The sequence below is a fragment of the Phoenix dactylifera genome, chromosome 4 (assembly GCF_009389715.1).
Source record: "Phoenix dactylifera cultivar Barhee BC4 chromosome 4, palm_55x_up_171113_PBpolish2nd_filt_p, whole genome shotgun sequence".
NCBI lineage: Eukaryota > Viridiplantae > Streptophyta > Magnoliopsida > Arecales > Arecaceae > Phoenix > Phoenix dactylifera.
Window position 1 is genome coordinate 18240891 of NC_052395.1, and position 141637 is coordinate 18382527.

At 38.5% G+C, this 141637-nt stretch overlaps 8 protein-coding genes across 21 annotated transcripts in view; 3 read left to right on the top strand and 5 right to left on the bottom strand.

The window, feature by feature from the left end:
- Positions 1 to 13624, bottom strand: part of LOC103719339 (B3 domain-containing protein Os07g0563300-like) — a 15536-nt gene extending 1912 nt beyond the window's left edge. Inside the window, exons 1-11 of the mRNA XM_008808538.4 lie at positions 13363 to 13624; positions 12705 to 12786; positions 12452 to 12550; positions 8524 to 9344; positions 8273 to 8369; positions 6779 to 6953; positions 6003 to 6079; positions 4703 to 5101; positions 2266 to 2315; positions 1111 to 1224; positions 215 to 282 (exon numbers count right to left, since the gene is read on the bottom strand). Of these exons, the coding sequence (XP_008806760.2) occupies positions 215 to 282; positions 1111 to 1224; positions 2266 to 2315; positions 4703 to 5101; positions 6003 to 6079; positions 6779 to 6953; positions 8273 to 8369; positions 8524 to 9344; positions 12452 to 12550; positions 12705 to 12786; positions 13363 to 13505 (2125 nt within the window). The 5' untranslated portion in view covers positions 13506 to 13624. The remainder of the gene's footprint in view (positions 1 to 214; positions 283 to 1110; positions 1225 to 2265; positions 2316 to 4702; positions 5102 to 6002; positions 6080 to 6778; positions 6954 to 8272; positions 8370 to 8523; positions 9345 to 12451; positions 12551 to 12704; positions 12787 to 13362) is intronic.
- A 9608-nt stretch (positions 13625 to 23232) lies between these two features.
- Positions 23233 to 29935, bottom strand: LOC103719340 (sphingosine kinase 1). Of its 2 annotated transcripts, none has more exons than XM_008808540.4 (10): positions 29509 to 29935; positions 28154 to 28276; positions 27949 to 28049; positions 27425 to 27497; positions 26143 to 26229; positions 25941 to 26018; positions 25696 to 25766; positions 25116 to 25412; positions 24521 to 24643; positions 23233 to 23664 (listed from the first exon to the last, which is right to left on the bottom strand). In XM_008808540.4, exons 1-10 carry the CDS (start codon positions 29843 to 29845, stop codon positions 23467 to 23469), a joined length of 1488 nt encoding a protein of 495 aa, XP_008806762.2. In that variant the 5' UTR covers positions 29846 to 29935; the 3' UTR covers positions 23233 to 23466. The 2 variants fall into 2 exon arrangements, with proteins under 2 accessions (XP_008806762.2, XP_038981684.1); XM_039125756.1 differs by having other exon boundaries at positions 27949 to 28066; positions 29509 to 29934.
- Positions 29936 to 55747: 25812 nt separating this feature from the next.
- Positions 55748 to 76926, top strand: LOC103719341 (myosin-1-like). Of its 3 annotated transcripts, none has more exons than XM_017845776.3 (25): positions 55748 to 55978; positions 56099 to 56700; positions 61096 to 61197; positions 61280 to 61423; positions 61524 to 61674; positions 61790 to 61817; positions 61961 to 62129; positions 62222 to 62285; positions 62402 to 62415; positions 62498 to 62582; positions 63201 to 63304; positions 63430 to 63568; positions 63687 to 63805; positions 63900 to 64052; positions 64150 to 64239; positions 66392 to 66469; positions 67395 to 67553; positions 68240 to 68443; positions 71327 to 71532; positions 71621 to 71756; positions 73195 to 73324; positions 73618 to 73764; positions 73857 to 73972; positions 75037 to 75249; positions 75933 to 76926. In XM_017845776.3, exons 2-25 carry the CDS (start codon positions 56221 to 56223, stop codon positions 76461 to 76463), a joined length of 3762 nt encoding a protein of 1253 aa, XP_017701265.2. In that variant the 5' UTR covers positions 55748 to 55978; positions 56099 to 56220; the 3' UTR covers positions 76464 to 76926. The 3 variants fall into 3 exon arrangements, with proteins under 3 accessions (XP_017701265.2, XP_008806763.2, XP_017701268.2); XM_008808541.4 differs by having other exon boundaries at positions 61964 to 62129; XM_017845779.3 differs by lacking the exons at positions 55748 to 55978; positions 56099 to 56700; positions 61096 to 61197 and having other exon boundaries at positions 61280 to 61395.
- A 1132-nt stretch (positions 76927 to 78058) lies between these two features.
- LOC103719342 (chlorophyll a-b binding protein 13, chloroplastic-like) lies at positions 78059 to 79305 on the bottom strand. Its single transcript, XM_008808542.4, has 3 exons — positions 79061 to 79305; positions 78789 to 78950; positions 78059 to 78697 (listed from the first exon to the last, which is right to left on the bottom strand). Exons 1-3 carry the CDS (start codon positions 79202 to 79204, stop codon positions 78188 to 78190), a joined length of 816 nt encoding a protein of 271 aa, XP_008806764.2. The 5' UTR covers positions 79205 to 79305; the 3' UTR covers positions 78059 to 78187.
- A 10528-nt stretch (positions 79306 to 89833) lies between these two features.
- Positions 89834 to 91510, top strand: LOC103719349 (F-box protein At5g03100-like). Its single transcript, XM_008808553.2, has 3 exons — positions 89834 to 90772; positions 90915 to 91061; positions 91163 to 91510. Exons 1-3 carry the CDS (start codon positions 89834 to 89836, stop codon positions 91508 to 91510), a joined length of 1434 nt encoding a protein of 477 aa, XP_008806775.1.
- Positions 91511 to 96820: 5310 nt separating this feature from the next.
- Positions 96821 to 110547, bottom strand: LOC103719343 (putative pentatricopeptide repeat-containing protein At1g03510). 10 transcript variants are annotated; one of them, XM_039125761.1, is made up of 5 exons: positions 108732 to 110547; positions 108562 to 108633; positions 99749 to 99835; positions 97801 to 97859; positions 96821 to 97069 (listed from the first exon to the last, which is right to left on the bottom strand). In XM_039125761.1, the coding sequence occupies exon 1, from the start codon at positions 110402 to 110404 to the stop codon at positions 109115 to 109117; it is 1290 nt and encodes a 429-aa protein (XP_038981689.1). In that variant the 5' UTR covers positions 110405 to 110547; the 3' UTR covers positions 96821 to 97069; positions 97801 to 97859; positions 99749 to 99835; positions 108562 to 108633; positions 108732 to 109114. The 10 variants fall into 10 exon arrangements, 6 of the variants coding, with proteins under 6 accessions (XP_038981689.1, XP_038981686.1, XP_038981690.1 ...); XM_039125758.1 differs by having other exon boundaries at positions 97755 to 97859; XM_039125762.1 differs by having other exon boundaries at positions 97801 to 97866.
- Positions 110548 to 114769: 4222 nt separating this feature from the next.
- Positions 114770 to 117227, bottom strand: LOC103719345 (putative F-box/FBD/LRR-repeat protein At3g59240). 2 transcript variants are annotated; one of them, XM_008808545.4, is made up of 4 exons: positions 116939 to 117227; positions 115689 to 116845; positions 115361 to 115522; positions 114770 to 115281 (listed from the first exon to the last, which is right to left on the bottom strand). In XM_008808545.4, the coding sequence occupies exons 2-4, from the start codon at positions 116610 to 116612 to the stop codon at positions 115054 to 115056; spliced, it is 1314 nt and encodes a 437-aa protein (XP_008806767.2). In that variant the 5' UTR covers positions 116613 to 116845; positions 116939 to 117227; the 3' UTR covers positions 114770 to 115053. The 2 variants fall into 2 exon arrangements, with proteins under 2 accessions (XP_008806767.2, XP_038981691.1); XM_039125763.1 differs by having other exon boundaries at positions 115689 to 117187.
- Positions 117228 to 126638: 9411 nt separating this feature from the next.
- Positions 126639 to 135881, top strand: LOC103719351 (F-box/FBD/LRR-repeat protein At2g04230-like). The gene is made up of 3 exons (XM_008808555.2): positions 126639 to 127693; positions 134235 to 134417; positions 134513 to 135881. The coding sequence occupies exons 1-3, from the start codon at positions 126707 to 126709 to the stop codon at positions 134879 to 134881; spliced, it is 1539 nt and encodes a 512-aa protein (XP_008806777.2). The 5' UTR covers positions 126639 to 126706; the 3' UTR covers positions 134882 to 135881.
- Positions 135882 to 141637: the final 5756 nt, after the last annotated feature.

A 141637-nucleotide genomic window follows, 5' to 3' on the forward strand; every position in this document is an offset into this window, starting at 1 on the left:
TACAAGAAATCAAAAATGCTTCTTCCCTTTGAATTGATGTGAATAAATGAAAGCATTCAGATAATTTGGGCATTGTACACATCTCTCTGTGTGTGCGCGTCTATGTGTGAACTAGCTGTAGCAAACCTTTTAGTGAACAAAAAGCATATAGTAAATGCCAATGTTAAAAAGAGATATTAGCATCAAAAACTTGTCACGCTAAAGTTGTCCATACCAGTTTTAATAGGGATCAAATTTGCTAGTTGTTCAAGACTTAACTCTTGAGCAGATGAGCACGAAGACCTGTAAAAGCAGAGAGAGACAAAATAGAATTTAAGCAAGAGTAAACAGAAGACAGAAACAAAAAAGTATATAGAAGCATTTACAGAGTTTTCCTCGGTTTCCAAGATATGCATCCTGGAATTTAGGAAAATTGTGTTTCATGGGTTCTGCTCATTAGTTTTATAAAGCCAAGCAAAAAAGGAGCAATCCTATCTGTAGATTACTGGACTTAATTGCAGTTAATCAACGGTCATGATCAAATCTTGGTTGTAACTTATGTGAAGTCTTATAAGTAGTTTGAAATGCCATTTGCAATACAAGAAATAACAAAAATTTAAATTAGTTAATTGGCACTGCAAAATCTTTTTATTTAACCCTCCTTGAGGTAGATTCTTTAGAGCAAATTCCTTCTCCAAATCAACCCACATACAAGCATGAATAACTATCAAATACAAATAGATCAGATAAGAATCAATATGGAAGCTGATGATTATGATCTGCTTTTTCTCTCAAGTAACACAATTCACTGCCTGTTGGTGACTGATTGGTAAAGAAAAGCAAAGAAAGAATCATCTGGTGCTGAGTAGACAACTAAGCAAGCTCCTCATGATTTTTTTTCTGATGGAAAAGGAGACCAAAGCCACCTACCTAAATCTCTTCATAATAATTACTCCTCAAATACAACCTATAATAGGTATTAAACCACAGGAAATATGACAGTTTAAATCACTGAATCTAAGTTTGGATGCATTTAACAGTCGCAGATAACCAGGATACCAAATTGTTAAAAAAACATAGGAAAGGATAATGTAACACTCTTATTCGAGAGTTGAAAGAATTCCAGATCACCTTTCCGGATCCCACTTATTATCAGAACAGGTCCACCCAAAAGGCAGAATTGCGTCAGCAGGAAGTTTGCGCCACTTAGAACAATCCTCACACTGAGCCCATTGATAATTATCGCTGGTTGTGACAAACACGATGTTTGCATTTATTAGCAGAAATGTAAGTGAATAGAAATTGCTGCGTACTAGTCATGAAATGATAATGAGTATAATATAGCATGTCGATTATGAAAACAATGTTAAAGTGCATTAAGCATCCCTTTGCAGGAGAAGTGGTTTTCTCATTAAATAATTGTGTGTCATTGGTAACTAAATAAAATATCTTCCTCATCTGCAAAAATTAGAATAACACAATAATATCAGTATAATAGCATCATATGGTGGCAGATTGGAAAAGGCAGCTCCAGTGAAATTATGAAAACTTCCAAGTACACATGTCATCTTCTGTTACTTCTAAATTCTAATTAAACAGGGCATTAATTAAGAATGAAAACATGAAAAGTGGAACTCGCTAAATCTAAAAATTTATTGCAGTTTGCTATATAGTGCAAGCGGTTCATATGACTGTACAACAGTCCAGAAAGGCTTTGCACCTTGAACATCACCATCACTTATGTTTATCAAATATCATCATCATTACTGCTAGAAATGGCTCATTATGTGCCAACCCCTGCACCACCTTTCAACCTTCCAGCAACAAAAGTCGTTGAGATTAATGACATTATGCAAGAGAGAAGCATTTCCTTGACCAGAAGAGTGAGAGATGCCAATTATTTGGGAGCAAGGTTTGACAGTAATTGATCAATGTCTCATATCTTTCGGGATTTCGCTAGTTTCACCTTACAAAGATATGTCTTGAGATGTATGCCATAGTTTGATATTTATATGTTTGACCATCATCTCCAAAACACTATTCACCAATATGGCAATCAACGACAATGTCAAAGTCTATACAAGCCAGGATAGTAGAAGGCACTTCTATCCAAATAAACAGTATCGGGTTCACATGTTCTTGCATCTTAAAGCTACTACAAAAATGCATCAATTCACATTCAAAATGTTTCTAGGCTAGCAAATGCAACTGCACAATCAAAATAATAAATGTCAGCATGGGAGACCAAAAAAAATTTAAGCTTAGAGGCAACAGAGTGAAGGTTACCCAGATTGATTAGAGGTGAAGTATGTACGCTTTCCAAGTACTGGTGCTTCCTGTTAATGACAACCGAATCAAAGTCAGACCATCCTTACATATTAGCCTACAATATAACATATGAAACTACAGTGATTCAAAACAAATGTCTATTCAGTTTTCAGATGCATCCTCATTGATATACCATGCATGACTCTTCACCACCAATCACTAGTATGCATGGGTATCTATCTTCCTTGTTCTCATATTTAATGCCGAAATTAACACTGAAGGCTCGGAAAGGGATGTTCCCATCAACGAGACCTTTTATGGCAACACCTTTTATGGCAACACGGGTAAAGCTGGATAATCATTACACTGCTGGCAGGAATTCAAGAGCTAGTGTGGAGCCCGCAAAGGAGAGGATAACAATCATGGCAAAATCATAGGCAAAAAGGTGAATGTGATGGCTGACATGGAAGTACTGACAGAAAGATGCAGGCTAAGGTAGCTTGCATACCTTTTGAAGCCTCACCAATATCATGAAAGGCATTCAATGGAAACCTAAAGTTTCCAGAATAATAGAATGGTGCATGATATAATATAAACAGGCAGACTGATCACTAGCCAATGTGCACAGTAAAGGTGACAACATATCAGTTTGGCTTTTGGGAGTAATCATCCTTAACCTCTTCTACATAGAATTTGAGAATATAAAAAAAGTTTTTTCCTTAGCTATTGTGGTACATGAGCTTTTTGGGTTCTATATTTCCTAGACACTTGACTTTTTAAGTAAAGAAAAAGGAGAGCGCTTCATGTGTGAGATCCAGTAATTGAAATTCTGAAGTCCCTAAGAGGCATAAGCACTATGAAAGTAAATATATAATAATCAAAATAAAAAAATAAAAGACTAAAATTCTCAAAAAAAGTCAATATATAATTAAAAAAATGAAAATACTAAAATTCTCGAAAGTGTATGAGCCACATCAATGAATTAAAGTCTACTCTATAGATAAAAACCAACAGTTGGTGGTTGATAGAAGGGAATAGCCAAAACGAGTGAAACAGGGACCAAGTGCAGGCTGCCAGTGGAAGTTTCACATCATAAATAGCACCGTTTCAAGCATATATTTTCAATTCATGCAGAAATTAATACTCTCATCCATGATTTTTTCTAACAAGATAACATTAGGGGAAAAAACAAGAAGATAAACCAACAAAAAGATGGTGCATCAATTCTAAAAGTTCATCATAAGCCCGCTTGGTTTTGCTTGGCAATAGATTTTTAACTCTAGTTTTACTTGAATGTTTCAAGCCCAAAATCCAATAAAGGCCTCAGAGAAAAGGACTGCAATAACTCAACTTTTGGAAATTTCTATGTGAAAGTTTTGGGTTGTCAGACCAGACTTAATGTGGCATCATCTTAATCCTAAAATCTGGACCTATGTTTCTAGTTCATGTCCCAAAAACATAGCTAAGTTTTTGAGAGTCTAGTATAGGTCTAGAAAAATTAAATAAAACATGAGCCATCATAAATAGACTCAACAAAAAAGCTAAAAAGGTCAGATTTTTAGTTACAATTTTCAAATCCATTTCAAGCATCTCTTATAATCAACTGAAGCCTGTTTAGCAAATGGGCTGACTATTTGGCTCAAATCCTAGAATTGAAGCCAATTTATTTAGCCTGACCTTGCCCATATGTGCCTCTGGAAGATACTATGGACCTAAGCACGTTCCTCATAACCACCTCCTTCCTCCCCTTTCTGTCAGCTTCCATCCTATCTAACACTAAGCACCCACAAACTCTTGTTTCGTAAATACCAGATTGGATCATATGCCAGAAATCATTACTGGAAATGGATTACAACATAACAAGCACCCGAAGAGAATATTACAGTAACTTTAGTGTTATATAGAATCTTGTTATATTTTCTGTAGGGACAAATGCATGAGCCAAAAGCACACTGTATAATTCCCACTAGGTGAGTTCAAAAAATTAATCCGCCGTAAAATAAATGATAGCACGAGAAGAAATTTACAACACACTCATGCATGAGTATTGGCATTCAGCATACCTTTTGCATGAGAACTTACAGGCAAAGAAACAAAGAACAAAAGTTAGTTTAGCAATAATTATCAAGTCAGATATATTTTCTTGAAAATGGTAACATATGTTGGAAAAGAAAAGATAAAGTAGGCCGAAAAAGAGACAGATAAGAGATGATCAATGGCCAATAGACAATGAAAGTTACAAGGCACTTGATGCCCCTGATTCAAAATGAAGAAAGAGTAAATGGAGAAGAATAAAAAGGCCCAGACACCCACCAAATAGACCCATCTGTCAACCACCCACAAGTAGGAAAAAAAATACATAGATGAAAAGAATATATTGTAGTAGATAGAAGGCTTACACACATTTACAGGAAATTAGCAAAAAATTTGGATTGAGAATTCCGAACTGGCATACCTCATATTCCTCAATTTCAATGCCGTCAATGACAACAATAGTTGGAACATGATTAGGAGGTGGCCGGAGCAGTTCTTGAGCCTCCTCCCATGTTACCTTCAACTCCATGGAGTCCTCATTTTCAATACGAAGACGTTTACTCTTTGAACCAAGGTTGCTACCTTTCCTTTTACTAGGGCCATGTGAAGATCTGGCAGTAGGCCCATCCTTTTGGATGAATCCTGATCTGTCAAATTTAGACCAGGTTGCTTGATCTGCTGTGTTTATTGAGTTCCTTGACTCTGTGCTGCCTTTAAGAGGTCGAAGAGGAAGATTTGCATTCAAATCCGCAGCTGAATTTTTGTTATTACCCTCAGTAGAAGTAGAGAAACCATTGCCGGCTTTACCTGTCTGAGTATCCTGCAACAAATATGAAAGAGGAAAAATTAAAATCCTAAAATGTAAAAAGATAAACTTTAGTTCTTTCCATGTGCTCCTTACCAATTTCTTAGCAGTCACAAAAAAAGAGGCTATATTCTCTTTATAAATAAAGGTAACAAAATTGAAAAAATGCTGTCAAGAAGCAAAAAAGAAAAATCTTTAATAGAATAAATATATTGACTTTTATCTACGAACACCTACTGCACCTTTGACAAGGTTGGTCCTTTAAAACCAACTAGTTCCAGCTAAAATTTCTCAAACATAGGTAATCATACATTGGCTTTAAAAGAAATCAAGAGATTACAGAGCACATATTAACAAAAAAGGAACAGCTCCAACTATCTCTATTCCCTAATAAGAGTCATTAACATACATATGCACCTTGATAATTTAAAAGGTGAGGATACAATTTTGAAGTACGTTTTCAACAAAATTCGTCGTCACGGTACCGGACCCCATACTGGTGCCACACTAGCATAGTGTCGGTATGGTATGGTATGCAGTTTTTTTGGCGTACGGAGTGTTAGTACGCTACCGGTACTGGTTCCGAACCGGTATAGTGTGGTATGTTCGGTACCGTCTGGTTCGATACAGTATGCCTGGTACCGTTCGGTTCGGTACAGTAGGCATACTATGGTTTTGAATGCATTGCTCCAAATTTCTACTTTACGTATCCATGCATTAAAGCATGAACAGAGAAGATTCAGAATAATCCCTACAAGAAGGCACCGCATATTAAAAATGACTAACAAGATCGTATGATTGTTCAAAGTTCAAACAATGCATAAAGCTTTTAGAGCTAGTATAAGAGGACGACAAGAGTTGCTTAATTCACATATTAACTTTTTTTGAAAAGCTTTGAAAATTTTTAATCACAAACCTGTTCGGCAGAGACACTAGAAGCCTTTCGGAATCCCATGACCAACTTCCCCTCTGGATCTATCCGACTAAATGTCACTGCAGAGAATACAAATTCGTAGTTTGAACAGAATCATCCCACTTGGTTAGGCATTTGTAACCGTCTCTACTTGTAAATCCAAAATTTGTGTAAGCTAGTAAACAAATTCAAAAAAGGTTAAACAATATCAAAAACTTTAACCAACAAGCAATAAGCCATTTAGCTGCGAAATATTTCTATACACATACCAAACTGTCATCCATGTAAATGGAAGAGGAGATAGGGAAAGATAAGCACAAAAATCAGATTTCATCCTGCTATATAACTCACAGCATGTGTAAGTTATCAAAAACTGTAAAAGGTGAAACGCTTTAAGAAACAAAATTCTAGAAGGCTATTACGAAGCCCAACCTGAATGTGATGAGAACTCAAGTATGTTAATCATGTGTTGTATTTCTCCTATGGTATAAAATGTAATCCAATCATAAAAAAATCCATAAAAATGAGCATGTAACATACATGAAAGAACATGTCTACAGGATGATCTGAATATGTAAGTCTGAAAATTTTTATAAATTTAATTGTCTAAAATTGGAAGATAAAGCTCGTGCCTGACTCCACATGACCATAACAGTGCATGTAAACTGAAGCATGGGAATTGAGGAACTCATTTAAAGTTTTCAAGTGCAAAGGGGCTGCGAAATAGAAAACATGAGAAAGAGAGAGAGAGAGTTCTGGAATGGATGATGGATAAATACCCGTGTCGCCTGCTTGTAATTGCATTGACTGTATACACGGTGTAACCCCCTCCAAGACATACATCCTGCTGTTATTGTTTGGCCAGAAGCGAAACTGAAATACCCACTCTTTGCCACTGGCATCCTGAACTTTTAAAGGCAGTCCTTCAGGCTGAGAAATTGCAGGAAAGTATGCCTGCACATAATAGCCAATCACATATATTAAAGCATTGTGACATTATTCAATGAGATGATTTATAGTACATATTTGCCTGGCTTAAATGATTAATTGATATGGAAAGAGTTCCTTTTAGTTTAGAGTGCAAATTATTAAAATGAGATGATCTCGACTTATTAGCATTCAATATGACTTGTTATGCACCTTAATATCAGGTCCTTGAAAAAAGAGATATCTGGGAAAGTATAGAAGAAAAAATTCAATCCCTGAACAATCGATATCATAGATTTTAATTAAGAATAATTGAATGGATGAAGCTAAAGGGTTCACCACAGTCACAAGAAGGGGAGTTGGCGCGGTACTGCAAGTTCCTTAATTTTCAATCAAAGTACAGTGCATCAGTATGTCAAACCAAACTAGAATAAAATAAAAAAACAAAAAATAACAAAAGATGGGTCATTTATATATGTGAAGTGGTGAATTTGATAGGGGTTCAATAGTTCAGTTAAAGGTTGTAATTAGAATGTTAGTTAACTCTAAATTGCAATGCAGTAGCATGCAACTTCACAAGCCGTTCAACAAGCCACTTTGAAGATGGACTTTAACATAGTCTTTATATACAAACCTCAAAATTATAGTTTTGATTTGCTGATGAATTCTTAATCCATACCCTTGTAAAAGTATTGTATCCTTTTAAAATTTCATCCCTTTTTTCCATTTTTCCTGATCATGCTTTCCATACGGCTATATGTGTTATGTTGAAGAGTAAATAAAAAACTAAGAATTGCAGCTTTGTTGAAATACCTACCAGTGAAATTCAAACCACACCTCACATCAGACTCAAATAGTTTGGAGAGATCCAGATCCACAACAAAGAAGGGATAACTAAAGAGAACTAAAGTAAAGACAGAGTAAAGATACATAAAATATATAAAGCATATTAAGCCATGGGAAATAAGACCTTGTATGAGAAGCAATGATGAAGGCGTTCAAAAATTTGTAGGACAAAGCTACGGATAGCAATTCTTAAAAATGACAATGACAGATGGTGATAGTTAATTTAAAGTGTCCACAAAAGGATTAAGAAAGTAAATGACTTAAAATTTGTTTTCATATCACAATGAAATCATAAAACAGCAGCAGTACATCAATCATTAACCGATAACATGGAAAGCAAGCAATGTTTCAGATTTCTGCAAACTGGAAGGGCTTTTAGTTGAAAAGAACAGCCAGGGTATTGGAGAAATAAGTCATGCATATAACATATTAACAGTGACTGCATTCATAGCTCAATCAAATCTCATATATAGAAGGTTTGGCAATGTTTAAGGACTCACCTCAGCACATTTTTTTGGCAGCACTAGACGTCCAATCCTTCCAGCATCGCTAGCACTTAACATCTTTTCGAACAATGGCGTGATGACAGAGTTCGAACTTAAATTAAGGTTAAGGACAAGCTTCCTTAATAGAAGGTTGTCGCAAAATAACCATAAACTTGTCCCTAGCAGGGTGCAAATGTTTAAGACTTAATCTCTAAATAAAAGCCAAATCAAACATGCAATGAAACGATGATGGGGGCAATGGATACTCTCCAGATATCTGTTGTAGCTCTTGATCCGTTATCCTAGGCCAATAACGAGGAAGTAACTGTGTCCGTGCTCGGGGATCTACTCGAGGCCTTCCATTGCGCATTTGAGCTTGTAGTTCACCATCAATCCCATTGAGAGGGCAAAATTGTTTCGATAATGGCGGAGCTGTTTGTCTTTGTGGATGAGTCGTTGAAACCCTAGACGGATCCTTTGCACCATTTGGTGATGGAAATTGTGCAGCCAAGCCAATCAGCAGAGATGATGGATCCTCCTTTAAAATGGATGATGGGACTGAATTTACACCTGAATTCGGATGTGTTTCAAGATTAACTGCAGAACTGGTTGAACAAGGATCTGAAATCCCTGCTTTTCTTGTAGACACAGGATCATTTTCCCCAACAAGGTGGCCACGATCCTGCAGGCCATCAGCACTTCCTTCTTCTCTTTGATATATATTAAATGCAGAAACTGGATCCAGAGCAGCGTTTCCATTAGCATATCTATCTCGTGTGACATGATTAAGGCTGCTAGAGCCTAATTTTTCAGGCAGATCTTCAAATTTCTTCTCTTGTGCCGTGATAGAATTGCGTCCTCCAGAAATCATTCTTTCGGAGTTATTAGGTCTGTCGAATTCATATGATAACCGTTGATGCAAATCGGACTGGAGGCTAGAAGCATTCCAAATATGGGGTGCTTGACGCCACTGTCCAGGAAACGGACCAGTCATCTGTTTCCAGCTTTTAATAGCAAAATCTTTCCTCTCAGATATTTGTGGAGGCTTGACCAAAGGGGATGGCCACATCTGATTTGGTGCCTGAGGCTTCACGAGCATCCAACAAAATAAAGATTAGTGGCATCAAGAAATAAGGAACATTTGACAGATGCCATTAACATGACTTATTGATTAGAGAAGAGTACGATGTAAAATATAAATGAGATTTTGTAGTATAGCAGAATAGGAGAAATTAAGATTTAGTCAGTGAAACCATGCATAAAATCTTGATTGGAGATTTGATGTAAAACCTTTCGGACATCATTTAAGTAGTTAAAGTTTCTTAACAAAGGAATGATTGTAGAAGTTGTAACAGGTAACATGACGAAATTTTCTTAAAGGGAACTTAACATGCATTTGTAACCATTTCCACAAACAAGGTCACATCAATCCAACAGCAAAGTCGTCATAACTCTTAACTTTAGAAACCACAATTTTTTACATTTGCATGCAAGATTGATACTATAACACCCAGCCCAGCTAATAAGGATCTAGGCCCAATTCACTTGACCAAACTAGATGTAAGAGTTGAAGTGGGAGACGGAAAAAAAAAGGATACAGCGCTATTCAACTTGGAGTAGGAGATGAAAAAAAAAGGATAAGACCCTGTTTGACTTGGAGTAGGAGATAGACTCCTCTATCTTGATTTCCTACGGGAGCTAGGAAACCTAGCCTCCAACGGCTATGTAAAGACCCCCACAGCACTTTTCGCCTCATCAACGACAGGTTTTGCTGATTACCACCGCTAGAGCACCGTCAGATCCTTCTCCTCCTCTTGACTTCCAATGGCCTTAGCTCATGGTACTCATCGGAGATTTCAGTTAAGCGCTCGCTGAAGTCTTAAGTTCTAAGAGAAATTTTTGGAATTATTTGGATCTGTAATTTCGTTTCGCTTGCAAGATTAAGTAATGTGACTCTTTTTCTAGATTTATCGACAAATTAAAAGATTATTATATTAATTAATTTGAATCATACTATTGATGATAGTATTTTATTACTGAATATGCTTTATTTCGGAATACTATGTTGGAAATATTGAACTCATTCGATTGATCATATTATTTGTGATTTATGAACTTAAAGCATAATATTTATTTGTTGAACATCTCCTATTATAAAATATTAATTGATGCATGATCGAGTGTATTGATTTTACTATGGATTATGTTTAATTAAATCGATATCGGATGATTTTTTTTGTATTTTCGATTTGGATCATGAAATCGATTTATGGAAAGAGTTTGATTCAAAATAATATTGAGTCCGATTATATATCGATACTTCGTCAGTGGGGATTATGTGCTGGTATATCGACACCCTATCAGTAGAGGTTATGCGTTGGTATATCAATACTCCGCTAGTGGGATGGGAGTTATGCACTGATACATCAATACTCCACTATGCGCTGGTACATCAATACCCCGCTAGTGAGGGATATGCGATGGTACATCGATACCCTGTCAGTAAAGATTATACGTTGGCGCACTGCCAGTAGGGATTATATGTTGGCACACTGCCAATGAAGGTTATACATTGACATATCGATACTCTGCCAATGGGGGTTATACATTGGTATATCGATACCCTGCCAGTAGAGGATTATATATTGGCACTTTGATTATTACTGAGCTCATATTCTAGCCTAACCATAGGATATAAATATGGTTATAGTTCATGGTTGTCAAGATGAATTTGATGATTTGAAAGAATTTGAATTTATGAAAACAAATGATATTGAGTAAGATTGAATTTGGCATGCATAATGTTTTGATAATACTGCATATCTAAATTTGATTTTGAATTGATAAATTTTGGGTGCTTATTTTCTATAAATAATTATTTAATTTATTATCTGATTAATTTGGTTGAAGACTCCAAATGTTTATTGATTACTGAGTTGTCTAGCTCATTATTCCATATCTTACTATTTTTATAGACTTTGAGAGCTAAGATGGCATGGGGTTATGATTCAAAGAGTGACTAGAGGCCGAATTTGACATCTTTAATTTAGATCAAGATTCAACTAGAGTTTGATGAAAATTTTTTTTGAATATTGTTGGTTCTTTAAGACATTAAAATTTAGTTCTGGTTATTTAAATTAAAATTTAAATATTCGCTATTTGCTTTATGATATCCTGATGAGATGTCATACATGCTTGTGGAGAGAGTTTCCTATGACTATGCAGCGGTTGCTACGACCCTTAGTTCACGATCTCGGGTTGGGGGCGTGACAAGTACTTAAAGCCCTATGACAACAAACTCAAAATAGTCACACTTATTTACTTAGAATCCAACTCAGCAACTTCCCCTTTTGAGCATCAACTCTTCATGATCACCATCATCCAAAAAGTTTTGCCCATCAATCTTTCATTGTTTATACGGACACTTACTACCACAAGTTTAGTGGGATGCCTCGTCCGTGCCAACAATCTGCACTGTAAGAAGATAATGGGGAGCACTACTCTCTAGAACACCTAGACATAGGGTCTAGTTCACTCACCAGTTGTTACATATGCCCCTATATTTACATCATCTGTGATTCTCTCTCTCTATCTATCTCTATCACACACACAGGCACACACACACTCTCTCTATCACACACACAGGCACACACTACACACACAAAATCCCATCAGGAAAAGGCCTCAAACTTGAACCCTATAAATGCAAATAAGTGATTGGCCATTCAATATGAGACCTGCACCATTGAAATATAAATCACAAATGTTTTGGATGTTCCTTACTTATGCCATAGAATGGGTTGAATGGTTGAAGAGAGGAGGGGGGGCACATAAATCTTCCAACTTTTGTCTCGATTTTCAACAAAAAACAAAAGAAAATATGGATTCATATGGCAGAATCCGAATCGACGAGGTAAGGCCTACTGTTTGTTTTGACACTCATATGTGAAAAGCAGCAAAGTAACCTTTCACCAGCAGTAAATGCAAACCTAACAATTTTAAGAGGAACAAATTCGTTAGTTTTAACTAGTATTATTGTCATGAGAACATGCTAGAATGCAGAATAAACAATTCTTGTAGTCATCAGGGAATTGAAGAATAACAGCAATGGTATGTCCTCAGCTTGTAAAGATAAGATGACAGGAGGCTCAAACATTCCACAACAATTTGAAGGACATCAGGTTCATTGCTTACCATTACAACAGATTTTCTGGCGCATGCAAAGCACTCAACTCCTCCAGCATCAAGAAGCACATAAGCTGAGGTTGATACTATACATCCGCAATGTGCTCTCTGCAACATGACATCCCAATGAGTACACAGATCGCTTGAATAGCTACATTATTCGTTTCATATTCACTACACGAGCAATTCCATGCATCCGCATGCTAGATTGATAGGAAGCCGTTGATTTATTAAAAGAGTCACGGGAGATTTCTCCTCTAACCTTTCCACAGGTCTCGCAATTCCTCCAACCAGCAGCATCTGAGTGAAACGTTTCACAGAAGCTTCCTTGCTCATACGCGGAACTAAAGGCAGACATGGACACGAGATAATGTTGCGAAGGAATCATCGATCGAGTAAAACAGCAGCACAAGAATATGAACCAATTCACGTCCTCGTTTCATAATACGTGATTCTCTACCGAATTTCCACGTTCCACGTGGCAATCGGACAAGAAAAGTTTCAAACTTTTGAATCATACTAATCCTCTAAAATTCACTCGCTTCAAAATTGATCAGATCCAAAAACATGCACGAGAAAACAAAGAAGAACACGAGGAAAAGCAATTGATTTCACGCTGAGAGTTAAATCGGTTAACGATCGAAGCCTATTCGTAACAACAGAACTCCAACTCCAGCGGTAATCACGTCAAAAACAATCCACAAATCCTCAATAAACCTCAGAGCCGACTGAAAACGAATTCAAGAACGAATTTTTATGTGAAGCACAGTGTCTTCCAGTGGAACGTTACAACAAAATCCATCAAGAAACGCAACAAATAACAAATCAAGAAAGCTTGCCAAGATCAAACGCAGTAATGAACTCATAGAACAATTCGCACGTGGGGAGAGAGAGGAGAGAGAGAGAGAGAGAGAGCATACAAGCAGCGATCGCAGAGGTCGGCGAACTCGCCAGAGCGGAGCCGCCACCCTTTCCTTCGAGGGCCCTCCGATTTCGGCTCCTTGCAGTGGGAGTTGAAGCAGATCTTGGGCGTCGGCGTCGGCGCCGACGAAGACGACGACATGGAGACAAGACGAGACGAGACGAGACGACGAAGACCGAGGGACGGCCGGACGCAAACCCTAGAAGAGGTCTTCAGGACAGAGAGAGGGAGAAGAGGGGATGCTGTGATTTCTTCTTCGAATCATGAGAGAGTGGGTGCCGGGGGCTTGAGGTGGGGTTTGTGAAGGGTAGAAGGAATCGAAGCGAGCGAAAGGAATAAAAAGGGGCTTTTTTTAGGAAAACCGGAGGAGAAGAGAAATGGGCATGCGACGGTGTTTTCGCCTTTGTCTTGGCGTCGTCGCTTCTCACGCTTTTCGCTTTTTTTTTCTCGCCCCCGGCTCCCACCGATCGCGGTGCGCTCACCTCCCTTTTCTTGTCACCCTCGTTTCTTCGATCGCATCATGACGCATTAAATACCGCGAGCGCGAGCATTATTCCTATTCCCACTCTTGATTCGGTCCGGTGTCCTCGGTCCTTTCTTACGTAAAGGGTACCATCAACTGAGCGACATGGGTTAACGGTATTTTTTTGCTTTCAAAACTACTGGCCACGGTGGTTGGCTCGATTCGAAATCGGAGAGGCACAGCTGATCCATGAAATTTACAGATTATTGAAGTACTACTCCTATCAAGCCTCATACATATATAGAGAGGCAAACGGAATTTTTTACTAAATTGTCTTCTTTGCGATCCATTATTCTCATAAATTTATTTAGTTGGATGGTAGGTTCGTGCCAAAACCTTTATGTAACCTTTTATTTTATAATTTTATCGGCCTCATCTGCATCTGTTATAGATGAGATGCCGTTGTACAAAAAATAATAATAATAATAATAATAATAATCTAAGGTCCGAGTTGGCTGGGTGAGCTCTTGCTAACTATAGTACACTGCTTCATAAAACATCGTCTACGTCCTATGAAATTGATTTTAAACTTAATGGTTGCATCAAACAAACTCATAAACGGGAGCCAAAGCCGTGACCGCTGCAGCAATAGTGACTCTAGAATTGAGGCTCCGTGACCTCCGCATGCGCTACCCCAGGAGCGGCGTGCTTATCGAGGATATTGTACCGGCTGGAGGTGACCAGAACCCATCTCGTTCGTTTCACTCTATGTAACCGACACGCTGTACTCCCCGTCTTTTTCATTCAACGAACGGAACCAACAACAACATGCTCAAAGTACTCTCATAAAAAGCCTATGCGCCAACACTTGGCTCTCCCGTCCGTATAATACTCTCCGAGCGATCCCATTCTCTCCCGCCGGCAGACTGAACTCACGGCAGATCTAATTCCCGCATAATTTATATAATACGGACGTTCAGAAGATAAACTCGTTTGGACTCTTTTATAGTCTTTCTCCTCGTCACTTCACTTCTCCCTCACTCTTCGGTTTCTTCTTTTTTATCTCCGGTTTTATCGAAAATAAATAAATGAATAGAATTAGTAAAATGCTCCGAATCTGCATGGCCCGCGAACGTCATGCAGGCACGAAACCCCCGCTCCCCAGGATCACGCCTTTCACACGCCTCGGAGAATCCGAGGCGCTATCCCGTACACGAACCACGGCCGTAGCAGCGAACCAGATTGCGACACGTAACCATGCTTCCGGTCTGAGCTTCGTGTCAGCTGGTTACGCCCCGCACGTCATGTTCCGCCCAGCGGTGGTCCCCTGCGTTTCTTGATCGAATCGGACGGCTGAGAGATCATATTTGAACGGTGGTCTGATTTTGGGGACTGCTCGGCCGTGGGGAAACCTTAACGTGGCATTACGGGCACCCCCTGGTTTGGGGTTGCTGAAGATCTTATTGCGTCCTTATCACCGTTGGAGTGTGATCTGACGGTCATAACTACAGCTGAGTTTTGAGGACCAGCAGTGGGCCAACTGGGTGTGTTCATGTATTAGATTTACGGATAAGGTCACGATGGGAACGTTTGGGATAGAGGGCGGCGTCAAATTACTCGCCACGTAGTAATAGGCGAGTTAAATTCATCCAAGGTGGAACGGAGCCGCCTGATCAATTTTTTCTGTGCCTGTGCTTCAATTTTGCTGCTATTGCGTGAAACAGAAACCTTTGTGATCTTTAGGAGCTGTGGGACAAACGGGTATGAAAATTTGCACATAAAAAAGCTGACACATGGGTTGATGGAAGGTTTACGTGCGAAGAGGCAAATTCTCCAACCCAGAGCGGAAAGCATAAAGCTGACGCAGCATTCGAAGTTTGCCCCCATGCAATAAACAAAATAATAAATCTGCCCAATATGCTTGGCCTCCTTCGTGCCAGAGTATACTTGAGGCTCAGCAAATATTTTTTACGGATGATTCGGCCACAGTGATTGATTAGATCAGAAACGAGCATACTAGGTTAGAGCTATACCCACTAATTTGAGATGTACGCTATTTTCTAGAGATTCTTAATTTATTTTGGATCGCACATTATTTGGCGGAAGATGAACACTCCTGCAAACTGCGTTACCATTTTTATAGCATATCATTTTGGAGCCTTTTTTATAGGACTGCACTGACGCATTTCGCAAGGCGTAGATCCGTTCGTGGTTAAGGCTGCAAATGGGTCGGGTCGACCCGTGACCCGACCCGACCCGACCCGCGTAGACCCGACCCGACCCGAATTTTAGGACCCGCGGGTCCGAGTCGGATCCTAAAATTGGACCCGAATCATTTTCTGGATCGGGTCTGGGTTTACCAAACGGACCCGACCCGACCCGAATGGACCCGAAAAGAGAGAGAGGAAAAGCAAAAGAAAGTCTTTTCTTTTTCTTTTTCTTTTTCTTTTTTTTTGGCGTGGGTTGTGGTACTGTTGGTCAGTGTGGGAGGATAGCAAGTTAGCAACAAGCGTAGGTTCACAGAATCCAAAGGAACGTCGGCCCGTCAGGATTCTCTCTCGATCTATTACACTGTTGAGACCTCTGGTGTGTAGCTGCCTTTTTTTTTTTTTCCTTCTGTTTTTTGGTTTTTGTTTCTTTTAACTTTTGAAGGGAGAAAGTGAGGGAACACTGCAACTGAATATGGGTCATGTGCCAGTTTTCTGTAATGGAATTGGATTTTGGAAGAAGGTCTGGGATTTTTTTTTGTCCTCGTGAGAGGGGAGCTGGGAGACACCGAGTTCCGTCCAATCAGTCATATAGATAAAAAATAGTGTGATATGAAATTTGGCTTGTAGACCGACTTAGTTAGTGAGTCATGGGTTATCTGTTCCGACTGGAGCTCAATTGCAAAGTCTTTCAAGTCATGGGTCACCCAGCACCTCATAATTATGGTATGACCAAATTAGATTTGTCCAAATTTTTTTCCAAAAGCACAAAAAAATTGGACCCGATCGGACCCGGACCCGACCCGAATCAGACCTGGACCTGACCCGAACCCGACTCGGACCCGACCCGACCCAACCCGATCTTCAACCGGGTCGGGTCCGGGTCCAAAATTGGGATCCGAACAAAAAACTGGGTCGGATCGGGGTCACCTAGGACCCGACCCGATCCGACCCATTTGCACCCCTATTCGTGGTGTACTCGCAGCGGTAAAAAAAAAAAACGTCCTCGCAGGCGCTCGCATGCTTTACCGCTGCTCTATGGAATCGGTGCTCCATTCGGTATGGCAAACAGCCTCGCAGTAGCAAACTACATCGCAACACGTAGAGAGATGCGCCAAGGAAGTATCGAATCCCGACTACTGCGATGCCCTCCTTAGGGTTATAACGTTATCCCACACGAGTCCCGACACCGATCGTACGGTGATCCCTTCGTTTGATCGTTATTGGACGGCCAAGATCTTATCTCTGGAGCAGGGTCGGTAAAGCACGACCCGGGCGTGAGCTTACGACCGTGACTAAATTTAAGGATGATAAGAACACGAGGCACGAGGCTAACCTGATGACTCGCGGCGCGACACTGCGATAGATGGGAGCCGTCCGATTAAGTCAAGTCTTTATGATTGGACGATCTCGGACCGGTGTGGGCGCAGAGATGCTCCTTGGTCCTTTCCAACGTGGCAAGTGGATATAATTTGACGCGCTGTGTTTCGTGTTAGGAGATATGCGACTTTATGAGTGCCGCGGAAATCGGCAATCCCACGTCGGTGCCGTCGAGATTGATCCGGCTCTGAAGTGATAGAGACATGTTTCACAATTTTTTATTTTTACAGAATTTATTGGAAGGAAAGTTCCGGTTTTTTTTTCTTTTACAGAAACTCTATATTCCTTCCAAGGCTTGTTCTTTAAAGAATAAAAAAATATTCAAAAATCAATATTTTTCTAAATAAATATTTTTCAGATAATATTTAGACCAAAAAAATAATTTGCTCATATTCTTTTATGTATAAAAATATGGCTCTAAAATTTATTACTCATATTTTTCGCATTGCTACTTTTCCAGATAAACTGTTAATCTATCGATATTTTCGATATTACATATAAAAATATATATATAATATAATATAATATATCTTATGATATATTATTATATATTATATTATAATATAATATATAATAATAATATGTAATTATAATAATAACATATTAGTATATGTTATTATATTATATTATATATTTTTTATGATATAATAATATATTATTATCACTATTATATTATTACTATAGGGTTAGGGATATGCTGGGAATAAAATAAAAAAGTTATTTTTTCAGTTGATAGAAAAATGACTTACCTACCTTCTAAGTGGGTAAGACTTTCCTTTTATTTCAAAGATAAATGCTATTCATAAGAAAATAACTTACCTATCCCGTAGAAATATGGATAAGTTGATCAATGAAAAAATTGATCAATTTTTTTATAATATTTATCCAACTAAGAATGGTCTTTTAGATTGTTTTTCTATTTTTCCCCTAATTCTGTAGCATAACACATTAACACTGGAGCATCATGTTTCTCCTTTTGTTTTCCTTACAATCTGTTTACATAAAATAAAAAAAAAACAGATAGTTCAATAAAATGTTTGGGGACCCGAAAGGGAGAGAGAATGTTTGCGCCCCACTCCATTGTTATCAGCCAGCCTCCCTTCTTTTTTTTTTCGCGCTAAGATGGGTGGGTCATATCTATCAAATACGGATACATCCAATAAAATTGAAAAACAAATTACTTCAGAGTGCCAGGGATAACTTCTTATTTCCAGCCTACACGATACTACCGAAGTGACTGGCTACATAAGCAGCCATCCAGTCCGTAGTCCCATTAGCTTCACGGAATACATGCTTAACCTGAAAGCCCCTCCAATTCCCACCATTGCTCAGATATCTCGAAGCAAAAGGCAAGCAGTACCATTACCTTTTGGTCCCTCCGGACCCAATTGATGACCATGGCCGAATTCTCCTCGATGACGATGGAACTGGCCCGTAAAACACACCGGGCATAATGAATACTGCTCAAGTGGCCCATAGCTTCGTATCCGAAACTGATATGTCAAATAATAGGCTGCGTCTGCAGCCTCCCTTGGTACTTTTTTTTTTTTTTTCCCTCTTCTTTCTTTTTCCTGCTGCTCCCTTGTTGATGTGAAGCATGTGGGAAGCGGAATGTTGCCACCCCGGGCAGCAAACCCCTGCAATAGCTAGAAGTCGGAAACATAAACAACGGAAGAAGTTATACCTAGACTGGAAGAAAAGGGCATGATAACAACTCCAACCCCCATATGGACAAATAGTCGGAAGAACTACACTCTACAATATATTTCCGCACGCCATAGTTGTGCCGAAATGACTTGGAGCATACCATATATTATGAGAAGGTTTGACATATGTTACAAAACAATTAAATACTTCTCACATTATTCTTGATAGGGATTGATGGTGGTTCGGTGGTTATCAAGTTCATCAAATATAGATACTAGCTCCCAACCGTTGATTCATGACTACTAAAAAATGAGAGGATCTTTTATATTCATGTGAGACCACACATGTTTATAGCAAAGCAAATAGTGCTTCGGGTGGATGGCGATATATGACCAATCATCCTGAAACTATGTTATGGATTATTGGGATGATTTTTTGTATAATTTATTTTCTAATTTTTATGATGTATCTATCTACATTAGAATGGTATATTAATTTTTTTTTTAAAAAAAAGAATGATTGATGTTCATGTTAACCATTGGATCGACCTCTGTCACTATAACAGCCTAGGACCTCATCCAAAATGGCTAGCTAGAAGGTATTATTTGGGCTTTTTGATCCTGTATAAGTATTCAAAATCTACCTAGCAAATAACCAATGTGGAAATAAACACACATCCGCACGGGTCCTCACATACCATTGGTAACAACTTAGGACCTCATCCAAAATGGCTAGCCGAAAGTAATTATTTAGATTTCTTGATTCTGTATAAGTATCCAAGATTTATTCAATAAATAACCGATGTGAGACTAAATATACGTCCGCACAGACCCTCAAAGTCTCTCTGGCAATTGACACCTGCTCCGAAGCTTGGGAACCGCAGCACGAGACGAAAAGAACTTCCGTTCGCCATTTCCGCTGGCGTTCGCGACACAGCCGAAGGTGAGGAGAAGGAACAGAGGAGTTCAAAAGGCCAAAAGTACCGACAAATATTCCAAGGTTTGTCATCAGGTGCATGGGGCACAAAGCCAACCAAATAATGGTTGGGCTTTTATATATGCCTTTTTTCCATCAAAACGGCCGGAGCTATGCAGAGATACGTAGGCCACGAGCACATCTTCGAAGCAAAACTTTGACGGCAATTTTGTACTCGAGCGGAAGTCAGCATCATGCGTTGTTATCATGCTTGGAGTGTTATTATCAAGATCTAATTTGCATCAACTCTACGGTCAAACAATGCGAAAATTATTTGATCTGATGCCTGTAAGCATCAAAGCAGCTAAAAACCAGGGAAGGAAATTAATGTAAGGGCTTCATCCTGCAAAACAATAAGAAGCTCAAAGAACTCTTTAACATTTCTAGGCAAGTTAGTCTAGTATTGGTTTCCCCGTGAGGCAATCTTGTAGAATTTCTGAATACCTTTATGATAAGATGGCTCAAAAGGTCTGCAGTTAGTGCCAATTAATATAACTAGGTGAGAAAATGATCATAATATGATAGGATTCCTAAAATCATGGGTGCTTATCCATATGGATGAGTTGCCCCAAGACCGAGGCAGTGGTGGGGTTGGCTGCCTTGGATGCTAGCCTAATGGAGCTAAACTAATACCACAAAGGGAGGAAGCAGGAGGGAAGCAGAGTAAGTGTTAAAAGGTCAACTTTAGGTAGCAATCGGCCGTAGCAATGTTAATGGCGTTAGCAGCACTTTTTCCCCCTGGAGAGTTTGTTTGGTAAAATAAACGTAAGTTCACATTTTTTATGAGACCGGCAATTTGTTCTCATTGAATATATAGCTCAAAGCTTAATACACTAGTGTATTGGGTAAAGGATCCTAGCCAAATGAAGATCCATCTCAGTTTAAGTTTACCAGGCATCATATACAAATTGCATAGGTTAACTGGCGCCCAAGGATGACAAATATTTCAGCAAGCTTAAGAATCTAATCATTAAAGCCCCGTTTCGGAAACCTGTTAGCAGTAGAGTTTGGAAGTAGAGCTTTTATAAAAAGTTGTTTGCTATTTGGTAACTACATTTTTAAAGTGTTGTGGCACTTTAACATATGTTTGGTAAATAAACTGAGAAAGTACTTTTCTATAAAAAAATTACTATAAAGGATATTGCATAGTATTATACAACAGAGCATAATAAAATATAACATATATTAATACATAAATATACAATTTAGTATAATATTACTGTAATGTAATATAATATTATTATAATATAGTAATATAACATTGTATAATATAGCATAATAATTTAATATAATATTAAATTATTTAACATAATATATCAATGTATTATGGTATAATGTAATATAATATTATATTTATAGTATAATATAATAATAAAGGTACAAAATATTATAATTATTAACATACATTAATTTTTCATAATATAGCATAATATTAAGTTATTTAACATAATATATTAATGTATTATGATATAATATAATATTATATTATGTTTATAGTATAATACAATAATAAAGGTATAAAATATTATAATTATTAGTGTAAATTAATTTTTCACGGAAGAGAGTCTAATCCGTGACTAGGGTTCTTTGAAGAGGCTCCAGCATAGTTTTAGGTTTATAAAGGGACAAAGTTTATTATTGTTATATTTTGCTATGGGTATTTTGGTCAAAAAACAACTTTCCAACAAAGCTCAAACCAGCTTTTTCGAAAAACTCATTGAGTTTTTTTTTTCCAAAAATCTATTTTTAGTTTTCTGAAAAAGCTAAAATAGCTTTCTAAATTTTTTACCAAACACTATTTTTCATCCAAAAGTGTTTTTAGAGGGCCAGAAAATGCTTCTTGGCTCTCCAAAAGCTCCTCCAAATAGAGCCTTAGCATACTACAGTAGGTATGTTGCTCGCATATGAATTACACAAAACACGGAGGATTATATCATTAAATCTTACAATGTGGCAAATAGCAATAAGAATATTTAAGACGCCGTTTGGCATCAATAAAACTTGAATTTTTATTTTACATTTTTAATATATAAATATGTTGCATGCAGTCAATTATTTTAAAAATATAAACATATAGTGGTCGACGTCATGGTGGAGACAATCAAGATGGTAGTGGCAGTGGTGATGGCAATGATGGTATGGGTGTTAATGATATAGTGGCACGGACGGCGGAGAGGAAAGGTGGATTGGCAGCTACAATAGTAGTGAAGGAAGGACAATGTTAATATGTTAGCAGTTTGGCCGGGACAATGGTGACCACAATGTGGTAGAAATAAAGGAGTACAAATGGTAGTAATGGTGAAGACAATAGCAACGGAATAGCTACCATAGCATTAGAAATGATGGTGAGCAATGAGAGCAATAATGGCAGTAATAGAAATAGTGATGGTGGTAGTGGATAATGGCAGCAACCGTATTAAGAAAAGAAACCCAAGACATGGTTTCTTATTTTTGAGAACAGTAAAATTGAGATTTTCTTTATCTTTATTTTTTTCCAAAGATAAAATAAATTTAGAAATAAAAATTAAAAATATAGTACCAAATATTTTTAAAATCTTGATTTATATAATTCTATTATAAAAATGCTTGAACTATATAACCTTTCGAAAGTTCTGCTACGGTGCTATACTCGTATAGAAAATAGTATAGCCATTGCCACTAGTCGAAAAATCTGCACAACATTTTCATTATGGATAACCGAAAGGCCCTTAATCCGTTGCAATTAATGCGCCTTTTGTTTTATCCATCTACTGGAGCATCCCAATTGCGAAGGACGGGCATTTGGCCCACCATGCATCAGGTCTGTTTTACGTTTTTGAATCAGGCAACGTGCACACGTCGCATGATGCAAACAATGGAACAGCAGAACTGACAGAAAGTCAGCATCAGTTTCCATCAGCAAGGCCCGGAAAACCTAAAAAATATCTACATGCTTTCCTTAGCGAAAAGATCTACCTTGCCATACAATTTGTTTCCACATTACTAAAAGAAATTTCACTCAGCAGCCCACTGCAAACATATTCCAATTTTCCATCAAATGTAGGACCCGGCAATAATTGTTCCTCATTAATATCACGCTAATTTGAACAAGAAATAAGAAATAAAATTAAGCATCCAACCAAAGACAACCATGTGGAAAAAAAATTTCAACAATAAAAAAAAAAAAATTGCACATTTTCCAACACATAGAAAGATATAGACCTAACAAGAATATCTCTGTTGGTGCGGAACCCATACCGATGCCGCATTATTATTATATCAAATGGTACAATACGAGACTGTTCGATATGGTCCAGTGTACCATGGACTCAATAGCTGATAAAAAAAATTAACAGCCACATATTTGCTGCTTCTTGCTCCTTTAACATGTATGCGTACATGGTACTAAGAGGAGGAAGACGGACATATGAGAAGGGGGGAGAAAAACAGATCATCTAGGAGAGAATATAGTAGCTAAACCTGTGTCAACTGTCATCTGAATGGGAGGGCCATAGGACATTAGATTCTCCTGCTGATTGCCATTATTCACTCGATCTCCCCTAGCGATGACCTCGCCATCAGAATCGACGATACCACCCTTGCTGGGTCTCCCAACACGCTGACCAGGCTCTAACCGGAATGCCTTCACCTGTGAAACACATAATCAAAACACCTCGAATAAGAGAGAAGTTTCTCCATTTCCCTGTTAATGTACCCGCTCCAAGTGCCCAGAAGTCTGCTGTGTAAGAAATGGACTTATGTTCGGCCGAAAGGTGGAGGATCCCACCACTTCAAGACTTTGAAGGGGTATGACCACTGAGATTAGCCCTCAAGTCGAACAAGCACAACTTATGGAACATTTGTTATCAAACTATTAGCTGCATTGCCTCCGAAATTGCAGTTTTACATTGGATATGACTGTTTGAGTCATATGGTTATCTATGTTTGAGAAAGTCTTATAATTTCAAAACTACTTTTCTCTCCTATCTTCAACATCATATCAAGGCACGCCTCTTCCACTTAATTAGCACTCTCATCAGAACCAACAAATACAACATCCTACGTCCGCCCTTTTTTTTTTTTGAAGAACTATATGTTTCTTCAAACCTGAGATTACCCTTGCTGTTAGTCATCATTGACATCTTTAAGGATCTCTCAGTCCCTTGTGCTCTACCTCGACACCCAATATATGAACAGTTCTGTTATTCTGCTGTATAATTTTGCCAGGTCAACCAAAATCATGTTCCGTTCTTTTTTTCTTTTTTTTTTTTTTACTTCGCTCCAAGTTCTTCCATCAATTGGTTATGCATAAGTTAGCTTTGATAGCCTAACCTTCTATGCTTAAACCCAAATATTCTTCAGGAGAACTTTTATCATGTTCCCATGGAACTAAAAATATATAATACATTTTAAAACTTAAAAAAAAGTTGAAGGCTGTGGGAAACTGCACGTCTTTTTCTTGAAACAAGACCTAACAATTAAGAGGTCAAGAGAACTGTACGCACCTTGAGATATGAGACGTACGGTGATTTGACATAGCTTCCATCACTCATTTTTAACATCAATGATAGAAGGGCTGATTTTGGACAATCCCTGAGTACGACTGCATCCAAGCAGCCATCTGAGAACTACATCACAATCAAGAAGGATTGCCATGATGAGTTGGCTAATTCAAATGAGAAACAGATACGTGAAACAAACATCAAGTAGCTGGCTAATTCAACATCATCAAAGAAAAAGGAGTAGCATTTCAAGACATGTTGCACTTTTGTGACAAAATGAATCAACCATCTCTGTGCTTAAAAAAAGAAAATCCACACAGCCAAAACCCGTGTGTTTGAGATAAATGGATTACTCAAAGAATAAAAGAAAAGACTTTATCAACTTCCTTTCCTTTCCTGGTGTAAAAACAGTTCCACATGCAGAAACACAGCATTTAGGATTTAAGCATTTCAACACTATAAAGGGAAATTTATGCATGCTCATGATGCAAATACCTGCTTATGTGTTTGGCAGTCGACAATACATTATTTTGTCATGCTGCAATGAGAAAAACATAACATATAGAAAAGAATATTGCAATAACAAGAAAGAAACTACCTTAGCTTCAGGTGCTGGCATAACATCTTCACCAGCCCAAGGCACATTGTTAATCCAAACTGAAACAAAAGGGCCATCAATTGACCTCCATTCCAGACCATCCAAAGAAGCCACAGGGCCTGGGTAACCACACGATTGAACTTTAGCATTATTTGCTTGGCCTTGTTCAGACAGTATGGTGTTGCCCATGCAGCTGCTGTATTGCTTGATCGGTTCCCCATATGACTCGTATCCAGGTGCAGGCACAAATTGAATATGTCCATGGTATCTTCGCAAGTTCATTATCCGCAGGAGAGACTAGAAGCATGTAAGAATTATAACATGAAAAAATATCAATCATCCTGGCAAAGAGGATTAGTAAGAAACATGCCAAATAATTAATGTCATGGGAGAAGAATTAAATATTTTAAAGTTTTCACAATTACATTAGTTCGGCAAAACGAGCATCATCTCATTTTTTGAACAATGAAGTCATATGACGTTCCACAAAACATCGACTTAGCTACTTGGGTTATGTCACAATTCAAGAGATACATAAAATAGTACTATGAGAAAGTCTAAAAACAACTGATGTACATACATAAAAATCAAAACGAGCACTTCCCATCCACCTATACTTCTCAGACTCGATGTCAATATCAGCCACCAAACCTGCAGGTAACCATTAAATGACTTATAGACATGCACATAGCAAAGTTACCCTTAACTATTAAAAGAAAAAAAAAACTTCACAGTGGTTGACTACTTCTAAAGAAAATCTTTAGCCATCAATCATTTGATTTAAAAAATGAATTGCCTCTATAAGTTTTTTTTTTTTTTGCATACCCCAAGTAAGCATCAAGATACTAAAGAACTTCGTCTCTCCTTGCAAAACAGTAATAACATCGAGTGAGCGTTTGTAACCTGCAAGGTTGGAAGACAATTGCTATCGGAGAAATGTATATTCATTATACATAAAAAATGACAGCATTTTCCGATGCTTGGTGCTTAGATGAACCAAACATAACATTGTGAAGCAAAAGACAACCTCTGATAACCGCAAATGTAGCATTGGACACAGAGTACAAATCACCAACTGAATCCAGAAGTGATTTTGCCATGCCATTCCCTGTGCCTGCATTAGATGTTCTAACTCAAAAATCAAACGCACATAGAAAATACAGTCATTATAAACACCATATCTTTAGCCTTCAGGGGTACAAATCATACAGTTAAAATAACAGCAAGCTGATTGACATAAGGAAGAAAGTTAAATTCATACAATTATTTGCAAAACCAATTGAGAATATGCAATTAACATATTGTCATAATTATAGGCATGGTATGTCCAGAAAATATTGCCTTGAGCTAGTCTAAGCACATTCTATTCTCTTTGTCATTGGAGAACTATTGTGAAGTTTTGCTTTTATTTTTTAGTAGAAACATGAATCTGCAGCCTTTTATATAGAATCTGCCATTGTGCACAAAATTTAAGTAAATTCGTGCATCTTCACTCATATTGCACAAAGAACTGCAGGCTCCTCATTTATCTTGCGACAGGCATCATGGTAACAAATCCATCATGCCGTCATATTATTCAATTATAACGATGGAAGTGTCTAGAACATCAGTTCCATCAGCGAAAGAATGAAATAAACCAGATGTTCGTGAACATACTGGTTAGGCTACCAATACCAAACAAGTTGCAGTATCCTACCACTAATTAGCAAATAACCAACACTCCTTTGAACATGTCAAATAAATTATTCCAACTTTCCAAGTTCTCCAACCAGACATTGTCTACCTCACCTATATAATTAGGATATAGGACCATAAATACTTTTATCCAATTTACAATACTTTACAAGCCATATTGATATATGAGGAAGTCAGCAGGTCAAATCAGACATCTACTGGCCATTTGAGCATCAAGCAACTGCCACGATAACTCAAGGTTCTGGATGCATTTGGGTCAAGGACCAGGCTAGAAGGGTCAAAATTTGGTTAATCAGGTCAAAATCTGGTAGACATTTATCAGATAGCATTGGAAAATCAATTCTAGTTAGCCAAACAAAGCCAACAGGTTCAAACAAAGCCAATATCTTACCCACTTGCTTCTAGTTCAGTGAAATCCCAACCAAACACTCCAAGCCTTTGGCTAATCAGAGAAGGCAAGCCTGGGCTTAGCCTGGTTAGAATAAGTATTACTTTAAGCACTGTGTTTAAGATAATATGAGCATTTATTTTTCTTATTGGAGATAACTCCAAGAAATCATGAGATTGGTTGATGTCACTACTTTAACAGTTCTTGATATGTGAACAAAACATACCTGCTGGAATGATCCCAAGAGGCAATTTAATTGCAGTATCCCAGTCCTCTCTTTGCAGCAAGCCATTGACTACCTACTCATTAAAAGTAAGATGAATAAAAATGTGGAGAGAAGAAGAGGGAAAAAAGAAAGCAACTGAATCGGCTACTGGAAAACACAAGTCTGCCCATACATATTCATTTAGGGAGCATTAAAAGATTATAAATTATGGAACAACACCATAAAATGAGAGATAGGCCCTTGATGGTTTATATTGCAAAATTATTACCACATAAAATTTAACCTTGAAGTTAGTGATGTGTGAGCATAACAATGTTAACAAACCCTTAGAAAAATAGTCCATAAAACCTACAGAGCTAAAGTTCGGCACTCCAGCAGCAGAAAACTCAAACAAAGCCAACAAAGATTTTGCAAAATCCATGACATACTCATTTCTATATCACACAGTATAGGTTTGAAACTAGATGAAACGCTGTTATCAAACAATCTTCCACACACTCCAAGGTCAAGATGCAACTACTAACCTCCACAAGAACACCATCACCACTAACACATACAATCCCGTCATATTTTAGAAGATCCAATGAATAGGCAATTTCTTGAGCATGAAACTGAGACTTTGTCTCTGAAGAAAAGCAAAGCCTAAGAAGAAGTTAACAACTCTGAGAAAGAGAGAGAGAGAGACAGAGAGAGAGAGAGAAAGAGAGAGAGATTTGGAAGCTCACCAACCTTGCATTGTATAAGGAATATCAGCGGCTACAAGAAGGGGCTTGACTTCATTATGGAAGATTGCATGTCCACATTTCTTACCACCAAAGGGATTTACAATAATAAATAACCTCTTTGGTCGACCTATTTTGAAAGAAGATAAGGATCTTTTTGAGCAAGATAGTCAAAAATTATACATGAATGTTCCAATTTACTTGCAAATCAGTATATTGTAACAGAAAATCTGCAGTAGTTTATTTTACAATTGAAGCTAGCAGTGATATATAAACCACAATGATAGGTCGATCATAAGAAATGAAGTGGTAAATAAGGGGGAAAAATCTTATTTGTTTACAACAGATTAGTACTTGCATGAAAAATTATATGAATTCTTATATAAATTCTATAACGCAGAGAATGAACCTGATCTCGTTTAATTTGAGGACTCGTCAATCAAGAAAGCGCAACTTTACCTTTAGATAAAGGACATATGATACAGAATCAGTCTAACCGCATCCACACAAATACCAGGACTTGAGAAAAAAGAAGAAAAATAAGGATTTAAAAAATCATCCTCGAGGGGAAAAAGAAAAGAAAAGAAGCAGTAGAAGTGCTAAAAAGGTGCGTCTGTATGCACAAAATTTTATATTTTTATGCTTTCAGCAAATCAACAAAATGGTCGACATTCAAAGTCATCTAAGAGAATTTGTGAATATGAGCAAAACGAATATATCTGAAAAATTCACCACTAGAACACAGGAAAAATAGTAGCTTTTTTTCTCCGCGTAAACAGAAAGTATCTTCTCGATCAAGATGAAAATTTCCAATTCTAATACCGCAGAATGAACAAAGAGAGTTCTTGCAACCAGTCATGGAAATTAGAAAAAAAGATCGCCTCTGGCAATTTTTATAGGAAAATCTCAAAACTGTCCCCAAAAAAGGAACGAAAAACTACCAGTAGATCTTATCAACGCAGGTAAACAAAACAATACGTAAAAAAATTGATAATCGCACAAAAAATCCGAAGGAAAAAGACAAGAAGAAGAAGAATCCTCTCTTGAAAAGAAAGATTCCAAAAAGATTACTTATCATAGACAAATGCAGACGTCTCGAGAAATTAAACAGAAAAAAATCAAGAAGGCAACAAAAAAGATTCTCTTTTTTTCAGATGAAAGGCGCAAGCAAGAAAATTTCTTACTAAAAAGGGAAGGAAACCTCTAAAGATAATCGAAGCAATTATCTCATCGCTTCTATAAATTAAGCAATCTGCCTAGAAAAAAAATGCGACAAAAACACAGAAAATTATCACAAAAGGGGTTTCTTGTTCCGATTAACGAAGAAAAAACTTAAACAACGGAAATCTCCTTGCGCCCTACCAAGGGAATTGATGCAATCCCTCAGCCGCTCGCTCCATCGAATAGCGGCCTCCTCTGTTGGAAGCTCCAGGACGTAGTCTCTCCTCGTCCTCTTCCCGAGGCTTCCGCCGCCGCAAGAAACCCCTTGGAATCCCCCCACGAAGGCCCTGAGTGTGATTCTCAGCCCCTCGGCCTCGAACCCCAGCACCTCCGACTCCACCGTCAGGCATCGCTCGCCGCCGTCGCCGCCCTTCCACTGGAGCGTGCCGTGGGCGGCCAGGCTAGCCTCCGTAGGCACCCCGTTCACCCGGATCCGCTCCGTCAGGGTTAGGGCTTCCGCTTGTCCCTCCATTGCCATTAGTCTCGACTTCACAGGGAGGGAGGGAGGGAGGGGGGGAGGGAGAGAGAGAGAGAGACAGAGAGAGGGAGCGATGGAGAGGGGAAGAGGAAAGGAAACTCGAGAATCGCAATGGTGGGGAATGTGGGGTCTAAATAATCTCGAAGAAAAGAGGTAGGGGACACTGTGAGATATTGTCCAAGCGGGTGCATATAAAGTTTTATGCGTCAACAAATCTTCTCATAGCTATAATTCCCTGCAACATTCATCATTACTGGTTAGGAACTTAGGATGATAAATAACAAATTAACCATATTACCTGATTGCGTTTCTGGATGGCACACGCATAGTAGGTACTTATTATTAGTTATAAAATAATAAAGAGTTCGAAATTTGGAATGAATTATCTTGACATTAAAAACTGAAAAATGGGAGCTAATTTGGCTACCAAGGAAAAAATGAATATTTTTGTTTAGCAAGGTCCCTTTTATTTTTTTAGTTTTTCTACATTTGATACAGTGATATAGGGCGGGGAAACCCATAAGTCCAAATTTTTAAAATTAAAATATAGTACATATTAGCAAAAATTAGAGGATGATATAGAAATTGACGTAAGAAAGTATTTATTATTGGATTGTGCATTTATTATTAGTTATGGGCATTTTTTGTTATTAGATCTTTAATTGATAGTTGGTTGCCTGTTTTGTTGCACTTTTTCAGTCGGTCTAGTCTATTTTTCCTTTCTTTAGTGCATGAATAACCACAGCTATTTAAAAAAATATTATAATAAAGTAATATTTAAATAATAAATATTATTTAAAAAAATATTTTCTGCATGGATACTCTTTTAAATATCAGATTTTGCATGAATACCCTTTCAAAATTAATATTTGCATATATACCCTCGTAAAACTCTGTTATTATATAAATATCCCTAATATAACGGTTGTTCTAACGGTGTTAAAAAAATTGTATTTATATTAATTAAAAATAAAATTAAAATATGAAATGACATTACCACCCTCACTCTTCTTCACCTCCACCACAACACCCCCCCCCCCCCCAGCGCCCGGCTTCCCCACCCCTCGCAGGCTTCCCGCCCGGCTTCCCCATCCCCTGTATCACCCCCACGGCGGCTTCCCCACCGCCCGCGGGCTTCTCGCATCAGAAATCGAAAAACCAGTATTTTTTTTTTGATGATCCTTGTCGAACAAATTAATCAGAACCATTCCAGTGGGAGATTAATTAGATTAGATTTATTTCATTTCTATTTTTCACTGTGAACCTATATTAAAATTTTATTTTTTGGTTTCTAACCGCATATCATATACTTTATTTGAAGGTAAGAAAAACGAAATATCACCCATTTTTGATTGATTATTGAAACATAATATAGTTATATATTATTTTTTTCTTTTATTTTGTTAGGATAGGTTTGGTTAATAAGCACTCTCTTTTACAATTTATATTGTGTATATTTATTTATTCAATGTACAGGTTCTCAAATGGAGCAACAATAATTCAAATTAAAGGTAAAATTTGAAGAATATTTTAAGAAGGTTAAGAATTCTACAAGACTTAAGTACTACTTTGGAAGACAAAAGAGCTGGTTAGTTGATGTTGACTGTTATAAAGGATTATAAAGACTATCACATTAATTAATGTATCTAAATTCTTTCCATCTTCTACGATTTTTTTGTGTATATATATCCTTCTAATTATAAAAAATTGCATAAATATCCTTGTAAAGTTACTATTTGCTTGTATACTCTTATATAAATTTCTATTTGCATGCCTACCCATTAAAGATATTTTAGTCATTTTAATTTGAAACCGTTAATTTTTTAATGGCGTTACATGGCTTGGGTATATATACAAAAATAAGAATAAAAAATGGTAGAATAGAAAAATAAGTATTTTACGAGGGTATACATGCAAATATCAATTTTAGAAGGATATTCATGTAAAATCTGATATTTAGAAAGATATTCATGTAAAAAAAATTTAAAAAATTTGGATATATATATATAGCATTCTGTATCTTTTCCGTCTTCCGCATGGGAATCTGTATGCGCGCATTCAGAGTAGGGCCGTCGTCCGCATCGTCCGGGGAATTAAAGAAAAGAGAAAGAGAGGGGCCTGCGGGTGATCCGAGGAGATGTTGAGACAATGACACGTGATGTAGTCACGTGCCTTGCACGGCTCCGCCAAAACGGGACGGAATGTTGTGAACGGACCGGTTTATTTTTGGGACATCACTATTGTGAAATACCTATTATACCTTTTATGAATGTGAATAATTTTATGCATTAATTTTGATGATAGTTTTAGAAAAAAACTAATTTTAATTTCTAAACAGTAAAAAAATTTATTTTTATAAAAATATATTTTTATTTTAAAAAATTAATTAAATATATTTTTATATTTTTTGTTGACCATATTTTTTTGGTCCTTTCTTAGCGAAGGAGTGGAGTTCAAAGACTTCCGGCATCATTTTTTTTTTAATTTTTTTTATATAATAGCGCCTCACACATGATGAATATAAGTATAATTAATAAAAAAATTGTATAAAAGAGAAAGAGAAAATATGTTGTTCGTTCAAATAAAATCACCAAAATAATGCGCCAGCGATTCAGTCGGTTACATTATTTATCATGTGCGGTCCAAAAAAAGCCATATTTTTTAAAGTCAGGTCCTGTAGCAGTGGCGCCCGTCGGTAGTGACTCGTCACAAAAATATTCTCCGTTTCCGCCGTTGGTGGACGGCACAAGAAAATGAGATTGACCGTCCTGTCCGAATCAAAAGGCTGCTGAGGCGTCGATGGAGTTGTTGGCCTTCTAGAAGATCGGAAAGCACTTCGGGACCCACCGTTTGGACCTTTCGATCCGATGATGGGACGTGGTCGTGCGCAGGCCTCCGGTGGAACCACTTCGCCATCAGTCTCGTGGTCCCACGCGGTGTACACCCCCTAATCACGTCCATCATGATAGGATAATACTGACCGTCCGATCCATAAGGTTATTCGCCTGGGATTATTGTTTTCACATTCCGAACACCATCGCGTCAGTGGTCCGAAAAATGTCCCACTTAAAGTCCCCCAGGCCATCTTAAACTGAATTTCGATGAGAGCTTGGCCGCCGTTGGTGATTAGATGAGTATGATATTTGTGATCAAAGACCGTAGCGCCAGGCTAATTGCTGCGAGGGACTGTCGTTCTGTTGAGATCTCGATATTTGGGGCGAAGCTCAGGGCTGCATGGGAGGAAATATCCTATGCGAGACATGTATTGGAGGCTGACAAAATTATTTTGGAGGGAGATTCAGCCGTCTTGATCGATCGTCTTCAGATGGAGAGATGGAAGGAGATAAAGCACCCGCTTCTGTGCGACATGCGACGAATACTACGAAAGTGCCAGGTTACTTAAATCAGGCACGTCCTTCGGTGTAAGTGGGTCCAGCCCACTTGGAGAGGCCCAGAAAGCCCATTAGGGCTTTACCTTTGTTTGCCTTTGTAGGACCCTAAGAGTGTGCGCGTGAAAGAATATAATAGGGAGGCGTGAATCAAAGGCTGCGACACATCAAACATAAAAATAGAGGAGCTTGCGGCTGAGAAAAAAGAAAAGAAAACAGAGAAGAGGAAGGAGCATACGGCAGAGAAAAAGAAAAAAAAAGGATGAGGGTGCGAGAGGAAAATCCAAAGATTTGCGTGCGCCGTACGAAAAAAGAAACAGGTTCTTTTTCTTGTCCTTTTTTTTCCTTGAGTGTGATTTTCACACGGAGATTTAACAAATTGGGTTTCTATCTAAGAGTTGTATTGGATGCTATAGGGAGTTTATAGTATTCATTGTTAGGGATCTCATTACATTCTTGGGTTCATCACACTGTGGTGGTTTGGGTGAGATCATTGTTACTCTTAGGGAGGTGATATTGGAGTTTTTCCCAATTTGTTGTGAACTCAAATTTTGGGCATAAACTTGAGGATTGTAAACTCTATATTTATTATAGTGGATTAATTGGATTTACCCCGTGGTTTTTTCCCTCTATACTGGAGGGTTTTCCACATAAATTTGGTGTGTTTTCCTTCTGCTCTTAAGGTGTTTGATATATTGCCTGTGTGAATATTGCTTTTAGTTGGTTTTGGTTTTGCCTTAGTTTATTCCGCAATATCCCTATTTCGGACCCAACAAGTGGTATCAGAGCTGAGGTTGTGTGGGTGTGGAGATATTGTGGAAGTAGATGGAGAATTCTTCTGGTATTATGATGAAACTTAGTGCTTCTAATTATTCTATTTGGAAGTCTATGATGGAGGATATCCTTTACTGTAAGGATTTACATGAGCCCATTGGAGGTACTAATGCTAAGCCAAAGGATATTAATGATAATGACTAGAAGAAGATGCACAGAAAAGCTATTGGGTATATCAGACAGTGGATTGATCTTAGTGTGTTCCATCATGTATCTCAAGAGACAGATGCCTACAGTTTTTGGATGAAGCTAGAGGGTCTCTATGAGAGGAAGACAACCCAAAACAAAGCCTTTGCAATTATGAGGCTTGTGAATTTGAAGCTGAAAGAGGGAAGATCTGTTGCTGAGCATTTGAGTGAGTTCCAAGACTTGGTGAATCAGTTGACCACAATGAAGATAGTGCTAAATGATGAGTTGTAGGCATTATTACTGTTGAGTTCATTGCCTGACAGTTGGGAGACTTTGGTGGTGTCACTTAGCAACTCTGCTCCTGATGGGGTGCTACAGCTTACTCTAGTTAATGAAGAAACAAGAAGAAGAGACATGGATAAGGACAGTGCACAGGCTCTTGTTACAGAAAATAGGGGAAGAGGTAAGAGTAGAGATTTTAAGGGGCGCCGTACTTCTAGAAGTCAGTCTAGTACAAGAGGAAAAATCAAGTGCTGCTACTGTAATAAAGAGGGTCATATGAAGAAATACTGCAAGGCTTGAAAAAAGAAATTGAAAGAGGAAAAGAATCAGAAGAAGGCCAACAATGAACATACCACTGCTTGTGCTTCAGATGAAGCAGTGGCAATTCTCTGTGTGGGAGAGGACCAGTGTTGTCATGTTGCAGATCCCGATGTGGAGTGGGTAATTGATTCAGCATGTTCCTGTCATATCACTTCAAGGAGAGAGCTCTTCACTACTTACATAGCAGGTAAATTTGGCAGGGTGAAGATAGGAAATGACAGTTATGCTGATATTGTGGAAATTGGTGATATCTATTTTGTTACCAATGTTGGATGCTCCTTTACACTCAAGGATGTGCGACATGTTCCAGATATGCATCTGAAACTGATCTCTACTAATGCTCTTGATATAGCTGGGTATGATAATTATTTTGGCAACAGGAGATTGGAAACTATCGAGGGGGTCAATGGTATTTGCTAGAGGAAAGCTTTGTTGCACACTTTATAAAACACAAGTAAAGTTGTGCGGTGGTACAGTGAATATGACTGAAGATTATGTTTTACCAGATCTGTGGCACAGACGGCTGGCTCACATGAGTGAGAAGGGATTGCAGATTTTGGGAAGGAAGTCCCTCATTCCTTTCCATACAGGTATGTCATTGAATCCCTGTGATTACTGTTTACTTGGCAAACATCATAGAATTTTTTTTCAAAAGGCCTCTAGTAGAAAACCCAATATATTGGATTTGGTATATTCTGATGTGTGTGGTCCTATTGAAGTAGAGTCCTTAGGTGGTCGTAAATATTTTATTACCTTTATTGATGATGCTTCACGAAAAGTGTGGGTTTATGTTTTAAGAACAAAAGACCAGGTATTTCAGTGCTTCAAGCAGTTTCATGCCTTGGTGAAGAGAGAAACAGAGAAGCAATTGAAGTATCTTCGTACAGATAATGGAGGTGAGTACACATATAATGAGTTTGAGCATTACTGTTCAGAGCATGGTATTAGACATAAGAAGACAGTTCCTGGTACCCCACAGCACAATGGTATTGCAGAGAGGATGAATCGCACCATTATAGAAAAGGTCAGATGTATGTTGAGGATGGCTAAACTGCCTAAGTCATTCTGGGGTAAAGCTGTACTTACTGTGTGCTACTTAATCAACCGGTCTCCATCTGTTCCTTTAGGTTTTGATATTCCTGAAAAAGTGTGGACAAGGAAGGATGTTTCCTACTCTCATTTGAAGGTGTTTGGGTACAAGGCATTTGCACATGTGCCTAAGGAACAACGAGCAAAGCTTGATGATAAGGTTATTCCTTACATATTTGTTGGTTATGGAGATGCAGAATTTGGCTACAGGCTATGGGATCTGGAGAAGAAGAAGATCATCAGAAGCAGAGATATAGTTTTTCATGAAGACCAGATCTTGACAGACTTTGAAAAAGTAGAGAAGCCCAGTCAAACAGTTGAAGGTGTTCCTGACTTTACATCTATCTCTTTGCCTCCAGAAAGTGAGCTGGTAGAGAAGAGATGCAAGTTGAAGACCAAGGTGATGAGCTAGTTGTTTTTGAGGACGATTTGTTTGAGCACGGGGAGCAGTCTACTTGCCAGAGAGTGTTGAGCAGGGGGAGCAGCCTACTGCGGTAGAGCCTCAGGTTAGGAGGTCTACCAGGGAGCATCGTTCATCAACTAGATACCCTGAATCAGAGTTTGTTTTGCTTACTGAGGAGGGGGAGCCAGAGAGCTTTCAGGAAGTGCAAACTCATAAGGACAAGCAGAGCTGGGTGACGGCTATGCACGAAGAGATGAGTTCTCTACAGAAGAATGACACTTATGAGTTGGTAGAGCTTCCTAAAGGTAAAAGGGCTCTAGGAAACAAATGGGTGTTCAAGCTAAAGATGGATGGTGAAAAGCTAGTGAGGTACAAAGCTCGATTGATGGTAAAAGGCTTCAAAGCAGAAGAAAGATATTGACTTTGATGAGATATTCTCTCCAGTTGTCAAGATGAGTTCCATTCGAGTTGTTCTGGGTTTGGCAGCTAGCATAGCTTGAGCAATTAGATGTGAAGACTGCTTTTCTCCATGGTGATTTGGAGGAAGAGATCTACATGGTTCAGCTAGAAGGATTTGAAGTAAAGAAAAAAGAGCACATGGTTTGCAGGTTGAAGAAGAGTCTGTATGGGTTAAAGCAGGCTCCAAGGCAATGGTATAAGAAATTTGATTCATTCATGGTGGGTCATGGCTATACCAAGACAGAGGCAGATCATTGTGTGTATGTCAGAAAATTTTCTGATGAAAAATTCATTATTCTTCTGTTATATGTAGATGACATGTTGATAGTAGGACAAGATATTCAGTTGATTCGCAGTTTGAAGGCAAAGTTGTCCAAGTACTTTGACATGAAAGACCTTGGTGCAGCACAATAAATTTTGGGTATGCAGATTTTTCGTGACTGGAAAACCAAGAAGCTATGGTTATCACAAGAGAAGTATATTGAGCAAATACTTGAAAGGTTTAACATGAAGCAGGCTAAACTAGTCAGTACACCTCTTGGTAGTCACTTCAGACTGAGTAAGAAGACTTGTCCTTCTACAAATGAAAAGAAAGATAGCATGACAGTAGTTCCTTACTCCTCTGCAATCGGAAGTTTGATGTATGCTATGGTTTGCACACGCCCAGATATTGCTCATGCTGTTGGAGTTGTTAGCAGGTTCCTTGTTAATCCTGGAAAAGATCACTGGCAAGTAGTGAAGTGGATCTTCAGATACTTGAGAGGTAGCTCCAAGATGTGCTTGACTTTTGGAGGCTCAAAACAAATTTTGGAGGGCTATACAGATTCAGATATGGCAGGTGACCTTGATGGAAGAAAATCAACTTCAGGATATTTGTTTACTTTTGCAGGAGGAGCTGTATCTTGGCAGTCGAAACTGCAGAAGTGTGTTGCCTTATCTACCACTGAGGCTGAGTATATTGCAGCTACTGAAGCAGGGAAAGAGATACTTTGGATGAGACGGTTTCTCCAAAATTTGGGTTTGAAGCAAGATGAGTACGTAGTTCATTGTGACAGTCAAAGTGTATTAGATTTGAGCAAGAATGCTACATATCATTCACGCATGAAGCACATAGATGTGAGATACCATTAGCTACGTCAGGTAGTTGCAGAACTGTTAGTACTACTACAGAAGATTCACACTGACAAGAACTCAGCTGACATGATGACAAAAGTTGTGACAAGAGAGAAGCTGAAACTTTGTGCCGGATTGGCCGGCATGGATTCTAACTAGCAAGTTAGAGTATAGTCTCCTTCCTCTGTGGGCAGGAGGGGGAGATTGTAAGTGGGTTTAGCCCACTTGGAGAGGCCCAGAAAGCCCATTAGGGCTTTACCTTTGTTTGCCTTTGCAGGACCCTGGGAGTGTGTGCGTGAAAGAATATAATAGGGAGGCGTGAATCAAAGGCTACGGCACATCAAACATAAAAACAGAGGAGCTTGCGGCTGAGAAACAAAGAAAAGAAAACAGAGAAGAGGAAGGAGCATACGGCAGAGAAAAAGAAAAAAAAGGAGGAGGAGGGCGCGAGAGGAAAATCCAAAGATTTGCGTGCGCCATACGGAAAAAGAAACATGTTCTTTTTCTTATCCTTTTTTTTTCTTGAGTGTGATTTTCACACGGAGATTTAACAAATTGGGTTTCTATCTAAGAGTTGTATTGAATGCTATAGGGAGTTTATAGTATTCATTGTTAGGGATCTCATTACATTCTTGGGTTCATCACACTGTGGTGGTTTGGGTGAGATCATTGTTACTCTTAGGGAGGTGATATTGGAGTTTTTTCCAATTTGTTGTGAACTCAAGTTTTGCGTATAAACTTGAGGATTGTAAACTCTATATTTATTATAGTGGATTGATTGGATTTGCCCCGTAGTTTTTTCCCTCTACACTAGAGGGTTTTCCACGTAAATTTGGTGTGTTTTCTTTCTGCTCTTAAGGTATTTGATATATTGCCTGTGTGAATATTGCTTCTAGTTGGTTTTGGTTTTGTCTTAGTTTATTCCGCAATATTCCTGTTTCGGATCCAACATTTGGAAGGTGAACTAAGTTGTTGATTGGGTCTCTTCATTCGCTGCTCAGCATTCCAAAGAATTCTGTGGACCCAACAGTCCTTAGTTTCTGTTGTTTTCTGTAGTTTTCTTGATAGTGATGCGACTGCCTGTGCCCAAATAAGAGCAATTTGAGCAGCTGACCCATCAAAAAAAAAAAAAAAAAAAAAGAGTCCACGCGGATTTCTTTTTGGTATTCCACTGCACCGCGCCCCAGAAGAAGCTTCTCCTTCTCTTCCGTCTTCCACCTTTCGTTTTTCCTTCTGCCGGTCCGTCCCCGCACATTGACCGGAGTCTAGTCGTCTGCTAGATCAAATCAGTGCTCACAAAACTGAAGATTTCATTAATCAAGGATCAAAATAGAGATCTATATGAAATCGAACCTTGAACCGTTGCTTAGTAGATAAGAGGAGGCGTATATCATCCAAACTAAAATTATGAGATAAGACACTTAAAAAAAAAAGTCCATTTAAAAATAACACAATATCAGTTTTATAATTAATTAGTAACATATGAAATCAAAAAAAAAAAGTTTTCAGTGATTTTCATCTGAAATGTAATCCTAGATCGCCTTGACTGTTTTTTTCCAAACAAAATATATATATTTTTTTAAGTCAAGGTAAAGTATTGCGATATTGAAATTTTTATATTACGTACTTATCGCCTGACCTAATTGTACAATGTCGCCTGTGGAAGTCTGCCAAGGGCGCGTGGAAGTGCAATATAAGAGTATGGCGTGGAATCTTCGCACTTTTTTTTTATCATGCTTTCGAGCATTATTTATGTATAATAATAATAAATTGAAAGGACAAAAGGATAAGTAAAAGATCCCTTCTAACAGGGAGAAGGGAAGCTATCACCATTTTTTTAACCTGCCAAAAATTTATGAAGTTATTGAAGCCGTTTTCTAGGTGACCAACGTATCAAATTAGAAGGGTTTATGCAACCACTTATGCTTTTAAAACATCATCATAATAACTGGGAAAAGCCTGGCTTAATTAAAGCTCAGTGTTGCAAATATCCTTGTCATCCACTAGGCCATTTGTCTTTAAGCAATAAAGAAGCAAGTGGCATCAAACTAATGTTTGTTTAGCACCACTCTGTGTTAATTTTTTAATTTAATGTTGATAAAAACTTTATGGATGTTGACAGGAATAATATTATAAAAAATAATATCACAACAAGTTGTTAGTATATTCTTGCGAGCATATGAGATTTAATATTGAAAAAAGAGCTAGTATTTTTATATTTGATATCGACTCAAATCACCAAACATCTCTTTAAATTTTTGTGATCCTTATCAAACATTTTTAATATCCACAAAACATGGAGCTGCACAGATCAACAGTTAGACGTAGACGCCCAAAAAATCTATTTTTTGAGAAAGATACTAAATTTAAAGAAAGACTGCTAAGAGAAATCGAAGGCTAAAGAGTAAACAGTAAAAACCAAGCTTGCTACAGATTTTCAGGAATCATAATATAATGCAAACAGTTCACCTGTAGAAGATTAAGGCAAAACTAATTTCAATAAAAATTTATTATATCATGATGATGGAACTCGCTCAACGTATGCGTACAAGGATAAAAAAATGCTGGCTATATAATGAAGCAAGCTTGTGTTGCTTAAGGCAAACTTTATGTGACCCAAATCTCACATCAAGTTGTCAAACCATCCTCCTTCGCCCTCCCCACCCAAAATCGGTCCCTCAGCGATCAGCTAGGAGGCATGCATGAACACACATGAAATATATAATAAACGGGTAATCTAGAACTTCACGTGAACACTAGAACCATGATTTTTCTAGAAAAAAAAAAGGTAGCTTTATTTACTCATTTCCGTAATAAACCGATGTTGTACGATAGGGGTTAAAAAGATTATGGTGTGTGAACTAAGATTTGCCTAATCCACGACGATTGTATGTTGCCGAAGTTGCCACTAGTTACCTTTTTCCCAACGATTTATCTTGATGCATGTGTACCAAAAAAAAAAGACCTGCGCTATGGTCAACATCCTGCGTCGAGCTTACTATGAAAACTTTGGGCTCATTTGGTTCGCGAAAAAAGAAGACAAAAAAGTGTGGTTAACGAAAAAGTAATGAGATGCCTCTTATTTAGTTGGAGTTTTCAACGAAGAGAGAAAAAAAAGGTGTATTTACATGGGAATATGATTCCCACATTTCATGGAAAAGTATTTCCCATGAGAAACATAAGAAAGTTACTTTCTCATGAGGCGGGAATCACTCCATTTTTATTTTTTCCCAAAAAGGCCCTTCTCCTCTTTCTAGGAATTTGTTTTACAGGAATCATATTTCTATAAGAAAAAATGCTTTCCGCGAACCAAACGAACCCTTTAAGCAATGCAAATGTAGAGGAGGTAGCCACAGTCTTGCCGTTGCAAGGCTTATTCAACATGGTTCATTAATGAAACCATCGGAACCCAAGTCTTGCTGGATGGTGGAGCATGTTATCTGGTGATAATGTCTCCAAATGTTCGAGAAGTCAAAGCAATGAGATTATATATTAAGACTTTCATGATAGCTAAAGATCCTATGGATTTTGTTAATGTTGCATTATTCATTCCGTTGAAAATGTAATATATCTCACCGCCAAGTTTTAAGGATAACGAAACCTGCAGCCTTCCTAAATCGGGAAAGTACTCCAATGTGGTAGACCAACAAATAAGAGTTCGCCAGAAGCCTCCGACCAACCAATCAAAACCTATCATATGGCAAACCTCCGAGGTGCATAAAGAGTCCTTCAAATTTCAAACACTCTCCATAGTTAACAACAGCTCAGCCACGATCATACACGGTTTTCATAACTGCGTGATAAATATGCAAGATGCAGGTCATATACTCACACATAATTTTTGGGACGTATGATTGATTACCAAAAATGGCCAGGGCGATGGGCACTGACCCTCTTCTATATAAGCTATTCCCAGAGGATCCTTCAGGTAAATATTCTCGAACTCTTTTAAAGCCATTGCACTGCCACTCTGCAGCTCTCACAACACTTCTACTGTTTTTTGAGATTCTGGTTAACTTAGGCAACAAAGGATTCTCCGATGAACACTCTTCGACAAGAGGATCTCTATGTCTTTACCGTTTTAGGTCAAATCTAGTGTTGGATCGAAGGTCCACGCATAATCTCCGCCCACCAGCATCATCTCGGGAGTGATCGACATTAGAGTCCACCATTCGAGCGTAGCGGCCATTGTGTCACCATCTCGGAGATGCATTGTAATCTTTGATTGACCTTTATGGTCTAAGTAGTCGATCATATCTGAGCACTTCAGTAGCCAGGTCGGTGCCTTAGTCGAGCTGATTTTCAACAGCCGGCATGCTTCTTATAATGTAGCATCCAAAAGATCTCTACGAACGAATCAAAAAGACATTCTTGATGGCTTGGCTTCATGGCTTGCCTCCTCTAGTTAGACTTCCATTGTCCAAGCCAACAAGTTAGCTCAACCTTGGAAGTGAGGGCAAGTGATATACCTCAAAACCAACTATAACCCATATGATAAACCGATCAATGAGAGCTTGTCATGAAGCCTCCAACCAATTAGTTAAAACCCGCCACATGGCCAACCCTAGAGGCGTACGAAAAGCCCTTCAAATTTTAAATTCTTCCTCTAGCTAGCGATAGCTCGGCCACAACCGTAAATAGTTTCCATAAATACTCGGCGAATGTGAAAGATGGGTAGAAAAAGATGTGCAGGCGAAATGCCATTGTATGAAGCATGTATGACTAAGGAAACTTTCTATAGGCTAGCATAGAGAGAGGAGCTGCAGGAAGAAAGTTGCGTGGTTAGCTCCTAGCTTTTGTCAGGTCCTTCCCCCCTTCCTTCGTAATTCTCCGATCATTAGGCCCGGTTTCGTGTCTGCTGCCATCATACAATGTGTACGCATTTCTTCGACCACCCTTTCATGTCTACTTCTAAGCGGTTTTACCTTCATCGTTTCTTGTCGTCAACAACTAGCCAAAATTTCTCCTTGTTGAATAAACCCAACGTCCTCACAGGCCCAAAGCAACGGACCACCATGGCGCTTCGGATTAGAGCTCAAGGAGATGCAAGAGCGTGCCTTATACGAGACCGACAAAGGGCTCGACGGAAGGGCGAAAATGGTATAGAAACTTGGCTCGTTTAGTTCACATGAAAATGAGGGAGAAAAGTGGGATAAAAAAAAAAAGAGACACCTAATATTTAGTTGAAGTTTTAAAAAGAAGGACAGAAAGTAGCTTTCTTATACATATAATATTTTCTTATTTTATGAAAAAAAATATTTATATGGGACAAGAGATAGTCCAATTTCTACTGGCTGGAAATTAGAGTAATTTTTTTTTTCCAAAAATGCCTTGAATCTTTTAAATAAAATGGAGTATGATATTTTACTTTATTAAAGATATAAAAAGTATTTTACATAATTTTTTCAATAAAATTGATGCTTAAAAAAACCAAATATAAGCCATGCTATAATATATCATTTTTTCATGATGAATCAAATATTCAAAACCTATATTTTTAACTATCATATACACAGGCATCATTTTTTAGAAAAAAATTTAGTAAGAAAAAATTACTTGGATGAACCAAGTCAGTTCTTGAAGGGGGACGAAGATTTTGCTTTTACCCGGGATCTTAACCACAGCATGGCGATCAGTGAAGGGCGATGTGTGAGACTGTCAACATCTTCCGCTAGTTCCTGGTTTAGCCTTACTGTGCCTAGGCCCGTTTATTGTGTGTCTGGGCCTCCTGTTATGGGTGGCTGCGCTAGTTGGACTTGATGTTTGGGCCCAGCTGCTCGGCCGGGGCCGTTTTTAAATTATAAACAAGAATATAAATGTTAGTAGTCTCTATAGGGGACTTGTGCTTCACAGCACCTTAAAAATAAAGATGCTTCACATATCATGATTTTATATTAAAGCAAGATTCCAGATGAAAGGAAAGAAAAACATCATTTAAGACATGTTTAAAATCATTTTAGCTATTAAATATCGGTTGTTAGAACAAAAAGAAACATGACATGAGCAAATGGCGAAAATAATAAACTTCAAATTCAAGTTTAAATCACTTGTTTACCTCATGGATTAGATCTAGCAAGACCTATGTCCTCTCAATTAAATTGAATCTTTTTTTCTTCTAAGTGGAGTCTGTACTGGAAAATTGATGAAGTAGCTCTCCATAAACTCACTAGAGCATCTCTCAAATTAGAATTATTTGATTTTAATAATTCTAAATTAAATAATGCTGGAGCAACACCAATCATAGAAAAGAAATTAAATAAATCCCCAAAATTAAAAATTTTGGAAAAAAATCCAAAAATTAGAAAAACTAAGAAGGGGTAGGGAAAAAGAAGGCTCATATTCACCATTTTCTCTACAGCTAATAAATCAGAATAACTGCAAATGTTTGCCTAGAAAAGAACAGTAGCAAACCATACGAGTCCAAGATTGCCTCATCGTCGCAAAAAAGTTATTGAGGAATCATCACAACCTGTTCATATAGAACCCAAAAGCAAAACAAAGAAGAAGAACACGAGCAAGTTTAGAAAAAAGATACATCCTCATTGTAGAAATGTTTAAGGAGATCAAGGAAGGAGAGCAGGACGAGGCGGTACCACATGGATCCAATTGTCATGGTAGGAGAAATGCTTTAGAAGAAGGATGCAACTTTCTCTGGTCGCTCAATTTCCAACACCATTCAAATCTCAGTTATGCCCATATCTCCATCCCATGAATATTTGCCACTAGCTAAAAGGTGGCGGGCCTAGGAGGAGACGAGCTGCTTCTCAATGGCTCCATTCTTACTGTAAAATCCTCCATACGATCGTCGATAGTCGACTTGGGATCCATATTGAGCATCGACGGCCCGTCCTCTCTGATCTCCTTCAACATGCTCTCTATCGCCACTCATCTCATTTTCTTGTCTCTTCTCTCTTGCAGCACCACACTACTGTCGCCTATACTTACATAGCGAAAAAAAATCAAGAACCTCCTTCCTATGCTCTTCATCGTTGAGGACACCCTAGCTTATCCCGGTCATGCAGCAGATGGCAAGATCCTTATTGAGGAGGCCATGACCCCTTCATAGGCCTAATCAGTGCCCTTTGTGAGCTTGGCCACTACCTTTAGGATGGCTACGACATTCGCTGGAACGTTTTCGAGGCCGCTGGTTCCTCGTCCAAGCCAACACTCAGGAGCTCATTGCCATCCTTGTTAAGTTTTAGAACAGAGGAGGAAGAAGAGTTTCAGAAACGAAAAGTTTCAAAGAGAGAAAGTGAAGTTTCAGTGAGAGAAATACATTGAAATAGAGAAATATAGAGAGAAAGAAACAGAGCAGGAGAGAATGAATGACGAATTTGTGAATGGCTAATTCATTCCTTTTGTATATTTTGTACACAGATGTATCTATATATATAGCTTGTCTGTAGCATTACAAAGGAATCAGATAACCAACTCTGTACAATTGAATCAAAAAAACAAAAAGGCAAATCCTAACTAATTCTGTTGTGTCTCCATGTAGAGCAGCCGGAGGAATATTCTTCTTTTGCGCCACGATGGGTCTCAGAGCATCACCCCAGAGCATCATCCTTGCCGAATGGGATGATGATGTGCCGATTCGGTTGGAATCTTAGTTTTTTGGACTTTGAGACTCCCCCTCAAGATGGGCATAAATATTTAATGTGCCTATCTTGGATAACAAGAAACAGAGTGTAGCAGCGGGTAATGCTTTCGTTAGGATGTCTGCTAACTGAAACTTTGTGGAAGTGTGTACTAGTGTAAGAACTCCATCCAGCACCTTTTCTCTAACAAAATGATAGTCTAACTCAATATGCTTTGTTCTTTTATGAAAGACAGGATTTTTAGTGAGGTGAATTGCTGATTGACCGTCACAGAACAAAAGAGCTGGCTGCTTATGATGATCCACATTAAAATCTTTCAATAAGTTTAATAACCAGATGACTTCACAGCTTGTGTGTGCTAAAGCATGATACTCAGCTTCCGCTGAGGATCGAGACACTGTGGCCTGCTTCTTAGACTTCCAACTAACCAAGGAGTTACCAATAAGAATACAGAAACTCGTAATGGATCTCCTAGTTTCTGGACAAGCCGCCCAATTAGAGTCACTATAAGCCTTATGCAGAGGAGAGCTTGAAGAGAAGAACCCCCCTTGGCCTATAGAGCCTTTGAGATATCTCAGAATTCTATGTGCTGCACTTAGATGAATCTGTGATGGTTTATCCATGAATTGGCTCAAGACATTAACTGCATAAGTTATACCTAGCTGACTGATTATGAGGTAGATTAGACTTCCAATTAACCTCCTGCAACCCACAACATCATGCAGTATATCCTCAGGTGTGTGAGAAAGCCTGTGATTGATTTCTATGGGTGTACTGATAGCTTTACAACCAAGCAACCTTGCATCTTCCAATATTTCAAGAGTATATTTCCTTTGGCACAAGTGAATTCTATCAGATGCTCTTGCAATCTCAAGCCCCAAGAAGTATTTCAATGATCAAGATCTTTCATTTTGAATTGAGAATGCAGGTGTGCTTTAAGGGATTCAATAGCTGCTGGATTACTGCCTCCCACGATAATGTCATCAACATATACTAGCAGTGCGGTAAAACTATTTGCATCATGCTTAATGAAAAGTGAATAGTCTGACATAGATTGTTGAAAACCAAAAGCAACAAGAGAAGATGAAAACTTAAAATACCATTAATGTGAAGCCTGCCTGAGTCCATATGAGAAATTGTGTAGTATGTAGACCATTTTGGCACCTGGTATGGACTCTCCCTTGAGCTGATATCCTGGAGGTAATTCCATATAAATTTCTTCATCTAGATCTCCATGCAGGAAGGCATTGTGGACATTCATTTGGCATAGAACCCAGTCATGGATAGCAGCCAATGCAAGAAACACCCGGACTGTGGTGATTTTAGCAACAAGGCTGAAGGTTTCTTGGTAGTCAAATCCCTTTCTCTGTGTGTACCCCTTGGCGACCAAACATGCCTTGTGTCTATCAATAACTCCAGCAGAATTGAGCTTGACTTTGTATACATACTTGCAACCTACTGCATTTTTGCCTGGGGGCAAAGCAATGATGGTCCATGTGCCGTTCTCTTCCAAGGCATTCAGTTTAGCCTTCATAGAATCATGCCAATGCTGATGTACCATAGCCTCTTTAACTGATTTTGGTTCATTTGTGAGAGAAAGAGACAGAGCGAAAGCTTTGTGAGAGGGAGATAGGTGAGCATAGGACATAGAACTGGCTAGAGGATGGCTGGTGGAGGAATGAGTGAGGCAGTCTGTGGCATTTGAAGTGACGAGTTGGCAATGGTAATCATGGAGGTAGCTGGAGGGATTTCTTACTCTACTAGACCTTCTAAGAGGGACAATGAGGGTTGTAAGACTATTAACAGGCGAGGAATTTGCTGAAGATTCTGAAACGGAGGAAGTATCAACCTCAAGTAAAATGGAATTAGAAACAGGTTGTTCATTGGTAGTAAATATGAAATTCGTATCAGAAAAAGGTGCAGGAATAACCAGGTCAGTAGGGTAAGAGGAATTTGAATGAGTGATGGGTTTAGATGTATGAAAAGAAAAACTAGACTCGTAAAAAGTGGCATCTTTAGATATGAATGTGCATTGGTTGTCCAAGTCATAGAGTTTATAACCCTTAATACCCGCAGGATAGCCAAGAAAAATATATGTTCTGGCTCGAGGATCAAATTTTGATCTGCTTTGCTTGATTGTTGAAGCAAAGCATAGGCAACCGAAAACCCTTAAATGGTTGTAAGATGGAGGTGATGAAAACAAAACTTCATATGGTGACTTATTGTTCAAAACTGGAGTTGAAATTCTGTTAATAAGATGCGTAGCAGTGAGAATTGCATCCACCCAAAACTGAAATGGGAAAGATGCTTGAAAAAGGAGAGCCCTGGCAATAGAAAGAAGGTGTTGATGTTTTCTCTCAATGACCCCATTTTGTTGTAGGGTGTAAACATGGGTTCTTTGGTGAAGAATTCCAACAGAGTTGTAAAAGTTAGTCATGTTAAACTCAATTTCATTATCAGTACGAATTTGTTTTACATGTGTTTTGAATTGAGTTTGTACCATATGAATGAAAGCCTGTAAAATGGATCTCACTTCAGATTTTAGCTTCATAAGATAAACCCAAGTTACACGGCTATAGTCATCAACAATGGTCAAAAAATAATGAAATCCTTGAATAGAGGAGTGGGAATAGGGACCCCATATATCACAGTAAATGATATCAAAAGGAGAAGCTGTTGAAATTGAACCCAAGGAAAATGGTTGTCTTCTCTGTTTTGCCAAGTGACAGGTGGTACATTGAAATTGTTCATTGCTTCTTACAAGGGGAACACGAGACTGAAGCAAGATCAATCTCTGTTTAGACAAATGTCCAAATCTAAAATGCCATAAATCAAATGGTTCTTCTGCTGTGGCAGTGTAAATCTGAGGGTTGAAATGAGGTTGACTGTTGGGAGATGATTGGCTGCTGGTCTTGCATTCAAGAAGGTTGTGAGTCAGAAAATAAAGACCCTCATGCATCCTAGCTAGACTAATCGTTGTCCATGAAGAGGGGACCTGAATAAAACAGAAATCATGCAAGAAAACAAGACAAAGAGAGGAACAATGAGTAATTTTACTGACAGATATAAGGTTGAAGGTGAAGGAAGGAACACAAAGAAATGTTAAAGGATTAAAGACTTTGAAACTTGGACAGTACCAATGTGAGTGACATTGGCTCGAGAACAATTAGGTAGTTGGACATAAGCCTTAACTTGACGAGTTATAAAAGTAAGAAATGAGGTGGAACAGACCATATGATCTGTTGCACTAGTGTTAATGATCCAGGGTGTTTCATGAGTGTTAATAGATTTATGATGCAAAAAGGACTCAAGACGTGAATGATGCTTGATAGAGAATAGAGAAGCATCAGGTACATGAGCAATACTAGAGAGACAAAGCCTTGTACCTACCATATTGGAAGAGGAAGCTGAAATGGTGCCAGGTTCAGCGAGCTGCTTTGGTGTAGGAAGGATAGGAGGCTGTTGCGATGAAGAAGTAGAGCTGAGGCTAAGCTACGGCGCTTGAGCATTAACAAATGCAAGGAGTCGCTGAACTTGTGCCTGGGTAAGAGAAAGCTGGGGTGCCTTCATCACACTTTTCTCCCGAACGGGAGAGAAAACCTGGTTTGTTGAATGAGGAGTCATAGTGTCACCGTTAGTAAATGTAGGCTTAGACTTAGTGAATTTAAAGTTAGGAGAAAACCCAATGACTCTATTTTGTCTCGTGTGTGTCTAGGTTTTCCGCAGCGATGACAAATGAGTTTTGTTTTTTCCTATCTCCTTGGTTGATTGTGAAACGCTGCAAGAGCAGAGGATTCTGGTGTAGGTAAGGTTAGTATACGTGCCTGCCTCTGCCTTTCTTCTTGTAGTACCAGGGAAAAGGTTTTATCTAGGAAGAGGACTCATGAGTATAATTTGACCTCTAATAGCATCAAAGGTATCGTTGAGCCGCATTAAGAATTTGAAAACATAATCAAGGTCCAGATCTTCACCTACATTCTTAAGTGCATCACTGGTGCAGTGACCACAAGAACAATATGGGAGTGGCCTATAGTTCCATAGCTCTTCCCATATGGCATCGAGTTGAGTAAAATACTCACTTACAGAGAGTGTTCCTTGAATCATCGAGCCAAACTATTGTTTGAGTTGATAAATTCTTACATTATCTAGTTGTGCAAACCTTGATTTGAGTTTGTTCCACACCTCCTTTGCAGACTTGACAAACAGAACATTGGAGGCAATTTCCTTCGAAATAGAATTCAAGATCCAGGTATGAATGAGGTTGTTGCATCTCAGCCAAGGGACATATAGAGAATCTGTAATTTCAAGAGTGGAAATACTTGCATCAAGAAAACCAAGCTTGTTCTTGACAGAAATGGCTAGAGAAGAAGATCGGCTCCATGAGAGGTAGTTTAAACTAGTTAATGGAGGTGTTACCACTACGATATTGGCGTTATCACTATGGTGAAGAAAGAAGGGACTATTCGAATCTTCAGAAAGAGAAGAACCAGGAGCAAAGGGATTCGAAGGAACAGTTGAATATGTGGTATGGAGATTTTCAGCCATCTAGGAGAAATAGAATGTGACAATGACAACGTAGAGATGTAGAAGATGAGAGGATTGTAAGTCACAAGCCCTGCTCTGATACTATATTAAGTTTTAGAACAGAGGAGGAAGAAGAGTTTTAGAAATGAAAAGTTTCAGAAAGAGAAAGTGAAGTTTCAATGAGAGAAATACATTGAAATAGAGAAATATAGAGAGAAAAAAATAGAGCCGGAGAGAATGAACAACGGATTTGTGAATGGCTAATTCATTCCTTCGGTTTTTTTTTGTACACAGATGTATCCATATATATAGCTTGTCTGTAGCATTACAAATGAATCAAATAACCAACTTTGTACAGTTAAATCAAAAAAAAAACAAAAAGGCAAATCCTAACTAATTCTGTTGTGTCTCCATGTAGAGCAGCAGGAGGAATATTCTCCATTTGCGCCACGATGGGTCTCAGAGCATCATCCTTGCCAAATGTGATGATGATGTGCCGATTCAACTGGGCTCTTGGTTTTTCAGACTTTGAGAATCCTCTCCACCACCCCTTGGCTAATTGATGGGGATTATGAGGTGAAAGAAGACATAGATAATTTTATGAATTTATCCTAGTTGGAATATCTTATCTCAAAGATAATTTATAATCCTTGCTATTCTATTCTAACCTTGATTAATTTATGAGAAAGTTTAAACAATACCAAGGATAATTATATCCTTTTAGATGGTATCTTAGTCCAATTGTGTCATACTCTAGATCTACCACTCAGGTTTGAAATATGACACGGCTGCATACTCCCTATAGCAGAGTCCTAGAGACTATGGTAGACCTGAAATATGAGCATAATTCACACAATACCAACAATTAAACTAATCCCTTTGCATTAATTTTTCTATAGTTTAATTATAAATTTTCCGATATCTATTAGTTTCAGCCAAATAAAATAAACAACTAACTAACCAATGACTAGCTGCACGAACTCTACCACCCTCACATTCCAGTCTATGCCTTCTGTGACTGAGAAACAAGTAAGAAGAATATAAGCTTTTCCAGTCTAAAAAGAATCCCAAACTGCTACACCATAAATAATAAAAAAATAATCAATTACCAAATAACTGAATATCGTATCAAATATCAATAGTCAGAAAACTCATAAACAACATGCACATAAGTTTTCATTATCATCATTTCAAAGAAGCACACACACATACATATATAACCAATTATTCAACAACAATTTCTTATATCATGTTATCCATTTCTCATTAACTTGATTTTCAGGTTTCTTATCATTTTTTTCGGCTTTGGATTAACCAAGATCATGACTCGGTCCAAGATTGATACTGTATCACGTTATAGCCAGTGGTAGCTATCTCGATCACGTTATAGCCCGTGTGGCTTCCCATGCTTGAGCTCATGGAGATTTTCTATATGTTAGCCTATAGGCGCTATAACGAGGTTAATTCAAACTATATCTTATCTGTCTGATTTACTTGTTACTCTTGCCGAATCAATTATTATATATACAATAAATTGCTCTTAAATTCAAAGTATCTTTGTTCATATAATCATGTTTTCAACATCTGATGCATATGATAACAATATAAATATATATGTACTGAAAATCATATAAAAGCATATTGTTACATGCTAAACCGATACAAATCTCACAATGTAGATCTAGTGATAAAAACCAATAAACACACACACACACACACACATATATATATATGGTGATTCAAATACCAGAATTCTTACCTTTATGGAAGACCGACTAACGCAATGATCATTGACCCGCTTTAGGGTCTACGAGTTGGGGGCAGAGTACCGCGATTAGAATTTTCTTATGCAGATGACTCTCCCTCTACAGAATAAAACTCGATTATTAAAAAAAATTAAACTATGGACTAGCAACCTAGACCGCCACCGGCGTCCATCAGGGGTCCACACTAGGTCTTCCCGAGACCCTATTACCATCTAATTGGGTCAACTAGAGAGAGAGAGATAGACCAAGAGAGAGAAAAAAGGAAGAGAGAGAATCTAGAGAGAGAAAGTAGAGAGAGGAGAGAGGAGAGAGAAGAGAAACCCTTCCTCTTTTCTTCATGATCTGTCTTCTTTTTTCTGCATGGTAGCCCAACCCCACACTTGTTGGCGGCCATGGTGAGCCACACCCCCGGCCAAACCAACGGCAACTGGCTGCGATACAAAAAGGAAAGTGAAGAATGAAACATGGGTGCTCTGTTTCAGCGTTTTCTTGACGATTCGCCGACTCTAATCATGACGAACTGTCGCTAAATTGATGGAGAAGAAAGAGGTGGAGGAAAGGGTGCCTTACCTTGGTTCAACGAGGCACTTTGACGACCTTTCTCGGTGAAAGAGCATAGAGATTACTCGGAGAGAGAAGGCTTGAATCAAATGATTTTTTATCGAATTTTTGGTAGATCTCATAGGAGGAGATCGAGGGCCTTTGAATAGGCATGATTTAGAGTTTTATTCGCCTTGAGTTTCCTAAATTTTCTGCGGATCAGGCACCGAGATTGGGAGAAAGAAAACTCCACTTGAGAGTCTTCTTCCTCGATTTTATCGCACGTGCCGCGCACGTGAGGCGTTGCAGGATCATGGGCTTGGCCGCTCTGGGCTAGCCCACGGACGGTTTTGGCTGATTGAGGCAGCTCGGTTCGAGTTTGGCCGCTCGGGCCGGCACACAAGCCCAATAATTTTTTTTAAAAAAAACTAGCTATTACAAATTGGATATTAGATGGGGCTTCGAACCATATTAAACCACTAAAATAACTTCAGTCACCATATTAAAATCTTTTAAACTCGAGGATGCTAAATAAAAACGTTATCAGCCTGAGGAATGTCTAGATATTTTTTCCTGAGTTTTAATACAAGTAGGAAGCTCAAAGTGGATGCGGATCAGATACGCCTCGTAATTATTTAGAGCAAGCTCAAGATTCACTTGTTTCAACGTAAAATTTGGAACATAGGGCCCGTGTTTGGATCTCAAATCTTCCACATGGATTCACAATTTTAAGCAGATCTTTTTCGTTGTCCGACACGCACTCGACAGGAACTTAAGCTGGAATAAACCATCATCCGTTTTTCAGTTATTTTGATTCCACCGAGACTGCGCTATTCCCCAGCAGTTGCAACCTTTCGTACGGTATGGGAAGACGTTTTGAGTCCGAACCTTGGTGTAAGGGGTCTAGTTAGAGAATTTCAAGCAAAGGAACCACCACCAGTGAATGATGGGTTGGGAAAATAGTTTGCTTGTCACAAGTACAGGACATACTTTTGACCTACAAACTGTTCTTCCCTTTCTCTTTCACGTAACGCAAATCAAGGAGATCATAACTGGTCCTTTCTAAAGCACACCGCAATCATGATGGCAGGTTCAAATGACTGGGCTCTGACCTGTTTTCTTTTGCTTGTAAGTAAAGATTATTGATATAATCACATCTAGATTGCTTCTTGGACCCCCCCCTACCCATCCATGTTAATTATAAGACCAATGTCATATGATTAGCCGGGAAAAACCATTGCGTCAATAATTACACACTTTGGTCACACTACATATAGCTGGAAAAGAAGATAAACTATGAATGGGCATGTATCTCTCTCTACCTTCTCCACTCCTCATCATTGCCATTGGAACATACAATGCGTGGTATTAATAAGCTTTGACATTCATCTCTGGTGGATGTCGGTATCCAGCTATCCTAATGATGTAAAGATGCCTTACTAGCTAGTTCTAAAGTACTAAGAAAATGGGAATGAATTGGAAAGTATCTATGTTCATTGCCATCTATTTATGCAGGCCCATGGAAATATGCACTATTTTTGAAGAAACTAAAGACAAGGGAGATTCATTTTAAAAAAAATCACCATCTATAATATGATGCATGACTTAGTGGAGGGAAGGTGGTTGATGGGACCATACTTGGAAGTTTTTAGTGCCGCTCCAATTTTTAAATGGGTCTTGCTAATCGAAATCAAGAAATAATACACTACAAACATCTTCCATAAGAAATTGACTAAGGTGCCTCCCATTTTCCTAACAACAATGGGATAGTGATGATGATAAGATTGACAAATACCTGATATAAAACGGGCCATGTCGTTGCGTTAGGTGAGAGGCTGAGAGTGAAGTCCAATGAAGACCTTGTCGCTTATAATCCCCCCAAAATAAGGGGGTTTGCACGTAGTTGTTATGATTACATTAGGAAAAGTAATATAAAGGAGAGCTTCCACTTCCCAACAGCTCTCCAACCCCAAGGGCGATATTTTTTTAAATCCACTGGTGGAATATGGGTTCGTACCGCTCCAAACTCCAACTTTCTGACTATTTTAGGCAGGCCATGTTTCGGCAGCTGATATGCTTATGTTTTATTTTATTGTGTACTCAAGCCTCCAAACTCCAACTTACTTGCCTGTATCATAAGATATTTTGTGTATATATTGCCCATATATTTTGAATAATTGATCTATTAGTGTGAAACAGCATGTAAGTTTTTTTTTTTTTTTCACTTGGTCTCTATAAACTGTAAAGCTATATGGTCTCTATGTTGATTAATGATGGGGTTTGAATACTAAAATGCTAAATTTAGTATATGGCATGGATAAAAACACTGGATGTGGACATTTTTGTGCAGGTTTTGTCAATCACCTAGGTTTATGAATAAAGAAAAAAAATCTAAAGATTTAAGGTGAATGCCCACTGTAGGTAGTTTTCATACAAGTCATGTATTCCATAGATAGCATATCTATTTTAGAGGCTTGTTTTAAAAAGATTTTTCATGATTTTTTTAAGGATTGTCTCAACTGTTCGAGTTACACATTCACATGTAGAATCGTCTAGTTTTCTAGTCAATGAATTGATCCCAAAGGGATAAAACTATCTGGATGTAGTTCCCAGGATTAAATCTTTTGTAAATTTTATGACAAATTAATAAAAGTTTGCAAGAGATTAAGGTTTCAGAAAAATACATCATCCTTTAAACCTTAAAGATACTTGATTGATCAATCTTTTATTATGAATTATCACACTATCCTAAGAACTTGCCTCTACTAGATATGTCGAAACTTATCAATCAATTGTAAGATAGGAAATTTGAAGTACACTGCATATGATATACAAATATATCATCTTATAAATGCTGAATCTTTATCTTTTTGGACCAACAAAGATGCCAGCACCATCCATGGATCTTGGCCATTTTTAAATGAAGCATGATGGGATGGCAGAGCACTAAGGATGGCAAATTGGTTATTTCGAGTGCAACATGTTTGGTTTGTTACCAAAATTAAAATCTGAATCATATTACTTGAATGCTAGAAAAGAATAAAAATTAAATTTTGAAGAATTATAACATTTCTATTTTTTGAAAATTGAAATAAGAATAATTTTTTTTAACCAAATAACTGAAATGGCAGTAACTTATTTTTATTTTCATATCAAAATTCTAACCGTCTCCAACCACAACTCCATGAGTGCCTCGGCGTTTGAGTACCCTTGGCATCAAACGGAGGTCGTTAAGTACGTGACGGTAAAATTACCCTCCCTTCCCCTTCCGGATCAACAAAACTGCCCTACTATCGGAAAAGCCACAGTACGTCATACGATACGGAGTGGCTCTGGAAGTAATTTTCTCTGACCTGAAGGGCTTTCTAATCTACCAGTAGATTTTCCGCTTTAACCCAAAGAAAATTAGCAGGGTAATTTAAAAGGGCGATAATGGCCCCACTTCGGAAATTTGAATTTCCGGTGAAACAAGCCCTAATTTTCCTTCAAAGGGAGCGCTTTTTAGTCCCCACCTCCTCCAATGGACAGCAGGAATTAGGGTTAGGGTCTTGATTTTGGATCGGAGGCACCTCCATTACGCCCTGCCCCTCTTCATATAGAAGCTTTATCCCGCAACTTTTGTTCAAAGATTGCAGCTTTTTGGTCTTATTGCGGATTCCAAGATTGTTTCAAGTGCTTTGCCTTTGGTGCTTTGGTTTGATGTTTTATTCGTTCTTTTTTTTTTTATCGCAGAAACTGTCGACTTTGGTATCTTTTTATGTTTAATTATGATTGAAAAGATTATATCTTTTCCTTTGGAATTGCAGGAAATTTGCATTTTTGGGTTGGAGATTGGAGGGATTCGAGGAAAGATTTGGTTTTGATGATGTTGATTGAGGAATTTTGGGTTTTCCTGTTAGTTCTGTGAATTAGGGGTTTTAGAGTCACGATGTCAGCTGCCATGGTTGCTCCGATGGTAGCTCGGAGCTCGCTGGAGGTTATGCTTGACATCCTCCGGCAGAGAGATGAACAGCCGCAGGATGCACCACCGCCTTTGCCCGTTCGTCCCACCTCGAGAGGCCGGCTTCCCTCATCGAGAAGGTCCCTGCCCGTCAATTTTAAGCTGGAAACTGGTGCACCCAAAATCTTGTTGAAGGACTCTGTGAGGAAGGAAGAGAGGTTAGATCACCAGCCCTCTAAGGAAGATAAGGAGGTGCTGTTTAAAAGTGGGATTTTTGGAAACAAAAGGATATTGCATGTCAAACGGCCAGAAGAATCTCCATATGCTAAGATGCCAGAGTTAGAGAGCTGCGAGGAAAGAACAGATGAAGCTGATAGTCTAGACTCTCCTGCTGCACCCTTGCCTTCAGCAGCTTCACTGGAAGAGAATTTAGGGTGGCGTGATACTATTGATTATGCCCTAAAGAAGGTAATAAGGCTTAACTCCATTTTGTTTAGTTTATTATGTTTGTATACAGTAGATTCTTTCCTGTCATTGGAAGAAGAGGTTCATTACACTGAGTTTGCTATGCTAGTAAACATGAACATGGAAACATGCTGACCTTGTGGGAATATATTTTAATAAATTATCTTCCACATTAATGGTAATTGTGGGCATCAAGACATTACTGTACCATGTTGCTTTAGCTTGAATATAATGATACTTTCTTTTTCCTCAGCATCATTGAATTAAACAGCATCAGAAGTAACATTTGTTAGTTCTATACTTGTGAAAATGAGCTATATTGAAAACTTCTACCTAACACACCTGACCTACTCTGTAGTCTTCCTCTGGCACCTGCTTTAGGATGCTACTTTGCATAGTTCCCTGGTTCACTAGTTTGCTTGGTTTCAGATTCAGATCCATTTTACGTAATTTAATTATTCTGAATGAATATTTTCACTTGGACTAAGACAAAAAATTCCTTTTCATTGATTGGAAGTATTCTAAAACCTTTATTTTTTTTTTTTGTTACAAGTTTACCATTTGCACGTTTTGGTTTCTTCAAAATAATGAGATATATAACTTCTGAGATAGCATCTTTATTTGATGGCATGAGTAAAATGCGTTTAAAATGCCCATTAAATCTTTAATGACATAGTGATGATTGATTAGTTGGTCTACGTCTTGCTAAGTAGTAATGTGATGTCTAAAGAGAAACTCGATATTGGGATAAAGCTTTTGCAACTATAGCGGGCATTGAAGAAGTACAGTTCATCAAAAGCTTGATGTCTGGATATTAAAGGGCTTGATCGGGAAAAGCTCAGAATGTTCCAGCTCTAATCTACTAAATCTAATCTAAGTAATGATTGGATCAAGGATGCTTAAACTTTTGTTTAAAATATTCTATATCCTTAACAAACTCTGTGTGAAATCTGGATACATATTACTTTCTGTCATCATTCCCAGTTTGACTTAGTACAGAGCTACATCAATTATATCCATGCTTTGTTAACTGAAGTTAATTTAAATCATTTACTTCTAGAATTATCAAAACACACACATACACATACAAATATGTCATCCGTCAGCAATTGTCTTCAAAGATAAGCATCAGTCAAGTAAGTGACTTGTTCTTGTTAAGACCGTAGATTGGATATCAAGGGCTAATGTTAGGATGGCGTCAGAACTGGAAATAATGTTTTGTCTGGTCATATTTTTTATTGTTGTCAGATTATGTTTGAGCCTTCAATATTATTTTGATTTTTTTCCCTTCTTCTCTAAGAAAACTTTGGTGGGGCATTTTTTTCAGTACATTCAGGTTAGAACACGATATGAGGATGACTTCTATGTAAGTTTGAGATTGTTTCACCCTGTCAGCCCTACAAGTTTCACTTCTTTCTCTTTTTAGTTGATTTGAATCTCTCTTTTTAAGATATGAATTTACTTAAGGAAGCAGAGATATAAATGCTATTTTTACAATATCTGCAGACGCTCTGAGTGAGAAATCATAATAAATTGGCGAGCACCTTGAAAGCTAGTTGAAAGTTGACGCTGTATATGAGAATTAAAATTATTTGTGATAATCATTTTGAGAGGGTATTCTTGGAAATTGAAACTTAATCACGCTATTTCATATTGAGAATCCACATTGAGGTAGTCCTATGCCAACTTGGCAGATTTGCAAAAGCTCCTTGTGAGGTTTGTTCTTAAAGGACTTTGAACAGGAGATTTTTTTTCTTGAGGGAAGTTATCTTAGGAACAACAGTGGTGGGGGCCTTGGGATGTTAGCTTACTTTCTTGGCCGTTTCTAACAGATTCGCTGGAAATGAGTTAGGCATTTACAGTAAATGGGCCGTCAAGCACAGTCCATATTTGTTAAGCCCTCCAAAAGTTAGTTATGCAATATTACAGTGATGACTCATTAAGTCATTAGGTGAGGGAAAATCTTAAGTTCATTTAATTCCACATTTTGTTGGCTGAACAAATCATTGAAAGCAAATGTATATGTGGTCGAGATGGAGCTTGATGCTTTGGAGCCCAGGATTGTCACTGTGGGAGAGAGGCTCCGAATTTGTGCCATCAAGATGACACCACATTTAGACTCAGTAATATTGGTCTGAGTGGTGGCAAATCACACCACCCAGCAGTGAAGCAACAAGTGGAATATCCATATTTGGAAGGCAACAACAAGTTTCCATGGCAATAATATCGGCAAGACAATCGAGGCAAGATATCACCTTGGAAGCAGCGGTGATCAAGAGATTAAGCAAAAACATTTTGTTGGTCCAAAAGAAAAGAGAGGATTTAGAAAATCTTAAAGGGATCATACAATTAAACTAGTATAGAGTGAAGTTTTCACAGCTGAAGAGATGCCAAGGATGGAAAAAAAGATGAGAAGGTAATGGTTCGTCTTTTAGTCAATATGTACTATAAGAGGTTTCCCATGATTTAAAACTAGGGGTGCAAATGGGTCGGGTCGGGTCGGGTCCTAGGTGACCCCGATCCGACCCGGTTTTTTGTTCGGGTCCCAATTTTGGACCCGGACCCGACCCGGTTGAAGATCGGGTTGGGTCGGGTCGGGTCCGAGTCGGGTTCGGGTCGGGTCCGGGTCTGATTCAGGTCGGGTCCGGGTCCAGGTCCGATCGGGTCCAATTTTTTGTGCTTTTGGGAAAAAATTTGGACAAATCTAATTTGGTCATACCATAATTATGAGGTGCTGGGTGACCCATGACTTGAAAGACTTTGCAATTGAGCTCCAGTCAGAACAGATGACCCATGACTCACTAACTAAGTCGGTCTACAAGCCAAATTTCATATCACACTATTTTTTATCTATATGACTGATTGGACGGAACTCGGTGTCTCCCAGCTCCCCTCTCACGAGGACAAAAAAAAATCCCAGACCTTCTTCCAAAATCCAATTCCATTACAGAAAACTGGCACATGCCCATATTCAGTTGCAGTGTTCCCTCACTTTCTCCCTTCAAAAGTTAAAAGAAACAAAAACCAAAAAACAGAAGGAAAAAAAAAAAGGCAGCTACACACCAGAGGTCTCAACAGTGTAATAGATCGAGAGAGAATCCTGACGGGCCGACGTTCCTTTGGATTCTGTGAACCTATGCTTGTTGCTAACTTGCTATCCTCCCACACTGACCAACAGTACCACAACCCACGCCAAAAAAAAAAGAAAAAGAAAAAGAAAAAGAAAAGACTTTCTTTTGCTTTTCCTCTCTCTCTCTCTCTTCGGGTCCATTCGGGTCGGGTCGGGTCCGTTTGGTAAACCCAGACCCGACCCAGAAAATGATTCGGGTCCAATTTTAGGACCCGACCCGGACCCGCGGGTCCTAAAATTCGGGTCGGGTCGGGTCGGGTCACGGGTCGACCCGACCCATTTGCAGCCTTATTTAAAACAAATGAAATCAACATAATAGCACCTCAAAGAAAACCAACAAAAGAAGTGAAATAATGTTGAAAAGGTAAAACAATGAGAAAAATGTGAGAATAGGTCAGAGAAGGCTTGATAATGAAACTTGGGGTGTTAGAGGAGATATGGAGGCAGATAGCCAATTTGAGGTTGGAAAATAATAAGACCTTTTTAAAGAAAGTTGACCTGTCAGGAATGGGGCAATGCTAACAAATTGGACCGCTCTTTGGTATTTGAGAAAGGATAACACAGCCTTTTATATGTGGTTGTCATGAACTTGCATGCCAGAAAAAAATATGAAGAATCAATTTTTTTTTCAATGTTCAGTGTTTATTAAGGCAACTTCTTGAAACTTGGACCTTCAATTACCTTTTAAGGATTGGAGGTGAGAGTTTGGGAGAAGATTGAAAGCCCCAAATAACAACCAATATCCTATGGCTTTCTAGTTGGCAAAAGATTGTTGGACTTTTAGAAATTAAAAAACTTTTTTGAAATTTAAAAAACTTTTAAAAATTAAAATGGTATTATCTACATCATCAGCCAAATCTAGGCAGTAACATACATTAGCAGTTGTTGATGTTGTGGGATAGCAATTCTGACAGAAAAGTACTAGACAATCATTAATGGCATAATATGCTATCTAACCAAGGAGATCTAACAAAAAGGGAAAAATCTGAAGATTGAAGTCATGCATAACTTTCTAAAATGTATTGGCTATGCATGGCCTACATTATGAGTTGGGGATAATGGATAGTTATTTTTTTGAATGACTTGGGTTTTCTAATTATTGTTCTGTTAGCTTTTGAACTAACAAAGCTAAATTAATATCTATTGCAAATGCTATTGATCAACTTTTAATTTCTACATTGTGACTTTAAATTTTTTATCTTCAGATTTTATCCTCATTACTTTCAACCAAAACTGCTTATGCGTAGATGTTTTCTCTTTCATTTCAGAAAATACGGGTTTGGTGCTGGTTTCCAGATGCCAAGTGGGAGTTAGGGAAGATACAGTCAGTTTCTGGAGATGATTCTAATATCCTGCTGTCTGATGGCAAAGTGAGGTTTTAAGTTTCTGTGTTCCTTGATAAGTATCCAGATAAATGGCATTTAGATATTTATTTGAAAATTTTTGGCTCAGGTTCTGAGAGTGTCTGTAGAAAATCTCTTACCAGCAAATCCAGACATTCTTGATGGTGTGGATGATCTTATACGGCTTAGTTACTTAAATGAGCCCTCAGTTCTTCACAATCTTGAGTACAGATGTTCTCGTGATTTGGTTTATGTACGCATTTTCGCAAGCAGACTTTTGCTGCTTGTCACTCTTGCATTATGCTATTGCTACATGCATCTATTAATTTACTTAATTGTTGTCCTTTTTGTAGACCAAAGCTGGGCCTGTTTTGGTCGCACTCAACCCCTTTAAAAAGGTCCCTCTATATGGAAATGATTTTGTTGCAGCTTATAGGCAGAAACTTATGGACAGTCCCCATGTCTATGCAACGGCAGACACTGCCTACAATGAAATGATGAGAGGTGGAAGAATAGTTTCCTTGAAAATTCTGTAGTCCTATGAATTTTGATGTACATTTAAGCAATTGTACATGACCATTTACACAAGAATTTAAATATCTTCTTGTGGATCCTGCAGATGGAGTCAATCAATCTATCATCATAAGGTAAAGTTTTTTTTTTTTTTTTAAATTCTTTTATAATATGTCATCATTTTTTTTACTTGTCTGCTTTTCTATCAATTCATAACTTGCATGTAAATTTTCATTGGATCACTTTGTTGATGGAGTTTCAAAATGTGGTTTTGAAGCAGTGGTGAAAGTGGAGCTGGAAAAACAGAAACAGCAAAAATTGCGATGCAATACCTTGCTGCTCTTGGGGGTGGCAGTGGGATAGAGTATGAGGTTCTGCAGACTAACACAATACTGGAATCATTTGGAAATGCAAAAACTTTGAGAAATGACAATTCTAGCCGATTTGTGAGTTCACCTCGCATGTTGAACTTCTTAAATTTTTGAAACTATCCGCTGATTTATCTACAATATAATGTTTTCTCTCTGATGTGATGCAGGGGAAGCTGATTGAATTAAATTTTAGTTCTGCTGGAAAAATTTGGGGTGCCAAGATCCAAACTTGTAAGCATGTTTCCGCAAATCATTGCTTCTTTGCAAATGTACTGGATAATTTGCATATTCTTTAACTATATTAACAAGTTTCATTTACTATGTCTTGTTCATAAAACTCCGAGCAGTTCTTCTTGAAAAGGTATTAATCTGGCTGTTAGTAGTTAAGACTATCAACTTTGTGCTGTTCCAAATATTAAGAATCTTATATATTGCTTAAGCAGTCAAGGGTGGTTCAGAGAGCAACAGGCGAAAGATCATTCCATGTTTTCTATCAACTTTGTGCAGGAGCTCCTCCCGATCTTCAAGGTGGTTATGTGGTTATATTAATTGTTTTCATTGTTAAAGGTTTTACTTAGTCTATGCACAACTGTCTGTGTCATTTACTTCTATGCAATTTCATGCACTTGGTATTTCTCAAAGTTTAAAACACTTAAAAATATGTAGCAGTTATGCAAATTGTGGTTACATCTGATGTAAAAATTCATGAAAAGAGGTGCATCCAAAATTTCCCCCCAAGAGGTCTTTTGATTGAATAACAGAATCTAGATTTTGTGTGATGTTTATATCTTACTGACAGATTATTGTTACATTGTCCTTCATATAAACACATATTCCTTGAAAATAATAACTCATATCTGTATTAAAACTGGTTTAAAGGATGACTCTATTGTAACATTTATAGCCACTGTTTTCTATTCTACTGGTCTCATTAATTTAACTTTTTCAACCTTGTAACTTTTTGACACTCCTAAATATTTCTTTCTAGTTAAATATCATTATATAATACAACTACACTTTGTGCACCAATTCATGCACATATATGCATGTTCACACACACAGTGCACACACACATATTCATACACCTATACTTAATTAATCACTCCTTCAAGGATAATGATGTCCTTGCATGTGGATGCATTACAGAGCACTTGAACCTAAAAGCAGCCAGTGAATATGAATATTTAAAGCAAAGTGATTGCTTGAGAATTGATGATGTTGATGATGCTCAAAGATTTCAAATATTGATGGTAATTTTCAGACCTATCTGGCTGTCAGACCTATTAGCTTTCTGATGATCTTTACTATATTAAACTTTTTTTTTATTCATGATACTGACTTGCTTATTTTTTATGCTGTTTTTCCATATGTCCAGCAAGCCTTGGATACTGTTAAAATTCCTAAGGAAGATCAAGAGATTGCATTTGCTATGCTTGCAGCCATATTATGGCTGGGTAACATTGACTTCTCAGTAATTGATAATGAAAACCATGTGGAAGTTGTTTTGAGTGAAGGTACTTATCTCTTTTTCAGTTTAATGTTTATAGGTTTTTGACTTTTGTTTTTGTTATGTCATAGTTGCTAGCATAAATTCTCACCTAAGTGTTTGCTTGGCTTTATCATTCTGTGCAGGTGTAACAAATGCAGCAAATTTGTTGGGCTGCAATGTTCCTGATGTGATGCTAGCTTTATCAACTCATAAAATTCAAGACGGAAATGATGATCTTGTTCAAAAGCTTACATTACCACAGGTGTGACAATGTTGTTGTGTCTCAGATACCTTATTTTCTGTGCAAACCACACATATTTGGTGAATCTTATGTTTTATTTTTCTTTTCCTTATAGGCCATTGACACCAGGGATGCATTGGCAAAATCAATATACGCGAGCTTGTTCGACTGGCTTGTAGAACAAATTAACAAGTCATTCCAAATGGAAAAATGTCATACTGGGAGATCCATAAGTATTTTAGATATTTATGGGTTTGAATCCTTTCACGTATGGATCATGTGCTGGAAGCCTGGAAATGTCATATTGAATAGATATTTGATTTGCTTAATCTTTCTTGTTGGACTAACGCTTCATATTATTGCAGAAGAACAATTTTGAACAATTTTGCATAAACTATGCTAATGAGAGACTACAGCAGCACTTCAATCGACATTTGTTCAAACTCGCACAGGAGGTGGGAATTTACATTTAGTTTAGTGCTAAGATTTCTTGGCATGCATGATACCAAATGGTTCATAATGCGATTTGAAGGCAGCTTTTCAAAGACAAATTTAAATAGAATTGTATATTATTTTAGTTATCTTGATTGACAAAATGTTAATCAAAATTTCTGAAAGATTCTGCTCTAGGTCATGACAGACTTCAGGATTGATTAAAAATTGCTCCATCTATCTCATTGCTTTATATCTTTGAATTGCTAATGGCAAGTTCAGTCTCACTTGATTCAGAACATTAATTGCCATTATTTTGGGCCTTGTTGGAAACCAATGACTTAGGTAGAACTTGCTAGTAGGTCTAGTTATAATGTTTGAGAGTTGTTTCCCTTTTAAATTTTTAGTAAGGAAAAATTTAGTGTTTGGTAAGTGATTATGGGATTGGAAAGCGTAGGGAAAATGTTGTAGATGAAAAGAATGAAGAATGAAAGAGGAAAGTAGAGAGAAAACTAGGAAACACAACTAGACAAGGTTGATTTTAGAACAATACACTACTTAATTCACAAGGCGTGCTAGAAATAATTGTTTACCATAATGTGATAAAATGTTAAAGAAACTTCCAAGCAGAAACTTATACTAATTTGAGATTTTTTTTTTGTTTATAGTATCCATAATCATAAGCAGCATGCCTTTTGTTTTTGTATGGGTAAGGTTTTTTATATCCTTAACAAATTTTTGTAAGGGCACCTATGCTATAGAGTCTTTTATATATCCTTCCCCATGAGTTTTATAATATCTTTGGCCCTTCTCTCTCTCCTTTTCTGCTCTTCAACTTGTGTTGTGCCCTTAAATTTGGGCTTGCTTCACTTTTAATTGCAGATGTCCATGCTATTGTTTTTGGTTATATGATCACTTTATTCTCTATATATGCAACAAAAGTTTCCTTAAATACCCATGTTAGTATTTTTATCCTTGTTGTATGAAAAATCTTTTTCAACATTCTCACCTCAATAGAGTTTTTTTTTTTTGTGTAATTGCCTAATTGGGTCCAATTTATTTCGGATGTTGCAAAACATTATGGTCAGGCTTGCCCTTCGGCTTTCCAGTATGTAAAATTTTTGCCAACCTGAACACGAATACAGAAAGATAGAAAATAAACAATCATGTTCAGTTATGTGGAAAAAAGGGTGGATTGCAAAATTGAGGATCCTTCAGGTCTACATATGAGGGACATGACTTTAATTACAACATCCTTCTATTCTCTAGTTCCCAATAAGAGCATACTCCATTAGTATTAGATTTGTTTATGGTGTTCAAAATTATTTTTATTAATATCAGACCTTTATAATAAGATTTAACTTGGTTTCCAAAATTGTCTGATCTTTGATCACCAGTCACCATAGAGAACTCTGGCGTTTTTCCTTGCCAAAGTATTCTCAACTTGGCAAAGTTATCGTTTATTTTAAATTCTTATGTCATGATCATCAAAACTTTTGATACACTAGGACTGTACCATTTGATAATTTTAAGCCCTGAACGCATTTTGGTGATCACGATGCAAACATTTGCAATAAACTTTAATGCCTGCTAAACACGTGGAATATATTGTTGCGGTTAATACTGTTTTAATTTTTATACTTCTCATCTGTTTTCATAACTTTAGCAATGTCAACATTTTACTTGATTGTTCTCAGATGATCTGGTATCACTACCACCTGTTTATATGATTGTTCTGGCCAATATTAGATGTTCTGTCTGTGTATGGTCTAACAATCATGGTTTGCCATACTGGATCATACTGCCCCTACTGGGTATGCTGTACCACCCCGTACTGAGCTTACATCATATTGCTGGCAAATCAATACTCGGTATGGGGGGCATACCATGTGTCAAGACCATGAACCAACCCGTGCTGACATTGTGCTGACAATCATCTGCAGAACATTACAATGGTGTTGGTTATCTTTTTGTTCTCCTCAACTGTAAGGCTAGTAATTATTTCCTTGGACTGTCCTCGGGAATTAGATGATGCGGCCTGGTTATGTGGTCTTTTCTTTTTTTAACTTTACATGCAGTTTTTTTGCCTGTCCCTGGTGAATGCTTTCTTGTAGAATTCTGGCATTACAATGTCCACTCTGTAATTCATGTTTTTCTTATCATTTTTGCTTGCAGGAGTATATAGAAGATGGAATTGACTGGACGACTGTTGATTTTGTCGATAACACTGACTGTCTAAATCTATTTGAGAAGGTATTTGACGTAAATAGCAATCAAATGTGAAATAGTAGAAAAGTAATTGCTTATGTTTTTCCTTTCTTTGTCAAATTACACAATCATGGGAGATCACTTGTTTTCTAGTGCTTAAATTTTAAAGCAGGTATATTTTCTCTAGAAAGTTGCACCAGCTTTCATTTTTGTGGATGAGAAAATGCTAAAAAGGTCATGATTGAGAAACCCATAGAGCGCTGCTAGCTCTAAGCCCTAAGGTGGGTCCATCAATGTGGTGACTGTGGGGTGTAGTGGTTGGTGGGTTCTTGCTGCTGGAGGCCTCCTTTTTGAGGTCTCATGAGGTTTATTTTTTATGTACTTTCACTTAGACAAGAAATTTGTTTCAAGGCCAGTTCCTGACTTTTTAGTTAGCATGGCTATTGATGCCAACCTATTGCCTGACATGCTTTAGTTCCTGTTTTATTAACCTGACATAATCTTTTGTTTCTTGTTTTATGTTATTACATTGATTTATAACCTGAATTTAATTAATGATACAAGTCATATGTTCAACCAAAATCTGACCCTTACCATGCATTTGTATGATTCTAGTGTATCTTTTTTTCAATATTTACTTAAATGCAACTCTTGGTCTTTGCTGTCTCAGATTTGTATTTTGATGACCCATTGCTAGCACGATGGTGTTTCTAAATTGTATACAGGAACTTATTACATATATTCATGAATAGTGCTTAAAAAAAGTTCTGCTATTGTTATAGCTATTTTAAAGAAGCACAACAAAGGTGATAAGATTCGTTTGGCATGCATGCCAGCCTAATGATGCCATAATTGCTATTGCATTTGTATGTTTGTACCTGATGTGTTGATATGCACTTCTATAACTTTGTATCTTGGACATATCACGTGTTACATGACAATGAGAACCATTCTTTCCAATACATGACAGAAACCCCTCGGTCTATTGTCTTTGTTGGATGAAGAGTCAAATTTCCCTGAAGCAACAGATCTTACCTTTGCCAACAAGCTCAAGCAGCACTTGAGTGGTAGCCCCTGCTTTAAGGGGGAAAGGGGTGGCGCTTTCAGTATTTGTCATTATGCTGGAGAGGTCAGTAATTTTGTAATGTTTACTTCTAAACAGCTTGCTATTGGCTAGAGCATTTTAAGTCTGTTGAGATCATACTCCATATACTATCATGATTTTGAATTATTAATATAATTTTCCCTAGAATGTGATACTTCATAGAAGGCATGCTCTTAAGCATGTTCATTTTTTAACAATATTGTTCATTTTTCAAAAATACAAAAGATCACATTTCAGTGCATCATTATTAACTTAAATTCTTAGTACAAAACTTTCAACTGACAATAGTTGTTCCATGACCTCCAAAATCCTAGCTTAACTGTACTGGTTCTGCTTGCATTTCTTTGACAGTGTTATTAGAGAAATTTTTCATGGACGTGGTTAGTTAACAGCGAAAGAAATTAGGACATGGGGTGCCTTCCTGAAGCATTAAAGGACATCATTAAATAATCACCTCAAAAACCATAGTGAAGCAACTGAAGAAAAGCAATAAACATTTGAATGAGGTGGATTCAAGAGATTTTTTTTTTTTTTTTTTTTGATGGTGAAACTTTGCATATAACCTGACATTCTGCAATAAACCCATGTTTTGAAAAATGTCAGATATGGTGCTATCCAGTTTATTTACAGATCTGCCTTCCATGTTAATACTTTTTATATTGCATTCATGAATCAACTTTTCAATATGACTAACAGTTTACAATTATCAGGTTATGTATGACACAAGTGGCTTCTTGGAGAAAAATAGAGATCCATTACATTTGGATATTATCCAGTTGCTTTTATCGTGCTCCTGTCAACTTCCTCAGCTATTTGCCTCAAATATACTTAGTCAATCTCAGAAGGAATCAAATCCTTTGAGACAACCAAGTAAGGTTGATTCGCAAAAGCAAAGTGTCGGGACAAAATTTAAGGTATCACCTCATTTAAACATGTACAAAAAGTTTTTTGTCATCTGAACATTTAATATTCTTAGTGATCTTTTTTGCAATATTATGGTTGTACTATGTATGGGTTATGTATAACTAAATCAGGAACAGACTTACCTTGTAGATTCATTTGTGAGTTTTGTGTTTTATGAAAGATTGAAGTATTGCATGCTGGTGGTGGTCCAACTTGGTACTGGCATGGTAGCATGCCAAGTACTTGCGGTTGCCAGTACCATGCCGGTGCCCCTATGCTGTTAAGTCACTGTCACAATATGTGCCATGCTGTGCCTTGCTGATCAGCATTTAAATCCATTGATTATGGCATACAGTCTTTCTTTTTTGTTTTCTTTCTTTTCTTCTTCTTCTTCTTCTTGAGAAAAGGCATATAACCTATTTAAAAGCACATAGATCATGTATTACTTCATTTTGCATTATTGCATCATTCATTCACTTGCTCCATGATCTAAATGGTATTGTGTCAAGAGATTTTTCTTTGTTGCATAAACTTCGAAGACCAAATGCAGGGTGCTAATTCACCTTGCCAATATTCAATACTTGATTTGACTATCTTGTCAATCTTATTTTGGTGAATGTTCATTGGAATTCCAGCTGGATTGCCAATTCACTGCCAGTCACTAGAAACAAGATTGAATTTTGACCAAGCTTGAAGACTTTGGTTCTAAATTTCTCAGGGACGTTAAAATTTGAGTTCTGCTTTAGTTTTCTCTCTTGGTGAGGTTCATCGTCCTCTCACTTTGACTTCTGCTGCCCGTATGAACCTGACAGTTTATGTTTGTTTGGTCTCAATTCACCCAACTTAACTTCCTTTTGCCTTTTAACATCTTCTTAGTGTTTATTCCATCTTATTTCTGGATTTCTTTGATGACTTTACATACTCGATTTTTATTCTCTGGTGGTTAGGGTTATTCTTAGGTGGTGTTTTGATGTCATCCACTTCCTCCTACATCTCCATTTTGTTTTTCAATCAAGATATCTTGAGCGTTTTTTGGATCTTTTCTCATCCTTCTATTCTCTTTTGTTCTCAACTTTAAGTATGTTAGAGTTTTCTCTGTTTCATGTCGCCTAGAAAATGTTGCCCCTCTGCCTTGTTGCCCCTCTTTTGTGTATGACATGGTCATAACATCTTGTCTCCTTCAACTTGCTGTTTTGTGTTTATGAACACTAGCTCATGCAGTGATGTTTAATGAGGCTACCTCCCAGATATGGACATTTAGCTTGCTGACAAGCATGACTCACGTGGTATAGCTGTTGTTACATATTAAGTGTACATCTTCATGGCTCCTATGCGCAGCCTTCTTTTTCTCCTCCAAAACATCTTCTGTGATTTTAAGTATTTTATGGTCAGTAGCTCGTCATTTGAATCTGATTGGCATAGGATTGATTGGAGAATTTGTTCTTACCTCGTAACTAACTCTGCCATCATTCTTTCAGTCTCCTACTTCCAGATTGCTTGTTAAGTCCTAAGTTCATCTCCTTGAAATTCATACGTAATTAAGTGGGGCTTAAGTTCTAGCTACTCTGAAACTTCCATTCTGCTTAGCAGGGCAAATGTTCACCCATTTGTTTTGTTATGACACGAGATTATCTCCATGTGGTTTTTCTAGTGCTTCCTCCATCTTCCATGCATGGGTATATTGTTTCTATGATCATTAGCACTTGTACTAACCTTGATACATCTTTTCCCGAAGTTCTCCTCAAGATCGCTTACCAGGCATCAAATGTATGGTTCTGGCTTCGATTTTCTGTACCGTCCTCTTGTTTTGAGTGAGATTCTATTCGCTCAAGCATCGGGACTTGTTCAGATTATGGTGTTTCTTTCTTTTCTTTGTCTACCTTTTCTCCTACTGTCCTGTTTGGTTCTACCTGTGAGATTGTTTTGGCCATATTTTCCTACATATGGGACTATATTTCAATTTAGTGCTCTGTGCAATGTATCATTTTCTATTGTGCGAAACTGTAGGGGCTATATTCTGGCAAAGAAATTAAGCTCTCATCTTTCATCTAGTGAAACCAAGTATCATGCCTTCTTTGATGTTGGTCTTTTAATTTGAGGGCTTTCCCTCATACTCCTGCTGGTGAAACCTATTCTGATTTACTATTTTTTTTTTCAAAAATAAGTCCATTGGGAGTTTGCAAGGATGACCTATTGGTGCAGTTGAAAGTCCAAGAGAGATGGATTGTGTCGTGTACAAGAATACCTTGAAGAAGAGAGGAAAGAAAAATGGTAGAATTTTGCAGAAAGGATTCCTATATGGATGAGTCCTTGTGATTGGAGTCTTAAGTTGCTAGGAAGTTACTTGATGAAATCTTAGGATGAGTATGATCCTTATAGATTCCATGAAATATTGCTAAGAAGATATTTCTTTAGTTAGGAGTCTGATAGGAGTCAAGTTACATATGACGGTAGTCAGAGCAGCCAAAATTAGTTTTGCTATTTTTAAATATCTACCAAATTGATTCTCTCTGGCAACTTAGTCACTCGTTTCTTTTTTTCCGGTGATAATTTAATATGGATAAAAACTCAAGCGATGGTTGGAATGCTCTCAGTTATGTCGCGAGTCTTGAAGTGTGCAAAAATATTTATATTGAAATTTTAACAAATTATTCGATTCTCCATAATTCTCATCTGAAAGTAGCAGCCCCAGAATTAAATTTCATTCATCAATTTTGTGAACATCAATTTTCCTGTTCTCTCATTACTTTTCTCGCTTCATTGATTGGTTACATTTCCAATATACCCAAAGGATAATTGCACATGAAGTTTAAAGTTGTTGATGTGATGAGGGAATTCCTGTCATGAGTTCACTGCATTTTATGTAATTTTATGTTTTGTTGATATGTTTTTAGGGTCAATTATTCAAGCTGATGCAGCGGTTGGAGAATACTGCACCTCACTTTATTCAATGCATTAAGCCAAACAATAATAAACTTCCTGGCATGTATCAACATGATCTTGTCTTAGAACAACTTAGATGCTGTGGAGTACTGGAAGTTGTCCGGATATCAAGGTCAGGTTATCCAACTAGAATGACACACCAGCAATTTGCTGAAAGGTAGCCCTCCGTTTCTTCCCAAGCTTTCAAAGAAACGGCATCTTAATATCAATGACGGTTCTTGACATGCCTTGTGTTTCTCTTCTAGGTACGGCTTTCTTCTCTTAGAGAATCTAGCATCCCAGGATCCACTCAGTGTTTCAGTTGGCCTTCTACAACAGTTCAATGTCCCACCTGAGCTGTATCAAGTTGGCTACACAAAGATATTTTTTCGCACAGGGCAGGTGATTATCTTCTCATATTCTTCTACTACATATATTCCTTTTGAGCTCATTCACATATTTATGGTTGTTAAGTTTATCACTTATTAATAGATGTCTTTCTATGAAGTTGGGATTCCTCTGAGGTTATCTTGAACTAGATAGCCCTCTGCAGCTAAAGAAATTTCATCATAAGCTCAGATAGTTTATAGTTTAACCTATGGTTACTCGTATCCAAGCGATTACAGAAATTTCAAATATAGAATATACTTTATATGCTGCAACTACGAATTTCTTTGTTGAATTTTGCATCTTAATATCCATTTACTTTTACTATCACAGCTGATACTAAGTTCGCATGGCCAGCTATTGTAATAAATCTTGGAGTTCTTTTTCTCCCAAAGTATTTGAATGTTTGCCATTTCTCAGATAAAAAATGCTGTTAATTGTTCCTTAAGTTACCATAAGCACAATAGACATAACCAACATGCATCAGTCAACTAGCATGGGCTGCCTTTCTTAAATCAACACCATTCATTTCTAAAATGATCTTCATCCGGAGTTGACAAAGCTTTTTGTTAAGGATTTTTTAGTGCCTGGAATCTCTACAACTGAGCAATATTTTGATTAATGCAAGATAGGTGGCTTCATTATTTCCTAAAATAAGCCCTTTTCCCTTCCAGAAGCACGTAGTGATTGCAGATACCCTAGAAGCACCTCTCCCCTTTGGCTTCCTCACTTTAGAAGTAGTTGGGATGTCTTTATCCATATTTCATCTTTTCTGATTATCATATCCAAGATGGCGAGTATGATCATATCAGGGTATCCTTTGGCCATTGACTATGTTTTGGACCTCATCCATTATATGTATACCCACCGAAACTGTATTCCTTTCACTAATTACCACTATATCACCAAAAGACATATATACTAATAATTTAATCATCAATTCAATTTATTCATGGAAAGTATATGAAAATAGGGGACCTAGATTGACCTTAGAGTAATCTTTTAGATCTCAAACCTTACTAATGCTGCAAAACTAATAATGCACGACTTTGTCTGTTCGATGATTTCAGCATACCTGATAGTTTAGTTTTCTTTCTTAACACTTGTTGAATCTATTTGTGTGATAATAATGCTCCAAATCAATCAAAACCAGGTGCAGGATATTATTTTATTTAGATACTCTATCATCTTAACAATAAAAAATAGCCCAAGAATTCTTGTTACTTCTTTTTGAGGGTGAATAATTGAGTCTTTCTTTGCTATCACGTTTTTACTTTCTAAAAAGGATACAGAAGATCTATATACATCCACAACTTTTTTTTTTAATTATATTTTAGTCACTTAACCTAGTATTACCTTGTTTTATTGATCTTCTAGGCTTAAGGTCTGTATTGCTGTTGCTGTATTCTTTCTACAGACCCCCTTTGTAAATTAGGGCATTTATGATTTGTAGGTTGCTGCATTGGAAGATGCTAGAAACCACACTCTGCAAGGGATTCTTTGGGTTCAGAAAAATTTCCGCGGTCATCAAGCCTGTCGTTATTTCCAGGCACTCAAGAAAGGAGTTACTACACTGCAATCATGTAATGCTTGCACATTGTATAATATCTCTGATATGCTCTAGATAACCTAATATCCTAACAATTGTGATATGGGCTCTCTCTTTAATGTTTTATCTTTGCCACATGTTTTTCCCAAGAATATTTTTTGAGCCATGGAAATTTATGGCTATATCAGTGACCTGCCCATTGTTTTCATCTCTCATTTTTCTTATTATTGGTAAAATGCTTTATTCTCTTTCTCCAGAAGAATTTCATTTGATTGTATCTCTGGTGTTTCACCTTAACATCTGTTATTGGAAATCTGTGCTGTGTAGTTGTCCGAGGTGAAAAGGCAAGGTCTGAATTCAAAGTTCTAATAAAGAGATGGAGGGCGGCTGTTCTCATACAAAAGCATGTGAGGCGTCGGATTGCAAGGACAATGTTTGATGACCAGCAGAAGGATATTATACTTCTGCAGTCTGGTGGTGTACTTGCAGCTTGAAAGGAGATAATATCGGTTCTTTATGATTGCAACGAGTGTCCTATCCTGATTCTCATTTTCTTTCTTCTGCAGCTATTCGTGGGTGGTTGGCAAGGAATCATTTGGCTGTTACAAAAAACAGGAAGATGTCAAAGTTCGATCATGTGAAAGCTAACAGTGATCCTGACAAGAATCTTCCAGAAATGAAGGTAATTTATTGTGGTTTATTTTAAGAGTTGAAGATGATGCTATCCTTCCACCTTTTTCTTTGGCTAATTTTAGGGCTAAATGCTATATCAGAAATATGGAATTATATGATAGGTTCATGAAATCTATTAGATAAGAAATTCCCATGGGACAGTTTTTTTTTTTTTTTTTGGTTGCAAATTTTAGAGCTAAATGCTGTATCAGAAATGTGGAATTATATGAGAGCTTCATGAAATCCATTAGATAAGAAATTCTCATGAGACACAGAGTTTGATCTGTACTCACTAAATTCAATTTGCTGTAATTCACAATGCCCCTAAAAGTCTATTAGTATTGTTTATATCATTTTTGATCTTTCATTTTCAAAAAAAGATTATGTTATATTAAAAAAATTTGTGCAAACACATTCTCGTGGTATCCCCATTGTACTAATCTGAGCCAATTTCTGGTTGGCAAGAGGGGAAAGCTTAATGGGGCCATTACTTTTTGCTAAAAGGCTTAGGCTGCCAAGTGCATGAAGTGGGTTTGAGTCCTGGGGCAGCTATTTTGTACAAATAAAGGCCAAAGATTAGGTCTGTCCCAGTCTACCCCTCCTAGGACCCTGGATTGCCGAGACTATAACTGGGTAATGACCTTTTAAGAGGGGAAAGCTCAATGAAAGGCACATGAGTTGAGAATTTGCAGACGAGTATGTATAAAAGAAGAGTGCATAAGTACTGTGATGGTTGTTAATAATCTTCTGGATTACTTAGTTTAAAATGGAAATTCTGTGTTGGAATTCTTTTGCATTCTGGCGATTACATTGTATCACAGACTTGGCAAATGCAAGTCCTCAAATGCTAGATTGTAAGGTTACTTTTCTTTGTACAACGGCAATTTCTGTTCTCCATCCATGGATTTTTATCTAGCTGCTAATAAATTTATAATATCCTGTTTAGATCCTTCAAGCACTGCACTTTTGCAGACAGCTCGGATATACATTTTACTTGTTCATTTATGTTGCCTGTTTGAAGGTTTTAATCTCCTTTTCTTCTATAGTTTAAACTGAAAAAGCTTTGAATGTCAGGGTACCAACAAAGAGCAATCTCAGGTGCACCCTTCAGTTTTGGCTGACTTACAGAGGCGGGTGCTGAAGGCAGAGGCAGCTTGGAGAGAAAAGGAAGAAGAAAATGCCATCTTAAAACAGCAACTTCAACATTATGAGATGAGATGGTCAGAATATGAGGCAAAAATGAAGTCTATGGAAGAGACATGGAAGAAACAACTGACTTCTTTGCAGGTGAATTTCCCAATCTGTGAAATTCTCATCAAGCTTTCAGTAATGGTGGTATTCGTTGTTAATATTATCTCATCGAGACCATTATTTACTGCTGTACTGGTGGTAATGGCCATTATTTCCCATGTTAAGCCCCTGAAAGATTTTGGTTTGGGAAAAAATAATGGTTGTTATAACAGTCATTATTATCTTTTGTAGCGGGAATATGAATTTTTTAACAGCAAGATTTTAGTATGCCACTATTTAGAGTTAAATATTGTTTTTTTGAGCTGGAATTAAGGCAGAATGATATTATTTGAATAAGCCAAACACTGAAAATGTCATATGCTGGCCCTTACTTTATAACAGTAGTTAAAAATGGATAGCAGGCCTCCAAAATTGCAGCCATTATTACCAGCCACTATTTTAAACCATGTTGATCTTTCACTATTATAGTCTCTATGAGTTCAATGCATTTGTGAATTAACACAGTGCTATGACAGCTGTCCTTTCTAATCTTGTAACAATTTCTAATCTAAAAAACTGCTCCACTAGATGAATGAATTGGCAGCAAACTCTCAACTGGGAATATATGATGCTATTCATATTTATCTTGAACTGTTTGAAACCCTTTTTTTTGCAAAACCATGTTTGATCAGGCAATCAGTCTTGGATGAATACCAAATGATCATGCACTTTATTTTCAGGTGAGTCTAGCTGCAGCCAAGAAGAGTCTCACTGCTGATGATATCGCAAGTCAACAGGGAAGGCTTGACATATCACCACTTCAATACTCTTTTGACTCTGAAGATACCATGTTTGCTGGGACTCACACGCCTGAAGGCACTCCAGCTAAACCATCCCATGCTTCTGATGCTGGACTTGTAAGAAATTCTGATGGCACCCAGAGTGCAGCTAGCCACCTTGATGCTTCCGATGCTGGATTCACAAGAAATTCTAATGGCACTCAGAGTGCAGTTAGCCACCTTGTAAAGGAGTTTGAGCAGCAGAGACAGGTCTTTGAGGATGATGCGGGGTTCCTTCTTGAGGTGAAGTCGGGGCAGTCAGGTTCCAGCAGAAACCCAGATGAAGAGCTTCACAAATTGAAGGCCCGGTTTGTAACTTGGAAGAAGGATTTTAAGGTTCGGTTAAGAGAGACAAAAATTGCACTTCGTAAGCTTGGTAATCCTGAAGAGAGAACACGCAAGAGATGGTGGGGCAATTGGAGCACAAAATGATGATGAAAATTTTTCTTTAACAAATGGCTTTTTCAAGTATGGCAGGCATTTCCTCAATGCTGATGCATGAAATCAGGGATGAAATTTTGCGCAAAAAGCTGAAGAGATGTTCTATCCTATCTCTGGGTGAAGTGGGATTTAAGCCTATTCCCAGTAATGCTGTTTACATGCTTTGTTGCATTACCCTCTGTGCCTATGGTGCATAAGAGGCTTGTATATCTTCCATTTTTTTTTGTAATTATGGGGAGTAGTTAAGAACCTGGAGCTTAAGAGAGAGATGAGGATGCGAGAGGGGGAGAAATTAAAATGTATAGTTTGTTGTATTTTATTTAATACCAAAATGCAGAATTTAGATTTTTGGGCATTGAAAAAAAAAATCTTATGTTACATTGTCACTCCTCAGAACGACAATGTAAGCATAAAATGACAATTTTGAAAGGAAAGAAATTTGAATGGTATACTTGAGATCTAAGTTCCCTAGTCGTATCATGACATTGGTATACCTGAGAGTGCAACATTCATCCAGGCCCCTAATGCAAGCTTGTATTGGCAGAATTTTGTGGCATATGCTGGTCGAAGAATTAAATAAGAATCTCATATCAATATCATTAGGTCAAGTCGATAACAAATTGTCTCTAAATAACTCCTTTCTTTTGTGGCTTGTTTGTGCTTGTGTTTGACGAATTGAGAATTCCTGCAAAGATATAATATAATGAGTTGAAAAAGGAGTGTGCAAATGTTGTTGAAATCTTGTGTGCGCCAGTCAACCTATCATCTCTTCTGAGCAAAGAAACAAGTGGGTTGGAAGTATGCTTTTATTTGTTTATAATTTTTTAAGTAGCAAGGAAGAATGCTTTTAGTTAGATGAAAAGCTTAGAAAAAACTCAAGGTATGACCTCTTTGCTTTTACCTTATGTCACTATCTGAATAAGAAATTATGAATCTCAAAACCTTTTGGTGATGAAAAGTCAATTTTTAAACCATGCCATGTTGGTTTGTCTTTTTTTTTTTTTGTAAGCAAAAAAGCATGCCACGTTACTGGTTAGAGGCATAAGAAATTGTTGTTTTATTTGGGAATTAATCTGATTACAATTTAAGAAGGATAGTGCTACTGTATTCTAACACTATCAGTGAAGATAATGTATTTAGCTCTAATCCTTCATAAAAAGCATCCGCATTAATTCTCTAACTGTGCTGCATGTCCTACGGACTCTGTTTGAACAGATGGCAAATCTGAAAGGGTGAGACAAGCTGGGCACTCAAATGTTGCCTTAAATTTTGAAGTTCATCTTGTTCCCTTTAAATTTCTTCTGTGCTTTGGTTATGATGGATGATCATGAAAACATGACAGGATTCTAAGAGCTATTATGGGATCGAGTTCAATGAGTGGAAGAATATCGTGGTTCAGGTACCCTTATTACATCACTTAAAATGATTGTTACAACACTTAAAATGTCAAGGTTTTTTTTCTTTTGTTGAGATTTATTTTTTCTTCATCTTGTCCTCTCAATGGATGAGAGAGGCGGGGTGTCGTCGACAGTCGCAATGGTAACGCAAGAAGGATGCTCAAACTATGAAAGGCATCAACAAACATTAGAAAGAGAGATCATCAGAAATCTTATGAATTGCCATCAACTGCTTGATTCCGATCGATGCAGTCTCAACATCGTACTTAGCCAAAGGTAATCTACAGCAGCTTCACGGATTCTTCCGGAATGCAAGATTTAAGAGCCTGGCACAAACTTGGTGGCGTAGACCCAGGCGTTGTTGGCGACAGGATTGTCGAGATGGTCCAAGAGGTTCTCGAGCGGGCCTTTCCCAGTGACGATCGCTTGAACGAAGAATCCGAACATGGAGAACATCGCCAGCCTCCCGTTCTTGATCTCCTTCACCTTCAGCTCGGCGAATGCGACGGGGTCGTCGGCGAGGCCGAGGGGGTCGAAGTAGGTGCCGCCGGGGTAGAGCTCATTGCCTTCCCCGACTCCGGGCAGGCCATTGATGCGGTAGCCCTCGACGAGGCCCATGAGGACTACTTGGAACGCCAAGACCGCCAGTATGCTCTGCGCGTGAACCAAGTTGGGATTGCCGAGGTAGTCGAGCCCGCCTTCGGTGAAGATCTGAGCTCCAGCTTTGAACCAGACCGGCTCCTTGAAATCCACCCTCACCCATTTCTCGAGGACTTCAGGGGTGATGCAGCCAAGCGCACCCAGCATCGCCCACCTGCCGTGGATCACCTGAAACAGCATTCATATAGCTCGGTTTATTTTCTCTGGTTCTCCAAGACGGCAGATTCGGTTCAATCTTGCACCGACGGTGCTGCAATACCTCGAGGGCTCGGTTCTTTGCGAAGGCTTCAGGGTCGGCGGACAGCCCAGCAGTGTCCCATCCGTAGTCGCCGGGGAATTCTCCGGTGAGGTAGGAGGGGGTTTGAGCCGAGAAGGGTCCCAAGTACTTGAGGCGGTCTGGCCCGTACCAAAGCTCATTCCCCTGGTTTAAGGATAATATCATAACACTGGTTCCTTAATTCCCGAGAAGAAGAAGAAAAAAATGGAGCATACGGAAAACAGATTGCCTGCGAAGCAAGATATGGTGCTTACCATGGTGAACTTTCCATTGCCCATGGAGACAGCATCTCTCAGAGGGTTGGAAGTTGAGGCCCGGGTTTGGCCGAGGAAAGGTGTCGGGCCGACGATGGTGGTGGTGCGAGCGGAGGCTGCCGTTAGCGTCGCCGCCATCTGCATGTATGGGTGTTCTCTTGGTTGCAGTAGCCGGTTTTGTGCTGGGATTCAGGAGATGATGGTGTTTGTAGTTCTCTCTGAGGTCGAGGGGAGCATGGAGTGGAAGGAGGGAACGGGGGGTATGTAGGGAAGGGAGAGAGGAAGGGGGTGGTGGGGAGCGTGAGGTGGAGATTTCTTGGAGTTGGTTTGGACCAATGGGAGGGCCACAAAGGATTTGGAGAATCACCAGCTCATATCCATTCTATCCGTCCGCGTGTTATCTTCTCCTGAGCCCAAACCGATGACTAGCTTTGTTCAATAATTTGGGTTTTGTTTACAGAGTCCATTACGAGAATGCTCTTTCGTCTCTTCTGTCTCTTGATTTGACGTCAGATGAATTTTTCAGTAATAATCTCAGAGCTGATGTCTAAGCTGGTCCCTATACTGTTTGGCTTGACGGAATGTGTGGGCATTTCATGAGTCGCTCAATTCTAGAAACTGTGGAATTTCTTTACCACTATGATTTGAGTTTAATTTGCAACAAAGATGTACAAGAGCCTAACCAACCAGATTGAAAATTCTAAAATGGAGCTAGGAATCAATTGAAGTTTGAACCAAGCTTAGTTCAAGCTTGACTTAAAGCTTGTTCAATTTCAATCATTGTCTATGCTTGATTTCAAACTTGGTTCAAATTTGAATTAATACTTTAAAATTTAAGTATTAAATAAACATCTAAACTTAGGCTTGTCTAAATTTATATATCTAAAGAAATTTATAAGATATATTTTGGAATCTAATCGAGCCGAGCCTAATTACTTGTGGAGACGGGAGAAGATCAATACAGGGAGGCCTCTGGCAGGCTAATTGGAATCTCTTTTGCAGATCAGAAAAAAATGGGGGGAAGTCTGGGAATTGAAAACTTATTCTCCTTCAGTGAAGCTCTCATTAGCAAATGGTAGTGGAGGTCTCTTCAGAACGGCTGTGTCTTAAGAAGGCCGTCATCCAATCAAACTACTGTCGAAGAAAAGATGGGGTTCCTCTGGTCTGGTTCTTCCCTTAGAAGGCTGGCTTCTCCCATGTGAAAAGACATTCTATAGGTCCAAGCTAAGTTCTTCTCTAGCATGGCTAACCAAGGCGACCACTCTTTTCTTGAACGATGTTTGGATTGGTGAGCACCCTCTCATGTTGCTTTCCCTAAGCTCTTTCGGCTTGGAGCCAATCCTAATAGTCTGATCAAGGAATATCAAAACTCTAAGCCTGATTTCCCCAGCATCTGGCACATGTTCAGGTATCTCTATAACTGAGAATGAGGAGGAGGAAGCAGCTGAAATGAGGAGTATTCTGCAGCACGTACATCTTTCAGAGGAAAACGACCTTATTTTTTTGGATATGGAACCGGCCTGGGTCTTTCAGCACAAAGAGTTTCCATGACTTCTTCCAGGAGAATGATAAGAGAGGGATCAAGAGAGGTCTCAAAGAATTAGAGATTCATAATGTATGGAAGCGGGCCTTGGCCTGCTTTCCCTCCTCTTTTCTCCTTTCCTTTTCCTTCTCTCTCTCTCTCTAATCATCTTACTCTTTAATAAAATTCTTTAGGCACCATGTGCCTACTGTTATCTCAAAAAAAAAAAAAAAAAAATGAAGGTTCGATAGAACTAAAGTTGAAGAGATCACAAGTCAATTGGGACGGTCTTCCAACATCAGCAAATACACATAATTATGGGGGTTATAAAAGACTCGAGATAAGTCGATATCAAGCTCCTAAAACGTTCTTTACTATAACAAATCTAATCTGTTTTTCTGCATCTGATGCAAACTGTTCACCTCGACAGAAGAAGAGCGCAGACTTATCTAATTCTTTCTAATTCTTTGCTCTGATGGAGGCGTAGAAGTTAGTTGATGCTGCATGCAAATTCTTCAGTTGTTTGGCCACCGGCAAACACCTCACTGAAGACTAGAGTGGTGGCATACGCCCAGAGCTGCTCTTACAGTCCTCCATCTCCTTGAGAGAATTCTAGTTTTCACTTCCTGTCTTGATACCATCTCTTATATATATATATATATATATATATATATGAGTGCTGCTCTACGTGATCCCTTATATATGCTCGCTGTCCTCCCCTGAAAGGGTTAGTTCATATTTTCCCCTCTTTGTTTCTATAGAAGAATTCATACTATACCAATCCAAGTTCAGAAATAAGATTACTCTATCAAACACCTTTGAATAATTTAAGCAAAGCCAAGGTGCAGGCTATATCTAAGCACTGAAATGCAAATAGAGAAGATAACTGTATATTATGAAAGAAAAGAATCTATCAGCTCTTTCTCTCTTTCGTGACAACTGCTCAATGTTAATAGAATAATGATGCCAGTTCAATATCTTATTATTTGAATTCATACCGCCAGGTTGACAGGCAGCAATACTACAACAACTTATGAATGCATAAGACTATTGATCTAATTTCTACATATTACTGCATGCATGATACAAGAATGGTCCTTCTCATTTATAATGTCTGGCTTCTACTTGCCTGCATCTAAGTCCATTCGTTGCTAGAGGGCTTTGCACTCAACTAATATTACATGTGTATGAACCCTTCACCAAAAAGAAATCAATGCAAATCCATGCGTACGTAAAATCATATTTCAACATGATTTAGAATGTGTATATGTATCATCATGTGTCCACCCCATATTTGTGATCCATTATATGCACATTTTAATGATGGGGAAAAATGTATGAGACAGACTTGCACCGATGTTTCTCTGCCAATGACTATAATTTTTTCATCGCAATGATAAGGGATAGCTCAATTGGTTTATGGGCATGAAAAAGGAACTTATTATCGTATGGGCTTGCAATTTCTTGTTCAAATTTGAAGCCCATACGAGGGTTCACTTCAGGTTGATAACTGATTGTGGAAAGCACGAGAATTATGAAATGAATTCAAAATTTGATATTTGAATGTTAGGGGTGTAGAGGTAGCCCCAAAAATGAAGGCTTGGTGGATGAAGGTGCATGAAGCTGATCTAGAAGGACAAGTTTTGATGGTTATGGTTTTACACATATTCTTTGATTTATACATGAATTCGATGTAGATATATATTTATACAAGTAAAAAATAATTAAAGGAAAAAATAACAATTATCTTGTAAACAATAAGAAATAGGGCACATAATTAGTTACATAGATCCAAATGATATATATCGCAAGAGCTAGAAATGTGTACGTGGATATAGATTTGAGCTTATTGACTATTTGATTTGATTGCAATTGATTCATAATTTGATTTGGTTTGCTAGCCTTTGGATATTGGATAATTGTTGGTTGCCATGGTAACTTAAATTCATGAAAGGCATATCTCAATTGGTTTACAAGACATGAAAAAAGAACTTATTATAGTAAAATCTTGCTATTTTCTTGGTCAAATTTGAAATTTGACAGCCTATATAAGGGACTTTAGGTTGATAGCTGGTCGCGAAAAGTATAAGGAGTATGGAATGGATTAAAAAATTGACATTTGAATGCCAGAGGTTTAGAGATAGCCCCAAAAGTGAAGACTTAGTGGATGAAGATGCATGAAGCTGATTTAGAAGGACAAGTTTTGATAGTTATGGTTATACACATATTGTATAATTTGTACATTAATTCGATGTATTAGATATTTATTAAAATAAAAAAATAATTAAAAGAAAAAGAAAATAACAATTATGCTGTAAAAAATAAGAAATAGGGCACATATATTGAAAGCGAATCGATAAAGCTAGTAGTGATAACATGCTGAAATTTAAAATTTTTTCAAATTTCAATGGCTGTACTTGTTTGGGTTGTCTACGTACCCCTTCACAAGGGGGATTAAGCCACACGTAGTTCTTTTTAATTTTTTGAAAATCGCAGCGGAAAAACTGAATTAAATATTTTAATTCTATCATGCATAAGAAATCAAATTTTAAAGTACCACTACAAGTATTCATGATCAAAATACCGGGATCGTTTAAACGATTATGCTAAAATTATTGTACAATTAATTTCAGATCTGAAATTAGATTATTAAGTTCTAAACTCAATTAATCTAACACCCAACTAATCTTCGAATGCCCATCGAATTGGCTCTGAAGATTACTCTGTGAAGAGCCCGAAAAGAGGTTTGACCTTCGGGGATTGAAACCTATAAGTGATACAACTTTGGATCTAGATTCATACCTTTATGAAATCTGAAAGTAATGTATCCGATGCTCGAGCTTCGTAGCCACACACTCGTCTGGCCTCTACGAGTAATCCATGCGAAGCTCCTGGAGTGATCCAATCCCACGGAAGTGCTAGCTTGTGCAGGATCGTCTTTTGCTGAACTTAGATCTTCCGAATGCTATCAACTTTTGATTCGCCTTCTTGGAAGAACTTGCAGGAATGTCTAGTAGGGATTGAAGAGAACTTAGATCTGATCTAAAGGCTCTTATCCAGGATCCCTAACACTAATGGCGTGAAGGACTTAAGGAGAAGGAAGAACTCGGTGAGATGGTAGGCTGAATTTCTCTCTTCTTTTTTTCATTATTTTTGGCGACACAAGGAGATCATCCTTTTATAGGCATGCCATCTGATCATTTGAATGCGAAATTCAAATAGAAATTTGGTTTTTTGTTGGCGCATGAAGGGGATGGTTGCAACAAGATAGATCTTATCTTGTTTGAATTCAAAATCCAAACAATAATTGGTTCATGCGGGTGAGATAAGATCAAAATGGATGGTGATGATCTTCCATCATCATCTACCCATTCTCCCACATGTGCCACGATCTAAATCCCTTCAGATTTCATTGAAAAACCACTTCTGGATCGAATCCCGCAAGTTCAGCCCGTCCGCGAGTTCCAGAATTTCCGGAAGGAGTCGATCTTCCCGTGCTCGAGTCGACTCCAAGTCGCCTCGAGTCGACTCCTTCCCCTTCGAGTCGACTCCAAATTCGATCCGAGTCGACCCCATAGCTTCGCAAGTCGACTCCGGCTGAGACGACAGAGATTTTTTTTTCCTTGATACGCCCAGCGAGTCGACCCTAATGAAACTCGAGTCGACCCCACCTGGGAAAACAGAAGAGATCGTCCTCTAGATTCTTTGAGAGAGTCGACCCCAGCCAGGCTTGAGTCGACCCCAGCTCGAGTCGACCCCTCTTTACTTTGAGTCGACCCCAATCAAGGTCAAAATCCTAATTGAACCCAAAATTGAATCCAATTCAATTTGGCTCATCTTTAGTCCATTTACTCAATCAAATTGAGTTTATTAGTAATCTAATTACTAATTAATCCTCCAATAATTACTTTAATTATTTTATAGGATAATTTGCCAATCGAATTGACCAAATTATCTCTGAATGATTCTCAATTATTCATCAGCTATCTTGATCAATCAGGAAATTTCTATGCGTGTGACCTCATAGGTTCGAACCTAAGCCGGTAGTACATGAACGACTTTCTGTACCAATCGATGTGGCCATCTAGCAATGGTACCCGACGTCCGGATAGGCCGAATATATGCGAAGTAAATATTCTGAAATTCCGAACTATGGTTACTATAAAATTCATCTCTTTGACTCCTAATGCTAGGATGACTTCAGAGTACTGTCAACTCTCTAATCAGTACATCCACTATGTGATCAACTTTAGAAATCTTGTGACTCATCACAAGGATTATCCTGGCCAAGATTTTGTTAAATTGAACACAAAGCATTATCTCCTGTTTTCAGAAGAGGTCAATCCCATCTTGACTCACACACCGATTTCGCAAATACTTGATTGCACCCAGTAACCTTCCATCCTAGAATTAGAAATTCTGGTAGTCTGGTACCAATATACAGTGAGTTTCTTGCTAGTCACTGTGGTGATCTCAGGTCTGAGGGATACTTATACTCATATCCACTCGGAACATCTCTTGACAGTAGAGCATTCCGAAGTTGGTCACGTTCAGTGAAATGTACTCCTACACTTCACCTATGTGACATATCAGTGTCTCCACACTTCTTGGTTAAGAGGACAACCAACGTATATATCTCACAACGACCTAATCTCGACAATGTTGTCATCCTATTAACAGCATATCATTTGGTTACGAATAGATTTAAGGGCTTGAAGATAAATCCTCCTTTATCATAAAATAAGTCCTAAGGACTTCATCATATAAGAGTTCATTTGAAGATGTACAATAAAATGATGAATAATGCCAAATAACATTTGATTAATTTGTCAATTCATTTACAAAATTCAATCATCAACACGCTGACGATTGACATTTAGGATACAATTTCCAACATATATAGTTAGTGATGCCAAATCAAGTGATGTAATATGCAACAACAAGAGGTGTGTGGATATTGATTTTAGCTTACTAGCTATTTGATTATAATTGATTCATAATTTAAGTTGGTTTTGTGGCCTTTGATATGTACGTACGTGTATGCTTAGACATACACATGCATGCATGCTTATTTTTAGTGAAAAATTGAGATGATATGAATTTGTCAGATTAATGTTGAATTGCTAAGAATCGGATTACACATATAGATTAATTTTAGAATTATGGCTTCACTCAATTTAAGTTGGAATATGTAAAGAACTTTGTTAGGTATTGGATTGGAATGCCTTGACTAAGTTTGAAACGAATGATTCAGACCTATTGCGAGTTTCATAATAAATGGACGACAATGAGAGAAAATGTGTATCAAGAGGAACAAAGCATTGAAAGCAGAGTATCTTTATTGGGAATATTTTAGATATCCATGTAATCTACTTGTCGGCTACTCCATTACTGCTGGTTGCTATTTATAAAATTTTGTTGGAGTATCTCTTTCCTTTTAGCATTTACAAATAAAAAAAGTGGCCAGCATGGCTTAACCAAATACATCTCCCCTTTTTTCTATATAATCTTCCCCTTTGCTTCTCCCCCATTTGTGTTAATTTGTCATCCTTCAAGAAAAGCGCATGTTTGATCGATTTGGTGAGATCTGAAAGAATTTTGCAGATAATACTCAATCAAAGGTATCCTAAGCTTTGATTTTAATTTTTTATCATAAAATCATTCTTCTTGATTGCTATATGATCTATTTTATGATAGTTTATTCATTTTATACACTTGAATTTTTTTCTTATTTTTGAGTGTTGTTTCCATTTTTATTTTTTGTAGATTTTATCTGTTCTAGTACTATTGTTTTATTTCGTAAGGCTTTGTTGATATTAGAATGCACTCTTTGTATCTTCACACTAAGGATATACACTTTAATCCACAGCAAAGAGAAAATTTTTTTTCTTAATATATTAATCGTTGGTTCATTTACTTTTCTTAAATACTTATTTATGTGAAATCACTACTTTGATTGGTGCTAGAATTTGTATATACTTACACTTTTGCATATCTAGATGTTATATTTCTTTGTGGAAACCAATTGAGAGTTTGAGTGGGGATCAATTCAGGCAAAAGGGAAAAAAATGAAGAAAAAGATGCATAGAAGAAGTAGTGATGCACGATATAAAAGGATAGAATTTTTACCAAAGGCTTGTATCATTATATTTAGCAAAAAAAAAAGGCTTGTATCATTACTGAGAAAAAGAGAGAAAAAAAAGTTATCAAATGAGAATCTTCTTTTACATCACTTTGTAATGGGAAGCAAGTTTATGAAAAGAAAAAAATGAAAATAAAAGGATATAATTTTCTGCAAGAGGATTGAAATCTTTTCCACATAGGTAGTGATTTTGAGAGAGTAGGAAAGGCAAATGGGTTAGGTTAATTCAATTATATCGCAGCCACTTTACCTCCAAATTTTCTTTTGTTATTGTTTCAGTCTTCATTTTCTCATCAAACAGATGATACAAAATATGCAAACTAGTATGCATCCCTCCTCCATCCGGAGGATGTTCTAGTTTCAAACATCTTAATATTTTTTTTCCAACTGTTGGACCTGAATAGTCTCTAGTCATTTCTTTGAAATAATCATCGGTGCCCCCAAAAAATATTTTCAAGAGAGAGAAAAAAAATCTAATTTAGAATTTATTATTTCTCAAAAAAAGAAAATAAAACTGATTATAAAATTTGTAAATTAGTTTTTTTGGTATTTTAGAAGTCAAAAGAGGCAAGCTTAAGGGGTAAGGCGTAGACTATACTTTCATTTACTTGTATTTAATATACGGGCATTCAGAATTTAACTATTAAGGAAATAACCGTTTGCATGAATGAAAACTTTGTTATCATCTTTGTCAATCTGTACAAAAATAAGAAATAATTTATGGTCCTTAGGATATTTGAATTTTCCCTGCATTGTAATATAATGTTTATATGCAAAATTGGAAAAATTCAGAAGACAAATTAGTCTGAATATTTCTGTTTTAACTTGTAGACATCAGTTTATTGTTCAAAGATGGATCCACTCAGAGATTTCTTTTCAGATTTCAAGTTTTCAATCATTGAGTTCCAATCGATAAATCTTCGAAATTCCATGGCAGCTTCCTTATGTAGATTTGGCAGCAAAAGTTGAAAAGGAATTGTTCTAACTGAAAATAAAGAACATTTAAGAGCAGATATTATGTCACGAAAGCCTTTTCTATTGGTTAGTCGTTTTCAGCTTGAGGTCCGTTAACTTGATCATAATCCCTTGCTCCACCTCCATGTAAACTTGTAGTGGTGAAATGCCATACAGCAGTGGCTCTAATACGCATGCAAAGTTTGAAGAGCAGATTGTCTCCTTGCAATGGTCATTGGTCATTAACAATGCATATGTTGTACTTCCCAACTTGCTTTTTCTTCAGAAAAAATATTCTGAGCTGGCTTCTCAGGTGCAGATGCTCAAACCCTTCACTCATCTTCTCATATAATCATACTATTCATCAGGCCACTCTCCATCCTTTTGTTTTGATTAGACAATCACCACTATACATCAAAAAACAGATACTTTATGTGGTGTGGTGGTGCAATGAGGTGCGTCTCGTTGCTTGGTAAGTGCATCCCAGGCAAAGTTCACACTAGTCTCTGCTCTTGAAAAGATAGGGAGGGATGCTACGCATACATGCATGCCATGAAAGTTCTTAGTACCATTGAACTATGGGATTAAAACTTTTACGGTCTAAAATGTAAGGGCCAAAAGGATATTCGGACAATTTAGAATAAGGTAAAAATTTGGAGACAAGGACCTTGGAACTCACAGAGGGATAAGATATGGTGAAAACTGGCTGTAAAGAGCGATTAAACATTGATGAATCAACCTTTAATTAGTATTAGCAAACCAAAACCTACGATTTTGATCCCTTAATCTTCAAGAGCTTACTCTATTCACCTATTTATTAATTAGTGCAAAAACAGACAAAAAAATAGAGCATCACCCATATTTAGAATATCTCGTGATAGTTTTAGATAAAAAAATTACCAAAATCCTTAATTCAGAGTTTTCCATAGAAACAATATAAAGTTTATACTTTTGGTTTCAGACCAGGAAATTGGCAATTTCTAGTTTCACTTAAGTCACAAAATTGCAAACGTCTCATATGCTAGTTTGCTTTTTTGTTTGTTTTATTTTTTTATTTTTTGACTGTATCATATGAATGCTTACTTGACTAACATTTTTTAGCTTATGGGATTTATTGCTTGTGCTTCTTTTATTGCGCAAACAAGGTTTCATCGATGTTCTAGTAATATTTTTCTCGGACGTGAAAATAGGCAAGGCTTCAAGGCACCTTTTGCCGTGTGCTGCCTCATTTGATACAATTTTGTTATGTTAAAATTTTTAGTTTGCTCTGTTCAATGGTCTGTTTCACCCATTTATTTTTAACACTTAATTGGTGTTTTGAAAGCTACATTTGAGGCATCTCCTCCATGTAATAATGCCTGCTTATCAGCTATAGATCCCAAAGAATGTGCTTAAGCACAGGACTTTGGAACTCCGAGTCTCCTGATTGATAATATTCCTTTCCTAGTTCCAGATCCGAATGACATACATTTCTTAGTTTAAAACCATTTAAATAAATCTTTAACATCAATCTACTGTCTGGATATGAGTATTAAAGATAAAATAAATGGCTAGCTATGTTTTGTTCTTTTTTTCCTATGTCAATCATCTGTACAGGTAAGCATGTAAACTCCATGACATATTATTTTTCTTTTAGGTGAAAAATTCTTGGTACATTCACTATCCAAAAGCTTCTTTCTTAGTTCTCCCCTTTGAGGATTTGTCTTGTTTTCCTCAACTTACCTCAGTCATTGCTCTGTACATATATGATGATGAATGACTTTCACAGCCACCACGTAATGTGAGTGCTATGATCATTCACAACATGATGAAACATAGCTCGCTTTATGCTAATTTCATTCCCATAACTTGCGTGTGATCAACTAAGCGTGCCTGGCCTGTTCCTGGCCTCCCTGATAACAGATGCTGAAAAATTATTCTCCACTCACCAACCGGATCTCACGATTCGAAGCCAACTCAAGTGTTTGCAGTGCTTAAAAGGAATCAGTCTTCATGTTTTTGACCTTGATTCCATTCTGTAAAATTAATGTGTGTTCTATTCTATTAGTTTGTTTCATTTTTATTCTCAAAAAGAAAAAAAAAAGAGTTTCCTGCTTGCCTTTTGACTGACTTGGAGGGACATCAACAGCCCCCCTATAGACATCGCTTTGAAATCATGGCCAGAGATGGATGCATAAGGAGGGACTGCCCTCGAGACAGATTGACGGAGCTCCCAGACTCGCTTCGGCTGCAGATCCTCGGCCTGCTGCCCCGGAAGGATGCAATCAAGACCGGCGTGCTGTCGACCCAATGGAAGGGTCTATGGAAGCAGCGATTTGCGTACTCCACAGAGCTTTTACATGATAGGGTCTACAAGGATGCAGAAGATCAGCAAGAGTTCATTATTGAGATAGAAAAAGCTATGCAGCAGTACCAGAACAGAAGGATTGAAGTATTCAGACTCAACTTCTATCCGGACAAGTCCTATGAAAATACCATGAAGGAGTGGATAGCACAGGCCCTTTCACGTGGTGCAGAAGAACTCCACCTCGACTTCTCTCAAGGATTGACATCAGGTAATCCTGATGGAAGACTCAAGCCCAGAAGGAAGAAGCCGTTGCTCAATGACACATTGTTCAGGGGCAACTCGCTCATTGTATTGAGCCTGAAGTACTGCAGAATATACAAATGGTTTAAATTTACGCACTTGGGTTCTCTCGAGGCGCTGCACCTTCATGGGCTCAACATCACCGACTTTTCATTAGCGAACTTGATCACCAATTGCCCGTTGCTGAAAAAGTTGGAGCTATGCGAGTGCCTGACGCTGCAATGGATCAGAGTTTCAGGCCCAAACCTGCGACTTAAGAACCTCCATGTAGTTCACTGTGGGCAAGTCAATGCCATAGAGATATCAGCTCCAAATCTTCAGATGTTCCATCTAGTTGGCAGATTTCCAAGAATATTACTTTTATTTGATGTCTCCTCCTTGAACAACGTTTACATCAGCTCCTACCACCATGACTATTGGGATCACCGGTACCGGCAGACTTGGGCAAGGATGTTCAGGGATTTTGAACATGTTGAGGCTCTAACTCTGCGTAGCAGAGGGATTCAGGTATGATCCTACCCACATTCTTTAATTTCCATGAAGAATCTGATGGTAATTAGTCTGACTGCATGCAGTACTTTTTTTTTTGGATATCATCTTACCATATATAATATACCTTGACATCTTGTTCCTGCCATGCTTCCTTCAGTATGTATTTGGTCCTTCAAGGCCTGCAGTTGCTTCCCGACTACATAACCAAGAGCTATGCAGGCAGATTGCTGGAGATATATTGTCAGAAGTTTACAAAATTTTGACGCGGTGGGGTTTCCCTCGCCTGGAGCATTTATTTATCGAGGTAGGTCTGCGTACAGCTAGGGACCAACTTTTTATTTTCTCCTGCATGCATGTACTTGATTTATCGAACTAAATCTCTATCTTGATATGATGGACTTGCAGTTCCCGGACGCTTTGGAGGATCCAGCTATGAAGTACGTTTTAGAGAGAACGCAGCAGTGGCCTCCTGAGCTCGATTTCAAGCAGCTGAGGACGCTGTACATGTTCAACTTTGAAGCGCGCGCACATCATGTGAGGCTTTTAGAACATTTCTTATGCCGAGCAGCTGCCCTTGAGCGTGTCTTCTTGCTGGTTCCCCCACATTTTGACATCAATCTCAACAACAACAGCTGCATGGATATTCTTCGTTACGGGCTTTTAGACAGACCGAAGGCATCACCAAATTGTCAGATATTCTTCCTCCATCCTGCACAGAACGGTCATGCTCCTTGCCCAAGAGAGACTGCTTAGGAGTTTTCCTCTTCTTTGCCTCTTTTTAAAAGAGAGAGGGAGAACTATTTATACTGTTAAGGATGTATGAATGACGAGTTAAACTATGTAGTGTTCTCTAAAGTGTAAACTCTCCTGCTTGTGTTCTGTAGAGGAGATCATGAGGAAGTGGTTTTTAAGTTTCTGCATCTGAATAGTGTTCGGTAAGATTGCAGCCTTGCAGGATATGTGAAGAAAAAAACTGACTGAATTATTATCCCATAGTCCAATGGTGTCTCTCTCTGGCTTGAAGACTATCACTTGATACATCTTTCCTGCTTTATTCGATGGCTTTTGTTCATGTTAAAGCCACGGTATTGTCTGTTTCCAGTAGAATGAGTACCAAGCAGACCTTTTTGACTCCATGCTGTAATGGAGAATATGGTTTTATGCTCTCTGCAGCTTCCGTTGCTACAAAATCTTATTAGTTTATTTGTCCTCTATCATGAGCGAAATCAGCACTTATTTATAGTTACAAAGGTTATCTAGTCTCGAAATTTTTTTAAAAGGATAAGAAATCAAGGATAACTTTCACGCTATTGTCTGTTTGAAAGTTTGGTAACAGTTGAGTTGGTTCATTACCAAACAATAGTTCAGTAGTCGTCCGGCACTTCGAAGATTTTTTATGGACATCTATAGAAGATATTTCCTCTCTTTTGTACGTTTTGTTTTCTCGTAATTTGGCAGAATATACTCAAGTTAGAGCTATATAAATTGATGTATTTACCAAAAAAAAAAAATCAATTGGTCACTTGAAAAAACCGCGTGACAGGCGGAAATACTCACCACTATACTACAACGACTCTGAGTGCTTCAAAGAAAAACCTGAAAACCTATAAAAGAACACTCAAAGGGCATTCCCGATCAGAGAGATAAAAAGATGTTGCTTTTTCCCCAAAACGCACGGCTTATAACAAGACGCACCAGCTTTAACCTGAACTTCCAAAAGGACCAGTAGAATCATCCTGCATCAACCATTTGTCACTAGATTCACGATAGGGAAAGAGTAATTTAACTAGATAAACAATTAAAACTTAGAAAAGATAAAAAGCATGAGATATTTTAAAATAAAAAAAGAATAAATTTAATATATCAATATATTTATACCTTTATTTTTTGATAGAAAGTGTCCATAGGTAATGGGCTACGCAACATAGAGTAGCCTTTCTCCAAATACCTCCAACTTCCTAAACCATAGTGAGGGTAGAATTTATTCTAGATCATCTGGTGCAGCTGCCAAAAACATTACTAACTTGGTAAGCTGATATCTTCAAGTGCTTATGTTTTCGTTCATCTCAAGTATGCAAGCAATAATAATAATAATATTTTTTATATTAGGGCCATCACCTATGGACGACATTATTAATATGTAACCCATGAAAATTTTTAATTCTTCATGGCTTCATTAAATCTAACAACTATTCTTCATTATTATTTAACAAATAGCATTTTGCACGTACACTGCAAAGAAAATAAGTAGCAAATATTACCCAGTTCGAGACACTATGAAAGATGCTTATCTTAGAGCACAATTCATTTTGCTCGTGTACATAGTTGACAACAATCTATTCTTAGGATACGATGAAGTGCCGCATGTTCTTCTTGAAGTATGCTCTAATAAAAGAGAATTAAAATTGAAATCAAACCAAACAAATCCAAATGCATCAGCAACATAGATTGATAAAATCATTCTGATTTTTTTTAATCAAGACTTAGTTCCTTCTTCTCAAATGCTCAAAAGATGTACTTGAGTTCATCCGCTTTAGTACTCAATTTACTCTTTCAATTCTCATCTCTTTACTCACTTATATTGTTCAAATAGATGGAAACGACGATCCCTTTCATTTTTTATAGATATAAAGGGATGAGTATGAATCGGTGTTTTAGTCTCTTTCTTTGAATTGGATACATTCTTTTACTACGTTAGCTATTCAATTATCAAAGGTTGTGATCTTTAGAATCATCATCAAATCTAATGCATTAAGAGGCATCTCTTTATAAAAAATAATTACTTATGAGAATCTCATGAGGCATTAAAATGTTAAACTATTTAATTAATAAACCAACAGAAAACTGGCAAGGCTTTAATGAAAGGAAGAAAGGCTTTCAATCTTTAAAGCAATCATCTTTATACGAATTAAATGGAAAGGAGAGAAAAAACTTGACCCTCTCCAAAATTCAGAAAATCATAGAAAATTGATTTTTCCTAATTATTTTTGGAAGTTATGTAAAAAAAAAAAATTGCCCATATTTTTATCCAGTCAAAAAAAGAAAGATCAATTATGTGGTCCCTTGGGTCTCTTCTTTCAGGCCTATCAGCCTTTCAATCGTATTATTTTGGGGTTCAAGATGGTATTAGGGTTGAAAATCAACTTTGCCGAAAGCTTCATTGTGTAAATTAATGTCACCTTTCTAATGCTCTCTCTTGCTGATTTAAAGAACTGTTACCTGGGGTCTTTTCTGTACTTGAGATTCAGTACTTTGAGGTCCTCTGGTTTTGGGCTTGTATCCTTGACGATATCAATGCAACTTATAGTATCTGTCCTTTGTATGCCCCATCATACCACGGTGACTGCACATGGGGTGATCCTTTTTTTGAAAATGGCCAACTCCTGATTTAGTAGCAGATCTGCTCAAGAATGCTATATTATTCACATTCGGATTAGCATCAGAAGTGACCTCCCTTTGTTTCTCTTCTTGTAATACTAATGAAAAAACTTTATTTATTGGGGGAAGAGGATCGATCAAGAGGATCTGACCTCGTATGTGTGAGTAAGTGTCACTTAACCCTATCAAAAATTGCATGGTACACTCTTGATTTTGATATTCTATTAACTGTTTCATTGCACCACAAGAGTAGATAGGATTTGGCCTATAATTCCATAATTCCTCCCATAGACCCTTGAGTTTAGTGAACTAGGAACTACCACTGGATTGATTCTGTGACAAAGAAGCAATGGACTTTTGAATTTGAAATATTCTAGGCCCGTTACCTTGTGAAAATCTTTCTCGTAGATCATTCCAAACATCTCTAGCTGAGTTGATATAAAGAACACTCTTAGTTAGCTCTTTTGACAATGAATTAAGAATCCAAGAAGTCACCATATCATTACATCTAATCCATACTGAAAGCAATGGGTCGGATGGTTCTGGTTTGGGAAGTGATCCATCAACAAAAGCTATCTTGTTCTTTGCACTTGGTGCCATTTCCATCGATCTACACCAACTTGGATAGTTTTCCCCACTAAGTATTTGTGAAACTAGGGTAGTACCTGGATTGTCTCCATGATGCAGGAAATATGGGCTTGATTGATCATCGGTAGAAGAAGAAAGGGAAGAAGAATGCTGTGAATGAGACACTGCATTGGCCATGGAGACTTGCTTTGATACCATGACAAAAGACTGAAACTTTGAACAGAGAGGGGAGAAGAATAGATGGAGGAGGACTAACTTTATTTCTTACCGAAAGTTCACTTATTACATCATGAATACATCTATTTATAAGTAAGTCTGAAACTAACTTAACTAGTACAACTGGATTCAACTGAATTCAGTAATCAGTTCAACTGATTAACTGAATTTAGTTAGTAGTTAAGCTTCCTTCTTAGCTCCATCTCTTCACACCAATCCTCATTAGCATGTGAGTCAGCGTATCGATGGCGTATCAGTCAGCATATCAGTGAAATTAGTAAAGCTTTGGTGGAGTTTTATCTCAGTCCAGGTTGAGTTCAGCAGCTGTATCAGAGGCGTATCAGCAGCTGTGTTTCAAGAGTTCACGTATCTGGGGCCGCCATTGATTGTTAGGAGCCTGCGGAGACAAGACTTGATACCATCGTTGGGGATGACGGGGAAGAGGTTTAATTCTTGCAAAAGGGATATGTTTATCCCTTGATTGATGACTGTTTGACTGTGATCAATACATTGGTAATAGCTTTGCCGTCTTACTACATGGCAGCCTTCAAGCTCCTACATATTGGGGGTTAGTGACACGATGGATAGACGCAGTAAGGCTTTTCTTTGGAAGGGCAAGGATTCAGTAAGTCGTTTCTTCCACTGCCTCGTCAACTGGAACAATGTCTACGAGGAAAAATTGGAGAGGGGACTAGGGGCTTGAAAAAGCGTCCAGAACTTATTCTGGTGAGACGCTGGCTGGAACAAGGTTATTGGAGCTTCCTGCTATACAAACTAGGTCCTTACATGCGTAAGAACCTGATGCGTTTCTCCACAACTTGGAGGGATGTGTGCAAGCCACCAAGTGCTTCCTGGAATTGCTGCAGTTTCCAGCCAGGTAAGGAAGAAAGGAAGGAGCCCAGGGCGAGCGATCTTCCCTGTGCATATATGGATCCTCTCTTATATGCTTGATCTCTTGAACCTAATCTTCCAGTAGCAGCCCATTGGAACAGGAGAATCAGATTGGCATCTTGAGCTGATGAGGCTGCCCTCTACTGATTACCCTCATCGGAAAATCTCTAAAGATAACTACTACTCCCAAGACACTTCTTCCAAGCCAATGCGGCACAGAGAAGGCACAACTCACACACGACGCTTGCGCTCATTGGAGACCCATCTTACCGCATAATCAAAGAATGAAGAGTACGAGGCACTGAAAAGGTTATATATTATTTTGTAAGGAGAATTATACTGAAACTAAGTTCACCGGTATCAGAGCACATTATTTTCTGATTTTTTTTTTTTCTTCCAGACGAAATATTAGAACAGAGCAACAATTTCACCTGATCTCTGGGTTGGCAAATTTATCAACAGAATAACTACACCAACTGGTTGTATATCTTATTACCATATCCTATTCGTTACCTCCTTCCCATCGCTTCCTTCCAACACCTCACCCCAGATCCTCCTGATCCTCTTTTCTCATCATCATTTCCATCGGAGTCCCCCCCTATCCAAGCCACCGCATCCGAAAAGATCCATGCTACCTTCATCTTCTGCCCTCTTTTTACAAAAATTCACTCATATTAATTGAAAGGCAACAACACTGCACCATATTTTCATAGGCAATGAAAATTTAAAAAACACAAAAAACAAAAAACCAAACTTGGTCCCCCAGCAAACCAAGGATCCTCTCTTTCTTCATCATCTACTTGGTTAAAGATACCGACCCTGCATCACTTCTTTGTTTCAGCCTTTTTATTTTTTTTTTAAATACAAGAATACAAACCAAGAATTAAATAAAGAATTAAATACTGATAATGCTAAATCCTCCCAGAAAGATGAAAAACCTATCTGAAAGGATAAAGCAGATGTCAAGAGTAAGTGCATAGAAAAAAATGATATTCAGCAACCAGTTTTTTTACACCATGCAGTCTCATCTTGTTTGAAACAAAAAAACAGAGCTAAGAACATCTATTTTGACAAAAAATTCTCTTATAACTAACTGACCCTTAAACTGGAGGAGCAAGATTGGAAAGGACTGCAGATTTACATAAGTCAGATATATACATTTATAAGGACTAAAATATAATAAATAGGAACGTGCACTTAAGGCTGAAAGTTTTGCATCTTGTATTAGAGTCAGCGGACCTGAAGTTACACAAGATAAACCAAAACATAGATCATCTTATAAATAAAATAAAAATCAGGTAGAACTCTTGTCAGTAGGGGCAGAAGCAACAACTATACATTGTATAAACAAAAATGACAATCAGATAACCTATCTGAAAGTAGGGGCAGAAGCGAGATGCATTAAAGTTGAACGATCAGGTAAATGCCATCACAATCAATACCATATGCAACATGAGTAGAATGTTTAATCACCACCTAAACAGGTCCCCAAGTAACTTGGTGCTTTTCTAAGAGGAGAGAGAAAAGTTGAACAATTGACACCGTATAATGTTCCACATCTCTTTCTCATGCTTTCTTCAAAATTCCTTCCTCACACCCTTCTGTGCAATGAAACCACTCTCAGAGCATCCATATTTTCACAACAAATCACATGCACCTGCCTTTTTACTGTAATATTTTTAAAGTATGAGTAGGATTCGTTGCCAAGAGTGCCACCCTTGAGCTAGATTATTAAGGCCCTGCCCCAACTTGCATGAAAGATATATGATGGAAAGGGTAGATTTAAATCGCAACCTATAGTGCATTAAGGGAATGCTGACATATATTTAAATCACAGGCAGTATATATGATTCAAATAAATTGCATCACAATGATAGTCTATTGTGAATACCAGAACCAAAAGAGTAATGGCAGCAGTATGTACCTTTGCACAAGTCATAGCAAGTGGGAGATGCAGTAATGTGCTGTACCTTAAAATTTCTGCACTTCATTAACAATAGACATCCACTCGCACGAACCAAGTACTGACCTGAAAACTTCTAGCAGTGTGCACAAGTTAGACACTGTCAAAGAAGGCTCAGCTCTTTATAAACACCCATTCCGTAGTAAGAAGTAGAGTAAGAGTAAAATATTCAGAATTTGATCTAAAAGAAAACCAGAAAAAGATGAAGGAAAAGTCACTTCCTGAGTGAAACTTATAAGACCAAAGGACTACCATCTTGTTCCTCCCATTGAATTCGCCTTTCAAAATTTACATGGAACAAAAGATATAGAATGCTAGCACCAACATTAAATCTTCATGCAACTTGCACATGCATTTTTTCCCCTTAGGATGAAGGAGGGGGAAGGAGGGAAAGGCCGATGCCTTAGGATCTGGTGGTGGAGATTGAGAGCAAGAAAGAGGACTCGCCTGGCTGGGATGTTGTCATTTTCATCATCAGATGTGGATGGTATGCCATCGGATGGCATCATCAGAGGACCAAGGCCAAGGGGTGAGATGGGAGAGCAGAGGCAAGAGAGGAAAGGAGAGATAGGAGAGGTGAGGACATTGCGAGGGCTTCAAGCCATCTGACGACTAATTGACGGTAGGGGGGGGGGGGGGGAGAGAGCTTACCTATTTGGGATGTCGTCATTGTTGGATGTGGATAGGACACTGTTGGGGAGTTGTCGGAGGATAGAGGCTGGAGAAGGCGGGAGAGGGAGAGAGAGGGGAGGTGAGGACTTCAAGAGCATTGGGAGAGCTGGAGAGGGTTTTAGGAGAGGGATTAAAGCATCTGGATTCAACTGGCCGAACCATGCCGGTATTTGGTGAACCTTGCTTGAAACACTAGGTTCAACTTTCAATCCTTAAAAAATAAAAATAGAGCCTGAGGTTGATATGTGTGTGTCAGTATCTATATAAAACTATAGCATAACAATAACAATCAAAGACATATATCAGGATGTCGGAATATGTTGCCACTATATTACTATTCTGAGGAAAGTTCTCTGATTCTGTTAAACTGCAGGATGTCAGACATTTACAGAAATGAATTTCATATCCTCTAATGTTTCTAGAAACACTTGCAGAGGAAATTCATTATAGATCCCTTGGCAGAACACATCAAAGAATCTTTGTCCAAGTGATGTATGGAGTTACAAGCAATGGCTTTGCAATAACTTCCTATACTGGTTAAAGCTAACCATTCTCTGTTTAAAGGTTTACAAGGAAAACTTACAAAAACTGAAACATTTGTTTAAAGTAAATTTGCCAAGTAGTAGTTTGGACTAATCTGAAATTTCGCTCGCATAACTTGAAAATGCATGGATGACCAGGTGCCTGCCTAGACAAGCAGGCATCTTCATACTTCTTCTGACATTGTGATCATTATTTGATAACTAACCACACCAATAATCTTCAGAAATTGAATATGCACTAATTTTAAAGGGATACATAAAAGTTAAAATAAAATACAGGCTGTGAGCAAAATGTCACTTCATACTTCACCAAGATGTATGATAGTCTTGAACATTTTAACAAAGGGAGAGTGTGCTTCTTTATTAAAATGATAAAAGGTAATTTATTATCACCAGAAAGCTAATAAGTCCCAATCCAAATAAGTCCATTTTATGCTTCAAATAGTCCTATAATAATGTACAAAACAAGGGAAGAAGCTTTGCCAAATTTATGCTCATTATGACGACTTCAGAATCAGAAAAAGAAATTATTTCAATTTACAAAAGCATATAGATTCCAAAATACTCACACGCAACTAAGTACATTTCAATTTACTGACTGGAATGTGATTAAGCTGTAAATATGGACCAATGCATTGCACGGAAAAAGATATTCTGGCAGAAATTACTTAAAGATGTTCATTAACTACAAATAACTTAGTTAACAGCCTCTACAAAAACATCAGTTCATGACCGCTTAACCTGGGAGATATTGCTCTGCAGCTGCAACCCTTGGTTCGATGGCTTCACAATTTGCCATTACATGAGTATTAGGAATGTGCCATCAGTCTGGAAGAAAAAGTAAATAAGAGGTCAAAGGACAAAAACTATTACAAATTACTAAAAAATAGTTACTTAACAAAAGTAATGTGTTTGTGCAGTTTTGGGGAAAACATAAGCATGAACATTAAGCAACCGCTTCCTAAGAAAAATCATACACAATCATTTACTTCTAATGAATATAATAATTTGCCACCTTTAAAGCAAATTGATGTTCTATGATAGCAAAAATATGAGGGACACAGAGTGATGAGGGGAAATAAACAAAAAGAAATCTAAGTGAAAGATAAGAATGTTATTGTTCAATGGTGCAAAAAATAAAAGATACACTTTACTCTTCTCCAGGATGACAGTTGAATTGTACCAGAAATATACTTTCAAAATTGTTCACCAAAGAGGTTCCCCCCCATTTTTGCAAAGGTGACAACAATAATGATAGAAGGTTCCATTTTCAAAAGCTAGCCATTCGGGAACTAAATCTAAATAGAGAAGATGGAGAATAAAAGATTCCACAAACTCAAATAGTAATTGACTTAAATATATATTTAACATTCGGCAGCCCAGAGTGTAAGAAAATAACTAGGAACTATTCAAAAAATACAACATTGAATCCAGATATAAATATTGTTCGCACTACCTATGGATTTAAAGAAAAGTGTAATGTGAATACTGTTCCTATACAAAAAAGAATATAAGTGAAGAAGACCAGAACTGATAATGTGATTTTGGGAGACAGTGAGTGAAGAAGAATAAAACTTCAAGAAATATTATCCACAATATTATCACAAATGCAGTAGTGATATTGCAACTGAGTTCACTAGCATCAAAACATATTATTTTCATATCTTTATGATAAAATATTAGAACAGAATACATTTTCACCTGAACTCAACAGAGTCCCCTGGGCTGGAGAATTTGTTTACAGATAATGCCAAAATAAGCAGTATATTAATAGGTCCCAGTCAAAGCTGAATTAGAATTGCGAAAGTAATAGTATTCTCTTCGGGTGAGAATGTACCGCAAGTAGTTGGATAGAAATTTTGCTTGCCTTTGTTCATGCATTCGGCATAATTTAAATAGACAATGGATAACAACCTCTCCTACACTTACGACCATAGTTTCCTAGAATAAAGACTCTGACTGCAAAATAATAGCTAACAAACAACAAAATAATAGCTAACAAACACTCGACTTATTTTATGCATGTGAACGTTATCCAACAGATTGGATCAATTCTTCCATTAAAACTGCTACGGTCTTGGATGACCAAGTCTTCCAATAGAACTGCAGCTAGCTTGGACCAAGTCTTCTTCAATAGTCCCCATGCATGCCATGTACGACGTTCCCTCACTCCCTATTATACTTGTGATTCTTTATGGGTGTGCGTTGGGTCCGCCTTGGCCTATCAATACCCCCCTCTTTCAATAGATCCTTGTCCTCAAGATCCATAGATGGAAACTGGTCCCTCAGCTCCTTAGTGTTTTCCTAGGTAGCATCCTCTGCAGGGAGTCTTTGCCATTTAACCAAGCTCTCCTCAATAAACTTCGAGCCTTTCTTCACCCAGCGAATATCCAGCAAAGCTTCCGGCGCCAGCACGATTTCTCCTTCATTAGTAACCGCAAGTCAATACTGGTTGCACTAGCTTCGCCCAACTTCCTTTTAAGTAAGGACACGTGAAAAATAGGATGAACACGGGACCCCTCTGGAAGTTTGAGCTTATAAGCTACCTTACCCACTCGCTTTTCAATTGGATATAGCCCAAAAAATCCGCTAGCTAGTTTTTGATATGCCCGTTTAAAAACTGTTTGCTGCCGATAAGGATGCAGCTTGAGGAAAACCAAATCCCCGTCTTGGAACTCCACGTCGCGCCTCTTGGAATCAGCTATTTGTTTCATGCGGTTATTGGCTGCATGCAAATTTTCCTTCAATTGTCGCAGCAATACATCACGGGAGGAAAGGCTTTGGTCCACTTCGTGGACTGGAGATTGGCCCACTTGGTAGTGCGGAATGGTTGGGGGCAGCCGACCATACAGAGCTTGGAAGGGGGTCATTCCTGTGGATGAGTGATAGGCTGTATTATACCAGAATTCAGCCCATGGAAGAAGAGAATTCCATTTTCGTGGCTGTTGATGGACCAAGCAGCAAAGGTATTGTTCCAAGCACCTATTTACGACTTCTGACTGTTCGTCCGTCTGCGGGTGGTGGGCGGAACTCATTTTCAGCTGTGTTCCTGATAACTTGAAGAATTCGCGCCAAAAATTGCTAATGAAAATGGGGTCGCGATCACTTATGTAGATCTGGGCATACTGTGGAGTTTAACCACTCCCTCCACAAATTTTTCAGCCACAGTCTTTGCAGTAAACGGATGAGTCAAAGCCAAAAAATGTGTAGACTTACTGAGGCGATCCACCGCCACTAAGATAGTATCCTTGCCGTTGGATGGGGGAAGACCTTCAATAAAATCCATAGTGATGTCATCCCATACTTGGCATGGAATGGGTAGTGGTTGAAGAAGACATGCTGGTGGCAACGTTTCTGCCTTAGCTCGCTGACAAACATCACAAGAGGAGACATAGTTGTGCACCGTGTGATACATCGACGGCCAATAGAATTGTTGGGCAAGTCTTTTGAATGTCCGCAGCACACTTGAGTGACCACCACATTGTGAATCATGAAATTCCCTTAAAAGTTGGTTGATTATGGGCGAGTTGGGAGGCACTACCACCCGGTTTTTAAATAAAATCAACCCATCACGCCACGTGTAAGAAGCCCCTGGTTTCTCAGTGGCTAACTTGCCAATTTTCTCCATGTACACGTCTCCCACAGTCGCGGCCTTAATATCATCCCATAATTGGGCCTGCAAAAAAGACAATGCATTAATAATTGGGCCGCCCACCACTTGTGAGAGTGCATCTGCTGCGCCATTTTCTCGGCCTGGCTTATAAAGTATTTCATAATCATAACCCAGCAGCTTTGCCACCCATTTCTGTTGCTCTGGTGTGACCATGCGTTGCTCCAACAAATACTTGAGGCTTCGTTGGTCCGTCTGAATATAGAACCTCCGACCCAGCAGATATGGTCGTCAAGTTCGTATGGCTTCAATGATGGCTAGCATCTCCTTGGCGTATGTGGACCATGACAGTTTTGAAACTCCCAGGGCCCGGCTCATGAAGGCAATTGGTTTGCCTTGTTGAGTTAGAACCGCGCCAATTCCCTCTCCTGAAGCATCAGATTCAATAACAAATGGCTCATTAAAGTTAGGCATAGCAAGAGTAGGAGTAGAGGTCATAGCCTGTTTGAGGAAAGTGAATGTTGTCTCAGCTTCATCTGTCCACCCGAACTGCCCCTTCACCAGATTAGTGAGTGGTCGCGCCAATATCCCATAATTACGAACAAATTTCCAGTAGTAGCCTGTAAGACCTAAGAAACCACGCAATTTTGAAATATTAGTAGGTCTAAGCCAATCTAGCATTGCCTTAATTTTGCCTTGGTCTACTTTTACCCCTTGAGGAGTAACAATGCGACCCAAATATTCCAACTCCTGTTGACCGAAGGCACATTTGCTGATCTTAATAAAAAATTGGTGATGCCTTAATATTTCAAAAGCTTGTTGAACATGTTCAAGATGCATAATCCAATTGGGGCTATAAATTAAAATGTCATCAAAAAAGACCAATACAAATTTACGCAGATAAGGGCGAAATATGGAATTCATAATGGCTTGAAAAGTAGAGGGTGCATTGCAAAGACCAAAGGGCATAACTAAATATCATAATGACCATTGTGGGTATGAAAAACAGTTTTATGGATATCATTTGGGTGTATTCGTACCTGATGGTAGCCGGCCCTTAAATCTAATTTTGTAAAATAGGATGCGCCATGAAGTTCATCTAGCATGTCATCGACCGTTGGGATAGGAAATCAATCTTTGATAGTAATGAAATTAAGGGCCCGATAATCAGTGCAAAAGCGCCATGTACCATCCTTCTTTTTAACCAACAGGACAGGTGATGAAAAGGGATTGGTACTTGATCTTATAAGCCCCAATTTTAACATGTCTTGAACTTGTTTTTCAATCTCAGCTTTTTGAAAATAGGCATACCTGTAGGGTCGCACATTGATTGGTTCTATGCCTTCTTTAAGAGGAATGCAGTGGTCAACCTCCCTCTTTAGTGGTAACTGCGTTGGTTCTTGAAAAATGTCAGCATAAGCCTCCAATACTAGCTGCATATCCGGTTGAACGTCCTGTCGTGGTACTTCTTCGAGTGACTGCAGACAAATTGCAAACATGGAACTCGTCTCAATTCTTTAGAGACCACCTTCAGAGATGCAGCTTGAATGGGCTGCGCATCAGTTCCTTGTAATCTTCGAGCTTGATTCTCCCATTGGAATTCCATTATCATTTTTTTCCAATTACAAACAACCGAACCCAATTGCTCCAGCCACTGTATACCCAATACTAAGTCCAAACCAGTTAGTGGTAAAGAATAGAGGGTAAGGAAAAAAGGGATACCCTGAAGGAGGACATGCACGTTCTCAAATCTTCCCTGGCACTACAATCGATTCCCATTAGCAAACCGCACCGTGAATGGCTCGATAGGAACCACGAGTAAGTGAAGCAAACTAGCCATCTTTTCACTAATAAAATTATGGGTAGAGCTGTTGTCAATGAGCACAACCACTTTATGATGCCTGCCTCTAGCCGTGACCCGCATTGTTTTGGAGGTGGACCATCCAGTCAACGCATGCAAGGATATCTCTGGTTCAGGCTGAAGATCGGATGTAGGCTCTTCTACAACCTCGTCAGTAAATTCTTCACACGTAATGTTGCCCGCACTAGTGCTTCCTTCAAGTAGTAAGAGTTGCGGTCCTCTGCACTTGTGTCCCACAGTGAACTTGTCATTGCAATTAAAGCAAAGACCTTGAGCTCTTCTTTTCTGCATTTCTTCCCACGTTAGGCGCTTCACTGGGAATGCTGGTATGGATCTTGTTGGAGTTGAAATGTCCAGCTACGGTCGGTTGAGTTGAGGTGGCAGTGTAAATCTTCGTTGGCGCAAGAGCTGGTCGTCTCGCATGCAGGCAAGGCTGACAGCCTCCTTCAATGATTTCGGCTTAAACATCCGGATGCCTTCTGCTATTTCGGGCTTGAGACCTCCCATGAAAGTTCCCACCAATGCCTTCTGCGTCCACCCATGCACTCGGTTGCCCAGTCTCTCAAACTCTTTCTGGTAGTCTCGTAAGGAGCCCACCTGTTTGACCCATGAAAGTGCCTCATCAAAATCCTCACATTCGGTTGGTCCAAATCGAGCCCACAGTTCTTCCTCAAAAATGGTCTAGGTCACCGCTCGCCCTTCCTCCCTGTATGCTCGGCGCAGCCACTGCTACCATTGGTTGGCTTCCTCTTCCAAATGGAACAAAGTCGAAGAGACTTTTTGTGCTTCAGTAGAGCCTTGGTACTCAAAGAATTGATCTACGCGGTTGAACCACTCAGTGGGGTCGTTGCCAGAGTATCTTGGAAACTCAAGTTTGGCCATCTTTGAAGAGAAGATCTGCCTTCCTCCGTCCATGTCATCTCTGTTTTCTTCCCTGTTGGTGCGAGAATGACCATCTCGGTCATTGTTGATGTTGCTGGAGCCTTCCTTGTTGGAAAACAAAGCCTCGGACAGTCTGTTGATGGTCCCCTCGAGTTGGTGTAGCTTGTCAGCAACTCCCAGCTCCATTCGGTTGATGCCATCTTGAAGTCCTCCAAGCCCTGCTTCTAATCTCTCGATCCTCTCCTTGTTAGTTGCCATTGTAACCCGGGCTCTGATACCAATAATAGGTCCCAGTCAAAGCTGAATTACAATTGCGAAAGTAATAGTATTCTCTTCGGGTGAGAATGTACCGCAAGTAGTTGGATAGAAATTTTGCTTGCCTTTATTCATGCATTCAGCAGAATTTAAATAGACAATGGATAACAACCTCTCCTACACTTACGACCATAGTTTTCTAGAATAAAGACTCTGACTGCAAAATAATAGCTAACAAACAACAAAATAATAGCTAACAAACACTCGACTTATTCTATGCATGTGAATGTTATCCAACAGACTGGATCAATTCATCCATTAAAACTGCAACGATCTTGGATGACCAAGTCTTCCAACAAAACTGCAGCTAGCTTGGACCAGGTCTTCTTCAATAGTCCCCATGCATGCCATGCACGTCGTTCCCTCACTCCCTATTATACTTGCGATTCTTTATGGGTGTGCGTTGGGTCCGCCTTGGCCTATCATATACAAACAAATGAAATTTTCTTACATCTTGTATATCTTCTTACAATATCCCGTTCCTTCCTTCCCGTCATCTCTTTCCACCACCACACCTAAATCTTCCTGATCATGCCACCTTCACCCTCTACCCTATTTTTGGTTAAAATTTCCGTTCATATTTGGTTAATGGAAGCAACGCCGCACCATATTTTCAGTAGCATTGTGAAAATTAAAAATAAACACAAAAAACAAATATCAAACTTGGTCCAAAGTACCGTTCTGTCCACCGGCACTGCACCAACATCCTCTCTTTCTTCATCAACCCCTCGGTTGAGTTACCGACCTTGCACCACTTCCAGAAGTTTCAGCCTTTTTAAATGTGAGGATCCGTACGGACGTGTGTTTAGTCCCACATCGATTATTCGCTGGGTAGATCTTGGGTACTTATACAGGATCAAGGAACCCAAAGAATACCTTCCGGCTAGCCATTTTGGGTGAGATCCTGGGTTGTTACAAATGGTATCAGAGTGGACCCGGCCTATAACCTATGTGGACTAGGGGATACTGCAGCACGGATCCATTGGGGCTGACCACGAGCCAATCGTGGTGTTTGTGATTAGATTTGAATAGATTTGAACCCTTAGCCTGACGAGAACGTCAGGGCTTGAACGGAGGGAGTATGTGAGGATCCGTACGGACGTGTGTTTAGTCCCACATCGATTATTCGCTGGGTAGATCTTGGGTACTTATACAGGATCAAGGAACCCAAAGAATACCTTCCGGCTAGCCATTTTGGGTGAGATCCTGGGTTGTTACATTAAACTAAAAAAAGAAATACAACGATAATATGAACCTACAAATAGAAGAAACTAATGAAGAATCGAAACCCTGGAAGCTAAAATCCTCCAAGAATCGATGAAAACCCTCATTGGAACAAGAAACAATTAATTTCCACCTGGACTCAAAAAAGTGAAACAAGAACCGAACCCTTAGGTTACCGACCAAGATCTCTTTCTTCATCATCTCCTCGGTTAAGTTATCGACCTTGCATCACCTCCAAAAGTTTCAGCTTTTTTGTAACTGAAACAAGAAATACAACGATAATACGATCCAAGAAATAGAAGAAACTAACAAAGAATCAAATCCCCAGAAGCTAAAACCCTCCAAGAATCGAGGAAAACCCTCATTGGAACGAGAAGCACTTAATTTCCACTGGAATTCAAAAAGTGAAACAAGAACCGAAACCTTAGGACAGAAACCCTCGGCATTCGTTCAAAACCCTTGCAGGACCAAGAATCGCATAAAAAGGAAGAACGAGAAGAGAGAAGAGAGGAGAGATAGAATACCGAAAGCACTGAGATGTTCTGGTCAGCGAAGGATTCGTAGTGGACATAGATCATGGACTTCCGATTGTCATGCCTCTCGTCCACCGCTCTGCGAGGGGCCTCCGTCCTTCTTTCCTTCATCTGAATCTCGCTCTCTTTCAATTGTGCCGCCTGAAACGAGAGGGGGAAACAAAGCTAACGAAAGGTGCGGGCCCTATTTATAGCAGTGGAGATGGCGGTGGGTCCCTTTGTGATCCGTGTACTGCCAGCTGTTATCTTATCGCACGCGCGTATAACGTTTTTTTTCCTGGTGATATATGTGCCCTCCGTTTTAGCCGATCTAAGTGATCCCGTCCGTCCGTTTCTTCGTGATGTCACTGGTGAACAGGATTCCAGATCCGGAGGCGGCATAGGATTTTCCGCAGGCACGCGCCGGGATAGTGGGATGATGGGAAAGCAGATGGTAAGGCCTACGGACCAAAATCTACTCTGTATGGGCTGGATTGGGCTGGGCCGGTGAAATATTTGAAATTGTCTCCACTTACATTACATACTATCTTTCTTTTCTTGTCTCGTGAAAATTTACCCTGCTTGTGCATCAACATACATATTTTCAAAGGTAAATTGGGATTTTCCTGGAATAAATGTGTAATATATAAATGAAAGATGAAATCGCCTAATCTCTTAGGTGAAATCTCGGAGCTTCCTAATGGAAAACTCTTAAGTTGTCTGAGTACTCGCCCCAGTAATCAATGAAGCAAAGATTCGGAAGATTTGCTCTCAATGTTCCTTGCATTATGACAACAACACAGCTTCAATCTTCTGAGGTAGAGTCTGCATAGCTCCAAATGAGCCAGTGTGACACAATGATAAGATTGTGAAGTGCCAAACATCCATGATGCCAGTTCTGCTAAATTTACAACCCTCCGGCTCTAAAACACGCAAGAATCCAAAGGATAATATATTAGCAGGCAAATCATGAAAAACGTTGTCCATTTCATTCTCCGCATTGCAATTTTTGCCGGAGGAATGATGGCGTTCCTGGTGGCAAAAAAAAAGTTGCAGACAACTCTTCGATTGTGTTATATGACGCCAAAAATCTAACTATTGTCTAATGGTTCTTGATGATGCATAGCTAGTACAATGTGATAACCGAAACCTTCGCACCGTCAAAGATTCATGATGGAGCATCGCTGAAAGCACAATGAGTTCCTTCTCGTCCGTGTCCTCCCTGATATCAGAGAAATCCACAAAAACTAATCAGTTATCAGTGGATACTACCTATATTTATATATATGTATGTATGTATATATAATATATGGATAGTACCTAAATTTCCTTTATTTAGGGCTCTTTCCAATGTAACATCTTGTCATCTTTGAACAAGATGATCACAAAATAAAAGAGCATGCTTGTTAGGCTAATGCTCTCCATATGCGAAATAATGACATGAATAAGTAGGAAATAAAGAATCTCTGTGGATGAAGACACGCTGACAAGGGAATTCTTGCAAACAATACAACTTTTACACCATCAGCATCCTAATCTTCATCTGCTTCTTACAAACAAAAATTTAATTAAAAGACTTCACCACAAAATTTTTCAGATCGATGTCCCAATCCGACATGCATGATCAAGGCTAAGGAATCCCCAGAAGCCTGTAAAAGTCCTAATCTAGAACTAGAACTTTGGTGATGATGAGCTACAACTTTTTAAGACTTGCGAGATATAAACCAACTGCTTCCCGGCATCCTCTTAACACCTCTTTCCTCCATCTGTCTTCTGACCCTCTCTGCCTCCTCGTATTTCCCTGCAGCAGCGTAAATACTTGACAGCAGAACAAAGCTCCCTGCGTTCTCTGGCTCTATCTCAAACAACGCTCTTCCTGCAATCTCCGCAAGCCCAACTTCTCCATGATTCCGGCAAGCCCCAAGAAGCGCCCCCCAAGCCTTAGCAGTTGCTTTCACCGGCATCCCCTGTAAAACCTCATGAGCGTCATTCAATCTCCCTGCTCGGCTCAAAACATCCACCAAGCACGAGTAGTGATCACTGCCTGCCTCCACTCCATAGTGCTTGGTCATTAGCTCGAAATATTCCAATGCATCATCTGCAAGTCCGGCATGACTGCATGCCTTCAACACGCTAAGAAACATAATCCCATCTGGCCGTACACTGTCCCTTTCCATTTTCTGAAGAAGAGACATCATAATTCGAGCGTTGCCATGGAATGCATACGCTGATATCATGGAGCTCCATGCTACCACGTCCCTCTCCGGCATCTGATCGAAAATTTTACGTGCATCGATCAAACAACCGCACCGGCCGTAAGCTTCAACGAGTCCGCTGGACAGGTGGGAATGCAGTTGGATGTGATGTCTCATGGCAAACCCATGAACTTCTTTGATCAAATTCAATGAGCCAATGCTTACACAAGCAGGTAAGAGTGCTAGAACCGTGATCAGGTTGGGCTTCAAACCCGATCCCTGCATCCGCCGATAGAAACCGAGGGCTCGAGACGACCCGTCATCGGACTCTGCGAGTGACGCGATTATTGAATTGTAGGATGACTCGGTGGGAGTGACATCCATGAGCTCAAACAACCGCAGCGCGTTGGTTATATCGTTAGAACGGGAGTAGAGAGAAATCATCGCATTCCACACGACAACATTTCGCTGCGGACATTCCTCGAACAATTGTCGGGCAGAGGTAATGGAGATGCATTTGCCACAAGAATCAACGAGAGCGGATGCAACGAATGGGTTAGAGAGCAGACCGGCCTTGACGGCATGGGCATGGATCAGAGCCACGGAGTGCGGGAGGTGAAGGGCGGCGGAAGACTTGAGGGCGAGGGGGAAGGCATATGGGTCCAGAGCGAGGTCGGGGCTGGAGAACAACTGGGAGAAGAGGGTGAGGGCTTGGTGGTGATGGCCTTGGTTCACATAGGAAGTCAGGAGCTTGGTATACGCAAGTAGCCGTTGGTGGCTGTTCCGGAGGAAACGCATGGTCAACTTTATTCTCCTTCAGTTTCTCCTCCTGGTATTTGAATGAATCCCTCAAAGGGGTATCCTAGGATTTGATAGCGCTGTACCTGTTCTACTGTCTACTATTTAAGATGATGCCGATCTTGGCGACATTCACATCTATTGTGTATGAGCCGTTGTTATACTAAAAAAAAAAAATTGATGCTACTGCAATGATGAGTCCCAAATCTGGTGTTTTTGTTGGTTTTGCAAAAATGAAATACCACCGTTCTTTGCTTGTGAGATTTTCTATGTCTATAAATATTTTTTTTCTTTTTCCTATAAAAATATGTTCCAATTAATTTTATGCTTGAATGAATTAGAGTCAAGGAGTGAGAGTGCATTCATTAGATGGATGAAATCATCATGGTCATTGATGATTCTTTTGACATTATTATAGCCATCTATATTAACTGTATATCAAGTGCATTTCATATACCCAATCTAAATTCAATAAAAGTTTAAGATGTCTTTGATTTACATTTTTTTTCTTTTAGAATCAAAATGAGAGAAAATCTAGTCAAAATTGGGTGAAAGCAGTTGAACCCAAGTCATCCATGTCACGACACTGTGCATTTTACAGAATTTTTTATAATTAATCATGATATTCCATGCATGCGATAATAAGGTGATGCAATTAATATGAATAGCACATGCTAGTTTATCGTGAGGTTTTAGTGTGATCCATGAAAACATAGGATGTTGATTCTTCCCCTTGATATCATCACATGATAGCATTTGTAGTTGCAAGTACTATTGGCCTAAACTATTTTCTTAAGATAAACTAGCATCATAAATCTTTAATTAGAGTGGGTTTTGCATAAAAATTATTTAATTATTGATTTTGTAGAAATTTTTAAATTAATCTCTTCACCAAGTGGTAAACATTTAAAGATTTTCCGGCAATCCTGTTTGCGAGCCCAAGTATGAAACATGTGATGCATGATTAAAATCTTCTATTTATTTTACTTTATCGCCCATCTCACACTTAGTCCTTGATATAAATTTATTCGAACTGTCTAAATATATAAATTGTAAAAAAAAAAATCAAACTTTCCTTGCAAAATGAATAATTAAGATGTCGTGATCATCGATCCTACCTCCGCACCATTATAACTAACTACCTGTATATTAATAAGCTATTCTTAATTTTAATTTAATTCTTGTTATAAACAAGAAAAATCAAAAAAGTATTATTCTGCTATTGATTTATACCTCAAAATCTTGCAATTTTTTTTAAAAGATCAATAGGCACCTCGTGCCTAGAGGAATTTTTTATAAAAGTTAACAAATCAGAATATATTTAGTCAACCAGACAAATAACAAAACTTCTAGTTTGATTGTGGAGAGAATAATAAATTCGGTCTTCCAGCTCAGCTGTACAAAACGAGAAACAGAGAAAGCTCCAATCACTTCAAATCCTCGAGAAGATAATTTCTCCTCAAGAAAATTTAAAAAAAAAAAAAAGGGGGCAGGCGGACCATTTTCTCCTCGAGAGGATAATGTCTGCCCGCATCGAACATTTTCCTGGCGGGACGGAGGCCCAGTGGGGACTGTTATATGGGGGTGGGCTTGTCCCTTCCTTCCCCCTACTCCTTTTCTTTAGCAAAAAAAAAAAAAAAAAGGAAGAAAATGGAAAAAGGAGAGACCTCTCGAAGTTGTCTGAGTCTTATTATAAGTAATGGAGCGAGAAGATTACATTTTTATGTGATATTCTCTATGTCTTCTGAGGATACTTCTAGATTTTTTTGTGCTGGTTGACAGGAGCAGCTCAATGCATTTGGAGGCCTAAGGCGAACTCATTAAGAGAAGCCTTTTTTTTTTTTTTTTTTGTCTTTGAAGCATTCCCTGCGGGAGACCTTTTTTGCGCTAGGGCCTTAGACAACCGTCTTAGTCGCCTAAGGATTGGGCCGTCCCTGCTGGTTGACAACGTGTACTACAAGTGGCGTTTAGAGATGAGGGTAGTCCAGATGTGCGGGGGACGAGGAGAGGAACCCGTAGAGGGGCGTCCCATGCTGATCGCTTTAGGAAACGGACTGGACACCCTCGGAAGTCGGAAGTGCGACTACGGTTCGGCACCTAAGTAGAACCAATCTGCACCCAGAACGGTTGAAGCTGGAACTCGAACTGATGTTTTTTTTTGAAGCCCCTTGCTACAGAGGTGCATTGCAGGGGCTGTGATTTTTTTTTTTTTTTTTGAAGCTTTTTTGTTGAATTTAGTATTTAAAATATTCATGCTGTAAAAAGCCTTGAGAAAACTCTGGCATATCAAAGTGGAATAAATAAATGAATATATAGAGTGACAAATTTGATGAGTTCCAACAAGGCAACAATCAAAAGATTGGCAATAGCAGACTACAACAGTAAACCGATCTTTGGTTTCCACAAGTATAATAATTTAGAATCCATATATATTTGTCCCTATAGATGTCATGACCCTTGAAGTCAGCTCAAGCTCTAAGAGCTCATTATCATAAATTATCCTGGATAAATCATGTTTCAATGGAAAGATGCAATGGTAGCACCCAAGTATATTTCCTGAAATATAATTAGCTGCTTCATAAAAGTGAGGTTCAATTTCTGAAAGGTGCTTGCAATCTTAAGCAAAAGCTTCACAAGCTCAAGCTCACACTCACCTCATCCCCACTAAACCCATGAACATCAAATTCCTTGAGAAGACAAGCTCAATTTGCCATCCAAATTATGCAGCCTTCAGTTCTCTCCCAATCCAAGCATGCTCTAATTAGAATCAACTTTCTAAACAGATAGAGAATAAGATGGTATAACCAAAATGCTGAATGTATAGCAATTACCTCAGATGCATTGATCGTGAGAGTTCTGAGATTAGGATATTTTTGCAATAAGGTTTACTCACTTCAATGATCTGACTGTGTCAAAAACTTCACATTCCTCAGGTTTTATTTTGAAAGTGGTAAGCATTTTTCAGTATGTTGCACTTCAGATAGGAACTATACTGCATAACAGAGTCATAGGTTAGAAATCAATCTCCATGGAAAAAATAACATTACCTCTGAAGCCATGAACATGACAATAAAGAACATGTTAAGCCAAAAACAACATGATATCTAAACCAATCTTCATATGATTAACATGATAATTTGGAGCAGTACCTTCAAGTTTGTTCCAGATAGTGCCCAGGAATCGACATTAGCGCTGTAAGAATTCAATAATCATGGAACGGATCAGGAATAAATTCCAAAGACAAAGTTTTGACCTATTAAATCTTAGTAATTGAACGATAGGATACTTGTCATTAAACCCTTGAATATCTGGTCATAATATCTAATGGTATTTTTCATGCAATGCAACATAGCCATCATAGAAAAATCTTACATATACAATAAAATACTTGAGATTGGAGGCAGAAAATCTGATGTCTCAACATGTTGAAGATTGCAACTCTGTGAGTCCAAATTCTCAGGTGGATAGCAAGATAGAAGTTTATCAGAACATGGTGAAACAAGACGATAATCTTTTGAGCCCTTCACGTCTTATTAAGAATTCAAGCTGAGTTCATTAAACCAAAACTTTAGTTTCAAAACCCTTATGTCTGAACCCATAGGAATCTTGTGAGTCTTGGTGATACGAAGGCCCATCAAAGAATTAGTACTTTACTGCCATGTACGGGACAGAAGCTTGACCTTGGATGGAAGTGAGCTCATTCATGTAATTGAGCCATGGTTAGGTCCGTGAGTACTGCAAGTCATTGGTTGAGACACCAAATTACTTGTACTCAGTGGCATAATATATATTCCACAGTTGTCTTATTCCAAATACCTTACCTGCATATAATTCTGTAAAGCCTCATAGAAATTGAAGAATCTTACTCGAGAAAATCTGCAGTTGTGAGGATATATGGTGTAAATCATAGCAAGGTATAGGTACCATGTTTTTTTATATTCAGCCAAAATAATTTTTGTTTTAGTCTTTACTGATTCTGGAGAATTTAGAGTAAGCTCAAGGTTAAGCCTTCCTTAGTGAAATTGTTTGATGGTTGTAGGTCAGGTTTTCAATTATACCCTCCTTTCTCTCTGTTTTAAGTTTTCATTAGTTACCTCACCAACCACCCCCCAAAACAATCAATAAATAAACAAAAATAAAGGACTTACACCACAACAATTATAGTCCTAAAGATTCTAGCGTTAGCGGTGCCCAAGCAGCAATAGAATTAGTTTGTGATGCATTTATGTAGTTTTGGGACACTCTATCCATGCCATTAGAAGAAAATATATCGAACCTTTGTTATTCTCTTGCACCTGTGACCAATATCTCAAGCCGTGTGATCGATGTTGATCAGGATTTTTTTTATATATTTCTCGAGAAATGTAGATAAAAAATTCTTTTGCAATTATTAGGATCATACCTTTTGTGAAATATTCAAAGGGAAGGCTTATCAAAGAACAAAGGGCCAGATTACATATCTGCAATTTATCTTTTGCTAATGTTTCTGCTATTTTAAAGCAGCACCCAAGAGGCAAAAACACTACTTCTCAAGTAAGATATAATTACAAAAATTCCTGCTAAAAGTAAAAGCAGATTATTGAAGACAAGCATGTAGGAGGATAGAAGATGTTAGTGGTCTTTGGATCTCTTCATGCTGAATATTCACATTACTGCTTCCATCTGCTCGCATTGTCTCCTGATTCTCCAGTCTTCTTTGATGGAACTAGAGTAACTTTTTCTGCTGAAAATACGTTACTAGACAATAATTTCACAAAACTGAGTTCATTTTCAGTTGCACCAAAGTTACTGATCTCAACCACCCTAAGGTGACATAGACGAGCCGAATCTGGCATAGGGGCCATGGATCCTCCTTCCATGCATAAATTATTTGGCACCTGCTTAAAAGTGAATATCATAAAATCAAACTGTTTGAAATTACCAAGGAAGCATGGATTCTGTCAGTCCTCTTATCACCTCATATTGATCAATCACCAGAGATTCCAGATTGGGCGAGCGCTGAAGCAGGCTAGTTATCGCTGCAATGCCATCTCTGTCAAGTGAAGTGCCTGCTCTCAGATGCTTAAGTTTGCGAAATATGGGAAGACTCTGCGAACGATCTCTTCTTTGCAGGAGAAACTTGAAGAAGAATAAGATGCAAGTACAAGGATCACAAAATGCTGGTGGAAACATAAAACATGCAACTAAAGACTACTTCCACCTTAATTTATATCAAACAAGAATTAGATTCCAATTCAACACCCAACTGGGATAACATGTTGGAGGATTAAAAGGGGACGCATACCTTGAAGGCAACAGACAAGAATTCCAGAGACTCAACATTATGAAGTCCTGCAAGCAAGTTACTTATTCTTCTATAGCGATCCATATCCCCAGCATCATCATCATTCGATGAATTAGAAAAAAGGCAGATAGAAGCATACGTCAAAGAAGACAAGTTCATTAGAGTAAGTTCTTGAAACACCATGCCCCAGTAGGCAAAGGACAGCAGTCTTGGAGCAGAAATCCGAACCACGGCCTCAGCATCGTCAGGTACATATAGTTCTAATCTCTTAAGTGCATGGGAACAAATCTCTAAACTAGTGAAATAACAATGCTCGAAGGATAAAACTTCGAGGAGAGGGCATCCAGAGAGGAGCTCCTTTAATGAGTCATCCAGGAATTCGGCATATGAGACCTCCAACCTCTTGAGCTTAGGGAGGGATACCGAACCAGGCAAACCGATGAAACCACACATAGCTTCCAGCTTCAGCACCTGCAGTGACTGGCAACTGAAGATACAGCTCGGCAAGCTCTCATCTATGTACAGATGCATTTGAAGCTCGAGACATTTAACGTTACGTTTCACCACAAAACGTAGCCATCGGTCAGCTTGCTCCAAATCTTTCCCTTCCCCCAGCCATTGAAGGCGGAACGTGGAGATGTCCGACGCATCGCGGAGGAGGAGGACAGTGTCGATAAAGTTCGGGAACCTCCGTCTACCATCCGCGGTGGAATCGAAGTCATCAGAGGAGAATGACAGGCTAGGAGCCGACGCCCACAGGTGCGTCCACCTCTTTGACAGGATGCTCGCCTCCACAAGTTGTCGGGTGGGGAGGAACGAGAATATGTGGTGCAGAATGGCATCAGGCAATTCACTGATCCTGTCGCGGCTTCTTCCAATCTCCATGGCGCCACATCCGCTTCCTGCTATCCAACCGACCGACATCTATCTTGTTGCTGTGCTCTTCATTGTGTTTATGACTTTTACGAAATCGGGATATGAATTTCGTCAAAACTCGGATTCATCCATCGAAAAAAGGAACGGATTTGGGTTTCTCTCTTGTAATAAAACAGTAAATAGTTGTGAAAAGTGAAAATTATCGGCCAGAGATTTTGTTCATCGTCGGAATACCATATGAACAATTAGTGGCATTTGATGCTGAGAAAATCTAATAACAGCTGTGAAGAGAAGCTGTAAGAACTAATTCATAAATTGCCCAAGAAGAAGGACAGATCCAGACCTTAAAGAGACGAGAGTTAGAGGAAAATTACCGGAGAAGAAGAAAATGACGACGTCGTTCGCTCGGTGAAAAATCCTAGCTAATTTCCGACGGATACGACCCGCGCGCGTCCAAATAAACCCCAGGAAGGGCGACGACGGCGATCGCGAGCGATGGCCGCTTGCGGTTATGCCCTAGAGGAGAGGAGCAAAGGCAGTGTATTTTCTCCGGGAGCGGGAGCGATCCATAAAATACGGCCACGTATTAATAACATTTTCCTGAACAATCTTCTTTGAGATCTTGTTGGCCGTAGTGACACCGTCGAGTATGAGTCCCCGCTGTTCAAAAGAAAAAAAAAAGAAAACTCGTAAGTAATTAAACAATAATTTAGGGACCCTTAATAAAATTGCTTTGACGCTTCCTCAGTCGGCATTTTGAACTCATATTAACGGTAAAACTTTCAGATAGTCCTTTTTTTTTTTCTTTATTATTTTTTTGGTGGACAAACTTTCATCATCAGATAGCTCTCGGACCATGCATAAAACTTATATGGTCGGAAGCTCCACCCTAAGTTCATTCTTGTTTCTTAGGAGTCTTTGACCATCTCAAAGTGAACTTTGATGGTTGTGCTACTGATGATGGAGATAGAGCAGTGTAGAGTTCGTGATCAGGAGTCATGACTCATAGGTCATTGCTGCGGGCGGGTGATGCACATATGGACTGGCATCTATAGGAGCGGAGCTCAGAGCAACATAGGAAGGTATTTCCTATGTGAAACAAAGGCTGAAGGCAGAGCGCATCATTCTTGAGAGCGACTCGACCATAATAATCGATTAGTTACGTGAGGAGGGGCGGAGAGGGGATGAGAGTCCTCTACTCGGCGATATCTGGCAGATGGTGAGAGACTGCAGTATCTTTCAGACAGTGCATGCATATGGATAGGCAAATAGGGCTGCTGACTGGGTCGCCTCCTATACATCACAACATTTCGGAGGGGTATATGGACCAACCAGAATATCCCTCCTTCACAATTTTGCCAAATTGTCGTCCTTGATTCTATTGGCTGTACTTATGCTAGAATAGGATGAGCAACTATTGTATCGAAAAAAAAATGAGGGGGAGGGGGGGGGGGGGATGAAAAGAGATAACTATTTCTATGATGTCATCCACATTAGTTACATTGCATATCATATTTGGTTGTTCAGAAATATTTGCATATTTGATAATTTTAACAAAAACTCTCAAGTGACACTCATGAAGGTATCCTTTCAGGCAACTGTGTTCATTCATGCTAATACTGTCACGCCCCCGCCTGCGCGAGGCACGTGAGGCACCTAGTGCCCACGTGGGGGCCACATGAGGGGGGACCGCGGGGCTCCCCTGCCAGATATTGTCCGGTTCTGGGGCTTCACGCAAGCGTCCTTCACCCCTCCCCGGTTTTGTTTTCCACCCAAAACGCGTCTGCAGGATTAGGAGACACCCGCCTCATATGCCCAGGCTCTAGAACGAGTCTTTCCGATGTGGGACTATTGGGCCTCACACCCTTCCCACCATCGGACAAGAGTCGTCCTCGGCTCTGATACCAAATGTCACGCCCCCGCCTGCGCGAGGCACGTGAGGACCTAGTGCCCACGTGGGGGCCACATGAGGGGGGAACACGGGGCTCCCCTGCCAGATATTGTCCGGTTCTGGAGCTTCACGCAAGCGTCCTTCACCCCTCCCCGGTTTTGTTTTCCTCCCAAAACGCGTCTGCAGGATTAGGAGACACCCGCCTCATATGCCCAGGCTCTAGAACGAGTCTTTCCGATGTGGGACTATTGGGCCTCACACCCTTCCCACCATCGGACAAGAGCCGTCCTCGGCTCTGATACCAAATGTCACGCCCCCGCCTGCGCGAGGCACGTGAGGCACCTAGTGCCCACGTGGGGGCCACATGAGGGGGGACCGCGGGGCTCCCCTGCCAGATATTGTCCGGTTCTGGGGCTTCACGCAAGCGTCCTTCACCCCTCCCCGGTTTTGTTTTCCACCCAAAACGCGTCTGCAGGATTAGGAGACACCCGCCTCATATGCCCAGGCTCTAGAACGAGTCTTTCCGATGTGGGACTATTGGGCCTCACACCCTTCCCACCATCGGACAAGAGCCGTCCTCGGCTCTGATACTATAAGGCTGATTATGTAGGATTGTGTTCTACACAGACCTCAAAGCAGTCCAAATTTTTTCGTTCATCCACTTGTATAGATCTTAAAGTAACTATTATGTGATCTAATAGTGGACGCGTATAAAGAAAATATGATTTCTTCTTTTGTTCAAAAGATACAATCCTATCGCACCGTAAAGAACCTAACAAGTGAGGAGTAAACACTGGAAGGTTGAGCAAGATGAGTCAGAAGCCTCTACGGTGCATACTTTGCACCGCATAAGGTTACATAACACTAAATAGCAACCGTGTTATCCATCTTGAAAAGAGATAGCCTCCTTCAATTTGCAATACATCATGTACCGTACTGAAACCAAGTTGCTCCTATTCTCAAGATAGAGAGCTGTTCGTCTCCAAGATGAATAATGTGGTGGCTATCTAAAGCTTTATTGTTCTCTACGGTGCAAAATATGCAACATAGAGGTTCCTAACTATAGAAAAATACCATAAGGGCTAACGTTATCTTAGGACACCATTGACTCTAAAGCATCGCAAACATTAAAAACTCACACAGAGAGAATATAGCGATGCTAGCCTATTGGAGCGTCTTGAAAGCCCGAAGTAGAGCAGCCAACATCATCTCAGGCTGTGTCTAACGGTCACCTTCATGGCCTATGTAGCATTGGGCGTCGAACAGCTCTCCAAAGGGCCATGCGCACCTTATCAACAAGAGCTTGGTGAGCTGTAACAACCCAGGACCTCACCTAAAATGGCTAGCCGAAAGGTATTATTTGGGTTCCTTGATTCTGTATAAGTACCCAAGATCTACCCAGCGAATAACCGATGTGGGACTAAACACACGCCCGCACGGATCCTCACATACTCCCCTCGTTCAAGCCCTGACGTCCTCGTCAGGCTAAGGGTTCAAATTCATTCGAATCTAATCACAAACACCACGATCAGCCCATGGTCAGCTCCAATAGATCTGTGCTGCAGTGTCCCCTAGTCCACATAGGTTATGTGCCGGATCCGCTCTGATACCATTTGTAACAACCCAGGACCTCACCCAAAATGGCTAGCCGGAAGATATTATTTGGGTTCCTTGATCCTGTATAAGTACCCAAGATCTACCCAGCAAATAACCTATGTGGGACTAAACACACGCCCGCACGGATCCTCACATGAGCAATAGTGGCATTGGGTTTTAGGTCCCCAAGCACTGCACAAAAGTATGGCGGGTGTTGACCAGCCTATATATGGAGGAGCTTGAGAGCCTCCCAATCTCAGAGTCATGGTGGTCTAATATGAAGGTTTAGATTATCTGTGGTGTGTGTTTTGCACCATAGAGGGCTTGTGTAGCCTTGCATAGCCACCATATTGTGGTCCATCTTGGAGACAAATAGCTATTTTTCATCTTGAGAATTTGAACAAATCATGCTTGACAGAGCATGTGAAATAAGTGACAATCGTCTGTCTTTGTGATGGACAGCATGATGGCTAGCCAGAGCTACACGACACTCTTATAGTGTAAAACACTTATCGCACAAGATTCTGACTCCTAGTTCATACCTATTTGATTGGTAGAGGATTGGTGTAGATAGATGACGATGGTATTAGATCCATGTTCGCTGGCCATGGATTCAAGCAGCCCTACTTGCTCCATGAGCTGGCAGGTTGATGGATCCAAAACGGAATACATCACCATGAACCCTAATCCCTCCTTGTATGCTTTCTTTGATTGGATCTTTTTTGGGGTATACAACTTTTATGATGATACATGTAGCTTGTGTTTAGTCTCATATTAATTATACACTAGATAAATCTTAGATATATGTACAATTCTAGGCAGCATGAGGTATATATTTTAATCATATTGGTTATGCACTTGGTAGATCTTGGATACATATACAGTTTCAAAAAATTCAAATAATACTCTTCTACTAACTTTCTTGGATGGAGTAATGCCGATTTTTTTTTTGGGTACGGGATGGAGTAATACCTTTCAGCCAGTCTTTTTAGATGAGATAATATCTGCTAGGTAGCCACCTCGACATTGAACAATCAATCTCCATTTGAAAAATTGTTCAAACAAATCCCAAATTACATCAAGCTCCAGCAATTTGGCTGCCTATGTTATTCCCTTAACTAGGCCATATAACAAACATAAACTTGAGCCCAAGGCCCAACCATGTACATTTGTGGGTTACTCACTCTCCCAAAATGCATATCTATGCCTTGAGCCCATTACACGAAAGCTCAGTCACTCTTGGCATGTCAACTTCCACGAAGGGACTTTCCCTTTTTAAAACACAAGCCCTAAAACTCCCGTGCCCACCTCACCTACATCAGGCCAAGAAAATCCCTCCGTCGTGATCTCGTTGCCAAAAGTCACCTTCGCTCCGCTTCAAGCTCCATCTCCGATATTGGGCGCTGAAGTCTCGCATCATCTACGACTGAGTGACCTCCTGAACCGCCTCCTCACCAGGTAAGTAACCCCTCTTCCTCTACCTTGATTTCGAATCAAATTTCTCCATCAGAAGTGTATGAATCTAATGTTTCTGAAAATAATGAAGTGCGCACTCATCGCATGACTATCCGTTCCATGAACAATATTTATAAGCCAAAAAAATCGTTTGTAGTCACTAAGCATCCTCTTCCACCCTCCTTGGAACCCATGAGTGTTACTGAAGCACTCACTGATTCACGATGGCGTGATGCCATGTCCTCTGAATTGACTGCTTTAATGCGTCACAATACATGGCAACTAGTTCCATCACCGAGTGATTGTAATATTGTTGGCTGTAAGTGGGTGTTTCGAATACAGAGGCATGCTGATAGATCTGTTGACAGATTCAAGGCCAGACTCATTGCAAAAGGGTTCAATTAGAGACCAGGACTGGATTACAAAGAGACATTCAATCCTGTAGTAAAACCAGTCACCATATGCACTGTGTTAACCATTAATTGCTGTTATGCAAGGTTGGTCTCTAAGGCAATTAGACGTCAATAATGCCTTTCTTCATGGGCATCTCACTGAAAAAGTATATATGAAGCAACCACTTGATTTTAGGAATCCCGAAAAACCAAATCATGTTTGCTGTCTTACAAAGGCAACATATGGTCTAAAACAAGCACCTCGTGCTTGGTACTCTGCCCTCAAACAAGCACTGTTAGAATTTGGTTTCCTCAATACTAAATCTGATTCTTCTCTATTTGTGTTTCATGATGGTTCTATACTTGCCTATTGCTTTGTGTATGTTGATGAATTTGATTCTCACTGGAAATAATTCGACATTCGTTGTCAACATTATTGATCAACTTGGAAAAAAATTCCCCATCAAAGACTTGGGATTATTACATTTTTTCCTTGGTGTTGAGGTCATCCCTACCAAAGAAGGCTTGTTTCTAACTCAGCTTAAGTATATCCGAGATATACTTGATAGAACGAGTATGGATGGAGCTAAGGATGTCACAACTCCTCTATCTACGGCAATACCTCTAAAGCTGGCAGATGGTTCTTCATCAGCTGATGCAACACAAAACCGAAGAGTGATTGGAGTATTGCAATACTTGTTCTTAACAAGACTTGATATATAGAGAATGCACACTACTATGGTTTTGAATTTTGAACTCACCAATCATTTCTATTCATACATTGTATATTTATACAATCAGAAAAGCATAATTTTAGGCGTACAAAATATGTAACTGAAAAGAAAATTTACAACACAATAAATGGTAATATTTACAAAAATAAAAAACTGATCCTAGAATCATGGGAGGCATAAGAAATCTGGCAGTGTTTATTACGGTAGCTAGACTTGAGTTGTCACTTGCTTGTTTTCTTCATTTTTCTTGATAATTACAACTTTATTCAACAGTTTCCATTATTGATCATAAATTGATATTTTTATAATACCAATATCTTTTGTAGTTGAAAAATGTCGTTTTATTGATTTTCTGTTTGCTTTTGCAATCATCAGTGCTTGTTCTACTGGGACCAAACCGCTTTCAAAGTAAACAATGGCAAAACGATATTGAGCAATGAAATTTTGTAGGTGCTTGGTTCATAACTGAGTTAGGGTTATTGCATTTAGGAGAACTAAGCCTCCACATCTCGAACTTGCTTATCTAAATCATATTAAAGGCCTTTAATCTGAGCACAATCTTAAGGTTCTGGACTTTGGAGCTTCAACACCGAAGACAGAATTTGTGTGCCCCCGAAAAATCATATATATGGAAGCACTATTTGCCAAAACTTGAAGCTCCAGTTACTTATTGACAATCATCAAAATCTTCATGGCGAAAAAATGATCAGCTATAAACGAGCCAAAGTCCGCAAGCGTCCCCACCTTTGGCGACAGGGCTCAGCTTGACAACTTGCTCGGTTGAGAAGTCTGTGACATAGAAGTGAAGAATAACACCAGGCAATTTGGCGATTTTGTTGCGGCTGCTGCTGCTCTACATTGTGCTCCACTTACAGGTAAAAAACGAGACAAGAGGAAGAGAGAAAGCGGATGGGTGAGGTAGGGGAGAGGCAAGCGAGAAAGAGGGTGCTGTGAGCTTGGGAGAAAGAGGAGAAATTAGGCTAACAACTAATAGAAGGCAGAACCAACCCGTTCATAGAGCGAGGGGTACATTAGAGTAGCATAGTATTAATTAAGTTGGGTAGTATAAAGCAAAGGTGGCAAGCGCAAATGCATCACAGAACTTGTTCCAGTCAATGTAAATCAGCAGTTCTTACCAACTTTTGTGTACCAATTTTATATAAGTACCTGGATTGGCGTAATCATCAACTTAAAGATTTTTATCTCCAATCGAGAGGCTGAAAAAAGCATATCAACTAAAATTAGGAGTTCCGTTTTCAGTCAATGAATATTTAAATTAGCCACAATAGTTATTTGTTATTACCCTCACATGCATTACAATATTACAAATGTATGGATATATAAAGCTAGCAATCCAACTGGCTAGTTTCACTTCTCTTCTATATATTATATATGTCTAAATGGAGGCTCAACTTGTGTAGATTTCTCCATTCGTTGTATGAACGCTGGCATTAACGATATTGATGTCAATTTGCTGGATTATTATTAAATTTTATTGCTTAATATGCTTATTAATGATATCAGTATTAATGTGTTGGGCCATTATTAAAATTTATTTGTTCAATATGCAATAGAAATTTGGCTTTCAAAATTTTCTGGATGTTATAATTTATTACATTATCATATTACTTTTTACAAATAGTTTGAAAAAGGATAAAGAAATTGTAACCGCCGCATCATGTGGGTCAATATTAAAACTGTTGGGATTAATGATGAAGTTTTTGTATGGTGGCTCACGTTATGCAAAATTCTTCATCCGCCATATAGAGCTTGCACTAATGAAGAGAGTTTTTGCTTTTTCATTAAAAAAAAAAAGAGAGAGAGTTTCAGCTTGGACATAATTAAAGTTTATTGTTCAATGTGCTACCGAGATTATTGAAATATTTTATTTGTGATGACATGGTGCATTACTATATTATATTTCAACAATAATTGAAAAAAAGTGGAAAAAATAGTACTCCACGCATTGATGCTGGTTATATTATAGTTTATATAAACTATAAAGTCTACTGTTTTTTCAGACTCTATGTTATGTAAAGCCGGTATAGGCCATATCAACTTCATTTAAAATCAGCAAATCTTGCCTTATCTGTATAAATATGCTTAAGGTCTGCTAGATATGAAAATTAGCTCAACTTTTTCCAGCAATCAATGGACCATTTGATACAGCATGTGTTGCATCTCGCACATGTGCCTTCTCTCTGCTTGATGTATGATCATGTGGTTGATGATGCATTAAATCATCAAATGGTCCAGTGAGCATCAAACCTTCTTTGCACCTAATAAAGATATTTTCTATTCAATGGGCAACCACAACCATCTGATTGTACCCAACCCTAATTTAGACCAATGGGCTCTATTATATATATATATATATATATATATATATATATATATGAAATGGAGGCAGGTTCTCCAATCATTAGCTAGAAACCGGTATTAATGACATCAATATTAATGTGCTTGGGCATTATTAAAATTTATTAATATACAACATATATTAATGATGACGGTATTAATGTACTTGGTTATCATTAAGTTTATTATTTAATATACAATAAAAGTGTAGCTATTAAAGTCTTCTATTTATTATAATTTATTATATTATCATTTTGTATTCTAAAAATAATTGAAAAAAAAGAGAAACCATACCATATCCATCATGCAGGACCAATTGCCGGTAACAACTATGAGATTCTGCATGGGGGCTTAGCTCATGCAGACTTATCCTTTCACCATATAAATGCTCATATTAGTAACAGCGGTATTAATTAATGATTGGAGTTTTTGGTTGGTCATAATTAAAGTACGTTACTAATGTGCAACAGAAATTCAACTATTAAAGTTTTCTATTTGGTATAATTTGTAATGCTGCTATATTGAATTTCAAAAATAATTAAACAAAGAAGAAAAAATCACTTAAAGTTAGCCAACCTTTCCTTATCTATATGCATATGCTTAAGGTTTGCTAGATATGAAAATCAGCTCAACTCTTTCTAACATTCATTGAACCGCTTGATCCAGTATCATGTTGCATCTTACACGTAGGCCTTCACGGGTGTTGATGCGTGATCATGTGGCTGATGAAGCAAGGGACCATCAAATGCTCCAATGAGCATCATTGGGTAATTACAGCCATCCAGTTTTGCTTAGCGTTAGTTTGGACCAGTGGGTCTATTATATATATATATAGAGAGAGACACTAATATTAATAACGTTGATATTAATCTGCTCGGGCATCCTTAAAGTTCATTATTTAATATGCGACATATATTAATGATGTCGATATTAATACCCTTGGCCAATATTAAAATTTATTACTTAATATACAATAAAAATTTAAGCTTAAAAGCTTCTATTTATATAATTTATTATATTGTCATTTTGTATTTTAAATTTATTTGTGAAAAGAAGGAAAACGTATGCTCAGCTTGTGTAAAGTTATTGAATACTGGTATTTAATGATGATATTAATGAGAAAAGTTTATACTTGACTATAATTAAAGTGAATTACTTAATATATAACAAAAATTTGACTACCAAAATTTTCTATTATTATAATTTATCATATTATTACATCATATTTTAAAAATAATTAATAAAAAAATATTCTATAGATCGCATAAATTATATGCAAGTTTATATAAAATCCACAGCTTTTAGACATAACTATTTCATTTAAAAATCAGCAAACCTTACCCTCTATACGCTCAGGGTTTGCTGAATATGACAACCAGCTCAACTTTTTTGGAAGCCTTGGCGACTCGTGATGCAAGTTTATGTGGCTGACGGAGAATTGAGCGAGCGTAAAACCTCCCCACCTGGCAAAGATATTTTGCTAATCAGTGGGTAGCCGCGTCCATCGGGTTGAGCCCGCCCCTGGTTTGTACCAGCGGGATCTATAAAATGACGGTAAAATCCCTAAACGCCATTAGCTCCGTCATCAAAGGTCGTGCCTTGAAGCGCTCGCTCGCTCTCTCTCTCTCTCTCTGTGTGTGTGTGTGTGTGTGTGTGTGTGTGTGTGTGTGTGTGTGTCATCGAAGGTCGTGTGTTGAAGCGAAGCTCCGATCAGCCATGGAAGCGGAGGGGAGCAGCTCTTCCGTGAACGCGATGATAATAGAGCCAGCCAGCTGGAAGCGAGCGTGCAGGGATCGCATCTCTTCCCTTCCCGATTCGCTTCTCCTCATCATCCTCTCCTTGCTGCCGACCATCGATGCAGTCAAGACCAGCACCCTGTCCAAGCGATGGCGCAACCTCTGGACTCAACTTCGCCACCTGGACCTCCAATTTTCCCCGGAGAGCTTCAGCCAGAACCCTCATTACCTTCAAAAGGCCCGGCAGAAGTTCCTCGAGTTCGTCAGCGTCTGCTTGATTCTCCGCAAGCCCGACCCTCTCCAGCGCTTCCACCTCTCCTTCAACTTCTACGATCGTGCCAGGCACTCGGCCATGGTCGACGTCTGGGTCCGCTCCGCTCTCGAGCGGCACGTCGAGGAGCTCATCCTGGACGTGGCACATCGCCGAGTAGGCGGCATCAATCGGCGTAAGGACATGTATTCCTTGCCGAACTCTCTTTATAGCTATGGGTTTCTGACGAGCCTGTCCTTGACTTACTGCGAGATTAAGCTGCCAACAAATCCTTTGTGCTGGAGATTGTTAAGGAGCTTAGCTCTCATGAGACTGACTACTCTGAGTGACGACCTGCTTGAAAGAATTTTCCTGGAATGCTCCTCGCTCGAGACTCTGATTCTAAAGGACTGTGATGGCAAAAGCGCAAGGACTGTAGCTGCTCGGAATCTTAAGCACCTGACGCTGGAGGAGTTGAGGTATTCGCTGAAGCTTTCTGCTCCAAATCTTGTTACAGTGGCTATTTATGGGTCGGTCATGCGTGCGACCCATTCTTTGAAGGACCTGGTGTCTCTAGTGCGTGCAACCATTATCCTTCGAGATGCACGAATGGGGTATTACAATAGTGTGGACCGGGTGGCCAACCATCCGTTAAATAGTCTGCTTATGGATGTTCATCATGCACAAGTTCTGACATGGTGCAATTGCTGCACTGTGGTATGTCTACGTTGAACTTTAATTGAATATTTCAATTTTCCATCTAATTGTGATGTTTTATATCAGTCCGTTTATTTATCAACAATCGCAAGTCCCTTAACGTTTAGTCGCATCGTATCATATATGCAAGGCCTCTGTAGATTTTGATCGATAAGATTATTGAAGCCAGAGGATAATTCAGAAAAAAAGAACCTCATCTTTAATTGTATTTCTAATCTCTATTTTGTTTGTATTTGTCATTATTATATTTTAATTGTTCTAATGTTCAGGAAACGTGGTCATTTTCGTGGATCATAACTCTTTACATACTACATTATATATAGTGTTCAAAAGAAAATGATGTATTGTAATATGCGTGGTAGATTTATTCTGACGGAGCCATACAGTCCTTAAGTAGTTTATTGATACCAATAGCTGAATGATTTCTTATGCGTTCTTCAGTCAGATATATAGTTTGGCCATTTGTTTCGCTGTGAAGCTTCATTTCCTTTCTTTTCTTTTATCTTGAGACTGGTGATTGGTAAATTTGCTCTCTAATGTTCCTTTTTCCTCAAGATTTTTTAAGTATTTTATTCTTCCGGAAATGGGAAGCAAGATGAGTAGACCTCTTTTCAATGAGTTAACATAGATAGACATTGATGTTGAATTATAGATCTACAAAGTCTAGTGAAAATTATGTTCTAGCTACTCTTAGACCGTGTAAAGATTCTTTGTGGGTTCTGATGATCTTTTATTCGCATATCATTCTCTAGATTTCTTTTCTTTTTTCCAGAGAACCTTTTCTACTTTGTTTTCATATTTTCATGAAATGAATTGATGGGTTCTTCCCATCCTTTTCTAATGAATAAAAGGATGAAGCTTTGATTAGCTTAGAGATGAACGAAGAATCATAGGAACTGTTGGCGAGAGCTGTAGTATGCGACATTGTGATTTTCTGTCTGGATAGGTGAGTAAAAATGAAAAATTATACAGATAACTTTAGGTTGAAAGTTCACTCAGAACTTCTATAATTTCTCATTTACTGAACCGGAAATACAGTTTGGACCACAGACTGTTTGAGGTTCCTTGTTAAACTCTTTTACAAAGGGCGTTAAGTTTACGCTGCTTTTTGACAAATCAAGTGTAACAACCCAAGGCCTCATCCAAAATGGCTAGCAGGAAATTATTGTTTGGGTTCCTAGATCCTGTATAAGTACCCAAGATCTACCCAACGAATAACCGATGTGGGACTAAACACATGCCCGCACGGATCCTCACATACTCTCCCCGTCGATCGGTCCGTGGTCAACCCCAATGGATCCATGCTGCAGTGTCTCCTAGTCCACATAAGTTATGGGCCGGGTCCGCTCTGATACCATTTATAACAACTCAGGATCTCACCCAAAATGGCTAGTCATAAGTTATTATTTGGATTCTTTGATCCTGTATAAGTACCCAAGATCTACCCAGCGAATAACCAATGTGGGACTAAACACACGCCCGCACGGATCCTCACATCAAGCGCCCAATCAAAGTTTGTTGCCTGAGTTTTTAGTTAGATCATGTTGTTTTCTCCTGAAGCTAAGCGTAGATGGGAGCCGTAAAGGTTCTCTGCATACGTTCAGGTGGAACAAACTCTATTCGATAGTTAAGGAGCAAGTTTATTATCCAGTAAAATATAGAATAAGCTCTTTTTCTTTATTTATAAGTAGAAGATTGAGAAAGGAATCAACAAAGTTGGAAGTGGAGTTCAAACTGTACTTCCCTAGGAGGCTCATGGTGGAAACCTAGCAGGCTTTCGGGAAAGGGAAAGCCATTAGCGAGGTAAATTGGGATGCTAATGGGATCCACAGCGCAGGAGTGCTATGGTTTAGCGCCACTTCTATGGTCGTGGATTCAGGCCAAGCCCGGGAAGCGAAGGTCGCTCAGGAGCTAGGAGGAGGACAGAAGAGGTCAATCAGCGCTGTTATCCGTGGATAGCCTCGCCCTACTTGGATGTGTTCGCTAGCTATCCGTGCGTAGCCTCTTACTCCGTGGGAACCCCGGTGAAAACGAATAGGGAGCGGACGTGCGTGGAAGCGAAGAAGCTCAATTAGTCCTTGGTTTCAGGAGAAAAGAGATTCTGATAAGACTTCGATTCATCTTATCGCTGAGAAGCCAAACAAGAGTTTCTGCAATCGGAAAAGCTACTTTCTCCCTCGCAGCTCTCCTCGGCGAACCTCTTCCCCGCCTATGGTATTAATTTGGCGGAAGCGAAAGAAGCTGGAAAGTAGAGTTCAAACTCTACTTCCGCTCATGGAGGATGACATGATGGTCAATCCTCGGTCTTACCTTGGGACGTGCGCGCAAACCTTGCATGCTTTCGGGAAAGGGAAGGCCACTATAGCGAGGTAAATCTGGATCATAATGGCCGGATGCATGGCGCGGGATGCAGAGGTCGGACCTTTCGGTAATGATCGCGGATTCAGACGAAGCACATCGACGCATGGCTGGGAAGCGAAAGATGATCGAGCTAGGCGGAAGGCCACCGGACTCCTCCACCAATGGCTCCAAATAGGCGGAAGTACGGCTCTCTCTTTCCGAGCGCTATTACGGGCTGCTTTACGTCCTGTGCTGCGGCGGGCCTCCTGGAATTTCCCACCATTTCCTTGAAACAAAGATTGGTCTGAATTCCTTCTCATGTACGAGCATAATAAAAGAACAATTCAAAAGGGTTGCCTCAATCGCTTCACACCTTTGCATGCATGTTGCTAATTGCCACCAACTACACCAATTAGCAAAAAATACTTTTTGATGGTGATTCGCATGAAACGAAGTAACACCACTATTATCTCTGCTCTGGTGGTGTGGCCCGGAAGGGTGTTACCACAAGATAAAATGCTTATATTTTTAATTGACGTTCTTATATTTTTAATGCCGATAAAATGCTTAGCTCGCATGATATAATAACAAGAGAGACTCAACGTAAAGAGTTCTCCGGAGATAGGATACGATGGGGAAATTCCGATATGGACGGTTGGAAAGGTAAAGAAAGATCCCATTTAGCTTCTATAATATTTATAAAAATAAGAGTTTAGAAAACAAGATTAAGGATTTCTTTTTTATTTTTATTCAGAAAGCACGCTTCCTATCTCGTATTATCTTAAAAACTAATGTTAATTATTCCACATTCTCGCTCACGTTGGCTACCAAATTTACTCTTTATTCTCCTTTTCCAATCAAATCATACTCTTTTTATAAATTGCCCAAAGAGATTGATTTTAATTTCTTATATTTTCTAATCCAATTCCAATATAGATTGGACATTTTGATTCAACTGCTCGGTTAATTTCTCTCCTCTCTTTCCTCCAACATGCCTAGTTGCCGGTTTATGTTAAAAGAACAAGTATCTCTCTCCTCCTCTTCCGAATCATATCTCTTTTATATAACTTTCAAACCACTTGGACTATCTTTCTCAAATATAACTCCTAAAAGTTTTGGATTCCGAGATTCGCATTAAATTACTAATTACCTTTAGGTAGTTTCAAGTCCAAACTTTTTCTCTCCGTACTTACCTTTCGCAGGTATGAACAAAACATACAATGCAAAAACATGTCCTGCAATAGAACCAAGATGTTCTATGGCTCCTTTCCTCATGATTAATCATCAATGATCATGTATCTTTAGCTATGGGAAAAGCTTGTCTAATGGCTACATGCTTACAAACAAATCAGGCTACATACTTAGCTTTACCCTTTGGTCTCTAAGTTACATTGTATAACTTTGTGGACGATTCTGATGTCCACAAGAGACATCCATTTAGCCAAAATGCGTCATGTACGTTGTAGTCGGACTCTTGAAAATATTAGATATTAAACAACAATGCTATTTGAAGTAGTGTGTTTAGCGCGTTCAATGTATATGTTTTTCTCCTTGGAAAAAGTATTAGTTGAAGCAAAATTCTTGGATGATTTTTTTCTCGGTTGGAAAAGGATTAGGGAAGGGGGAGGCGGACGGGGTTCAGCTTCCTATCTTTCTCGGGTTCCACTTTTAACCGACAATTTTTGAGAGAAAAATCTAGCCCACATATTTGTTTCTGGTAAACAAGCAACGGAATTTTAAAAACTAACATAAACACGCAAACCAAGGAGTTCGGTTGACGCGAAGCCTTAGGGCATATAGATTGAGGCTAAAATAAAATAAAGAAGAAAAAGCGCATGTGGCATGAGTTTTTTACTTCTTAAGCTGGAGAAGGATAAAATTTTTGTTATCCGTGGGGCTGCAAACCGGCCAGGTGTGTGCGGGCATATGTTTAGTTCCATATCAGTTATTCACCGAAGAGATCTTGGGTACTTATACATGATTAAGGAATCCAAAAAATATCTTCCGGCTAGCCTTTTTGAGTGATGCTTGGGATGTGACAAATGGTATCAGAGTGAACTCGGCCCATAACCTATGTGGACTAAGAGATATTGCAGTATGAGTTTATGAAGGTTGACGACGAGCCATTCATGGTACTTGTAATTAAATTTGAATGGATTTGAAATTTTAGCTTGACGATGATGTTAGGGCTTCAACAAGAGGACCAAGAATATCAGAGCTTCAACGGGAGGAGTATGTGAGGATCGGTACGGGCGTGTAGTAATTAGTCCCACATCAGTTATTGGCCAAAAAAATCTTGGATACTTATACTGTACAGGACTAAGGAACTCAAATAATACATTTCGGCTAGCCATTTTAGGTAAGGTCCTGAGTTGTTACAAATGATATTAGAGCGAACTTGGCCCATAGCCTATGTGGACTAGAGGACATTGTAGCACGAGTTTATAAAGGCTGACCATGGGCCGATAGTAGTGCTTGAGATTAGATTTAAATGGATTTGAACCCTTTGCCTGACAAGGACGTTAAAGCTTCAACGAGGAGAGTATGTGAAGATCCGTATGGGTGTGTGTTTAGTCCCACATCAGTTATTTGCCGAAGAGATCTTGGGGACTAAGGAACCCAAAAAATACTTTTCGGTTAGTCTTTTGAGGTGAGATTCTGGGTTGTTATAAATGGTATCAAAACAAACTCGACCCAAAGTCTATGTGGACTAGAAGACACTACAGCACAGGTTCATGGAGACTGACTCTAGGCCAATCATAGTGCTTGTGATTAGATTTGAATGGATTTGAATTCTTAGCCTGAAAAAAACGTGAGGGCTTGAACGGAAAGAGTATGTGAGGATCCGTGCAGGCGTATATTTAGTCCCACATCGGTTATTCATCGAGAATATCTTGGATACTTATACAGGATTAAGGAATCCAGAAAATATTTTCCGGCTAGCTTTTTTGAGTGATATCCTAGGTTGTGACACTTGGTCAGATCAGGTATGCTTGATCCTAATTTTACCCAGTTTCATGTATGCGTCTTAGTATTGAATCTAGATCCAATCTAATAACTGATTGGATCGGCTTCTTTTAAAATATTTTAGACCAAATGGGTCGTTCAATCTGGTCCGGATCATTTATAATCTGGATCCAACCTAAAATAAATGGATCCGAGTTGGATCGAGGTTGGGTTTGATTCGTGTCCAAGATCTACATTTATTTGCTAACAATATTTTATGAAGGAACATCCGAATCAAACTAAATTTTGATGGCAATAAAATTATTTGGTAACATTGCCAAAGCTTCATGAATTAATGTTCATCTTGAACTTCAATCTATTTCAAGAGGTTGATAATCTCAACAACTATCTTTATTTAATATAGTGAGATTAGTTTGAACGTTTTTCTATTAACACAGAAAAAGAGGAATGATTTGGAATACTTTCTTCGGATCAAATTGAGTCGGCTTGAGTTGGGTAACTAATAGGAAGATTAGAAATAGAATTATAAAGTGTATAGATTGGGTGGGGTTGAAGTTTATAAAATCCAGACTTAATCCAAAATATGGAATGGGTCCAATATTTGAACCCGACCCAGACCATGGGTCTTAAAGAATGGATTGGGTTGGATCTATCCAGGTCGTATTGGGTCCGGTCTAATCAGGTTGGTCGGGTTGGCTCACCAATCATTCTGACCTATTTGTAGCCTTAGCTATCTCATCTATGGGTTTTTTTTATTCAGAAGACCTAGTGTCGTTTATTTCATTTCTTTATTCACATCACTAAATTGTATTCCTGTAGTTTCTCCTCATACCTAAGACTTCCCCCATTAAAAAATTAGAAGAGATAAACATCACAATTATCATGTTTTATCTCATGTCTATAATGCTACTTTCATTAAACTAAATAGCCAACAAGTATGAAGGAGACATAAACTATAGTTATATCTTAAAAATATAATTTATATTTTCAAAATATAAACAAGATGTAACAACAAAAGTTCTTCAATGTCCTCATGCTCATGGTTTCCTGAATGCATTCCATAGATAGCGCTTGCAATTACGATTGGCCGACTAGATGCTCCTAATTCTAATTGTTTTGACTCGGGAAATTTTTATACTAATTTAAAGTTTTGCCAAAAAAATGAACGAATGATGCGAACTCATCTTATAATCATTGCATTTGAAACCTAATCCTCACTGTTTGCCTTTCGTAGTTGTTGGCTCTGCAGGAAATAAGAAATCTCCAGTCACCCTTTATGAGGCCGAGGAAGTTGGTTTTGAAGGTTACTTTACGTAGGTGGGAGACCCCTGGGATATACAACTTGCTAAGACGGTCACCAGAGCTTGAGACGCTTGTTCTACAGATAAATGCCCCAGATGCATGTCGTGGACCCAAGGTGGGCATTAGAAACCTCTCAACTCTTTTGCTTCATCTTATTGACCTTCTTTTGTGCTTCTTCCAAGACTAACTGCAGACGTACTTGCATTTCAGTTTATTGGAGAATTCAAGAGGGTCAGCAAATTTTTCTTAAGTATTTATTCAGAGCCAAAGAGCACCGAACTCTCTTGTTTGAAGCATCATCTGAAGAATTTTGAGGTAGAAGACTTCACGGGACTGCTCTCTAATGATAGCTTGTCAAGGGCGGGCTACCTCAAGTACCAAGAGAGGGTCCTGGGGCTTGTAAGGTTTATCCTGAGGAAAGCTCTTGTTTTGGAGAAATTGACCATGAACATGGCTCAGATGCCCAACTTCGAAGAAATCTCGGTGGGTAACCAGAGGCAGTTAGATACTACTCGGAAGATTCTGTCTTTCCCGAAAGCCTCCCATGCTCGGATAGTGTTTCTTACAAATGGAATGTAGACTTAATTTTTAGTATGATTGGTCATTGATTGGTGGACGCTGCATTTTAGAATTTGAAAGCTGGATGTAGTCTTAATCTGCAGTATTGGTTATTAATGGCGGGCTATGTAATCTAAAATTTGTAAGCTGGTATATTTGAGTTATGCAGGAAATTATTCCCCTGAATTCTCATTCAACAACTCGCTCTTATGTGGAAACTCATCATCTTGTTATGTCTGATGAAAGAGATCAGGATTTTTTTTTTTTTTGAGCAATACAGAGCTAAGAATTATTGGCAGTAGATTAGGATATTATTTTCAGTACATGATGCTTTCATTCGGAGGGTAAAAAATATGTACATGAATTCTTTGAACCTGCAGCTTTGCATAAAAAAAATTAATTCTTGCCCTTGAAAAAAAGGGAGGTGGTGGGAAACCTGAAAGAACGCATCACCTTTTCTCTGATGTTAAGGGAGGCAAAACTGCCACCCGGTCTCTATTAAAAATCACATAGCATGCACAACAGAGGTAAAGATACAGAGAAGAGTGAGTTTTTTGACAGCTCTACATGAGGGCTGTTGCAGTGACGTGAAAGTAGATAGGAGCAGGGCGGAGAGTTTCAGTCAAAGAAAAGGATAACACACGAACAGAGGCTAAAAAACACAGCAGAAGAAACAGATCAGCTTCGCTGCAGGATTTTTGGCAGAGCTGGTTTCAGAATGAGGAAGAAAAAAGTGAGTCAGAGAGAGGACAAGAAAGCATTGAATCTGTAATTACTTGAAAGGGCTCTAAACACATTCTCTTGGTAACTAGTTTATCATCTCTTCCACTCCATTTCTTTTGTTTGAAATCTTAAAATCATTGCCTGATTTAACCTTCTGGTGCCTTTTAAAGCAAGCATACCTGAAGGAGTTGTTTCTCTTATTTACATGTTATGATTTTTCAAGTTACAGCACATGTATAGATTTTCTGATTTAGCATTGCTGAAACACAGTTAACCTATTGTTCAGTAAGAGGCTTAGCTTGGTGCTTTGGAACTTTCAAACAGCTTTACTGTGGTATAAAAGGCAGATTAATGCAGGGATTCTTACAGGTGACTGCCTCAACCTTGTTTGGTTATTAAGAAAGCGACGATGCATGATTGCAAAAGTTTTTCATTGGTAATTTACCTGATAAATTTTGTGTTATCAAATGCTCTTCTTTTTTCTTGTTGGATGAGGAAAATTTATGGAGTTAGCAAAAGAAAATGTGGCCAAATGCAGGTCCTGTTTCATTACAAATATATTCACAGTTCAGATTTTTAGAAGTCATGTAGTTCTACAATTATATGCTTGGCTTTAACAGATTCGCTGCTGATCATTTCATTGAAGCCATTCAGTCCTTCCATTCCCTCTGCCTGTCTGTTGGTATAAAGAATTATGACATGGCATTCTTTGATTCGACAGATTTGTTGGATAGCAAGGCAGATTCACACCCTTTCCAGAAAGGGTCTGACAATGGTTTCCCACCACTTGTTTGCTCCTAGAAACCCTCCCATCCTTGGAGGGCATATAATTTTCTTTTGAGATTATGGTGACTATTTTTCACCACTCGGTTTTGAACATAAGACCTCTTACTTGAAGAGATGGGAGGCAAACTAGCTAATCTACGAACTACTAATGAGAGCATATATATATATATATATAGTAGACCAATGCTGTGAGTACTTGGAAACTCATCAGCTACAAACTTTAACGAAATATGAACTATGCAGAGCCAATAACTGTTTCAGCAAATGAAATCATGCTACATCCTTCAGTTTTAATATGTAACACGAAGAACAAGAAAGCAAAAGATTCTACAGAGCAAATCTTCAAAATTCTCTGCATTGGACCTAATTTGCCTGCTGAACATAGATATAGATAGTCAAAAACAAATTTTGATGCAGAATAGAAAATCTAATAAGACCTATTAGGAATTTGGAACATCTATAATAGCAGATACTTGGAGGAAGATGACCAACATGTAATGGAGTGATGAGCCTAATAATATAGACCATCTCTCATTAGATGCAAATTACAGATTTTTTTTATAAAGTCAATCTGTTAGAAAACCGAAAGACAACTAAATTAAAGGACAATATAGATCAATCAGGCAGGCAGAGCAAGCAATAGAACTAAACTGTACATGATACATTCGAATAAAAACCCCCCTCTCAACAGCATTAGTTGTAACCCTGGCACGAATGAAATGTTTGGTAAAGCAGCATAACAAATAAATGGCCTGAAAAACATGTATTTTAAAACTCCAAGTCCAACTCAAACAGGTATAAATAACAGAAATTGTATTAAAAATTCTTTTGATGTTATTCCACAGAAGAAAAATCTTACTGTATTTCCGTACACGTCAGAAGATGATCAAAATATGAAAGTGTGAAAAGATCAACAAGAAATATCTTCTCAGGAATTTGAATTGCAAGTTCCAAGATCACTATGGAATTTCTATATCATTGATCAACGCAAAAGACAGATCAAAAGGAACGTAAAACCTCCTAAATCACCAAAAGATTATCTGAAAGTGACTAGATACTCATCCAACTGAGGTCCCTGCAAAAAAGTCCACTTACTTAAAAAATTCCAGAGTTCTTTGTCTACAAGAATTCAAACAACCATGTAAAGAAAAAAACATTCAATCAGAATAATCAAGAATATTACAAAATCACTGATTTTTAACTCTACTAATCTTAGAGGCTACCCTAGAAAGAAAGATCAACCACCTTGCTAGCCACTTCTAATGAATTATGTCTTAGCTTCCATCTATCCATGTTAGAAATCCCTTCATGAAAACTAAACATGCCATGCAATAACAAACTGGAAAAAATGATTCCTATGAGACTAGGAAATTAATTCTGTGGATTTGTCTCAGCTGCATCTCGGAAAGCCCTATAAGAAATGACCAAACAAGTCCCATAGGTTGTTTTGCTAAACAGAAAGCAATTATACTGATGCTTCTCACTAATTAAAGGGAAATAAAAGAGCAGATTCTACAAGATCAACAACTTTATCTCGATTCATCCTGCAACAAACATTTTAACCACATGGAACCTATTTAAATTTAGAGGAAGCATGGCTATAACAAATTTCGAAATTAAAGTAGAAACCATCCATAGCCACACACACCCCCAAAAAAAATCATAAAAGAACTCCCATCAGCAACTAATATTCTGATGGAAGTACCCAGCTGAAAGGTTATTTCTTCACTGCTTTTTTTATTAGACAAAAAATTGGTAAAAGTCATTAATATTTGGAACCATAAACTCCTTGGAAAACCTGAAATGCCGATGAGTCAAATTCAAATGAACATTGTATAATCTCATTACCAAGAATAGGTATGCAGCAACCAAAATGTTCCAGAAACTACAAGCTCCTAAAATGAATGATCAAATCCTTGTCCAGAAATTAGGCAAAAAAACCATACCATCAATAGTTCTAACAAAACAGATTTTGTTTTTAAAAGCAGGGCCACATGGATTCTTCGCCGTTATATCTTGAAGATAGAAACTCACTGGAACCTTTGTCATATCTAATGAAACATGCATAGGCATTAAGAAAAAGGCACCAATACTATACAAAGGACTATGGTAATATACACCGGAACATGTATACAAGAAGCTACTTGAAGAGATTGGCATCGCAAAGGAATCCCCATGAGAGATCAAATTTAACTAACTCAAAACCAGTTACCATAGAAAACCTGCATATACATGTATTCAACTAACAAGTGAAAGAACTTATAGATTAGGAGACTTCTTGGTCACAAGCGACCAACATTACCAAATTTATATGCATACATATGCGCATACATACACAAAATGCATGTGTATAACCCAAGCATTTTGCACTATCAAACACAAAAAAATCAACACGTCTATTTTTAAAATAACATGATACAACACAAAATCAACATATCATGAAGTACCACACTTCCATGTATGCAAAAGAAATACTATCATATCCAAATATCATCCACCATAACCTTCTAGCAACCATGAACACACATGCAGAAACCCCAGATTCATCATGAACTCATAGGAAGAGACATCGCCAAAAGACTAAACAGATTGGTCATTAGAAGAGAGAAGATGAAATATAGATTCAAAGTGATATTAAAGAAGTAAGCTTGAAGATTAAATTCTGCCTATCCATCCTAGAAGTCTCTCCACGAAAATTCCAATGTATGTGATCTGAGGGAACTGTCAACAATTAGAGCCAGATGATTATTAGTCTATTCACTTTAGAAATCACTACAATTTTAGATGAAATAAAATAAATGGAAAAAAAATGTCTCTTACAAGAAAAGAAAATCAATCGCTTTTAAGTCTCGGGTAAATCTCAGAAAATGCAATAGTACTACAAACAAGAGCTACCAAACAGATTCTTACAAGCTGCAATATATAACCTTGTTTCTCTCTAGTCATCTCAAGTTACCTACGATAAAATGCTGAATGCCAAGTCAAATTAATGGAACAAGATGATTTTACAAACTTGATTACTTCACTATCTTTATTCATTAACTAGCAACATGTTAACAGCATGAAAACTATTAATGTTTAGCTGACTCATAATAATAAGAGAGCAACAAATTAAAGATAAATGGAACCCAAAAGCACAGAAAATGTCATGGAGAAGCCCCATGCACCAACCTTCAAAAGAAAGCATCCTCCTGGCTGATTTTCGCTGCTTTTTCAAATCAGGCATTGGAGCAACCATCATCACAAATCTGGACATAGAAGAGGCAAAACAACTAAGACCTCAGAGAATCTGAAATGTAGTACCAAACTTGGGTTAGGAAAAATATGAGTAAAATCATGAGTCAGATCCCAAGCCATGTCTACAGGAACTCCTGTACCCAAGAAAGTCAGAAAGCCAGCTTAAAAAAAAAAAGCTTTCAGAACCACAAACTTTGATTCTGAACCATAAAAAACTATTAGAAAAACAAAGAAAAAACCATCTAACTAGTTTGGACATGGTGGCAGAACAGCCCCTCCATTGCTGCTGCCTGATACCTTAGGTTTCCCTCTAATTAATGCTCATCAGGCATCAGCATCTCACTTCAATCTTCAGTGCACTGATGCAGCCTGCCCCTCTGGCGGCCTCTTTCTTTTCACCCTCTCCACTGGCTTCCCTCACCCACTGAGGTTTTCAAAGGGAATGCTGGAGGTCCTTGTTGGTGAGGGCATCATTTGTAAGTTGACTGCTGGTGTTGTTGTTGGTTTAGGGTTCAAGGGGTTCTATTGCATGTGCTTATGCATGCATGTACTCCTTTTATCTGTCACTGTGTACGCTGCTGTATTCTTTACATAACATCTGTGCTCATGGTTGCCCAGATGTTGCATGGGACGTCAAAGTCTGCTTGTAGCTGCTTTATAATGTCATTAATATCATAAATAAATTACTTACCAAAAAGTACACCTGTCCAACTTCCACCTTCAGATATCACCAAAACCATACCATGAACAATTTCCATCCACTTAAACCACAGAAATTGGCAGAGTTTCTTGCATGATGATATTTTTTTAAAATTCACTGGAAATCACAAGTTATCATATCTGTGAAAATACATGAATAGAAATTAGGAAAAGACATCAAAACTACATGAAACATTTTGACAACATCCATAGAAACAAGTGTACCAGAAGCTACCTGGAGTAAAGTGTATAGTTTTTCAGAAAAACAGATTAATCAAGAGAACACCCATGAAAGCACAAACTCAATAATGCAATGTGAAGAGCCAGAACAGAAGAATTCTGCATATATTTGTTCTAATACAGACAAAAGTTCACTGCAAGAACAAACTTGGTAATTGCAAAACTACACTTTCATCAACAATCCAAGTTGCACCACCGAAGCAAAAGAGGGGGGGGGGGGAGGAGGACCAAACAAGTCAACACTAACTTACAACAATTTTTTTTTTTTTTGGGGGGGGGGGGGGGGGGGGGGGGGGGGGGTGGGGGAGGACCAAACAAGTCAACACTAACTTACAAGCCAACAAATTTTAGCAGAAGATTGCAACCCCCATGCTTTAAAGATAAATAAATAAAAAAAAGAAATTGTATCTCATGGATGAAGGTAGGGTGATGGTTATCCTTTAGAGCTACCATTCATCTAACTTCAAAAAAAAAAAAAACAGTCTACAAAGTACAAACAGTGAAGGAAGCAAAAAGGTATCATTACAATCCATAATCTCTGCATAGAGACTAACTACATACGAAGATTTTCAAACTTATTCGCCATCCAAAAGAACACCTGAAATCATGGACTCAATATGCTACAACACCCAAACTGCCTGCAAAGCAAAAGATAACGACCATCTACAATCTCCAGAGATCATAAAGCATATGTAGAAACCCTGGATCCATCTTGAACTGAAATAGGCAAAGAGAAGCCCTGCTAAAAGATTCTCCCATTAGATCAGCTACTAGAGAAGGCAATCAAAATTCATGCGGTGGTGAAAGCATAAACTGGAAACCCCCTTTTAAGAACATCAGATGTGCAGCAAAAGAGCATTTCTAAGTTACCAAACATAAACAAACGATAAAAATGATAGGAAAAATAACTTTGATCATCCGAAAAATATCTGCAACAGACCATATAAACAAATAGTGGCTAACTCTTCCAATCAGAAACCAAAAACATCATATAGAACATATTTTCAAAATTAAAAAAAATCCTGCAATATGTAGCAAAAAAAACTATTCTATTGAGATGAACAAGATGACCGATAGTCTCTATACATTCTC

Excerpts from the sequence above, each read along its gene's own strand:
- LOC103719340 (XM_008808540.4), bottom strand. The coding sequence starts at position 29,845 with ATGGCAATGGAGGGACAAGCGGAAGCCCTAACCCTGACGGAGCGGATC. Across the intron at positions 28,277-29,508 it reads GGATTGCATCAATTCCCTTG|GTCGACCAAAGAGGTTATTT; the intron begins GTAGGGCGCAAG and ends CTTTCAAAATAG. Across the intron at positions 24,644-25,115 it reads TGCCAGCACCTGAAGCTAAG|TTCTCAGATGGCTGCTTGGA; the intron begins GTAGTTTCTTTC and ends ATTGTGATGTAG.
- LOC103719341 (XM_017845776.3), top strand. The coding sequence starts at position 56,221 with ATGTCAGCTGCCATGGTTGCTCCGATGGTAGCTCGGAGCTCGCTGGAG. Across the intron at positions 64,240-66,391 it reads TGTTCAAACTCGCACAGGAG|GAGTATATAGAAGATGGAAT; the intron begins GTGGGAATTTAC and ends TTTTGCTTGCAG. Across the intron at positions 73,973-75,036 it reads AGAATCTTCCAGAAATGAAG|GGTACCAACAAAGAGCAATC; the intron begins GTAATTTATTGT and ends TTTGAATGTCAG.
- LOC103719342 (XM_008808542.4), bottom strand. The coding sequence starts at position 79,204 with ATGCAGATGGCGGCGACGCTAACGGCAGCCTCCGCTCGCACCACCACC. Across the intron at positions 78,951-79,060 it reads GCAATGGAAAGTTCACCATG|GGGAATGAGCTTTGGTACGG; the intron begins GTAAGCACCATA and ends TCCTTAAACCAG. Across the intron at positions 78,698-78,788 it reads CAAAGAACCGAGCCCTCGAG|GTGATCCACGGCAGGTGGGC; the intron begins GTATTGCAGCAC and ends ATGCTGTTTCAG.
- LOC103719349 (XM_008808553.2), top strand. The coding sequence starts at position 89,834 with ATGGCCAGAGATGGATGCATAAGGAGGGACTGCCCTCGAGACAGATTG. Across the intron at positions 90,773-90,914 it reads TGCGTAGCAGAGGGATTCAG|TATGTATTTGGTCCTTCAAG; the intron begins GTATGATCCTAC and ends TGCTTCCTTCAG. Across the intron at positions 91,062-91,162 it reads TGGAGCATTTATTTATCGAG|TTCCCGGACGCTTTGGAGGA; the intron begins GTAGGTCTGCGT and ends ATGGACTTGCAG.
- LOC103719343 (XM_039125761.1), bottom strand. The coding sequence starts at position 110,404 with ATGCGTTTCCTCCGGAACAGCCACCAACGGCTACTTGCGTATACCAAG.
- LOC103719345 (XM_008808545.4), bottom strand. The coding sequence starts at position 116,612 with ATGTCGGTCGGTTGGATAGCAGGAAGCGGATGTGGCGCCATGGAGATT. Across the intron at positions 115,523-115,688 it reads TCTTGTCTGTTGCCTTCAAG|TTTCTCCTGCAAAGAAGAGA; the intron begins GTATGCGTCCCC and ends TTCTTCTTCAAG. Across the intron at positions 115,282-115,360 it reads TGGTGATTGATCAATATGAG|GTGCCAAATAATTTATGCAT; the intron begins GTGATAAGAGGA and ends ACTTTTAAGCAG.
- LOC103719351 (XM_008808555.2), top strand. The coding sequence starts at position 126,707 with ATGGAAGCGGAGGGGAGCAGCTCTTCCGTGAACGCGATGATAATAGAG. Across the intron at positions 127,694-134,234 it reads GGTGCAATTGCTGCACTGTG|TTGTTGGCTCTGCAGGAAAT; the intron begins GTATGTCTACGT and ends TGCCTTTCGTAG. Across the intron at positions 134,418-134,512 it reads ATGCATGTCGTGGACCCAAG|TTTATTGGAGAATTCAAGAG; the intron begins GTGGGCATTAGA and ends CTTGCATTTCAG.